Below are 144,179 nucleotides of genomic sequence, written 5' to 3'. Positions count from 1 at the left end.
TAATATATGCGCATTTGCCATTGTTGTATTTTATATGGCTGATGTGTTTGGATTAAAAAGATAATAAACCCACGAACTACGATTGTATTATCCTAAGGAGAAATCCGATATTTATTTGTGATAAACTCGGGTAAAACATATCCTTATTCATTTTGTTAATAAAAGTTAAAAGTTTGATAAAGGTGAATTTGTCATTGTACTATTTTACTGTATAGCCTAGATATGTTTTGTTTTTTGTTTTTTTTGTTTTTCATTAATTAATAATAATGAGCCATAAGCATTCGTTTAAATATGGGGAAAATCAAAACCCTTTCATTTATGTGTGTTACAATGAGGGTACATCAGTCTTATCCGTCCCGTTCAGGAAAGTTTTATGTTTAATAAGCGACATTGTCATTGTAGCATTGCTGATGTTGTGTGTGTGTATGTTTTTCATTAAGAGTAATATTGAATCAACCTTAAGCAACTAATTAATTTTGTTTCAAGAATAGGAAAGATCTAACATTAAAGATAAAAAAAAATAAGTGCTACATGCTCTTGTTCCTTGTCTTTGTAGGCTTAGGCTACTTTTTTCAATGAATTTGAATGAATATACAAATTAAGAATTTTTATTATTTTTTTATAATAAATCATTCATTCATTTATTTTTAACACCGCACCCCCAGTAGGGCTGTGCAATTAATCGAATTCGATTGTCATGCGCATCTCGTCAGTAAAGACGGTCCCGTGATTAGTACTAAATCAGCATCACCTGCTTTCAGATGGAGCGGCTTTCACTACACAGAGCCGTAGTTCACTGACAAATTAGGCGATATCACGTTCTAAATCGAATACGATTCATCTGCTGCGATTATGAGGGCGATTTTTGCCTCTGAAAGTAAAACATTCAAATTGGACATAAATTATATTAATATCAAATATCAATATATTGCTGATTTACACTTTATCAGCTAGGAAAACATGAAAAATGCAACAAACAACAATCGAATGCGATTAATTGCACAGCCCTAACCCCCGTGGGCTACACTCCAGGGGGCGCTGCAGTACCCTCAGCACCCCTACTTCCCACGGTGATGCGTTTAGCGTTCGTGAACACCACCAAGACGTAGTTTTAACATAGAGTAGTGGCCCTGGGCATGTGATCAAAAGCGCAAATCTTATTGGCTAGCCTGTTTTATTTGAAGTGCGATGTAAAAGAGATTAGAAAACCTTTCTGTAAAAAAATACAAATAAAAAATATGACACTGATGTCATGCAAATGTTCGTGTTGGTCTGAACCAAAAACCAAACCAAACGTTCACGCCGTGATGTAAACAGGCATTTACTCATGGAACGACAGAACTTCTTCAGCTAATCATACACATAAACGAGACTAATTATTCTGTAAGGGAAAATGGTATTAACAGCCGGCGTTCACACCAAGTACAATAACAGAAACTGTAAGTTTTAATAAGCATTCTAATTCAGCGAGAATAGTGAAGCTCACACCACAACCAAAACAATAACGACAGTAGAATAATATCACTGGAATCACTTTCAGAACAATTTCATTCACCCTGATGAACAATGAAAACATTAACAGCCAATCAGAATCCACTCGACTTTAAAGAGCTTCAGCATTTTTAAGCGACAGACAACTAAACCGCAGTGCACTTACAACAAACATAACGTTATCGAGCTTTGATGTGCATACTAATATAGTTTTCGTTCTCGCTGTAAATGTAAGATTTTTAATTAAAATATCCAAAAACCACTAGAACAGTGTTATATATTTTGCTGACTTGTGTACTTGCATTATCCCAAATGTTTCAACGAAAGTTTAAATCCAGAGAAATAAGCAATTTTAACAAGTGACTCGGACCGTTTCCATAGTGTCATTGTGTCGCCTGCCAATGACGTCATACCCCCTCGATTTCTGGTTTTGTTTTGTAGAAAACATGGAAAAACCAAAGACTCTTTAATATGTTGTGTTGTATGATAAAACAGTGCTGCTTTACTCCACATACTCTCGACCGAAGGATGATTCCACACTCAGTCACAGTGTCATCAAACTACGCCTTTGTCTCTGTTTATTTTGAATACGTGCCCTCCATGGGCGAAAATTACATATTGTGCCATTAAACAGCCCTGAAAACTGGTTTCACACCACCAGAGAAGCTTATAAAACCATTACCAGAAGGGCCAAAATGTCCTCAAGACCACTGCAATCCAACCAGTTTTGGCACATGATGGAACACCAATCTGAGACATGTTTTTTTGGGTAACCAGTGCACTCACAGCATGTCCATCCTCGTGCTCCACCTTATAGCGTCTGGGCAGCGTCTCCACCTCTCTGATGTCATCTATCGTGATGTCATTGGGAAACACGGCAAAGAGTGAGGTCACATACATGATGATGGACTTCTTATCCGGCAACTGCACCGCCACATCTGAGAAACACACAGAGAGAGAATGAATATGAATATGGGTGTGTGCGTGTTTGTGGAGTTGCTCTCTGAGGCCGCTCTGATTAGTTATGGCTCATGTGAACTTGTGTTCAGGAAAAGCCATGTAATCCAATCAAGTCCAGATGATTAGTCTCAGGATCTGGGCTCTGGAATGTGCTGGACACCGATTTGTTGAGTGGCATTGTTTTGTTGGTTTGATTCCCTGCTTCAGGCGTAAACAACAAACTGACATGATCTCCAATCAAGGCCAACATCACGTAAGCTGGAGATAATGGTCAAGAACGCTAACAAAAAGACAATTGTCTGTTAGGGCTGTACAAATAATCAAAATAAAAATAATCAATATCGCGATATGGCCTAGTGTGATTATCAAATTGCGAAGGCTGCGGTTTAATAAAATAAATACATGTGCTGAATGTTTGATAGTGAAGCACGGCTCTGTGTTCATTTACACACATGAGCAGCTCATTATCTGCCATTATAACATGCGTTTGGGAAAGCAACATGTGCAACCATCTTCTCAGACTTTTAATGAGAAACACTCATCAAAGGAAAGGCAAGCTTTAAGGGCTCACAACTGTATTAGTCACCAATGGCTTAATGTTTGAAAGTTAAGATAGAATATTAATACTGTAATTTCACAGCTGTAATGTGAAGTCATCTCTAATGACTGGACTTCGCCGAACGATGGAAGATGTTTATAGCATTCTGCTTCTATTCTGAATTAGAGCAGTTCTAGTGTCACGATGCTTCTTTACCTTCTGGATCCAGGAGTCTCTCAATGTTGAGTTGATCTTTGGCGAATGTGAAAGCGTGGTCCAGCCTCTCCACTGGGGATAGATGAACCACTTCCTCCCAGCTGAACCCCTGAGGCCTGAAACACAATTCACATCAAGAGTCTAAACGGCCGTGTCACACATGCAGCAACAAGCTAACCTGCAGTCATTCACCATCAACGAGATCTGACATGAGCAACAGCGTTCCATGACGAGATTCAGTTCAGGTAGTCACTGTGATTACAGAATGCACTTTTTGACTGTTTCGAAACCGAACCGGTGTGGACCGACAACCACATTTCTGCTGTGTGGTGTGGATGAAGCCCACAGATCTAGAAGATATTCAAGCAGCTCCACATGAATCTACATCTGCAAACTTCTGTCATTCATAGCTACACACCCTTGCGTGTTTCCTTAATAAATATTTGCAGATCTGATAACTCTCCGGGTGCCAATAAGGGTGTAGTACTAAGCTCGGTTTAACACACTTTGTTTAAACCTATTATGAGGATTTCCCCACAAAACCAGAACAGAAAAAGTGGAAAAAGTCTGGATTACATCTGGACCTACGGACTTGTTCTCAATCCCTTCATCCATAAACATTACACATTGCTTACAGAAGATAATAAAGAATTTAGTGATAAAGGTGCAAACATGCATAAAATCCTTGGAGAATTTGTATGATAATAAATTGCAAATCAGCTTTATTTTTTCTATACCTTTAGTTTATATGTTCCACCTAAAGCTTATGAACACAAACTCTCTTGACCTCTGACCCAATCAATACGCTCCAGAGCCTTTCCCTAGAGAGTCCACTGACAGCAGCCTCAACATGCCAGCACTGCGAGTGTGTGTGTGTGTGTGTCACCTGAAGTGGTGTAGGATGGCGTTGAAGGCCAGGCCGTCTGCCCAGCTGGTGGTGAAGTTGAGCACGTTGACGTTGTTATAGTTGCGGTTGCAGTTTCTCACCCAGCTCAGCAAAAATCTTCTCACTGTTGGTCTGCTGAAGACTGGACATCACATCCTTCATGACGTCCTTGACCTGCGCACACACACACACACACACACACACACACACACACAGAGGACTGTTAGACTATATTATTAATGACTAGAGATGCACTGATCACCCGGCCAGGGACCGGAATTAGCCGGTTTTCTGCATGATCGTTTTGACATCACACTTACGGCGACTGATTATATATTTATGTTGTGTCAGATGAGGCTTGCGCAGCCTGAGTGAATGAGAGACTCGGTGCAGAAATCAAAAACATAATGAGTGCAACAGCATACACAGAAAGTTACAGATGCATACTGCGGTAGAAAAAAAAATAAAATACATTTATAATATGATTTAGGTACGCACGAATAAAAATGTTTCCATATGACTGCAATGTGATTTTTATACAATAGTAGTTCAATAAACAAGAAGTTAAAATTAAGTGACTTAAATTTTAGACAAATTATGTTATTGCTCAATCTCGCTGATGAAAATAGTTCGTCAAACCCACAGCAGAACTGTTTTGTGTCTCCGAGCAACACGGCGGTGTTTGTTACTGAATAAATCCATGTTTTTGAATGAATCGAGTGAGTCTATGATTCAGTAACTCATTCATAAAGACATTTGTTATACGTTTGAATAAATCTGCTGAATGAAGGACTAAATGACTCACTCATTTAAACAGACATTTGCTGCCACCCACTGGCTTTTGTTTCATATTTAAAACCATCATGGCATTTCTTATTTGTACATTTAAAAAATATTTAAAACCTCAATCTATAAAAGTCTTTATGCATCTGAAATGTTGCAGTGTAAATGCATTTACAGCACCTCAGCTTCATCAAACAGTCTGTGTAAATACATCTAATGTCATTTCAGATGCAGCTTCTGTGTCTGCTGCAGTGAAAAGATTGAGTTTGTTCAGAATGATTTCATTTGAATGGTAATAGCTCTAACTGAATTAATTGAAACAATGTAAGAATTTGATGTGAAAGATGACACATTTAATAAGGTCAGTGAAAAAATAAATGACCATTTAAGAAACATGGTGGGAAATGACATCTGTTTTGTTATATACAGCAACTCCTTTTCAGTTAATTGTTATTTATATCCCTTTTCTAGTCACGGAGCACTTTATTTTGAGAGTTGTTTAATATAATATTTAGAAAGAAAAACAGAATCGGGAGTTGTAATGTTTATTTATTGGTTTATTTTATTTATTTAATTTATTTTTTGCATTAAAAAATTTTTTTTTGTTTGTATTTGCTGTAATTATAGTTTTTAGAAAGAAAAACAGAATCGGCAAAAATCGGTATCGGCAAGTCACACTTACAAAAAATCGGAATCGGCCAAGAAACTTTTTAGAAACATGATTTTAATAGTGAGAGCACATCAGATGTCCTCACAAAACAGTTTTTGTCATTCACTAGAACCTTAAAAGCAGCAAAACCCATATACATCTTGTGTCTCAGAAATATGTTTGCACATAAAGACAAAAGAATCCAGATTTAAGAGCTTTGTGTGTGTTTTCTGACCCTGCCAGTGCAGTATGATGCAGTGATGCTCCAGATGAGTCTAGAGTGAACTTATGATTACCATCAACAATATCAGTCCCTACCAATATTCACCAGATCCACCTGAAAGAAAAATAAATAAATAAACAAAACCGTAAAAAAAAAACAAGAAAAATATTTAAAATAAATAAATAAATAAATAAATATAAATATAAATATAAATATAAATATATATTTTTTTATCGCATTTCCAGGAGGACAATTAAAGAACAAATGTATTTAAGCTCAAATAATCTGAGACAGTTCTTTAAAAAGGGTTCATTAATAAATGTTTCTGGTTTTACTGGGAAAATTCATCAGTGCGTTTGTTAATCCAGGCAAAGAAGAAAAAATAATGAATAAAAATAAACAAGAAAATTTACAAATTAGGTTACACTAAAATACACTTTACAGGAAGGTTCCATCATTACTTAAGTACACTAATTAAAATGAACTGACAATAAAAATAATTACTTGGTAATATCAGTTAATTTTCAACATTTAATAACATTAAAATGAAAATTTGCATGTTAATATTATTTAATGGACCTGAGGTATCATGAACTAACAATAAACCATTGTATTTTTTATTGCCAATCATTAACAAAGATGACAATTTAGTTTCTTTTGTTCAGTAACAAAAATAATGAATTGCTTATTGCTAGCATGGGGATCTTACTGTAAAACATTACCAAGAAATTATTTTCTCAATCTTTCAAATTGTAATAACTCTCTCCTACCTCCTGAATAGATCTGGAGTTAAAAATAGATCTGAGTCTTGACCTACATTATTTCCAAGTAAACCTTCCAAAATGTTGCATTACAAAGTAAGTGTTTCATACTGTATCACGTCTTGAACGCCGTTGTATTGCTTCCATTAAGGGAATATATAAACCCACAGTTCTTCTAAAGCTGCTACTACTGACTCAGAGAAAAAGAAAGAGGCGTGTGAGAGAGGATTACGGGGCCGCTAACGATGCTGTGTAGCAGATTCTGTGTAAGCACTGGCCTATCTGACTTCAGTGTAGATTAAGCAAAACCCCACCTCCTTACCATCCGCTGCCTTGACTAAAGCTGTCATGTTTGTTTTAGAGTCCAATCCACTGCGTTTAGAGAGCCAGCTCAACCTCAACATAATCAGCGTGTAATATTCAAAGAAGCGCAACCAGTCGAAAAAGCTTGGCGTCACTAAATGTGTGGCTGCATTTCTATGAGAGATCCCTGGAGGTATCATCAAACTCGGAACAGGAGCGATTTGTGTTGGTTGTGTGGTGATCTTTGGGTTTTTTGTTTTTTTTTTTTTTTTTTTTGTTTGTGGTGGTTTGTGTGTGTGTGTGTTTGTTTGTTTGGGTGTTTAGGTGTTTGTGTTTCTGTGTGTGTGTGTGTTTGTTTGTTTCCATGTACGTGTGTGTGTGTGTGTGTGTGTGTGTGTGTGTGTATGTGTTGTGTGTGTGTGTGTGTGTGTTGTGTGTGTTGTGTGTGTTTCAGGTGTGTGTGTGTGTAATAGATAGATAGAAAATAGATAGATAGGAGTGTGTGTGTTTGGGTGTGTGTGTGTGTGTGTGTGTGTGTGTTTGGGTGTGTGTGTGTGTGTGTTTGTGTTTGTGTGTGTGTGTGAGTGAGTGAGAATAAGTGTGTGTGTGTGTGTGTTTGGGGTGTGTGTGTGTGTGTGTGTGTGTGTGTGTGTGTGTATGGTTAGGTGGGGGTAGGTGGTTGTGTGTGTGTGGGAGCAGGTGGTGTGTGTGTGTGTGTGTTTGTGTGTGTGTGTGTGTGTGTTTGTGTGTGTGTGTGTGTGTGTGTTTGGGTGTGTGTGTGTGTGTGTGTGTGTGTGTGTGTTTGGGTGTATGTGTTTGTGTTTGTTTGTGTGTTTATTTGTTAGTTAGTGTGTTTTTGTTTGTTAGATTGTTTTTGTTCGTTCTTTTAAACACATTATTTATATTTTTACTGTAAAAATTTGTGGGCAAAAAATTAACTAACAGCTGCTTTTACCGTGTGTACTCTAGGGCAAAAATTAACTAACAGCTGAGAGCTGATGTACGACAGAGACAATAAAATAAAATAAAATAAAATAAAATCTAAATGTGACATTTATTATTATGGGTTTATGTGAATATTGTTCAGTTAAATAAAATAAAATAAAATAAAATAAAATAAAATAAAATAAAATAAAATAAAATAAAATAAAATAAAATAAAATAAAAATAAAATAAAAATAAAAAATAAAAATAAAATAAGGTAATTGTGATAGCAAATAAGCCCCCAAAACACTGATCTGGAATATGAGGAAACATGCTAAATGCATTGGCCAATATAGCATCTGTGCTTGTGGTTCTGTTTCTAGTCTGTCTGACTCAGGCCATCAAAACCATAAAGACAGAGGACATGTCGAAATGTGGAGACCTTGTCATCAAAACTCCACGCTAATGTCCCTAAAAGACACACAGGAAACTGGGTAAAAAACAGCCAATTTTAATTAAGCCTTGCCTTGTTTTTGCGCTTGTACCGCCCCTAGGCAGAACGTCTGTAAGCTGATTACGTACGGCAAGCAAGAAATTTAAAAATAAATATTCTTCCCGCAGCTGGGAAGCCAGAGAGTCAAGAGCAGCAGCAGCAGGACAACGAGGGAAGTTGAGAAAAGGAAATACAAGATTTCACGGACGAGAGGGGACTCCGCTGTTGTTTTGATTGAAGGAACCTGTGAAGCAACGCGCGGTTTTGTATTTTGTTGTGTAGTTGGGGTACGTTTGTTGAGGGGAGTTGAACTCTGGTAGTTTGGAGCACGAATTACGGCTTTGGAGTATTTATTATGAGGATGAAGAGGACAGAGGGAAAGAGGGGAAAGAGAGTTACGTCTTCCCCAAATGTGTACCAGGACAACCAAAAACAGTGCTAGAGTATTAATCTTGTGTTTCGTCTCTGAACATTGCACCGATGTAGTACCCACATTTCCTTTAGTGAATTAGTGCTGGAGCCAAAGATCAACTTACATTCACAACAGCTTTTAGTCGGCATGGATGTGATGTATTTTTTTGTTTTTTACATTTTCAAAATCAAATCTTACTAAGGCTTACCTGCAGTTAATTGATTAAAACAATCATTAATATTGTGAGTGGAAAAAAAACAATTATTACAATTTAAAATGATATATATTAAGAACTGAATATACTGCGGTCAAAAATATAATGTATTTCTGTGATCTAATAGCTGCAATTGTCCAGCATCATTATACTCCAGTCTTCAAGTGCATTTTGTCACTATGATCTTCAGAAATCATAATTTATTTAATATGCTCGTTTGCCTGGAAACATTGATGAAACATTTCTGATTATTATCAATGATTAAAAAAACATTTGTGCTGTTTGCCGTTTGTCCTCTCTTTTTTCATGAATATCAAAAAAAGAAACAAGCATTTATTAGCAAAATAAAAAATATTTTAATCAACTTTGTCTTTTACTCTCACTTTTGATTCCAATATTAAACACAATCTAGTTGTTAAAATTAAATAATAACTATGATTTGTTATTTCCAAAAAAAATATATAATATTATAAAATAAAGTTTAAAATGCACTAAACTAACCTCCAACCCCCCCCCCCTCCTTCCCCCCTTTTTGACAATTATTCAATATATATCTTGATTTGTATTCGCATTTGCCCCTGAAAAAAAAAATTAACAAGAAAAATATTACTTTTTGAAGGTGATTTGTTTTTTTTTTTTTCCCAATCAGAAAAACAACAAAAAAAAAAAAAAAAAAAAGAAAAGAAAAAAAAAAAAAACAATTTCAACCCAGCCACAAAAAAGTTTTACAAGTTGCCAATTTGCATTTTGTTAATAATTTGATTGCATTTGCAATTTGTTGCAAAACAATTTAAAAATCCCCACACTTTTTTCCACACCGATTTCACTACCCAAAAAGCATATGGAAGACGAATCCAAATTTTGATAAAAAAAAAAGAAGAAGAAAAAAAAGGACAAAGAGCCCTTTTAAAAAGAAAAGCAAAGAAAAAAGGAGGAGACAAGATGGCCAGTTTCAAAAGATCAATCATAATGACTCAAAATCATCATATAAAGGAACAGAAAATGTATTCATAAATACATATTTGTGACTAAAATGAAAAAGTACCCCGGAGACCCCTGGTGGGGGATTTGAACACAAGATCGTTGATAACATTACGAGTACTATAATTCTGTGTAAATACTATAACCATAATCCATTCAGTTTCACAGGTTCTGAATATCCGAAACCATTCACTCCATCAAGAGAATAAATGGCATGCTTACTTCTAAATAAGAGCCTACATCTCCAACCGAGAGGGCCCGTATTGTCTCTTGTTGAGAATTTAGTTGTGAAAACACCTTGCCATAATCAGAGTGTCGCATTTTGAAGAGATTATGAAGCCCACCACAACAGGCCAGCCTCTTGGTTCACCCCTCAAACACATCTGTCGCTCTGTGATGGTAACTCTACTAAATCAGTTGTTTGGGTTGAAGGTCATAAACTATAACACACCAACATTCAGGGACACATTACACTCCGACTCGCCTATTCCAAATACCCTCCCAAACCATCAAACACACACACACACACACGCCCACGCCCACACAGTAGTAAGTTTTCCAGTCAGCCCCTCCAGGGATCGCCGAGGAGTTTTTGCAGTCTTTCAGCGTCAGAGAAACATGTCTTTGGGTATGAACGGCGCCTACGCCACTCTACAACACATAACAGTAAAGTTAAATGCACAGTAAAAATCGTCATCTTTTTCTCATTCGCTTTTACTTAAAGAAAAAAAAAATAAAAAAATCATATATCACATCTAATAAATACAAAATGATAACATTTCACATTTAATCATTTTAAAACAATATTATGTATAGATATATTATATAACAGTAGTCACATTTGAAGTGGATAAAAAAAAAAAGAGAAGAACAGGTATTGTTTTGATTTTAGGACAACTTCGATGAATGGTTTTGATCCACTCCAAATGTTGACTACTGTAATATTATTATTAATAATAGCATATTTAAAGCAATAAGTTTATTAGAAATGCCGTGTAGAGACATTTTTGACTACAAACTAATCACTGAATCAAGTTTTGAACGTGAAAGTGGGAAGTCAACCCAAGAATTGACTTCTTGTTATCTCAGTATATTACCAGGATTAGGGCTGGGCGATATATCGCATGTGTTTGTCACGTGCATTTCGTCAGTAAAGCCTGTTCCCTGATTGCCGCTAAATCGCCATCACCTGCACATGCGATATATCGCCCATAACAAAAATAACCTTAAATAAAAAAAAATCTAAACAATATAACTATAATTAACTAACTCTAACCATCTGCGATAAATGAACCAGGATACATGCATATGCAGCATCTAAATAATAAGATACACGGGTGCAGTGCACAGATTTTTTCGGTATGGTTTTCTCATTCGAGAGAGCCACCTGCGAGATTAGCATTCATGGTGCCTGCACACTGCAAATAGGGGACCCATAAAAAAAAAAATAGTAATAGTACTACTGCCACATAAATAGTTAAAAAACGATGATAATACCATTTTAAACTAATACAATAAGTATTAAAATACAATTATTTTTAGCCACAATTAAAAAAATGCATGTGCAATATTTAAACTGAATTGTTTTGTTGTTCGTTTGTGTCGTTGTCTTCTATTTTGCGTGGGTTGTGCCCACTGCCCGCGCTCAGCGCTGCGCCTCGATGTGAAGAGCATCAGCTGAAGAAATGGCACAGTTCTGTGTTTTGCTATGCAAACAGGCAGCACACTGCTCGAAATTCGTTGATTTCAGTCTCGAATGAAAATCTCTTACACAGTATTTACAGTTACAGTCGAATACTAAAACTGTGCATCTACATGCATGATGGTGCCAATTAACAGCTCTCTCCGTTGTTGCGCTACACAACATGAGTTGTCTGATGCATGTTTTCCTTAACATTCCAAAATTTAAGCTGGTGTTGCTCTCTTCAGCCATAAACTTAAGTTAGAGAGTGATGTACTAAAAGTGACCGAGAGAAGAGCAGCGCTATGTGACCTCATGAAACCAAACACCGCTGCAGCGAAACCAAACAATGCAATATGAACCACAGCCCCCGGAGCGAGTTTCAAAACGCACAAACAACTTCGGAACACTTATTTTAACCCAAATTTTTAAATAGAACTTTTTTTCTATCGTGAATATATATTACTGAGAATGTTATTCCTGCCTGCTATGTTCCAGCATCATTACTCCAGTTCTTCAACTGGCACATGATCATATAGAACATCATTCTTGAAGTATGCCTGATTTGTAACCATAAACCTGCCTCTTGACAAAACATTTGTTATGTCCAAGCCTGCAAAACAGTGTGACCTAGACCAATATTTGTTTTTTTTTGAGGAAACCACTTGATGCATTTTTAATACTTCAAAAAAAAAATCTATACTTTTTTCCACCATTACCAATGCCCTCTTGACCAGTCACTCTTTGATCAATTTAAATGCATCCTGTGATTGGTCATAGGAAGTGTATTCATTTGAACAGATAAATCCATGAATTTAATAAAATGATACTTTTAAGAATAGCTTGTGTTCTTCTATATTTCCTTTATAAGACGCAAGAATGTGGAGCTGTGTTGTTAGCTACAGTCTCCTCTGTATGCCATGCCCTAACAAGCACTTCAGCATTGACTTGTTTTATCACAATACACTGTCGAGGAACCTTGAGTGCATCAGTGCTCAGAAGAAATCAAACAGTTTGAGATCTCTGGCAGAACGCTCTCTGAGATCAGCCATCGAGATGAGCAGTACAGTCCAGAAGTTCAGCAGGAGCTCTGTCAGGCACATGTTACCTTGGAGGAAACTACTTGGCGCGTTGATCGGGGACCAGCTTCGCTGTGTGAAGGGTTTTTTTTCTGTAACGGCATCATGTTCATCTGAAAAAGCGAGAGAGAGTAGGGTAGAGTATAGGTAAGCAAGAGAAAGGCAATAGGTACTTAAAAGCGTTCATGTGTGAATGAGAAACACTGCTGAGATACTGCAGACACTTTACTCACTTCCACAAACTAAAAAACAAAGAGTTAATTTAATCCGAATTAAATGGCCACCTACATCTTCTGTGTACAATTTAATTCAGGGACAAATCCTCAGTAACCAAATGGGTGTTGATTCTTAATTTACTAATTGCAATTAGATTAGTCCCAATACTGGACCGCAAGATTCACAAACCTCTCGATCACAAAAAGATGATGATATTGAAGAATTTTGGTAACCCAAACATAGGTTGAACATTTCATGAGTAAATGAATATATTATAGAAGTCAATGGCTCGTCCAGCATCTTCCTTGGTTACAAAACATTGTCTTTCACATTGAGCAGAGAAGCTCAAACCATGCCATGTTTTCACAATGTTCATTTTTTGGAGAATTATTGCGACTTTAAATGTTATGGATAATTGTGTGTATAATGCTCTCTCAGTGTCTTACTCATACACGCTGCTTAATGTACATCCCAGCTCCAAACAGTCCTGCACTTTTTCCAGCTCTGCCCAGAGGTCCGCCGTAGGCGTCTGGCCTCTATTAACTAGAGGCCTTTAAAAGCGTGTTACTCATTGACCAGACATCTTTAAAATGAATAGAAACCTTTGAGGTATTAAGTCAAGCCTAAGGAAACCAATACAGTAGAACCTTACTTCCGTAACTGCTAAATCAAAACACTAGGAAGGCGACCCGAATCTATCCAATACAGCAATCAAGAGTCAAAACATTATAGCCATTAATGACTAAACCAAATGTATACTGCATGTCCATATAATCCCTATTTGAATCCACACCGAGCATGTGCTGTGATCCTAGATTACCGAGGGACAAAGCAGTCCCCCCCACACACACCTTTACACACACAAAAATCACTGGTAACCAGTCAGTGACACTAAAGAGCAGGATCAAAGGTTAGATTCCACCAATATGCCGGCGTCACTAGCTGCTCTTTGAGCAGTGAGTGGTCGAGTGAGTGAGTGGAGCTGAAGTGGAGGAGGATAGAGACATGGTGAGGCCTCCAGGTGTCGTAGTGGTGTGTCTGTGTGTGTGTGTGTGTGTGTGTGTAAGCGTTGATGTGCGTACGTGCCGTGCCAGTGCGTGCGTTTTTGGGCCAGGTGCCGTTGTGTGTGCTGTGTGATGCCGCTGTGTCGTGTGTGGTAGATATGAGGCGCCAGGAGTAAAGCCAGGAATGCCGCTGCCAGTCCCAACAGAAATGAGCGAATTGCTAAAATGATGAACGAAACGCATCTCTGACACACAGGGAAAGAACTGATAAGTCATAGGTCCCTATCAATCATGCCAGATTAATCCACTTTGCACTCATCTTTACAACACTCCTGCAGCAACCTTGCGAATGTGTTGAATACTCATTAAATATAATTCAAAATCATCAGTAAAAAGCTCTTTATTGGGAAAGAAATATAGAATCATCAGAAAATAAAGGAAAATAAAGACTGGTTAAAACTACCATTACATTTTTTTTTGGCATTCGCAACATATTTCATGAACTATTCCTTAAACATATGCATCAAAACTGTGGTGACATTACTGTAATGTAGAAATGTTAATATTAATAAAATAAAAATCTCCATTCGTCAAAAATACCAGATATGTATATATATAAAAACTACTAGCTATAAGTACTTGAAAAAGTACTCATGATTGCATAACTTCGTGCTGACCACCAACACTAGCCCCCTAAACAGTATACTTTGTGCTTGTGGCGATGAAAAAGTGTTTTCTGAGATCTCACTCTTCAGCACCCCACCATATCCGATTCACAATAGTCAGAAGACGCCAGCCAGAGATGAAACAAACACATCCTGCCTCTATGCAACTCTCTATCACACTAACAAGAAACACTTGCCCGTTTACTCTAAACCACTGACATTCCTCGAGCTGACTCGCAGCACTGGCTTCTTACAAACGCTGTGTGCTGCCTGTGGGATGATGTGTTATGCACAGCTGCCCATCAAGATACAGCTGCTCCATGACTGCACTGCTGAAGGAACATTCTAGCCCTATGCTGCCAACATGCAGCCAGAACAGAATCACAGCACACTAACTCGGGTCCTTTAGTGATCCAGAGAAAGGCCCTGAGCGCCCAAAGTTCACCAAAGACCAGCACAACACTGCTCAGCATGCCGAACGAAGCTGTCTCTGTGATTAGTGAACAGGGCCCCTCAATGATTTATAAACAAAATGAGAAGTGAGCACCCCCCCACCAAACAATTCCCACAGAATTAGAATGAAGGGAAAGCGACCCGAGACGTACCCCATCGGCAAAACCAGTGTGCTAATGATTTTACTAAACCATTCAGTAAGTTATAAGTTCCTGTGGCCCATTCACATTTACATAGCTAGATAAGATGTGCTGGTTTGTGTGGTTTTGATCAACATCTTATACAGCCGACCTGCTTATATGAGATATATTGGGACAGGCCGAATCATTCCATAATGCCATAAAATCTCCCAAAATTTGAGGGTAGTGGTTACCTCTACCCGTGTGCCAACTCCACTGCCCGGAGCCTTGTACGAACATTGAAGGCCCCCAGAGGGATCGCCTCGAAAAGTTCAAGAAAAAAACCCATTTATAGAACAGTGAATTCTAAAAAGAACCCCCCACAGTCATAATCTAATTTACAAACACAATCAAACAACAACTTTCATGTACTTCTCGGATCGGAGTTGCGTTTGATGGAGAAAGTGGAAAACTCCAGTCCACTTACTGAATCTAAACTGTACACAAAATGACTCAGAAAGCATCTTAATTATGACAAATGGCAACTTTCAGAATCATCGACATATTGAACCGCCCCACATTTACATGTCCAATACTATTAAGAATTCTGCCACTCGAATCGCCCTCGAGATAAAAATACACTATAGCTACAGCTATAATGAGACGTCAGCCTAATCAACAAACACAGAGGTCCTTGCATGATAAATCTCTTAACACGGTACAATAGGCCCAAACAATGCTCCGATAACGCGCCAAAGAAACGTTCCATCTCGTTCTGTTATCTCTCACAACAAATTCCATCCACATATTTGACCTTTAGAGCCTTGTTTTGGCTTGTAAGCAGTGCTTGATCTGCCCTGCAAGATCTTCTCTCCGCATTCAGTATGAAGGGACTTTCACTCTTAAAGTGAAGCCAATGTTATGTACGAGGGATAATAATTGTTAGGCCAGAAGCAAACTGTTTAAAAGTTAAAATAGTCTCACTGAAGGATTTCGTTTCTTACAATAATCCGAGTTTGGCTTCATTAAGACGGGTTAACTGACATGAGCATGGAGCGGTTGCTGGCTTATTGCTGCTGTTTTTATCAGTTTAAAGAGAGTTCGGACTCTCATTCTGACGGCACCCATTCACTGCAGATCTATCCATTATGTCAGCAAGTGCATCGCAATCGCCTACATTTCTCCAAATCTGATGTAAAGAAGAAACAAATCATTACATACTTGGATAATACAGGCGGGATAAATTCATATGGTCAGCCCAAATTTCATTTTTAGGCCGTGATGAATATCCTTTAAAAACATTTATAATAAAATGGCACCAATCTCGTGATTTAAAACTTCAGTAGCACAAAAGGCCAAAATGCATGTTTGAGTTGCTTTAGCTTTGATCATGTCTTGCACTCGAGATGTTTAAACTGGTCCATTTCAAGGAGATCAGTTCAACAATTGGTTTGCCCATACACTTAAAAATATTCAAACGATATTCTGTGGCCGACATCAAAAAATGTTAAATATTGCACTGTATACTATATTATTATAACCGGTGGAAAACGCAATTTGGTTATTTTTTTACCAGAGACGTTACTACATTTGACTCGTAGCTAAGCCAGTAAAAATCTTTCCTGGTTAGAATGGCCCACTCCAAGCCTATATTTAATGACAACAAAAGCATTACAAAGTATTATACACAACAAACCATCAAAGCCAAATACATCACTAAATATCTGATTCTTGAACACCAAGCCCCACGACCCCCTCACGAACACAACCAACACTACAGGTACACACACACACAGCTGTAAACAGCAGTACCGAGAGGAAATACAGCACACATAACTCCTGAGTTCACACCTCTTGTGTAGACACAGGAGAGTCATACACCCAACAGATGATGGAGGGAAAAGAAACTTCACATTCCCTGTCCTTCTCTATGGCCCTCAGCATATAGTAAAGGAGTGAACAGAGAGAGTAAGACGAAACACGATGCGTCGTCGACGAGCTTTGACGAGCGGGAGGGGCAAGGTTCGAGGGAGGGAGGGAGGGAGGTGGCCGCACTGGGCTATGTTATGTTGTGCTCCACTGGTAGAATAGAAGACCACACATCGTCCTCTGTGGAGTGCCATCCCAGACATGCATAAGTGCGATGAGAAATAGGACGACTCTGGTGCCGGTCACCCACGACAAACCATATGCCAGCCAGTTCACCCGTGACGACCCCAAAGAGTATGTGATGGAAGGAAGTTTTGAACTATAAAATTTCTTTAAAGAATAAATTAGAAAGGTTAACTATTTTTGATAAAAGTAATTTACTAATACATTAAATCATAAAATTAGTATTTTAAATAAACTTTTATATATACAGAGGTACTATAATTAGTACAAACAAGGCAAGCCTCCACTGTAACTTTACTAAGGGTCGCTGTGTGGAACCAGCATGTTTACCTAATAAAAACTGCTGACTTTTAACTTTTAATGTCAGAATTAGTAATATTGTGTAGTTATTATTGGTAATATCGATATCTTTCTAATATCGCATATTTTTTTCGATAATATCGAGACACTACTCTCCATTATATATAATATATATAGGGCTACTATGCGCTGCGCACACACACACACACACACACACACACACACACTCTTTAAAAACCCAAAAAAAAGAAAAGAAATATTAATATTAGACTTCACTTCTCGCGATTATACTTTTATATTGCACATGATGGCTTTACTATGTACAATGACCTCTGCATAAAACTTGAAGCCACAGCCTAACAACACCACTTAAAACACGACCAATAACTCACTAGCGCCACGACACTCAGTGTGGTATCAATGATACTCACAGTCATATACACAATAATTACTCACAACATCATCCAACAAACTCAACTTATCATCACACCTCTTACACATCACAACACACAGCTGACATCTGAGGTCTAGCCCAGGATCTTTTATTATTTTGTTTGTAGCATTTTACAAGTCTTCAGAATTTAAACCGTGTGCAGCCGAAAACGGCATAATCAATCTTTCTGAAAATTTGTTGCACAATTTTGTTTGTTTTGTGACTCAGGATTATTTTTGTTATTGTAAAATTTTTGGAGTGTTGCCATCGTACCTAGAATTTTTCTCAGGAGACAAAGGAAATAAACTTATTCCTCTGTTTTCGAAAAAAGTCTGCCGTTAAATTCCTCCACTGCAAGCCACTTACTCATGTTCGTAACGTTTCACGCCATCCATAGAGGAGGCAAAATGACGAGCGATGGGAGATATTTTACAACGAGCGAAAACAATGCATAAGGAACTTCAGAGGATGTCCGAGAAGACGTGCATGCTTGACTGCCATGCAAGGCATGCTGGATAGTAAACAGAGAAGCTGTGGCTCAGGGTTTACTCTAAAACCGCAAGCGTGTTTGTCAATCAAAAGCCAATCACATACTGTCAGAGTCAAGCCCACCAGACATCTAAAAGAACACACGCCAAGATATAAAAACCAAACACACTGCATGGACAATCATCAAAAATCAGATCAAACTTATCCTGTGTTTCATTTTTGCCACAAATATGAACATCATTTTTTTCAAAAAAAAAAATTTTTTTTTCTTTTTTTTTTTATACACCCCCCCCCCACCCCTTTACGTAAGCAAACAATTGTTCCTTGAGATGGAGTAATGAAGAGACTACAGCTGTGCTTCAAAACCTTGCTTGTCAACCCATCTAGACAAACACTTTTGGGCACACGTTGCCCGGCGAACTTGGTCACAAAACCTAGCGCTCTGCCAACCAAGAACATTGTAGCAATAGCCTACATATATCCACCTACTGGACAGGACTTCTGTGCAACAACCTGACGATCCTACACAGATGTCTGACGCTTAGAGTCAAAAAGAATCCGAAATAAGCATCTCAGCATTTAGCAAGTGTCAACAGAAAGTGGTCCCAGTGGACAGTGGTTTTGGGTGGAACTCTGCCCAACAAAATTAAGAAACGGCCCACCTTCATACATTAAAACCACAAAAAAAAAACAAAAAAAAAAACAGCATAAATGGCACTTTTGGCCATTACAGACCACTCGCACTCTTCCGGCCCACATGGTAGCATGCTTGTCCTACCTTATTTCAGCAACTCCACAAGCGGCCCAAAAAAAAAGCTATTTAGACAAATCTTGGAAACTCTAATAGACTCAAAACAAAACATCCAACAAATATACCCAAAAAAACTCAATAAAAAAAAACACAAAAAAAACCATAAAATAAATTCTTACACCATTATAACATATTACAAATAATCAACTATTAATCATTAAAACCATTAAAAAATGGCTTTCTGTAGCGTGTTTTGGGACATATTCCATTAGGAATTATTGGTTTTAACAAGCCACCAATAGGAAGGCGACCAATTACCAATACAGACCAACAGGAACCATTACAACCAATACAATGCTCCCATTAGAACCAGTAAAACCATTACAAATTTCAAAGTTTATTTTGGGTTTTTTTTTCAGCAGGAAAGAAAAAAAAAAAAAAACATAGGCACAAAACTAGCAAGCTAGTATTTTAACAAGTTGTCTAGCAAGGAAATTCATCAGGCACAAAAACTAGCAAGATAGTAACCTTAAAAAACCTAGCAAGCTAGCATTTTTAGCAAGTTGTCTAGCAAGAACGCAGCACAAAACTAACAAGTGAGTAACCTCAACAAAGCCTAGCAAGCTAGCATTTTAACAAGTTGTCTCAGCAAGAAAGCTTCATAGGCAACAAAAACTATAGTAACTTAAAAAAAAAAAAAAACTTTGCAGGCTAAACAATTTCAGTGAGTCAGCTAACTAGAAAGTAGGCACAAACCTAGCAAGCTAGCTAGTAAACCTCAAGTATACCCAAAATAGTATCATGGTTAAGTCATTATTGCTATTACATAGCGCACTGTTTGTTTATTATTATTGGTGTTGAAAAAGTAGCTTGATGACTAGTTATCTTCCATAATTTCTGATTTTAGTTATTGGTATCAGCAAAATCCACTATGGGTTGACCTGTAATCATATGAATATATATAAGATTATATATATAGTATATTTATAATCTATATATTATATATCTTATATATATATATATTATATATATATATATATATATATATATAAAAAAAGTCTCAAAACCTAGCGAGCTGCCTATCTAAACAGCATTTTTGTAACATTATTGTACGAAATGGTGTTGCATCACAGGTGCAAACATGCATTTAAAAACATTGCCACCTAAACATGATTTTAAGTGTCCCAGGTGTAGGCTAAAACACAGCTTGTGTGTTTTCCACTGCTTTCTCGAACCCTAGAGCACCATCTGTTGCGCGCTCCTATCGGACTCGAGTGACTCATTAGGGTTTGGGCTGGGCAGAGTAAATATCCCGGACTCGGCGAGGGGTCTGAAAACCTACATGGCCTATGGATTCATTTGTTGACTCTGTTCTCCTCTGAGGTCAGGATGTTGTTACAAACAACTAAAACAACACACAGAGAAAAACAGGAACAGAAAGGACTGCAGAAGGTTGATTACGCTTTCGTTTTTCACTTTCCTCTAGTGATATGAAGGACACTGGGAGGGTTCTTTCTCACATGAGTGACATCCTTTACTTGTGTTGAGAAAATTGTGGGCTGGTTGTGTGTATTTATATTTTAAGCAACAGGAATTGACAAACAATGTCAACTACTATTTAACTCTTAAGTGCACAAATTTTCAAAATATGTGTAAATAAATACATTTATTTAAAATATTGTATTAAAAAACTATGAGTTATAATACTTACATTAGTTATAAATTATTTTTTGATTATAACGTGCATTTTTTTGCACAGATTGTGCTTTTTTGACTCTCAAAGTGCCGGTTGCCATTTGGATAACATTTTATGAGTCTACCAAGAAACCACACTTTCAACTAAAAATCTTTACTGTTTCTACTGAAGAAAAGAAGTCACCAACATCTTTGAACGCCTGAGGGGTCCCCCGTAATTTAAACAGCAAATTTTCATTTTTGAGTGAACTACCCCTTTAAAAACAGCTGATACAGTGACAAATTAGACTTTAACAGTGAACTATCATTGTGAACCTGAACTTGTCACATTTTGGAGGGATATAAAGAGGGCGTAGTCTGTGTGATCAGGGTAAAGGTTAAAGTGGACACCCCATGTTGCCAGCATGCACTGCTCCACACCCTGTTCCATGATCAGTGCATCTGAAATTCACCATGTTCCTCTTTCTTCACTCTGCTGTTTAGAGTCTGACTCAGAGACCTTAACACAAAACTGTCTTCATAGTGTAAAAATAACAGCCATTTAGGGTTGCTGCGGTGAGGAAAATTTCCCCACCGCGTTAATCAACGTGTGACAACACCGGTAAACAGTGTTGCCCAACTTGGTGGACTTTGTCACTAGATTTAGCGTCTTTTCAGACCCCTTTAGGGACTATTTTTCCAAAAAGCGACTAGTGACAAATCTAGCGACTTTTTGGACAAACCTTAGCGACTCTCTAAATGTCATCAGTACTGTCCTGCGTGAGCACGAGGTCTTGCTTCCCCGCTGCAGACACACCCCTCTGAGCATCTGCTCTGTTCAGTGAGTGACTGATGAAAGACGAGCAGCGCATTCCATTGAGCTAACAGCAGCTGACAGTGAATGAACTGCGCACATGCACGCTGTGTTGCCATGGACCAATCATTTACCAGCTTCTTTGTATTAAATTTGAAAAATTATTTTGACCATTTATTCTTGTCATGCGCTTATTATATTATCATATAATATATATATATATATATATATATATATATATATATCTATATATATCTATAGTATATTAATATAATATACTCATATTAAAACGGCTTGTTAGCATGGATTAGGGGAAGAAAAAAAAAGCTTAACAGCTTTGAAGTGCTGACATTACACATAATGCAAATACAACGTGATGACGTCATCAGTGTGCTAATGACACATGACGTCAATTAACGACATTTAGCTACTTTTCAAGCAGAATTTAGCTACTTTCCATTGAAAATAGTTGCCAACACTGCCGGTAATACCGGTATCACTGGGGGTGGGGGGGGGGGGGGGGGGGGGTGGTTCTTCTTATAAATTAAGCTTATTAATGCGTGCACGTTATACTTTCAAATTAGCGGCAATTGGCAATTCGGCATCAATTGCTTGAATGAAAAAAAAAAAAAAAGAAAAAAAAACTGATATTAAACACAGAACTTTTATTAACATAACGAATAAAATACCACCATGCATAGGCTGAAAAAAACTGAAAATCGGCAAACTGTGGACCCAAACAAATAAGAACCATAGAACGTTTATTGCCTAGCCTATATTAGAACATTTTTAAAACGAATAGAAAGATAAAATAGGCCTAAATAAATTACACAAAGTTTAAATAAGATAAAACCAAATAAATAAGAAACGAATATAAAAGAAAAACTTCCGAAATGACCTTAGACTACTTAAATGACAAGTCAGCACTCTAAAAAAAATAAAAATACTATAAATTGCCATTTATTAACAGTGCTTGTCCATTCCGTGTCAATGAAATGGAAAAGTCAGTGACATGTAAGGTGTCATTTTTGTGCTCGACCACATGTCTGTTGTGAGTGTGAAAATACTCGACTGTTGAAATAGCCTGTTGCAGCTCACCACGGGACACGGTTGTAGGCACGTGGGATAGCGGTGTTGGAGAGAAATATGAACACGCCGGGCAATTCATACTGGCTGTCGGTGTGGTTATGAGGGTCTTTGAAAGACTGTCTTTCACCCGTGCAGAAATACACCATTTCTTTGCAGATATACTTGGTCACTGCATCAGCGCATTTGTTCCACCTGCACACTGTCCCTCTTATATTTTGTGCATCGCGCAAACGCATCACTAATTGATGGCTGTACCTGTGCGTCTGGCTTCTGCGGTCGATTTTTTACCGCAGTGCCCATTTTGGCAGCCTCATTTTTGTGGTGCGATTGAAGGTGCGTGTTATAAATTAGTTGTGTTTCCTCCAGATGCTGCAACCTTTGCCAGGTAAAATTTGCAGATTGCCTTATTAACATTTTCAGGTTTCCCTTTTTGCATTTGGTTTTGAACCCAAAATATTGCCAAACAGGTGCTTTTGCATTGTGTTTTGACACTAAATCTTCCGCCATTCTCTTGCTTTTCTGTAAGTTCGACTCGTTGTCTTCACGTGACAAAATGAAATTTGACTCGTGATTCTGATCTGTGATGTGACTGTCTCTTGTGAACTAAATTATGTATAATTATTTTTATTTTTACTTTAAATATTTAAGAAAAAATTAATACTTTAAAAAAAATCAAAACGATGGTGGGAACGGTGTAACCGGTAACACAGTCAACACCGTGTAAATCGCGTCAAGCCTATAGACATTCAGTCCAAAAACCACATAAATCTATAACAGTTACAGAAACCAAAGACATTATGAAGTTTTATATCAGCATGGATCCAAAAACGTGTTTGTTTAAAAACTGCTGGACATTAGCTAACGCTAAACTCCCTGAACACGTACACCAGCTTTTTTTGGTGTACCCAACTCAGATCCATGTAAGGGATAGTTTCACCCAAAAATGAATATTCTGTCATCATTTCCTTTCATTCCAAACCCATAAGGCTTTAATTCATTATTAATATTTGTAATGTTCTTTCATCATTAAAAATTCATAAAACCAAAAAAAAAAAAAAATAAAATAAAGACATTCAAAGTCTTCTGAATGTAAAAGTCTATCAATGGAGCGTTTATTCAAAGTCTTCTGAAGAGACACAATCACTTAATATGGATTTAATTTAAGCTTTTATTCATATATAAACATTGAGCAACACATAGAGCACATCAAATATGGTAAACAGATGCTCAACTCTACCAGCTTTACACTCAAGGAAAAACCTTAAATGTGGACAAAAAAAATGTTAATATTATCTTCATTTGTGTTCTAAAGGTGAACAAAAAAAAACAGTCTCATGAGTTTGGAACAATATGATTACTGGGTGAACTCTAAACTACAATTCACTCTATGGCCAGAAACATAGTGAAGAGCATTTCTAACGAGCAGTCCCAAAAACACACACAGATCTTAGACTAGCCTAAGCTGTTTTGTTTTTTTTTCTTAGCCCAGTTAAGCGCCAGCCTGTCCAGACCATTTATACCAGCTAAGACCAGCAAACCAGCTTTGGGCTGGTTTAAGTGGGGTTTTTTGGTCTAATTTTCTGTCCTCTCTTTTAACACAGCACTCACGTTGTATGAGAAAACTCTGAGCATTAAGTTGACGCTACATTGTCACTACAGCAACCAATGTATTTACACCGGATATAATGATGACACTCTCTGAACAAACAGATCAGATTTCATCACTTACAAAACAACAGTGCAGACGGTCAGTCCCCAAGATCACTGAGACAAAATAATTAACAGAACCAAAGCAAACTTCACACACAGATGATGTGGACGTGCTGACACACAGGAGAGGTTCTCTCTCTCTATCTCTCTCAAAAACACACACACAAAAACACACACACAAACTCCTGTGTGTTTACATATTATCCAAAGCAGACTTTCAATCAAATCTCAGCTGTTTTCTCCCAAGGTCACTGGCTTTCAGAACAAATAAAGTAGGTGTATGTGTGTGTGTGTGTGTGTGTGTGTGTGTGTGTGTGTGTGTGTGTGTGTGTGTGTGTGTGTGTGTGTGTGTGTGTGTGTGTGTGTGTGTGTTTGTGCATCTACTTAAATTTCATTTGGGGACAAATTTGCCCAAAAGTGAGTCAAATCTGACAAAAACCTCATGTTAGGCACATGCTCATTTTAAAAGAAAAAGTCTAAAAGTAAAGTAATTGAAGGTTTTAAGTGTGTGTGTGTGTGTGTGTGTGTGTGTGTGTGTGTGTGTGTGTGTGTGTGTTGTGTGTGTTGTGTGTCTGTGTGTGTGTGTGTGTTGCACCAATGCACATAACTTATTTCGCACACCGTCACTCTCTCTAGATGTATAGCTCACACACACACTCAACAGTTTTCCAGCACACATACCACACACACACACACACGTTCTCTCCATAATGACGGCTCTGAATATAGACTTTCCCTTTCTGAGCTCACCACACCCTCCTCAGACATTCACACACACCGGTGGTGACATCAGTCAGCACGAGGGAATGCAGGAACGCTCCGCACTTCTCTCTGTTTCTTCTGGCCTTTCTTTCGTGCCTCTTTATTGGTTGAACTCTTATTAGCGGCGGTGAGGTTTACGAAGTCAAACATCACTTACTACTTACTAAATTAATTTGTTTTCTGCTCCATGTATCCACTTCTCAAAACTACTGTATTATTTTTTTTTTAAATGCAACATTAAAATGCCTACCATTTCAACTAGCATTTCCAATCCCTACATTTGTTTACGAAAGTAAATGTAAATTATAACCATTTGATGGAAAATAATAATTCAGATAATAAAGTATCTGGAGTTATTTAACTCTTTGATTCATAGTTGAAAGGGACAGTTCACCCCAAAATGAAAATTCTGTCATGAATCACTCACCCTCATGTTGTTTCAAACCTGTAAGACCTTCATTCATCTTCAGAACACACTGTAAAAATCAACTCAACAAATCACACACCTCTCTGAACCCGCAGACAGACAAACTGAAACGTTCCCAGGTCCAGAAACGTAGCAAGGACATCGGTAAAATAATCCATGTGAAAAGATGTGATTTGGAGAAGAAGAATTGTTAAAAAAAAAGTTGTTATTTGTGTTTTCTTTGCACACAAAAATTATTCTCGTAGCTTCGTAAACTGCGGTTGCACCCACTGATGTCACATGGATTATTTTACCGATGTCTTTTACTACGTTTCTGGGAACATTTCAGTTGTGTTGCTGTCTGCAAGGGTCAGAAAGCTGTCGTATTTCCTCAAAAAATATATCTTAATTTGTGTTCAGAAGATAAACGGAGGTTTAACGGGTTTGGAACAACATGAGGGGGAGTGATTAATGACAGGATTTTCATTTTTGGGTGAACTATCCCTTTAAGTATTTCAAATGAATCACATGCACTCAATGTTTGATGACTGTCTTTTTTCTTACTTTCAGACTAGTCGACTAGTCATAGCGCACATCCCTAGCATAAACACACACTCTTTCAGGCATCTATACACACACTAAATTCCCACACTTGTGTGGGGTTTTTTTTTTATTTATTTTTTATTTTTTGTAATGAAGTGACCGCTGCCTGCTTTCCTCTCACAGTCAGATTAATAATAATTCATTCTGAGAGTTCTGAGTCAACATTTTCCAGACAGTGAAGGTTAGTGTGGGCTTTGGGTCTCTCAACTTAATACACACACCACACACACACACACACACACACACACACACACACACGCGCAAGTCAAGATGGAGTTTTAATGAGGCCCAAAACAATAGACAAGCTATTTGGTGCTTCCTGCTTCTATTACTACAGTTTCTTATTCAGTAATATCCTGAATACATCCTGGTCACACACACACAAGCTGGACAATGATAGCAGCAGAACACAGAGAGAGAGGGAGATGTGTGTGCGTATTGAGATTGCCTTGGGTGAGTTTCCTTTATTTGCTTACACGGTTTTCCACAGTTCAGGGTTTCAGGTGACACACAAACACATGGTGTCCATTTCACAAGAACAATCTCAGGTAATAAGGTCACTGAACCCACAGCAGGGTGTCAGAAGCACAGTCTCAGAACAGAGCTACCCTTCCCTGGGTCAGTCTCGCCCTTTACCCAGCATGCTCTGGAAACCCTTGAGTCAGATCGGACACGCTGAACTCACATTGCGAGATATGAAGTCACAATTACAAGACAACAAATGCAGTTATGTTTTTTTATTTTTTACACGACAGACATGGGTTTCTATGAAGTCCTGCTGTATACTCTACCAAAACACACTCTCCGTTACTAGTCAAACAAATGGTCACTGATTTCACTTCCTCACTTTCACTTTTTACAGAGTACTGCAAAGAGTTGTCAGCTGACACAACACAACACACCAGTAACATACACACACGGGTCAGAGACGTCATGCCTATAGAGCTCCCATTGTCCATTCAAAGATTATGCACAGAGTCACACAAAACTACAGTTTGACATAATTATTAGACAAGTTGATATTCTGATCACATTTTTTTTTCCAAGCACATTTAACCAATTCCAAACCACATCAATCTTAACTACTATTAATTTTGTATTTACTCATTTATAAGTGATATATAATTGTCCATGAAGGCTGGAAGTGAAAAAGTAAGTTTTGGGAGATCATTTTTAGTCCATCTCTGCAAGACAGACTTTTCTGGATACGAATGAACTCCCAAAACTTACTGCCAGATTCTTGAAGATAAATTCCTGAAAGAGTGGAACAAGAGGATGTGGTGCTGGTCCTTCAAGACCCACACTCAACTTATCAGTCTATAACAGGGGTGGCCACTGTCCTGCAGAGTTTAGCTCCAACCCTGAAAAAAAAAAAACCTACCTGTATCCTGTAGACCTTGATTAGCTTGTTCAGGTGTGTTTGATTAGGGTTGGAGCTAAAGGGACACCTGCCCTCCACATCAACATTCCCCATCCCTGGTCTATAAAGTCTATAAAAATCAGTCTTTGTGTATTTTACAACACTTCAGCTTGTGATTCTTAATAAGTGAGGGTAATTTTTTTTTTTTTTTTTTTTTTTTTTTTTTTTTACCCAAGCAAAGTCTCTGAGAACCTCACACTGCACTTCTGGAGACTCCAGGAAAGTTGCATTTTGGAAAATGGTGGCACCGGAGACTTTTGCAGTTAACGTGTCATATATATATATATATATATATATATCAGTATATATATATATATATATATATATATATATATATATATATACAGTTTTATAAATAAAATGTCACATTACATTGACTCTTGTGCACAGACAAAAAGTCTTGCATGCTAGATGTCACTGCAACAGAAAAGGACCAGACCATCCAGTCTGAATTCTGGCTCTGCTGCAAGAAAACGCAGTGTATCTGACAGACAGATCATGAGCACAGCTTATATAACACTTGGCTGTGGTCTCACCTCGCTTTACAATACACAGTGTGTAAGAGAGCAAGAATGTGAGTGTTTTTGGATGAAAGAGAGAAACAGAGATGAGGAAGAGAAGACGTTAAACAGAGGAGAACTTCAGTGTGTGTGTGTGTGTGTGTGTGTGTGTGTGTGTTTGTGTTTGGCTCTATCACTGAGGCTGGTTAATGGCCCTGTGCAAGGGGGCAGAGCTGCCAATCTGTGCAGACAAATTAGTCCAGACAAATTAGTGCACAGAGAATGTGCCTACAGCAGAACTACATTACCCAGCATGCTTTAGCAAAAAGACAACCCACACTACCATTCTGAAGTGGGGGGGGGGGTCAGTAAGAGGTTTTTTTAAAAGAAATTAATACAATTAATTTTATTCAGCAAGTAAGCATTAAATTGATCAAAAGTAACAGTAAAGACATTTATAATGTAACAAAAGATATATGTTTGCAATAATACTTCACAATATTAGTTTCTACAGTATTTTTAATCAAATAAAAGCAGCTTTTGTGAGCATAAGAGACTCTATCAAAAAAACATTACTAGTTTCAAACAGTTTAACAATAGACAAAAATCTGTATATGGATGGTGACCAAAATACTGACGACATGAAACAGCGTTCAGAATCAATTAAATGTTCATGTTGTGCCATATTTTTGACTAGCATAAAATTGGAGCAAAAGGTCTGATCCATACTGCAGCTTATTCTCAACGAGAACTGGCCACTAAAATAAAGTGATTAACCAGTTTTTGGCTCATATTTATGAGATATTTAGTGTTTTATGAGGTCTTTACTGGAAACAAATTAACGCAATATTACAAGAGTAAACCACAATATTGTAGTCGAATAAAACTTGTAACTTGTAAAAATGTATTTACATATACACACATATTATATAAAATAGTATTAATTGTACTATACTATAATATTAATATGAATTAATTATATTAATTATATACTATTTATAGTACTATAATAGTAGTATTAGTTCATTGTGCCCATCTGGTCGGTCTTGTAATTATGATTTGGTTTCTAGGTGGACTGTTAAACCTGTGCACCCTGACACAGGAAGCTGCATAAAAAGTCAATCATTTGTGTGTAATACGCAGACGGTCAGTGCACAGTCGGTTAGTGACTAAACAGTTAATAATTAAACCAAAATCTTATCATAACAGTGGCTTTTACCCAGTATCATCATAAGCTGTTTATAGCTAAAGTATGACAAATGTTGCAGTAAATGAAGCAATAATCTAACACGATCAGGAAAAAAAAAACCTGTACCTTTAGGAGTACAAAGGCTTGTCACTGGGGACAGTCCCCTCAGAGACACCTTTGTACTAAAGGTTCATATTAGTACCTTAATGGTAAATATTACTATTTTGAGGTACAAATATGCACGGTTTAGTGCTGGATAAGGTACAAAGTTGTCCTCTTTAAGGGCTCTGCTTCAGTGACAAGCAGTGACAATAACTTTTTTTCTTTTCAGGGTAACAGTTACACCAGGACAATGAACTCTGTTTCATAACATGCAGGAAAAGCTCCATAAATGAAGTCAGATGGTTTCGGTGTTCCTCAGATATCAGCTTGATTAATGCTGATTTTAGAAGATAAAACTTTCATGTTTTGTTTTTGATTGGCTCTTCCATGAGCTGTGAATTCACAGGATGTAGTTTATGAGGACTTCCTCCTCTCTTATGCTTGTAAAATCATGACAGGAGTGTGTGTGTGTGTGAGAGAGAGAGAGAGAGAAACATATATATATAAATATATATAAATAAATTGCTGCAAGCTGCTGAACACATCAGCCATGACTGAAACACGAAAACCGATCCCTCCACACAGAAGCAGGAAAGCATCATCAGTCAGTTCGTTATGTCTGAAGTTATTAGTAGTTGACCATTATGTTTTTTTTTTTTTTTGATGACCAATGCCGAAATCTAAGAGAGAAGTGTGGTCAATGATATAAAGCTTATTCAATCTAAGGACAGTAAAAACACAAGCATAACAATTACTGAAATCATTTATTTGATATAATATTTAGTAAATTACAAATAAATATTGAAAATAAATTATAGAAATTATTTAAATCTGATTAAATAATATAAAATAAAAAACAATTAAATTAAATAATTTAAATTCAAAAACTTGTTTAAAATTATGTAAATACAGAAGAACGTATAACTATAGCATTTGCAGTTCCATTGCTAATTACAGAGACAGTAAACTAATAAAGCTCCAGTGCTCAAGCGTGGGCAAAACACCATCATATCAGCCAAACACAAACAATTATGAGCCAATGTGGGTTATCCAATCAAAGTTATTTCCATAAGCTTACTTTCTTTGACAGACAACCCAAAAAAAAAAAAAAAAATACTTGTTTTTTTCATTCATTGTCGGATCACATCCAAAATCTTCACACCCATTAGCAGGTGCTGTGTGCCAATGCTGCTCATTTGCATAAAGTTAAATAGGTGCGTTGGACACACCTTCATCACACTGTCAATGAGTGCGGTCGCTGGAAATCACCAGCTTTAAATGCAAATGACTGACTATCAAACTAGCTGTAAATCAGTGTGTGTGAGTGTCCTTTGGGATGTGCCTTCATACAGACACAAAACCGGTCACATCACTGACTGACCGGCCAGAGAGATAAGTGTGTGCACAGTGAGCACTGGTGACAATCCCACAGTTCACTGAACTATAGTTAATCATTATTCCTCCAGAGAGGAACATCCAAACATTAACATGAGTTCCAGCTGACCTGGGGGGGTTACTAAAGGTCTCTCCACAACAAAAATCACATGATTCTGTTAATATCCCAAATCAAAACAAACTAAACAGGGCCTGCGGTTACAGACCTGCTTTAGCTGGTGACTGAAAACACGTGACCATGCCTCTCTCTGCAACATTTTCCCTGGCAGCTCCAACCCAAAGAAACATAACTTTTGCCCGTTTCTAGGAGACCGGAATCCTTACAGAAAGAAAGGCATTTGTGGTCTGGAAAGACAAGCACTTTAAATCCACAGCGGAATTCCAGCATTCCTGACAGAGAGAGAGAGAGAGAGAGAGAGAGAGAGTAGAACTAGAGAGAGAGAGAGAGAGAGAGAGAGAGAGGAGAGGAGAGAGAGAGAGAGAGAGAGAGCGAGAGAGAGAGGAGAGAGAGGAGAGAGAGAGAGAGAGAGAGAGAGTGAGAGAGAGAGAGAGAGAGAAAGAGAAAGAGACAGAGAGACAGAGAGAGAGTGAGAGAGAGAGAGAGAGAGAGAGAGAGAGAAGAGAGATAGAGAAGAGAGAGAGAGACAGAGCGAGAAGACGAGAGAGAGACAGAGAGAGAGAGAGAGACAGAGGAGGATGAGAGGAGAGAGAGAGAGAAACCTGACAGCCAAATCACTAACACCTACAGAGCACCTCACAGACGTTCTGTGCTCTTCTCCTCATTCCTGTGTTTAACTCAGCTGTATATGGAAGCCGGTGTCCGCCACTAAATAAAAAAAATGTAAAAAGTAATTGCAACCTTTTACCTCTTTTTTTCTCACAATTGCTAGTTATAGAATCAGAATGGAGGGATATAAAGTCAGAAGTCAGTGACTTTTTCCTCTCAGTTGAGTTTATATCGCGCAATTCTGACTAAGAGTTTATATCGCGCAATTCTAACTTTTTCCTCTCAAGAGTTTTATATCGCGCAATTCTGACTTTTTCCTCTCAGCTGAAATTTATATCTCGTAATTCTGACAATTCTGACTTTTTTCACTCAATATATCTTGCATTTCTGACTTTTCTCGCAAATAGCTAGCTATAGAATCAGAATTGCAGGATATAAAGATAGAAGTCAGTGACTTTTTCCTCAAGAATTTATATCGCACAGTACTGACTTTCTCTCCACTAAAAGTTTATATCTCACAACTCTGACTTTCTCTCAATTGAGAATTTATATCTCGCAATTTTGCCATTCTCGTAATTCTGACTTTTTCTCTCAATTGAGAGTTTATACCTTGCAATTCTGGCAGTATGTCGAAGTCCCACATTTTAGTTAAAACAACCAATCGGCTTAATGTTAAAGGCCCTATCTTTCCTTACTGCCGTAGAACACACTTTAGCTGAAGCAACTGATTTTAGCCAAAGATAGTTAATCTATGATACCTGTTCTGTCAGAATCATACTCAAATGAGTCAGGACTCAGAGAGTAGTATTGCTCAACACACCAAGATCCAGCATGCAACACTCCCTGATCCTTGGCCTAGTGATCCCCTGTTCTCTCTTGTCAATCCATATCCAAAAAAAGTGTCAAAAATGCCAAACTTCTTAAAAGTTAAATGTCAAAATCTAAAATGACACACTACTTACAACAAACCTTGAAACATCAAGAAAGCAGCTCATCACTTGTAATGCAACGCATGCCATCTCAAGCTTACCTGATCTCCATTTGATGATGTCAGTGAATTCGCTGTTGTCTCCGGCCTCAGAGGCCTCTGACACTGTGCCCACGGTAGCCATCTTCCTTCCCAGGAGTCACGGGTACGTCTGACACGCTAAAGTAGAAGTCCCCGCTTTTCTTTTAACATATACAGCCCACTGCAAAATCCCTGCAATTGAGCACATCATCCCATCAGCCTGAGCTCTCTGAAAATGCAATACTCATATATTGCTTCCACATGGCCTCATTACGTTACATGTTTAATTCAGCATTCAGACATCAACTCAGAAAAGACAAATTTAGTTTCCAGTCCAATTTGTTTGCAAAAATTACCTTTAATTTCAGGAAATGTAGTAGGCCATTCCATGAATGTCCACTTACTGTCTTACACAGTGCATGTTGCTCTCTGAAACATTTACACAGACCACAAGAGAGGGGGAACCATGTGACCTTACTTTTCGAACAACTGCAAAGCCTTGTGGGAGAGCTGGAAAGTGAAGTGCAGGGAGAGGCCATACTCGATTCACATGAAACGGTTTCAACATGGGCGTATAGAAAATGGGAAGGTGGGTGTGTGAAGATAATCAGAGAATCTGTGGCGCAATCCACCCGCAAGCTGTTCTGTGGAGAACTGCCGGGCTGCTCAGAGGGTAAACTGCAGGGATGTTATGGATCTGAGTGAATGTGGACTGATGTGGAGTGAGCCGGAGCATTGTGTGGCTGCTGTTGAATTCTACTGCATTACAAATGCAGTTCCAAGATAAATAAAACAAGCAATGACAAGATCTTGTCATTGAAAAACAGTTTTCTTGTTTAAATATAAACTACTCTGAGTTCTCAGTTTCATTCTTTACTTCAAAAACATTCCATTCTGATTCTGAATTGAAGTGCAATACTAACACCGATTTAAATTCAGACTCTACTTCTGATCACGTTTCTGATATCATTAAAATTCTGATTAAAACATTCTGATTCTAATTCTGAAACCAACATAAATTCTAATTTAAATCGTTATTATTACACTGATTCAAATTCTGATTCTCATCAATTCTAATTCCATTTCTGATGTACTTTAAAGTATTACTTTTTGCCTCTAATTTTGATTCGAACTCTGATGCCAATTTAAATTCTGATTATAAGTTAAATTCATTTATACTATAATTCTGATTCCTCTTCCTGATTTCAAATGTATTTTTTTTTATTGATTCAAATTCTGATCTCCACAATTATATTTCTTATTATCATTCTGATTATAATTCTGACCATTTCAATTCTGATTATAACTTTCTCATTCTATTTTTGATTCTCACCTATTCTATTGCCCATTATAAGTTCAATTTTTAATTTGAATTGCAATTTTTATACGGATTCAAATTCTTATTCTCACCAATTCTAATCATCATTCTAATTCAAATTTAAATGACATCATAATTAGAATCAGATTCGGATTAGAACTCTAATGGTAATTCTGATTCCCACCAATTCTATTTCTCTTTCTAACATAGATTCTGATTTGAAACGCAACTCTTTTATTGATCAAAATCCAAAACTCATAACTTCTAACAATTACAAATTCCCATCTTAAAATCATAAAATAAGATTAAAACTAAATCCTAATTCATACTTTATTAACATTAAAACAAAACAACAAAATACAAGACTTATGTTTTCAGACTTATGTGAACATCCAACATGATGGAAACACAGCATAAATCAAATTTGGATTTTGGTTTTAACTCCAAAACTTTTCAGATTAACAATGCAACAAACCTATTTGTGATGCTGCAAATGACAGATGTTTCCTTGCAGAGGGGTGCTACCCATGGAACAAATTAATCAAAGTACATTTCATAACTCATCATTACTTCAAAAGTTACAGTATTAAATGATTATTCAAAAATGCTCTGGTCCGTCAGTTGGCTTTTAGCATTCAGGGATAAAGTATGGGTGCTGAGAGGCTGCAAAGAGTTTGTGATGTCAAGATTGACCTGGATCAGGGAGTAACATGTTATCGCCACATTTAACAGCCATATTAAAGAACACCATCAGAACGTGGGTGGGACCAATTATGGCTCGTGAAAAAACAGGCCCTTTGTGTGTGTGTGGAGGACAAGTTGTAACAGGAGGCTGTTCACCCAGCCAAAACAGGTACGGACCATGCATTCATTCTGCAGCTCCCCCCCACATTCCTGCCCTCAAACACACACTCACTGATAACTAAGGTCCAGCAACACCCAGACCTCTCAAAGCAGCACTTCAGCAGCTGATGGACACGACGGCTGGGTGATGATGTCACGATTAGTAATGAGCAGGAATGTCGAGAGTCGCTGGAGAGGATAGAAACAGTCCCCTCTGATAATACTTTTTGACAGCATCCCTTGTCCGTTAAAGGCATCAGGTTTATAAGCAAATGTGTTGGCATGCAGCAAGAGTGAATGATGCATGCGTCTAATTTTAGATTCCTGCAAAGAAAACTTGGGGCTTCCACTTTCTCAGCTTCCATCTCACAATTAAAGACTTGTGCATGCATTCTTGCATGTAGTTTTTTGTTTCATGCATGCTTATAAAAACTAGATTAAACAGTCAATAGAAAGAATTGTTGTTCCGTGTCTGTTCTGGATAAAAAAAGAAAAAAAAAAAAAAAAAAGTTAGAGGCAAATAGTGAGTTGAAACACATGGCCATCTTACTTGCCGAATTCGTGAAAGTGTCTGCAGATCCTAACAACCAATGCAAACCAACCTCAAAAACCATAACACTGACCCTAATAGTCATTAAATTGGGATAAATGACTCTAATTCCAAACAGCCCGTTAACAATAACCCAAACCCTACTTAAACCTAGCCAAGCCTAACTCTAACTTAACCTTAGTTTTAACTATCCTAACCAGCTCTAGACGTGACCCTTACTAAACCCCAACCTACCCTACCTTTCACCAACTTCAACCACAGCTTTAGCTAACTCTTGCAATTCAAGATCAGTTCAAGTTTGTGTTTGAGTTTTCCTTATAATAGGCTACATGCATCAAACTTCTTCTGACTTCTAGTTAGCCTTATCATAAATCAGACAGACCATCAGAGAAACCAAATAACACTCAAGGTTTCACAGATGCATAGCCTTCATTCATCTGTTTGTTTGTTTAGTTTAATGTGTTTAGTTCACTTGGTCAGTCGGGTTCATGCGCTCATAATTCAACAAACCTAGCAAAGTTTTGTAAACATACGTGTAAGTGTGATTTGAAAAGCAGCAGCTCTCACCTTTGCGTGATGAATCTCTCAGTGCAGTACACAGAGTCTTTATTGAGTAAATACTGACTCATTGACTCTTCTCAGGGCATGTTGTTCAGCACTTCACAACAGGCAGCTGGCAGCTCGTCTAATGCTCCAGATCTCTGCTCAGTGTGTTGACGGGAGACTCACAGCTCCGTCCAGGAAATATCGAAGTTATCCAACTCGACTGTTTTGGCGCTCCTGGCGCGTTTCAGCTCTGCCACAAAGTTTCCTTTGCTCATGAATAACAAAAGAAGAGTTACAGCGCTTCCCAGCTCCGCCCACACTCGCAGCGGGAATGATGGACGCGTGACGCCACGACGCGCGCTGCGAACGCTCGCGCTGGTTTGAATGACGAGCGCGTCCCCTTCTGGAATATACTTACTTACTGTTTGGAGGTTTGAGTATTGACCATGCAGAGGCGGACAGAAGTGTTTTTACTCTGCTTTAAAAGTAGGCTACTTTCTTAAGTGTCTGTACTTTATCAGAGTGTTTTTCTTAATAAACCTTTACTGCACTACCTTTCATATCAGGCGAAATTTCATTTAAAACTTACATTAGAAATCTAGTACTTGAGGAAAAGTAATATTTACTTGAGTACAAAAGTACAACATTTGGATTTGGAAGGTGAAACAAAAGTTTTCCAAAGAAAAACACTCTGATAAAGTACAAATAAATACTTTTTCAATGTACTTGAGTAAATAAAAATAAACTACTTCACTACTGTCCACATCTATGTTTTAAGAAAGTTTAACATTTAAAATAAAGGTTCGGTGTGTTTTATATAGCCTACAATATATCTAAACAGTATATTCAGTGATTGGTTTTGGCTGGTCATAGCTAGTCGTAACTGGTTTGCAGGATGGATTTAGAGGGGTTTGGACCACTTTAGCTGGTCAGCATGCTCTTGGTTGTTCAAGGAGACCAGCTAAGACCAGCCAACCAGCTTAGGCTGGTTTTAGTAAACCAGTGGTTTCATTGTTATATGCACCCGTCAAACGACCGGCTTTATAGGCAGCAAGTGAACACTTAGTTCTTCAAATGAACGGGAAAATGGGCGAGAAGTTCTGAGTTACTCTGACAAGGATAGTGATGGTAAGATGGCTGGGTCAGAGCATGTCCAGAATGGCAAGTCTTGCAGGGTGTTTCAGGTCTGCAGTGGTTAGCGTCCTCCAACAATGGTGCAAGGAAGGAGAACCACTGAACCGGCGACCAGCTGATGAGCACCAAATGCACTTCAGGAGGAGCATACAGTATGCTATTCCGTCTGGTCCGATCACAGAAAAAAAAAAGCATCCGTAGCTCAAATTGCTGACAAACATAATGCTGGCCATGATAGATGCATTGCGGTTTTCTCTGTAACAGACCATCAGATTGTCCATCACCAAGAGCATCTACAATGACCATGCATGGAGCAGCAGAAGATGTTTGCCTGGTCTGATGAATCACATTTTCTTTAACATCAGGTGGATGTTCATTCTTTACCTGGGGAAGAGATGGAAGAAGGATGCACTGACAAGGCAGTGTTCTGCTGGCAAACCTTGGGTCCTGCATTCATGTGGATGTTACTGTGTTGACCCCCTACATAAAGACCTCATCCTCCCCTTCACAGCAAGGGGGCTCCCTGGATAATGCACCCTGCCACACTGCAGAACTTGTTCAAGACTCGTTGAATTTGGGATGTTGCACTGGTCTTCAAATTCCCCAGATCTTGATTTGAGTGAGCATCTCCTGGATGCGCTGGACCAACAAACCACGCAGGCTCCACCTCACAAGCTACAGGACTCGAAGGATCTGAGCCGCTCTGAATGTTGTTAACATTTATTTTGGATGGAGGATAGACGGAAAAGAAATTCAAATGCAATATATATATATATTTTTTTTTTCCCAGAAGTAATATATAAATAATTACAGACCAAAGAAGATACAACATGTTATGCCTACATAGGTGTTGAATCTTATTCAGATTTTTTCACCCTTTGGTTCAACATATTGTTTTATTGAACGTCTTGAATTATTTAACAGAAGTTAGCTTTCTTTTATCTATAGGGGGCAGTATAAGACCAGCTATTTAACACCATATCGAGTCATTTTTAAGTTTTTCTTGTTTGTTCTGTCATCTAGCAAGTGTGTGTCCTGCTGTGTCCTGCTTTACGGACTTTATGTCATACGTGCTCGAGAGCTGCACGCGCTTCATCTTCTTCATCTATCCACAGCGGATCAACACTTTTACATAGCTACTGAATGTATTGTATTCAACGAGCAAACCTTTTTTCTTTTCTGTGCATCGTTTGATATTCTCATCTGACGTGATGTACTGCAGTTGTGCACGTTTATCTCCGACCCTCACATAGTGAACACAAAAGTGAAAACTCATTACCAGGAGTGGGGTTCGAACCCACGCGGACATATGTCCATTGGATCTTAAGTCCAACGCCTTAACCACTCGGCCATCCTGGTGAATGTACATCCCTTTTAAGCACAAAAACAATATATATCACCGACAAGCTGCAGTAAACATGACAATTAACTTATATTGTTGTATTTAATCTCTGTAGATCTGTTTGTGGTGTTTGCGCCGCCTTCTGTAGTTTCATTTCATATTCAGCGCTGCATAGCATTTGGTGCAGAAACCCACTGTTAGCATGCTAGCTGACTCACTTCCCAAAACCAAATCTCTCTTGGCTGATAACCAGCTTAAAAGATGAAGATTATATGAATTGCTTGAATTAATGCTTGCAGTTTTATAAAAAGTATTATTTTTTGCATTATCGTGTTTATAGTAGTATTGTTAGCACAGTTAGCGAGCTAAGAACCTCATGTGGTGAACACACTCAAGCTCCTGACGCGCTCCATCACAGAGTAGTTTGCGTTTAGGTGTTTTTAAAAGTGAAAATGAACACCTTTAATAATAATTAACTATATTAATACTTTGCTAACATCACTTTGTTTACTTATGGTTGTCCGAATCTAATCCCAAAAGTCATGTGAATTCCTGAAGAACTGATAGATAGTCAGTATTGGTCTGATCTGGAATAGTGTGGGTGTTGTTGGTAAACCAGCTTGACAGTGTAGATATGTTGGGAACTAACAGACAGTGAAAACCAGCAAAAAAATCATTTTTATGAATAACAGCTCAACCCTACCTAAGCTGCCCTTAATTAGCCATGTTTTTTGGAGTATTGTTTACCATTTATATAGCCACAGTTTTACTACAGATACCATGGTTAAAATACGGTTAGTGTAACGTGGTTAATTTGTGTTTATCATGGTTTAACTATAGTAACCATGGTTTTTGGTTTTATTTGTAGTAGCATGGTTAATTTGTGTGGATGGCTGGTCAACAGGCCGGTGTTAGAGAGGTTTTGTTGACTTGTTTAGCTGATGGAGACCAGCTAAAACCAGTTACTTCCAGCTTAAACCAGCTAAGACCAGCCAACCACCTTAGGTTGGTTTTAGCTGTTCTTTTCAGTGGGGATATACATATACATTACGTTTAACATAATATAGGATATAGATCAGCGGTCATTCAAGGTCGCCGGCTCAACCGGATTGGCTGGTCTAGGCTTCGTTCAGCAGGAAAATCACTCCATACAATTACCTGAAAACAAAACTAAAACAAAACATATCAGACCTTACACATCAAAATAAACCATGAAAGCATTTTTTCTGACTTTCTCCTATATTCTCTATATTATTTCCAGCTGAACTTTGAAGGTTCTGTTTGGAACCTTCAAACATTTAAAAAAAATAAAAATGACTAGCATCTCCGAACATATTAGTATGAAAGTGGAAATCAACAGAAAATAAGAGCAAAGCTGGTAATGAATTAGTTCAGCATTGTCAACACACTCTCGTGGCAGTTCTTAACTACTTGGCACAATCTCATTCATACATTTTGTGGGGTGGAACTTCACTTTTATTTTTTGAATCATACATAAAAATCACATCATATGAATTCATTCTGAATCAACACCTGGTAAAATAGTTTTCTCATGAAATCAGTTTGGCATAGTTATTCTCTCATGGGTTGCTACATTGTTCAGACATACATTACATTTGAAAACTTTTAAATTAATTCATGCCACTAGATATTAAAGAGACTGCTTTACTCACCCGTCATAAAAACTTACTCCCGGTTACCTGAACAGGTGCATTCCTCTTCAGGATGGTTCTAGAAGCTTCTAGGTGTCAATGATTCTAGAACTCTACAGTAAACGTCATTTCACACCAGATGATGCCGATTGGCATCTTTATTAATGCTTTGTAACAACCCAGGTACATTTTTCTTCTTTTAAGTAAGGAATATTATTCCCACTTTTGATTTTTTTATTTATCTGATATTTACATGAGCTACAAGAAGCACGAAAACATGGATGTTACCAGTGTTACATTACTTTTGGGAATTATTTTGAGAAGCAAACATACTGACCCGATCTTCTGTTTGTTCGAATTTCTCCTATTCACTGTTGTTTTCTATTTATTTCTCCTGGAGTTGTTGACTGTAGTGTGCGGTGCCAACACTGGTTTCATGTAAGTCATGTGTATGCCCTTCTACACTGCTATTATGCAGATCTCTCGTGAGATACCACGCCTCCAAACACATGCTGAACATGCCTTCATTGAGTCTGTCAGAGCAGCTTATATTAGTGTAACTAGTGTTATTATTCACAAACTAGACTTGTGGTAACTTTGGAGCTGTGGTGAATTAGGAGTTGTTACAAGGCAGAGAGTTGTGTGCAAGACCATTTGGGATTCAAAGATTTTACATCTGAAAGAGAAGTGTACATGCATTTTCTGTGCATGCGTTTATTCTGTGAATCACACATATGCATATTTGAGTGATAAGCGTAAGATCAAAGCTATGATGGTTTCTGCGCAACATTTTATAAATGAGGCCCCAGGAGTGCAACGCTTGTCAAATAAAATCCAAAAAGACCATAGACTATAAGCACTGCCAATGGTTCTTCAACTAAGTACTTGAGTTATGGGTCTGAATACTTATGCCAATGTAATCTTTCACTTTTTCGGTTTTTGCTTTGTTATTATTGGGTAGGTGTGGAGTGTAGTTTGGTGTTGGAAAAATATTTTTTAAATTTTAGCAGCTGTCTGTCTTCCACAGAAATATTTCTGCATTTGGCACTTTTTGGATTACTTGTATGTTTTTGCCTTTTACTGGGATGCAAAATAATTTAAAAAGTGAAATGTGACCTTGTAAAGCAAACGATTAGTTAAATAATGTAGAGATCAGTCTGGCACTGAGATTTTCTGCACACATTTAAAATCAGCAATCCCTTCTGTGTCCTGTAGGGGTCATTACAATGCTTTAACCTCCAGAGCCTTCGACTGCTGGCACAAATATAAAGGCTTTTAAGCCTTCTGCTGAAAAATGTGAAATCAGGTATTTGAAAACGTTTTAAACCCAGCAGAGATCAAATACACACTTGTCAGTGGATGATTCGTTTATTACAGCATGAATCCATATGAACAGATGTGGTGAATAGCCTACATTACAGTACAGTAAAGACAGGGTGTGAATTATTAAATGTTATCTCAATATAATAATATTTGATTAAAATAGGTTTTTATTTGTTATTTTCTGACATTTAAGAGGGACTAGATAGGCCTATGTCCGAATCACTGTAACTGTATTAATACAAAGAGAGAGAGAGAGAGCCTTAAAGGAATACTGTATACTGTAAAATGTTTCATCAGTATGCAATAACTCTCTCTTTTCATTATAATAACTGATAATTTCTACTCAATTATAGTTTCTAAATTGACTTTATATTCTTTATTATTAATTCAGTTTGAAGTGGTCAGAAAAGTGGGCTCATGAAAAAATATTGTTTACTAAAAAATGAAAAATCTGTAACCCTGAATCATAATTCCAAACTGTTTATTATTATTATTTTTATTTTATAGCCTACACAAACATTTTGAATGCCAGTTACAAATCATAACAAAAGGGGGCTGGAGCTTTAGACTTTCAGCAATGGAAAGAAAGTACTATGAAAGTATTTCTAAAAGTATAAATTCATGCTCAACATCTCCCTTTCTATGTGTTTCAGAAACAGAAAAATCATACAGTTTTAGAACATGATGGTATTCATTTCTTGAATCCACTATTATTCTTTCAAAGTATCATTCACAGTGTACGAGCTATGGATTATCAATACATGCTTGTCTTTTTATTTTTTCTTTGCTATAAAAAAATACCATCCTTTTAAAAATCACTATATTTCCAAAATCCGCCTCCTGTGTTCCTCCTCAAACAATTTCCCTCTCTCTGCGTCTCCACCCTTTGGCGGTCACATGTTTTCTCTCTGCCACCCTCTTTCTCTCCCTCTCTTTCTCCCTGTAATACTCCTCTTTTATGTTTTCCCTCTCTCTGCGTCTCCACCCTTTGGCGGTCACATGTTAGAGATCGACATTATTGCCCGAGTACGCGTCTCTGTAGGTGGCACGGTACACGGCCTCCCTGGCAACGGCAGTGGCCTCTTGTACGCTCATTCCCCAGTAAACACTGCTGTCCAGGATCGAGTATGCGTAGGGAGACCCTGAGCCCACAGAGAACAGCTCCCCCTGCAGGCGCAGCCCGTCACTGCACACATAAATAACTCGTGGGCCGCAAATTCTCGAACGACTTCTGACGACTTGTTGAGCAGTAGCAGCTATCAGTGGTTGAGGTGCTGAGGCAACACTTGCTGCTGATTGGCCGCTTGAATCGCTGGCTGTCATTTGATTGGTTGGAGCATTTGCATGTTGAGGAGTTGAGGCAACACTTGCTGCTGATTGGCCGCTCGAATCGCTGGCTGTCATTTGATTGGTTGGAGTATTTGCATGTTGAGGAGTTGACGCAACACTTGCTGCTGATTGGCCGCTTGAATCGCTGGCTGTCATTTGATTGGTTGGAGTATTTGCATGTTGAGGAGTTGAGGCAACACTCGCTGCTGATTGGCCGCTTGAATCGCTGGCTGTCATTTGATTGGTTGGAATATTTGCATGTTGAGGAGTTGAGGCAACACTCGCTGCTGATTGGCCGCTTGAATCGCTGGCTGTCATTTGATTGGTTGGAATATTTGCATGTTGAGGAGTTGAGGCAACACTCGCTGCTGATTGGCCGCTTGAATCGCTGGCTGTCATTTGATTGGTTGGAGTATTTGCATGTTTCTCTGTAAATGGTTGCTCATGTTTTTCTTCGTCCCCATCCCATCCACACAGTGTGGCTGCGACGCACAGCTCCGTGCCTTTGAATGGATGCAGCATGTGGGACAGCAGTTTGGCAGCGCCCCCTGTTGACAGCCTCCGGCGGTGTCGTAGCTGGTACAGCCTGAGCTCCCGAGACAAAATGCGCTTCCAGAGTGCGCAGTCAGCTGATGTCCCCGAGGTGGTGCCGACCAGGTGAGAGTGGATGGGTAAGACCTTCGGGGACGCGGGACAGGCCACCAGCCCCGAGCAGCTGGAACGCGTGTCGGCTGCGGCAATCACTCCTCCCTGGAACGCGAAGCCGAGAGTGGTGGTGCCGTGAGAGAGAGTGAACGGTAACGGAACGGAGGGAGAGATGGGGCAAGGTGTGGGTGGAGGAAGAGAGATGGACGGCAGTGAGGGGTATAGGTGGTCTATTTCCAGTAACTTCGTCGGCGCTGAACTGAGGCTAGTTTGACCAAAGTTTATTGGGCTCTCTGTGAGGTATTCAGCTATCGGCATGTAAAACTCCAGAGGACTCAAGCCGCCCCTCCCAGGCAGCCGTGTAGAAAAAGCTTCTCCGTGAATCCCCCCTCCGGACAGATGAGTGGAATCTTCCGGCATAAAGGACCGTGAGAGTGGAGCAGTCCATTGAGGGAACAGAGGGGGGTTGTGCAAGCCGCATACATCTTGCAAAGCCATAAACTATTGTGCAGATATACAATAAATTGTAACTCTGTCAATTATTACACTGTATGATATGAACTGCAAAAACATGTCATATATGAGATGCTCTATACTCAGTCTTGTCCCCTTATAGGCCTATAGGTCAGTTTGTTGGTAAAGAAATCCTGGTTTACTTCAGAATTGGATTCCACTTGGCCTTCCTGGTGTTTATATCTTCTTGTGGTGGTGGATGGCTGTTGAAAGAAAAATCAAACATGCCAAGCCTCTTAGACCACCACTGTTCTTGATCCACACATTATTCTTATGGAAAAGCAAAAGCAATAGATCCAGAATAAAATATCCAGTTGTCGGTCCACTTGATGTCTGTATTCAAAGTTCACTCTTAACCCACTAGTATCATAAGCTCAATAAGTAACTACAGCTGTAAAGGGCCTAGATCAAGGGCTGTTTTTATAAGCACCATTCCCTGATTGACTTAACCAGAAACGCATGAAAATGCCAAAGTAAGCCTTTCAACCCAAGCTTGAGGATACATGGCATGAAATATCATTTTCATTTTCAAAGCATAGCATGTTTTGTGCTGTATTGTTACACTAATACTTAATCACTCATACAAAAAATGCAGTAGGCCTTACAGCATCAGACATAATGATATACAATAAATAGGGCTAAAATATTTTTCAAATATAATGTTAAAAAATACAGACATTTATAAAGTTACAGAATTTTTTTGTAAATAAATCAAACTATTTAACCTTTTTTTTAACCATATAATTTGACCAAATAAAAGCTTTGATGAGAGACTTATTTTAAAATTGAAATGATCCCAAACTCTTCACAAGTAGTGTATGAATGTATGATTTTTTTTAAACCTTGAGGACATTTTATATTATAAATGTTTATTTAATTTTGATGTTTAATATTATTGCTAGAAAATTGCAAGATTACACATATTAGGGTTCATTTTAATTTAATTAATCCTATTGCCAAAGCTTCCATGTATTTCTCAGCAATAAAAATTAAACATCACAATTAAATAGACAACAATTCGAAAATATTATAATAATTAATAAAGTAGGCTATTAAAAATAAACTACATTAATAACGGAAAATACATTTTTATTGAACATGTTGTTATTTCACAAGGGTTCTTTGGACTTGAAACAGGAAAATGAATGAACAAACTGTTTACATGACAGTTTGAGCACCTCCTGTAATTAAAGAACAACACTTGCTGGAGTTATAGCCTTCTTTCTGTCACTCAACATTTCTTGGGGAAGGGGAACCCATGACGTTCGGCGTTCTGAACGGTCATAGCGTTCTGTTGAGTCGCGTCGCTGCAGAGCAGATGAGCTGAGTCCACACATAATGAGAGTGTGACACGCAAACACACCTGTCATTCTCACACACGGAAGAGCGCAACGCGCAATCAAACATGTCGTGACAGTAAACACTTGAGCTTGTCGCTGTACGGATCTGTGAATGCTGCGTTTGATCGCGCGTCGCGTTCATTAGATAGCGAAGATGAGAGTTGTGTTGCGTTTCATCTGCGCAGCTCTTATTCTCTCACCGGTAAGACACTCTCAACTTTATTTTCACTTCTGAGCAGCTTTCATAATTGCTCGAGTTTCGGCTTTGAAACCTGTTTAACATAGGCCTATTTCACTTCAATATCATGAATCATTTCAAGGTATCTTATTGACTGTTATTGGTTTTATTTAAAGAAATGAGTGATTTATTAGTAGCCTTAGTAGTAGTATGTTACACTAACAGAAAGTACCACGATCTTACCGTATTTTTAATCGATACCAGGAAAAAAAAAAAATGGTGTAATGGATATGTATCATAGTACTGGTATTCTATGAAGTACCTTGGAGTAAATATTGTACACGAATGATGTACATAAACTTGTAGTCCAGTACTAAGAAAAAAAAAAGAAAAGTTTTGTTTAAAGACAATGACGCATATATATATATATAAAGCTCCATTCATCAAGTTTTTATATTTAATTGCATTTTGACATTGACCACATCTTTCAAATGATCATTTCTGTGGGGAATCCCACTATATAAAAAATTAATAGCTAAAATAATGGGCTATGTGACCCTGGACCACAAAACAAGTCATTAAGGGTCTATTTTTATTTTTATTGAGATTTATACATCATATGAAAGGTTGAATAAATAAGCTTTCCATTGATTGTTAGGATATGACAATATTTGTCGGGGATACAACTATTTGAAAATCTGGAATGTGTGAAAAAAAAAAATCTAAATATTGAGAAAATCGCCTTTAAAGTTGTCCACATTTAGTTCTTAGCAATGAATATTACTTTTGTTATGGGGGAGACCGGGTATGGTTGTAACAACACCATTTCCACCTATCAGGGGTAAGATAGGAGTCCTATGATAACTTCATTATTTTACTTACATCCTTCCTTTCTTGACTGGTTGTCAAGGCTGTAAATAGATATATGCAGATTTTATAAAGAAAAAAAAAAGATTTTGGTGTAAGAATCCAATTTTTTTTTTATTATTATTTTTTTTTTTGACCAAAACTATATTTTGCTTAGTACTTAAACCATTGCAGATTAAATCATATAACTTACATTAGAATAAATTGTAGATTCTCAGGCAAAAAGTGATGCATTTTTAAACTGTTAATTTCAAACCATAATGCTAATACAGCTAACTAAACATTGGATGACAGGGGTGGGGTAAATGGTAACACAATTTAGCATTCCCTTACATAGAACTGAGAAATTTCATGTTGTCTATATACAGCTTTTTTTGGCAGCTCGAAGCCAAAGGAAGTGTGGGTAAAATGTGCCCTATATGCAGTTTCTGGATCCACCAGGCCTGCACTCTAGGGTTAAAAACATCGGTTTGACACCATTGTGAATTCATACACATTCGCACACATAAATTTACACCCTTTTTTTTTTTTTAGATCTACATATTCTTTACCTTGGTACACTGGAGTTGAGTGTTCAGTAAGCATAAAATACTGTTAAGGAGGTTTGTTCTAGTAGTTTAATTCACACACACACACACACACACACACACACACACACACACACACACACTCCTACATCAAAGAGAAAGTGGATTGTAGATGTGGTCATTCGTAGAAAATGCTACATTGTTTTGTATTGTTCTTTTAGATTGTTTCAATAAACCTGTTTTTGAGGCAACCTTTATGAGGTGGCTGCTGTTTTTGCTTCTTTTGTCTGACTGTTACAACTCTTTCCAGTATGTGTTACAACCCCAGCAGTGGGATAGATTGTAACAAAGACACTCCATGTATTTGCCATCAACTTATAAGGGCTGTGATATTCTTGCAGAGGTTTGGATTAGTGCCTTTTGTAGTGAACAAATGTGGGTGCTTTGTATTAAAGTTTAAGCACTCTAGCTCAAAAATTCAGCGAGTTATAGATACTGAAACAAAAAGTGTTACAACCATCCCCGGTCTCCCCCTATTTACGGTAGGTAATTTACAAAATATCTTCATGGAACATGATCTTTTCTTAATATCCTAAAGATTTTTGGCATAAAAGAAACATCAATAATTTTGACCTATACAATGTATTGTTGGCTATTGCTACAAATATACCAGTGCTACTTATGACTACTTTTGTGCTCCAAGGTCACATATCACAATGTATTTTTAATTTATTGTTTTTTTAAATAAATTCATTTGGAAGTGAAATATGATCCTAGCTTTTCAGTCCAGGATCAAGCCAATGCGTGATCTGGATTATTTCATAGAGTCATATTTGCCGTCTAAATTTAAAATACACAGAATACAGCCATAACATATTTTCTAATCTTTCATACTGGAGATTGAAATGTGGGTCTGTTTCTTTGAAGGTTTGGTGTGAGTCTCCTGATGCTGATGGGACTCCTTATGGAGACTTTGTGCGGTTTGGAAATGTTCTTGACAGCGTGATGGACAAATGTAATGTACAGGTGCAGTATAACTGCTCTGCTGCTTGTCGAATCGGGGTCGAAATTGTCATTTCTACCCCAAGAAGGACAGGAGTGACAGTCTACAGAAGGACCTGGACTAATCATAAGAGATTTGGAAAACCCAGATCCAGAACGGTTCATCTAGTGTTTCCTCCAGCTGTGCTGTACCGGAGAGACTTTTTTGTCAGGCGACCACTGGAGACGTGCAATGTGGTGCTGAGGGCATGGATGGTTCATCTATTTGAAAATGAAATTGGTGGCAACCATGATAAAGGATATGACCAATCTCTTGTGAGAACTTCTACATCTTTGAGGACACTTCAACTCTCTGAGCGTCCAGCATATCCACAGACAAGTTCGGTCTCATGGGGCGCATGGCTGATGTGGCAGCTGACCAAAGATACTGTGAGGAAATGTCCATATGAGTCAGGTGGGAACAGAATGCTGTAGATTTTTTCCACATGTGAAACACAAAAAGTCATTACTTACTGAAAATCTTATTCACAATCATGTTCATATTCTTACATGCCTCCTCACACTAGGTTTATCATCAATGATGCCAAATCACCATTGGTTCTCATGTGGGCTGTAACCAAATATGATATATGAGTTTAAATAAATAAGATGGAGAACAAGATTTGACATGACATGATGTTGAGCAAAAATGAGAAAAACTAGTTTAGGTTGTTTGAAGATACTGTCTTGATTTACCAGGTGCATCAATGGCTGTTTATACTTCTACACTCATTTATTTGTTCATTTGTGTCTTTTCAGACATTGTGGATATTCTGACCTTTCCATTTGCGAGCACCGGTGAGAGGTTTGGTGTCATACACACATTCTCCTCCTTTAGAAACGGAGATCTAGAATGGAGACGTACCCTCGCTTTCAAACAGCCAAGGTCAGACTTGCTGTCAAGAGGATTCATTCAAATTCTCACTGCTACAACACCCCATAAACACTCAGAATATCTGAACAACAGCCTAGCAACTCCATAGAAAGTATTAACACCTTAGCAACTGCTTAGCAACACTTAAGCAGCCAATCAAAACACATAGCAACACAATAGCTACTACTCAAGACATGCCCTAGAAACTATCCTAAATGCAACACACCGTCATTTGTCACTCTGAATACCTTAGCAACACCCTAGTTGTGATGCTGAATACCTTAGCATCACTTTAGTCTCAGTCAGAAAACCTTAGCAACACCCTAGTCGTCAGTCAGAAAACCTTAGCAACACCCTAGTCGTCAGTCAGAAAACCTTAGCAACACCCTAGTCGTCAGTCAGAAAACCTTAGCAACACCCTATTTGTCACTCTGAATACCTTACATCATTCTAGTTGTCACTCACAAAACCTTAGCAACACCCTATTTGTCACTCTGAATACCTTAGCAACACCCTAGTCTTCAGTCAGAATACCTTAGCAACACCCTAGTCGTCAGTCAGAAAACCTTAGCAACACCCTAGTTGTCACTCTGAATACCTTACATCATTCTAGTTGTCACTCACAAAACCTTAGCAACACCTTAGTCTTCAGTCAGAAAACCTAAGCCACACCCTAGTCGTCAGTCAGAAAACCTTAGCAACACCCTAGTCGTCAGTCAGAAAACCTTAGCAACACCCTAGTCGTCAGTCAGAAAACCTTAGCAACACCCTATTTGTCACTCTGAATACCTTAGCAACACCCTATTTGTCACTCTGAATACCTTAGCAACACCCTAGTCTTCAGTCAGAAAACCTTAGCAACACCCTAGTCTTCAGTCAGAAAACCTTAGCAACACCCTAGTCTTCAGTCAGAATACCTTAGCAACACCCTAGTCGTCAGTCAGAAAACCTTAGCAACACCCTAGTCTTCAGTCAGAATACCTTAGCAACACCCTAGTCGTCAGTCAGAAAACCTTAGCAACACCCTAGTCGTCAGTCAGAAAAACCTAAGCAAACACCCTATTTGTCACTCTGAATACCTTAGCAACACCCTATTTGTCACTCTGAAATACCTTAGCAACACCCTAGTCTTCAGTCAGAAAACCTTAGCAACACCCTAGTCTTCAGTCAGAAAACCTTAGCAACACCCTAGTCTTCAGTCAGAAAACCCTTAGCAACACCCTAGTCGTCAGTCAGAAAACCTTAGCAACACCCTAGTCTTCAGTCAGAATACCTTAGCAACACCCTAGTCGTCAGTCAGAAAACCTTAGCAACACTCTGAATTCAGAACACCATAATAATGGCTTTGCAAATACCAGGACAGCTATAGAGCCTCTACATGAGCTCTAACACTCTGGTTTTACAGTGGAAATGTCACATTTTAGTTGTATTCTCTCAGGTGTAATATAAGATAACATAACTAGCATTACTGAACTGCAGGGGTCTCCAGCCCGGCTCCTGGAGAGCTACTGTCCTGCAGATTTCAGCTCCAACCCCAATCAAACACACCTGAACCAGCTAATCAAGGTGTTCAGGGTTACTTGATAATTACAGACAGGTGTGTTGGAGCAGGGTTGAAACTGCAGGTTTGCAGGATGGTAGCTCTCCAGGAGCAGGGTTGGAGATCCCTGCTGTACTGAATATAAACACTGCATATGTGGTGATGTGCTAATGATAATCTTGAAATGCTAGAGATGTTGTGGAATGTGAAGAGGGTGTTGGCCTGTTGTGTGTGAATCTCCCATCATCTGCTCTCTGCAGGGTGACTCTGTCAGTGTGGCTGTACTTGCTGAGCTGGTGCAGCCAGTCATTGTGTGGCATAGTCAAGCATGTTAATGAAAACAGGAACTATGGGAGTCCACTCATTATGCTGTCTGACACAGGTAAGCCAGCCAGGGTGCATTCCATTGTGTGACATCACTGCATGTTTAAAGGAATAGTTCAGCCACATCTGGAAAATTCTAAAATTTATAATAAAATGCTTATGTTTCTCAAAATCAGCATGATTTTCAGTCTGAAATGTAATCTATTATTTACTGTAATATATATTTCCATATAAAAAGATGTCACTATGTCTTGGTTCTCAGGTGATATAGTGGTGCAGGTGCAAATGTTGGATGGAGAGGAGAAGGCATTTACAGCACACGCAGCTTTACCCCTCCATACCTGGATCCGTCTGGACATCTTCTTTCAGGTGTCAGAGGTATTCACCATTCATATTCATATGCAGTCATGTGCACTTTTTTTTTTAGATAAGTGACACTGAATACATACAGAGGCACAACCTATGAAAAATTATTCAGGTGTGAATGTGTTGGAAACTGAACTTTTGGATGTTTTTCTCATGTCAGGCGAAACTCACAATTACAAAGATCTTACCTGGAGAAATGACTTTGGAGACCAATCATTTTTTTGAGTAAGTCATAACACCTACACAGAGAGAAAAAAAAAAAGTCGCTTTGGAAAAAAATTATTGTTGTTATAATTGTATTATTTTTAGAATGAACTGTTCCTAAGTATTTGGCTTGTTTACAAGTAAAATAATATATATAAATTGTATTATTTTAACCAAGAAATAAATTGAACAAAATATAATTATTTTCAGAAAATTAATATAATTTTCAATAGTCTAAGTATATTGGGCTCGTTCCAATGACAGATTTTTTTTCTCTAGTTTTAGGTAAACATTCAACTAAATGTAATTATTTTTTTTATCGTTTTTAATCCTTTTTACTGCAATTTTTATAGTGTAGATCATGTTTTGTAAAACTCTAATTCTTTTCTCTTTTTTCAGTTTTCGTCAGCCGGTTCAATTCAATGACACATCAGGATATTTCGTGATTGGTGGATGCAGCTACTTGCAGGGGTTTCATGGCTATATTGGACCAATCAGATACTATCGTTTAGGCTCAAAAAACGTGAGTCCTCTCGTATCAATAGATAAATGCATATGACGAAACCAATTTATTATGCCAATATTAATCACGATGCAGCATGCATTCAGACATTCTTATGCGATAATATCTTGTACCATTTCTATTCAAGTTACAAACCCCCTGTCCCCTATTAGGATGCTAAAGGAGCTGGACAGACTCCACAGACACTGTGAGGAAATGAGGCATGTTACCGAAGACTATCTGCAAGCATTAAGACAGAACCGAGACGTCTCTAGAGGTCAGTTACAATGAACGTGACTACAATCTAAACTTAAACTTATGTGACTTTGCCTCAAGCTCTCAACAGATCATGCAATTGAATAACTGGACTAATCAGAAGACCAATCACATTGCATGCCATCTCAAATGTTATATTAATCAATCTGAAATGCCTGAACCAAAATCTGACATCAAAATTATTTGTCGTTGAAACACAAGAAAACATGACAGAAAAAAGAGCTTCCCCTGCTACAGCAACTTCCACTTCCATTATTGATAATTTGCACCAGTTTCCCAGTAAGCAACCACTTTGAAATGGAAACATTATTTGCAAATGTTTGTATTATTTCCATTTTTCATATAGTTAAATTTGCAACTTTGAATGAAAACATAGATATTGTTGATAATAGTGTGATACATTTTTGTCAAAAAAGAAAAAGTTTTTACTCGTACTTAAATCTCATTTGGGGTCATATTTTTCAAACATACTTTATTGTGATTGGATTGAAGTTGGTATCAATTGCAACAAACCTGGTACACCCCATTTAAATGTGCTAAGCACCAAGATTTGAGAGTTTTGGCCCTTCATATTACAGGGACAGCAAATGCAAACAATTAAACAAGTAAACAAAACATTCTTTTTGGTTGAACAGTTGCTAAAGACTTTGTGTTTTTGGTGATCAGATGTTTGTGAGTCTTATTATGGAGGCCTTAAGAGGAAGTTTGGTCATAGGGAATGCGCTCAGACTTGGTCGTGGGACCAGCAAAGAAGATTCAACCTCACCCTGAGGCTTCTAGAAGAACATCAGGAGCTCATAAAAGGTAGCAGTGGTTTAATATCATCATCTATAATGTGAACTATGATGACTCCTGGTGGACCAGTTCCCTTCTGCTTTCTTCTTCAGGTCTGGGCCACAGCAGAAGACATTTGGTACGTCTAGGCCGAGTGATTTTCCAGGATGCTGTAAAGACAATATCTAAAGCAGAGGAATCTGATGGTGGTCTGGATCTCATGTCCAGTGTTATTGAGCAGCTTCAGGTGTCCTCCTGCTGGGGTCACCAGCACTCCTCTCTCCTGCTTGCTACCCTGCTCCTGGCTGGCCTGGGCGTCCCAGTGGACCTGGAGCAGGTGGGAACCACAACACCTGAGCATTCCACAGAGCCATTATAAAAGAGCCATTCAAGTCAACATGGAATCAGAATTGACCTTATTTACCTTCTTAAAGGGATAGTTCAACCAAAAATGAAAATTCTGTCATCATTTACTCACCCTCATATTGTTCCAAACCCATAAGATATTATGGGTTTGGAACATTCAGCCAGATACACATATCGTTTGATCCAGCAATGACTGTGTCAAAGTTTGATCTTTAACTGTGGATAACATCTTTTTCTCAGGGTCATGTGTATAGTTTGACAGGTGCTGTCTCTGATGACCGTCTCGCTCTGATGCATTTGGGATACAAGCACATGCAGGGTCTGGACGGTTTCCCTAAAGACCAGAACACAGCATACGGCTACTACGCCAACATCGGCAAGCAGACCAGCCTAGACCGTGATAAAGTACAAGACTCTTGGGTGAGTTACACATTTATCTTCAGAGATTGGTAATCTATGTAAATGTAAACGTAAATGACTTCATAGGTATAGTACATAAGTTGTATTTAAACCAGCTCTGGATGTTTGTATTTACCTTGATAATAGAATTATTTCAGAAGAATTACTGTAAACTAGGGCTGTCATTACAGTTAATTGAATGACTTTATTAATTAATTCACATTAATCACAAATAACCACATATATTTTTTGCTGAGAACAAGCCCCAAATGAAGGTAATATAAAGATATTACATTATTGTGGCAGACATATAAATTACAAAAAAAGAAGAAAAAAAAGAATATTCCAAAAACATTACTTGTATTTATAAATGCCTTTGTACAGATGATGACTTGAATACCCTTTAATAACCAAATTTGTCACAAGAAAAGTCTCAGTGAAAGGCTGAAATGCCTTAAAAAAACTTTGATATAAGCTTTTAATAATGTTTTGTATATTTTGTATATACATTTGTACATGAATGTATATTTTGAATTAATTAATAATATATAAATATAGACATGTAAATAGTTTAAAAATACATACTCTATGTGTGTGTATTTATATGTACATAATATACACAAATATGAAAAAAAAAACATTTAAACAAAAACTCTTATTTGATAAACCACAAATAACGACAAATTTATCATTTGACAGCACAAATATATATATATATATATATATATATGAAACAAACATGAATACAAAGATTTTCTTTATAGACTTTCTGCCAGAAAGATTATAATATTAGAATGCTAATTAGTGAAAAAAACAATTTCATCAATTCAGTTTCCCAAACATGCTTGTCTAAACACACTAAATTAAATTTGATTTCAGTCAGTAAAATGTAGTTCATTTGAATCATGCATACACTACAGACTGCAGAACGTAAGGGAATTACATTTGCAAATGACCATTTGCTAATACAATGGTGGTTTAGTATCAGGTGGATCTTTTGTTTATCGGCGAGCACAGTCAAATATTTAGAAAAATGACACTGCTGAAGTGCGTTCAGTTGGTTGTTAACGAAATATTGGACTGAAACATTTGTAAACACAAAGACACACCCAGACTCGCTGTCTCAGGCTGACATACAGTAACTGAACATCCTGGATCATCAGGTTAACCGTCCGCTGGTTTGGAGATTAGCATTATTTTGATCTGAACTAATCCTGTGTATATGTGTCTCTTCTCTGCAGCAAACTCTCACAGAACATGTTCATTTAAACAATGACGATGAGCTCCATACTCAAACGGGCGAGCTGGGCGACATTGTGCAGTATTTGAAACACCAGGCTGAAAGAGGAGATGTAGAATCTCAGGTCTTCACTTTTTATCCTTGCTTTCTCGTGTCTTTGTTATATCTCTCAAGTTACACTTAAACTTTTTACTTTAGTTCTTCTGATTTAGAACATGCAGTCAGAATGTGCTGAAGTGGATTAAGATCATTTACATTGAATACACTGTATTTACCAAAAAAAAAGTATTTAGAGTCTTTTGAAGAATTCAAATCCTCGAAAAGAATGTTCTTTAACAGCATCGTAAATATCTTAAAATTAGGATAAACTCAAATTTGTTTTAAATAATTAAATATAGATTTAACTTAGTCAAAAATGTGTTTTGTTGTTCGATGAGCATTATTAGGCTGCTGCCCCTTTAAGACAAAAATCTCACTGGATTATTACAATTAATGGCAAAATAAATATTTGGAAATGTAAACTGATATTTCCTCCTGACACACTACAGCAAACTATAGAAATATCTGACTTAAAAACATTTTTAGCTGGTGAAAATACTAGTGTCCTGTGTATGTATGTAAAATATTTGAGACCTTCTTAAGAATTTTTCAAGAATTGCACTTGTGAAAATTCTTAAGTATGTCATAGACATTTTTTTTCTTTTTAAAGAAAACCAGAGCTGGGGCTCAGGGTCTGGGACAAACTTTTTCAGTTTCTTTAGAAACTTAATTTTCAATAATTATTTTCAGTTTTGAATGAATTAATTAATTAATAGAAAGAAAACAAAAAGATTTTCATGGACCCCAATTTGTGTTTGTGTAATCGTTCTAAATGAAAGTATAAAAGTTTAGGAAAAAAACAGGATGAAAACCTACTCTTATACTAATAATTTCTCATTAAAAGCCAAATCATGTGAAAAATCCACAGATGACAACGATAACCAGGGTTTCATAGAATATGGTAACAAAATATTCCCATAATATTACAGGTAATTGTTCCTTAATTTGAGCTATTTTTAACGTTGTTGTGGGCTGATATTCTCGTAGAAATCTCTGGCCAGGATGCATCTATGGGGCAGTAATGGGGTGGAGAAAGACATTCGAGCAGCAGTCATGTGGTACGCCAGAAGCGCCCTGCAGATGGTCGATCCCTCCGCCATGTACGACTATGCCATTCTCCTCCTAAAGGTGATCCACAGGTTACATGGAAATCTCGAGCCGTATCTTTTCAAGCATTTGCATTGTAAAAAGCACACACACGTTGTGTTGTATAAGTAGAAACTCCAGACACAAGATTAGGAAAATAAATGTAAAATGGTGTATCTGTAGATACTTTCAAGACTACCTGTCACATAGACCTGAGAAACAACTGCCTGCTTTGTGCTTGAACAGGGCACAGGAGTGAAGAAGAACCGAACGCTTGGCCTTGAGCTTCTGAAGAAAGCTGCCGACATGGTGAGTACAAGTCTGAGCATGTTTGTGGTTGTGTGTTGTAGCTTTGTGGTTTCTATAATGGGCCATGTGTGTTTTTCTCAGGGTTCTGTAGAAGCTCTGAATGGACTCGGATGGTACTACAGTAACATAGTAAAGGACGGAAGAAAGGCCTTTCGATACTTTGAGTTGGCGGCTCAGAATGGCAGTCGTGATGGGCTCTTCAATGTGGGCGTCTACCATTTAAATGGTGACAATCCCGACAAACCAGACAGCAATGAGGTCAGAGGTCGCACATTTAAAGGAACAGTTCACCCAAAAATAAAAAAAATTGCTGTTAATTTACTCATATTCAGGTCATCCAAGATGTTGGTGACCTTTTTTCTTAACAGAAAAGAAGATTTGTAGCTGAAACCGTGGTACTTGGTGATTCATATAATGCCATTCAGTGGCTGCCTGTCTTCAATCATTTAAAAAAGCATATCAAAGAACACAAAATGAATACCCATGGCTCCTGACGAAATATTGAGGTCTTATGTCTGCGTAAGAAATTGAACATTATTAACAACATTATTACCTATAATCCAGAGGAAATACGATTCTTTGCCGCAAATTGATTCTTCGGTCCAAGTCAAACAGTTTCCTCAGTTTGTTTGTTTGTTTTATTTATAAAGCACAATTTAATACAACAGCAGTTGCCCAAAGTACTGTACAATAAACTTCAATCTAATACCAATAATACATAAAACAAATAATACAAAAATAACATACATACACAATTAGTCCAAGTTCAAAATAAAACATGCCTCCGGACCTTATCGAGATTAAAAGCAAGGGATAATAAATGAGATTTTAATTGAGCTTTAAAAATAGATATTGATGGAGCCATTCTGATATGCAGAGGTATGTTCCACAGTTTAGGTGCAGCAACTGAAAAAGCCCGATCACCCCTAAGTTTCTGTTCCCTAAGAAAGCTCCCTAAGTCTGGATCTGGGAATAGTCAAGAGCAGTTGATCAGAGGACCTAAGAGATCTAGCAGATGTGTGCCGTTTTAATAAGCCAGCAAGGTATGTTGGAGCCAGACCATTTAATGATTAATAGTCAAGCCGTGAAAAAATGAAGGCATGAATGACTTTCTCAAGATCATTAATAGAAAGAAAAATCTTTACTTTCGCCTAAAGTCTCAGATTTAAAAAAAAACTGGATTTGACAACAGTGTTTATTTGTTTATGAAATTTAAAAGTTTTGTCAAATAATACACCCAGATTCCTCACAACTGCCTTATTATATGGGACCAGTGGACCAAGATTGAGGTTAGGAGGCGCAAAATTATCGGATGGCCCAAACATGATGATCTCTGTTTTTTTTATCAAGTTTTAAAAAATTTTGCGACATCCAGCTTTTTATGTCATTCAGACAGGCTAGGAGGGGAGTTAAAGCACTCTTATTATTTTGTAGCAGTGGTAGATAAATTTGCGTATCGTCAGGATAGCAATAAAAGTAGACACCATGCTTCTTGAAAATAGATCCCAAAGAAGCATATATAATGAAAACAAGAAAGGAGCAAGAATGGACCCTTGAGGAACCCCACAAGTTAGTGGAGCTGGAGTTGAGAAAAATTCACCCAGATTAACTGCAAAGCTTCTGTTAGATAAGTAAGACTTAACCCACTGAAGGGCAACTCCTCGAAAGCCAACGTAATGTTCAAGATGAGAAACCAAGATACTATGATCTATGGTATCAAATGCCGCACTAATATCTAATACCAAGATTGCTGAAGCTTCAGAATCAACGCTAAATAAAATATCATTATAAACTTTTAAAAGTGCCGATTCAGTACTGTGTTGTGCTCTAAAACCTGACTGAAAAACTTCAAACACTGAATTTCTCATCAAGAAGGTCTGTAATTGGATAAAAACTACCTTCTCCAGAACTTTCGAAAGGAAAGTAGTTTTGAAATGAGAAAACTCAAAACAGGCTGCACTATAACATTTTTTCAAAACAGGCTGCACTATTGCATGTTTAAAATAAGATGGTACAAAGCCCGCAGACAGGCAACAATTTATTATAGCCAAAATCCTTGGGCCAATAACATTAAAAACCTGTTTAAAAAATGTGTGTAACAATAATGTCTTAAGGACTGTTTGTAGACTTCAAATTTTCAACAATCTCAGCTAACATTGTGAGAGAAACAGGTTCAAACTGATAAAAAAAGAGCAGAACAAAAAAGCAGAAAAAATCATATCATAATAATCAAACAAAATAATAGAAGATCTAGTATTGGCAATCTTCTCAATAAAGTGATTACGAAAGTTTTCACATGTTTGCAGAAAGACATCAATACAGTCAGATTCAGGAGGATTAATGGCAGAGTTCAAGGTACTAAATAAATCTCTGGGGTTGCAACGATTTTTGACAGCGAAGCCCTAAAAATATCATAAGAAACTTGAAACTTGTCCTTCTTCCATTCGCGTCTACAGACCCATCGGAGTGCACGAGTAGAATCATTTAACCATGGTTCTGATTTAGATTTAATGTACCTAACCTTTAGTGGCGCAATAGAGTCAAGGGTACCGGGAATACAGGAGCAGAGTTAAATGAAGAAAGTAATTCTTCAGCACTTAAGTGAGAAGGGGAGCTTCCATTATTCACATTAAAAAAAGAACCATTACTGTACAAATTACAAAAATCAAGAACAGTCACAGAATTCACTGTACGGAGCCGACGTGCAGGTATACATGGTTTAACAGCTGGTCTTGGAAAGGAAACTCCAAAAACCACAGACTTGTGATCGGAGGAGCCATTATCGATAATTTCAAACTCACATACAGATAAACCATAGGATAGGATAAGATCCAGTGTGTGGCCATGTTCATGTGTTGGACCTGTCACAGATTGAACGAGATTAAATGTGTCAATAAGATTTAAAAAGTCTTTAGCCAGTGCATTCAAGGGACAGCAAACCATGTATGTTAAAAAAATCTCCTAGAATGAGGATTCTGTCATAAGTAGTCATAATTCCTCCTAAAAATTTGGTAAACTAAGTAATAAACTCCTTGTTTAATTTGGGTGGTCTGTGAACCAACACACATAGCACACGGTGTGTTGAGTCACCATGCATCAATTGTAATTCAAAACTAGAATAGACATCAGGCTGCAAGCTCAGGCCATCAATTAAAAAAAAAAAAAAAAAAAAACTGATGCTAGTCCACCACCACGACCAGTAGTGCGGGGGGAATTAAAAAAAAAGGTACAATCCGGTGGTACAAGCTCAGTGAAAGAGCTAAGGTTTCCAACATTAAGCCAAGTCTCAGTCACAAATAAAAAATCCAGATCTCGTGAAGTGAAAAAGTCATTCAATATGAAGGTTTTATTAACTAACGATCAGAATTAACCAGAGTCATTCTGAGCAAGATCGAATCATGAGCCGACTGTGATGCACAACACAGCGGGCGAGGGTTCGTTAAATCCACTCCACCTGTGGGGATACGAGGCAAACATACCTGAGGGAGAATCATGTCCAGTGCAGGTACAACGGGCCAGATCCAGCGATACAGCGACTCCACACAGCGCCCAGAGTATGCACAATCAGCCAACATAAGGATATGAATTAGGTACTACAGAGGACGCCAGGAACACTTTCCATCTGTTGTAAACGCTGCCTCACTTCCCACGTCTATGGCGCCGTCTTCTTCTGGAAAAGGCACAGGGCAATCAGCGCAAACTTTCCGGTATAGAAGACACAACCAGAGGAAGACAGGTGCTTGATTTACTTAGATCCTGCTTAATCAACTCCTCAACAGAAATTCGAATGAAAAAAGAGTGTTTGTCTATCGTAGATAAGTGCAGTAGAAGCATGTTGAATAATCATACATAAAAACAGTACAATAACAAACAGCCAGGTAAGTCGCAGATGGCTAGCCGCACACACCGGCAACATCTTGCATCAGTGACTGTATAAGGAACTGGAGCGCTGAATGATTCATTCATCATAGGATCAGATACTCTGCTATTTTGGCTCATTTCGAGTCCGAGTGATTGTCAGGCGCCTAAAAGCAAGGTTTGATTGAGCAACTGATCAGTCAATTTGATTGAGTGACTGATTGCGTTTTAATCTGTGCTGCTCAAGCTGCAAACTGTTTCAGACGCTTCAGTCCGATTTGGTGAACTGGTTTAACTACTGTAGTTCACTAAAAAGAATTGGTTCAAAAAATGATTAATTTGTGAGCTGGACATCACTCCGGACCATTTGTCTGAGGCTCTTGATTACAGGAAATAATGTTGTAAATATTGTTCAGTTACTTGCACAGACTGATCGTTTCACTTCATAAGACCTTAATCTTCAGGAGCCATGGGTATTAATTTTGTGTTGTCTGATATGCTTTTTTAAATGATCAAATATGGGCAGCCACTGACTTGCATTGTCTGAAACACCAAGGACTACGGTCTCAGCCAAAAATATTCTTTACTGTTCTAGAAAAGTAGAAGAAAGTTCTTCTAACTTTCCCTTTAACCTTCAATTGATAGTTAAAAATGGAGAGCTTCCATATTTTATGGCATGAGTTTTTATATCTGTTGATCTCAAATGATTTTTTTCAGACTGCTTGCGTTCCACTACTTCTTGGATGCGGTCAGTTGGGTCACGTGGACGGCGCTGTGCAGTCGGCATTGTTTCTTTCCACTGGATCCATAAAAGGAGTGCCGAGAGATCCAGACAAAGCTGTGCTGTATGTCAGTCTCTCATATCCTGCTCACCTGAGCACAACACTCAGCAATCCTTCAATGACTTCAGTTAGCACAGCTGCCACCACACATAGACTGAAAAACATTGACAAGTTTGACAGATTTGACAAAATGTCTTAATGCAAATGTCAGGTTCATCTGATCAGTATTCAATATGTTTTGTTATTTAATATGCTTCTCTCTTTTGTTGGGTTTCCCCATTTCTTCAGGCTGTTGAAGCAAGTCAGTGAGATGAATGGACACCTGGGCTTCATGGTTAAAGATGCTCTTCAGACTTATCAAAGAGGATCATGGTGAGATATCCATCTATCCATCCATCCAATCATCTCTTCATCTATTCATTCATCCATCCTTTCATACTGTATATCCATCCATCCATCCATCCCTGCATACAGTCCATCCATCCAACCCTTCATCTATCCATCCATTCATCCCTGCATACAGTACATCCATCCATCCAACCCCACACACCAACCAACAAAACCCCTACATACACACACACAAACATCCATTATCCCTACATCAACCAACCAAACAACCAGCCAGCCAGCCAGATTAACCCTTCATCTATCCATCCATCCATCCCTGCATACAGTACATCCATCCATCCAACCCTTCATCCATCCCTGCATATATGACATTTATCCATCCATCCATCCATCATCCTTCCATCTATCTATCCTTCCATTTTTCATCCTTCCTTCCATCCATTCGTGACATGCAGCCAAGTATGGTGACCCATACTCAGAATTTGTGCTCTGCATTTAACCCAACCCACAAACTTACACACACCCGGAGCATTGGGCAGCCATTTATGCTGCGGCGCCCGGGGAGCAGTTGGGGGTTCAGTGACTTGCTCAAGGGCACCTCAGTCGTGGTATTTCCAGCCCAAGACTTGAACCCACAACCTTAGGGTTAGGAGTCAAACTCTCTAACCACTAGGCCACGACTTCCCCCTTGTACATACAGTACATCCATCCATCCATCCATCCAACACTTTATCTATCCATCTATCCATCATCCATCCTTGCATACAGTACATCCATCCATCCCTTCATCCATCCATCCATCCCTGCATACAGTACATTCATCCATCCACCCATCTATAATTTGATCTATCCACCCATCCTTTCATAAATCATCCATCTATCCATCCAACATCTTTCCATCTATCTATCCTTGTATTTTTCATCCTTCCATTCATCCATCCATCCATCTCTTAGGGTAAAACCCTTGAGTTGTACTGTCTTGTTTTCTAGGGGTCATGTGATTTCAGAAAACTTCTGAATAAAGTCAAATGGGCACTTTATGATAATTTTCCTTTTTTGTCTAAAAATATTTATTTATTATTCACAAAGGAAGTGTAATGTTTGTGTGACTGTCTATTCAAGGGATGAAGCGTTGGTGAAATATGCCATGCTGGCAGAAACTGGTCTCGGTGTGGCACAGCACAATGCTGCCCATCTGTGTGAGGTGAACAGTCTCACAAATCTGGCGGTCCAACCATCTCAAACATTTCACTTCCTTTTTGTTGTTTTTTTCTAATCCTATTATTTCATGTGTTTTTTTTCCAGCTGTTAGATCACAGTTCTGCCTGTCAGTGGAGGTACCACAACTACTCCACCTACAACCACATCCCTCAGGAAGCTGGTGAGCCTCTGCAGACCAGCAGAAATGACACTATGACATACTACTACTTCTCTTTCTCATAATAGTTTTCTTGGTCCACCTTCCTCTCTCTCTTACTGCTTTTATCTGCCTCTGTTTCTTTGCGTTGTGCAGGCTTGTTGCGGATGGGAGATTATTACAGTAACTGGCTGATATGGTGAAGGCCATAGACATGTACAGTACAGCAGCAGTGCATGGAAGTGCTGAGGTACACACACACACACACACAGTTTGTCCAAAGTAGATTATAGATTTTGGAATCCTACAAAAAAATCGAAATGCATTAAACATCAAATCAAATGACTTCTTTAGAATATATATTTTTATGTTAAATAATGTGCTGATATTTGTTTGTGTGATGGTCAGGGCCTCTTTAATCTGGTCATGTTAATTGAAGAGGGTTATGAAGTTCCTGACATCATTCTGGATCAGATGGGACTCTCAGATGCACACAATGTGAGCCGGAGCGCTGTGGTGGCAAATCTACTATCCAGGTTTGTGTGTTCTATGCTGTCTGTCATTTGCTTGTTAGTTTATGTGTTTTTTTGGAAGAAAACTCTTCAGTTCTGTGGTTGCTTTGAATTATGCAAAACATGGTGCAAAACAAGTGAATGGCCTTTGTAATGCTGTTTCTTTTAACTCTCTACTCATCGAAGAATTCTGAAAAAATAAAATAAAAAAAATGTGTCGGGGTTTCCACAAAAATATGAAGCAGCACAGCTGTTTTCAACATTGTTAAAAATAATAAATGTTTCTTGAGCAGCAAAGTCAGCATATTATAATGATTTCTGAAGGATCATGTGACACTGAAGACTGGAGTAATGATGCTGCTGAAAATTCAGCTTTAAATCACAGGAATAAATTCCATTTGAAACATATTCAAATAAAAAAAAAAAAAGAGTTATTTTAAATGAGAATAATATTTCACAATATTACTGTATGTTATTAAATAAATGCAGTCATGGTGAGTTTAAGGCATTTTATACATAAAAAAAAAAAAAATTTAAAAAAAAAAAACTGTAAATTTTAATTAGAATTAGTAGTCCGTAGATTTAGTATAGTTTTGGGGTTTGGTTATGATGTGGATGTTAGGCACCATATTTGGGTTAATTAAAATGTTGCTAAGGCTTTTGAACAGGTAATATTTTTAAGTTTTTTTGCTTTCTTAAGAAGTCTCTTCTGCTCGCCAAGCCGCATTTATTTTGATCCAAAATACAGCAAAAACATGTAAAATTCTGAACTAGATTTACTATTTAAAATAACTGTTAAATCTATTCTGTTTGAATAGATTTAAAAATGTAATTTATTCCTGTGATTTCAAAGCTGAGTTTTCAGCATCATTACTCCGGTCTTCAGTGTCACACGATCCTTCAGAAATCATTCTAATATGCTGATTTGCTATCAAAAATATTTATTATTATTATTATTATTATTATTATTATTATTGTTGTTTAAAAACAGCGGAGTTGAATTTTTTTCAGATTTTCTTTGAATAGATCAAGCGAACAGCATTTATCTGAAACAGAACTTTAACAATTTTTGTAACATTATAAATGTCTTATCATCACTTTTGATCAATTAAAAGCATCCTTGCTAAATAAAAGTATTAATTTCTAGAATCTTTCCCATTTTTACTGCTGCAAAGAAAAGTAGTTTTAGTGGCCCAGAAAGTTGCATAATTTGATGTAAACAATTTTTTTTCTTGTGATAACATGCACCGGTAAATCAATCACAAAGACTAGCAATGTGCTCTAAAAAGTAAACAGGGGCCCATTATAAATTCATGTTGAGTTTAAGAACAATGCATGTCAATTGAAGTCAAGTACAGGTGAACACACCTGCATGAATCTGCTCTCTCCTCATGATCCTCCTTCCTCCTGTAGGTGCAGGGCGTTTGAGGAGGGGGACGTGATCCATGTCATTAGTCCCTGTGGAGGATGGAGCTGCTGCGAGCGTGGAGAGACTTCACACACAGCTCTGTTCAGCTGACGCTGGCCTGCGGGATTTTCGCCACACTCACAGTTTTTGTATTTGCTGTGCTGTTACGAACTCTTCTGGGTAAAACATCCATCACTAAAGCGTAAAACAATCCATCGAAATGCTAAAGCAAACTTATATATATAGTATTACCTTGTTAAACTTATGAAAATTATTGATTTAGAAACCTCAGTCATTTTATTTTCTTACACTTTTTCTTGTTTTACCATCAGCATGTTACCATGCGCAATAGCCGATCAACCAGCCAATCATCAGAGAGACATAATGACCCTGAACCCTCCGGGGACGAAATCAGCGACAGTCCACTGGAGACCAGAACAGAAAATCAACAGCAGAGTTACCAGCCTACAGCCGCACACAATCACCTTTCAGTGCAGAAAACCTCTGATTTAATCGTGACAGTGACTGGAGTGTGTGCATGTGTCATCTTCCTCATGTTCATTTCCCATCTGCTTTGAAAAGAACATAAGACTGAATCTATCCTTCAATAGGTTATACATCAGCCGTCACTTTCGATCAACATTCTTCAACTCAGGTCACTGCAGGAGAACTGAACCCAGTATATATATGCACCTTAAGTCGCTTTGGATAAAAGCATTAACAAAATGGTCAGACACTTTCTCAGTAACCTATGTTGTTTGGCACTTCCTTTAAGTGAAATAAAGTTTGAATACTAGAATGTTTGCAGTGCAAAATAAATGTCACATGATCCGTGATGGTTCTCTTCTTTTTCTTTCAATCTGAATAGCTACAGCTACCAGTCTATGTGTAAGTAGTTTGTGTTTTTTTACAGTTCACACTGCACGCGAGCAGAGTACAGCAGAAACATATTGAAATGATGCAATATACATATTTACTAGCATAATCTTTCACAGTATAGGGTTTTTAAGAAGCAACAAATAACTGACTCCTGTTTTATTAACCAAGTTTAAGTAGTATTTAGTTATAAATGTGTATGTCCTCGTCTCATATTTTTTTCACACCTATTAGGATCTTAACATTGATTTAAAGGCTTCTGTGACTTGGATCTTTTATGTGTGAAAGTATGCATGATCTGTTGTCAGTTATAAACCTCAAGATGGCGCCACAGCTCAGGAATGGCTAATCTGAACTTGAGTTATGTTTTTATTATTATTGTTATTACCATTCTCATTAAAAGATGCTTTGTCAGCTGAACAGTTGACATATGCTGTTAAACAACAGTACAACCCACTGAATGCATACTTCAGTCCCTCAAAGCCAAGTCAAGTCACATTTATAACAAGGAGGTTTATATTTATAAACAAGGAGTTTTTAATTTACACTTTTAGCTATATGGAGTACACACAAACATCACTCTGCTGCAGAATTTCAATGCCATTAACACCAACTTCCATGTGATAGTATTAAATCTAAATGTATGACGATTACGACAATGAGTATGTCCTGACATGTGTTGTCTAACCCCAACATGGATATTAAAATCACTAACAATTAAGACTTATCTGCAGCCAGCACTAGCTCAGATAGAAAATGAGCACATTCTTTGATAAAGTCTGTATGGTGCCTGGTGGCCTGTGTATACAGTAGCCAGTACAAACGTCACAGGGGATTTATCATTAACGCTTATCACTCTATATCACAGCCTCAGTGTTATTCCTGTCAAAAATGAAATATAGTGCTAAGGTCTATATCTTAATAAATTAATTAACAGCATATTGCAGTGTTTACTGCCAGTGTTTCGCAACTTGTGTGGGAAGAATTATCAAAACAAAAACACAAAAAACAAGCCCTATTTTTAAGAGAATTTATGATGCTTGTTTTAGTTTTAATACCGTATGGTTGTATTAGAGGAGACATGTCAAAACATGTGTAACTGTTATAACTCTCAAGAATTATATATTTTATTTACTTGATACTCTGTTCTAACTTTTTGGGTGATAGTTTAGTTTTAAATGATCTTTACAATGATCCTGTTTGATTCCCTTTTCCATGCACACATCTGACAATAGGAGGCACTGGATTTCAGTGTTCTAATATGTAACCTATTAGCTGCTGTATAACGTTCCCTATCATGTTTCCCTGTAGCTGATAGTGTGATTAGCTGATCATACCATACTGAACATAAGTTGTGCCCTGACCAAAAAAAAAAAAAAAAAAAAAAAAAAAAAACATCTAGGAAATGTACTGTGTTACTGGCACAGCATTGTGCACGACAAACTGAATTAATTTCTCAACTGATCTGATCATTTCAGTCAGATTTTTGTCATTAACAAAATTAAAAAATGATGATGGATGATTCAAAATGTCCATCAGGCAGGTTTACTGGCCCAGTAGTGGGAGATGTCCCGGACCTCCCCCACCACATACAAGAACACAGAGAGCCCCATCCCCCAGTGCTCCTCTGGAAACACCACAATGGTTGTTTGGAAAAGTCATCAGTCCCACCCTTGATTTAACACTTCGTAGAGCCTCCTTTTGCTTAAATTACAGCCATCAGTCTTTTTGGATATGTCTTGTACTAGCTTGCACCACCTTTAACTGGGGGAATATTTGCCCATCTTCCTTGCAGAATTGCTCAAGTTCAGTCAAAATCCAGTGGTGAGCAGCAATGGACTGCTCTCTTCAAATCCATCCAAATATTTTCACTTGGATTTAAGTCAGGCCTGACTTGGCCACTCAAGGACATTCACCTTCTTATCCCTTAATCCATTTCGTTGGTGTTGTTTTGGCCAGGTATGCTTAGGGTCATTGTCGTGTTGGAAGGTGAATGACCTGCCCATCTTGTCAGCTATCCAGCAGAGGGGACACAAGTTTTCCTCAAGAATTTGGATGTACTTGGCAGCATCCATTTTCCCTTCAATCCTGACCAATTGCCCAGTCCCAGCTGAAGAGAAACACACCCCCAAACAATGACATAATACCGTGCCCCCACCATGCTTCACAGTAGGTATAGAGTGTTTTGCGTGGTGTGTTGTGTTTGCTTTTTAGTAGAACAGTTAAAGCCAACAGACTCCCACCTTGATAATGTTCCATCAAAAAACTAATCAAACAGGCTTTTGATATAGTTGGGCAGCCTAGTGTTTTATCTATTATAAATAGTTGCCGTTGTATCATGGAGTTGCTCCGGCTTCTTTTTAAACATGCTGTGGTTGCACCCTCTAATTAAAAACATTAATTTGGTCTCTACAGTGTATTGCAATTATAGACCTATTTCAAAATTGCCTTTTCTCTCAAAAGTGTTGGAGAAAAAGCAGTTCTCAGTCAGATGCAGTCTTTCTTGAATAGTAATTCTCTCTTTTGAAGTAGTTGTAATGAGGTAGTCCACTGAAGGCGAGCGTAGATGGAACCCAAGTGCAGTTTTATTTATAAGGTGCAATCCAAAATCCAAACAATAAACAAAGACTTGACTTGACGAGGTATGAACAGACTTGACTTGAACAGACTTGACTCACCAACAGCAGTTACATATGTTAATACACGACCGGGCACAAATGGCAAAAACATGACTACTTATAACAAACAATACAGGTCACATGGACAAGAATAAACCAAATGGGAAACAAGACAAATGACTAAGACAACCAATCAGAACATGACACATTGTAAGAGGAACCAATAGCAGGAATACAAGAGGGCAAGGGAAGCTTGACACAAACAGCATAAATCAAACTACAAAATAAAAGACATGAAAACAATGAACAAGAAACAAAACCCAAAACAGACCTTATAGTAGTTTAGGGAGCATCACAGTACAGAATCTGCACTTTTAAAGGTTCTTAATTTATGTTTTGTTAACTGTGGACTCTGGTAATGCTGCAGTTCTGGTGTTACTTGACCTTAGTGTAACATTTGACACCATAGACCATACAATTCTTATTCCACGGCTTGAGCAATTGGCAGGGTTTCAAGGTACTGTTTTAAAATAGAAGTTTTTCAGTTGTCTTGGGTGAATTTACATCATCTTCGGCTCCTCTTACATGTAGGATTCCCCAAGGATGCATTTTGGGTCCCATTTTGTTTTCATTATATATGCTTTCAATTGGGTCTATATATATGGCTTCCAATGGGATCTATTAAAAAAAAAAAAAACAAAAAAACATGGCATTCATTTTCACTGTTGCGCTGATGACACCACACTCACTAGGACCTCTTCTTGCTTATATATATATACACCAGTGAAGAAGCTCACTAGGACCTCTTCTTGCTTGTTTGAATTACCTGAAAACTTGGTTGGATGAGAATTTTTTGCATATGAATAAATCTAAAACAGAGATTATTGTGTTTGCACCCCCAAATACATATGGGTCCCCTATGTTTGATTTAGAATCTTAATCTATTCATGGTAAATCCATGGTAAAAAAATTTAGGGGTAAAAAAAAATTTAGGAGTCGTTAAAATTTGACAAACAGATCAATGCTGTGGTGAGATCAGGTTTTTTTCAATTAAGAACACTGTCAAAGGTCAAACCATTTTTGTCATTTTATGATTTCGAGAGAATGATGCATGCATTTGTGTCTTTACGTCTGGACTATTGTAATTCCCTGTATGTGGAGATTAGTCAGTCCACTTTGTCTCAATTGCAAATTGTCCAGAATGCTGCTGCAAGATTACTGACAGGCTCTCGGAAACGGGACCACATTACCCCTATTCTTTCTTCTCTACATTGGCTGCCATGTGTTGGACTGATTTTAAGATTTTGTTGTTAGTTTTTAAATCTTTAAATGGCCTTGCACCTCCATATCTTTCAGATTTATTACAACCATACTCACCATCCAGATCACTTACGCTGAACAAAATTATAAACGCAACACTTTTTTTTTTGCCCCCATTTTTTATGAGCTGAACTCAAAGATCTAAGACTTTTTCTAGGTACACAAAAGGCCTATTTCTCTCAAATATTGTTCACAAATCTGTCTAAATCTGTGTTAGTGAGCAGTTCTCCTTTGAAGAGATAATCCCTCCACCTCACAGGTGTGGCATATCAAGATGCATATCAAGTGTGTAATGTTTTTGCTGGTTTATACATGTTTTAAAAAGGTGTACATTGGTCAACTAACTGTTGTTTTTAATGGTGCTTAAAAAGATAAATAGCCTTGCCTTTTTGCCAAACATAGCACTTGGAGTTCAGTCCAAAAAGGTCTAATTTGGTCTCATCAGACCATAGCACCTTTGCCAGAAGGTATAAGACTCTTCCAAATGTGTTTTTCTATAGTGCAAACAAGACTTTCGTACCACCCTGCCATACAGGCCAGCTTTGTGTAATGCTTGGGAGATTGTTGTCACATGCACAGACCCACCAAACCCACCCAAAAATGCCTGTAAATCCTTCAAAGTTGTCTTTGGCCTCCTGGTAGCTTCTCTTATTAATGTCCTCCTGGCTCTGTCATCCACTTTGGACAGACAGCCTGATCTAGGCAATGTGCTGGTGGTGCCATATGCTTTACACTTCTTAATGATGCTTTGAAACAGTACTCCAAGGGATAGCTAAAGCCTTTTAAAGGTTTTTGTAGCCTTCTACTAACTTGTGCTTTTCTATTACTTTATCTCTGAGATCTTTTGAAAGCACTTTTGCAACCATGGTGAATTCTTCACCGAACTATGCACTACTAACAATGTAATCTTCAAGAAACTGCTCGTTTTATTCTGATATAATCAACACCAGTACTATTGACGTCACTTGGGGCAATTAGCCTGGTGTTAATCTGGAAGTTGATTGCTTGCACCTGAGCAAATTTATAATGCTATACTCTAAGGCAGTGGTTCTTTGTGGGGGAGTCGTGGCCTAATGGTTAGAGAGTCGGACTCCCAATCGAAGGGTTGTGAGTTCGAGTCTCGGGCCGGCAGGACATTGTGGGGTGGGGGGAGTGCATGTACAGTCTCTCCTAGCACTTCAATACCACGACTTAGGTGCCCTTGAGCAAGGAATCGAACCCCCACTGCTCCCCGGGCGCCGCAGCATAAAATGGCTGCCCACTGCTCCGGGTGTTTGTTCACAGTGTGTGTGTGTGTTCACTGCTCTGTGTGTGTGCACTTCGGATGGGTTAAATGCAGAGCACTAATTCTGAGTATGGGTCACCATACTTGGCTGAATGTCACGTCACTTTCTAAATTCCAGTCCCCTCCTCTGCACATTTAGCATTGCCTTGTCCAAATACCCACACTTGCGGTCTTTGCACTTGATCACTTGACTACTAAAATGACGTATTTCCTGTATTTGGCCCAAGTCGCGATGTGGATTTAGAATCTGTGCGTTAAGCGCACTGCGCTTTAGCCTTTTTTAAGATCTGGACAGGTCTTGCGCACTTACTTCCTGCCGCGTGCATGCACTCTCAAGTGGCCAAGACTGCAATGTGGGTATTTGGACAAGGCACATGTCTCCCTTATTTAACACACCTGATGGAGATCATCAGCTTGTTACTTAAGTTCTTTGATCGCTCTCCTAGCTGATGACTCCATCAGGTGTGTTAAATAATAGGGGGGGCCCCCAGGACTGGAATTGAGAACCACTGACATAACCTACGCCCTAAAGATGCCTTAATATTACTTAAGCATATGCCTAATGCCTATTCGACTCACTTTAAGTTAAATTATAGGCTATAACAGACTTTAAAAAAAATGGACTTGAATTTCCTATTAGTTATAGATAAAATTGCTTAAATTACTTTCATGTAATAAATCAATATGAAAGCACATGATATTGACTGTTTTTCTACTTTTCCCCCTTGACATTATATACCATATTTAGTAATATATTTCTTAAATATTCAATTTGAAATCCTTTACTGCAATAAAATAAGTAGACAATACAAAAAGGATTCGATGAAAAGGTAAACATTTATTGAACACATGAAATATTATAGATAATCAGAAAACCACAAAATGAAACCAGAACAAATAACCTGTTTCCTGAACAAAAAGGCATTTGACAAACCGTATCTTCTTAACAAAACTGAACTCGGATCACATCTTCAAGCAACCGAAGCAGCAGACGCTGCCTCGCCTGCCTCTACGGTTTCCTCCAATCACCTTGCTCTGCTCGCTGTGCCTCACCTACCTCTACGATTTCTCTGTAACCTTGCTCTGCTGGCTGTGCCTCGCCTTCATCTGCATCGGAGTCCCACTGCTCTTCTGCGCTAACAGCCCACCTGGCCTCCGCTGGCTGGATGGCCAGAAGGAAACCATCCACGTTAAGTTTTAGGTCAACTGCCGAAGACTGCAAAAAATGATCCTCGATCGCAGATAGGTGGAGAGCGCCGAGCTGGATAGCTGCACAGTTTTCCTCGCTGTTCTCAGTGGACACTGTGGCTTTACCTCCAAAGCTGGTGGAGTAAGACAACGACTGTTGCTTCATTTTGCAGCCCTCGCACCTGTGCGTCTTTAACTTCTCCACAAACTCCTTCTGCTTGTAGTGGCAGCTGGAACAGCGGCGTTGAATAGTGACTTCTATGCCTTTTATTGTGGCGCTGAAAAGCGCTGTTGATCTTTCTTCTTCCAGGTTGGTTGCTCGCTCCGCCACCTCCAAGTCTGCGATCTGCTACGATGCTGCTGGATGGACCAGTACAGAGGCAAAGGCACCCGTCTCGCTCTCTGGTAGAAAGGTTCTTGAAGGCGTAGGAGAGGACGCCGGCCTCAGCAGCGTTGATGAAGCTGTCCCACAACATCAGCTTTATCTCCCCCATTCCGGACACAAACACAACATTAGCAAGGTATACGGCTCTGTGACTCGCACCTTCTGCCTCGGACCTAAGGCCTTCACCTCTGCTACAGTCATCCTTTTGTAGCTTGGTGGCGCGCTCCGCAGAAAAGACAGCCTGGTCACCTCTACGCTGGTCCCACGAGAGCACAAGACATCAAAGCCGTCTGGATCAGAGAAGCCTAAGGAACAAGCAAAAATCTTTCATTAAAACCGAGCTCCCACAGCCGACTCAGCAATAAGCCACAATACAAGTCAGTGAGTCTGATCTGGATAAACAGTTAGGGCGCTTACTTATGCTGCGCCTGATGTTCAGCAGCCACACCAGGTTGCCGTTCTTTTCAGCTTGAATGAAGAGGGCTTGCTTTTCCATGGCAAAAACGACTGCTCTGTTGTACTCCTGCCTGGTGCTCTGAAGGACAGCAGTGAAAAACGCAGAACTATTCCTTGACAGCTTTCAGGGTGATACTTTCGAATCTCTTCACCCTCTTTTTGCACTTTAGCAGACTGGTCATCCTTCCCTTTCCCAGACACTACCTGACGCAGACTAAACGTTGTCCTGAGGACTCCGAATTGGGCTTGCTCGGATAAATGACAGCACCGGCAGCAGTTGGGCTATTTATACCTCTGATATGCAAATTAATCTGGGACTGAGGAGTGTCCTCTCATTGGCTTCAGTGGGAGGGGCCAGCATAACCATATAACAATTCATAAACATGCAATAAATGTGTTTAAATATGATATGGCCTATAAGACACTGTCAGTGATAGTAGCGAAATTACATAGGGTAATTCAGATCAGTTTTTTCTTTTTTTTTTTTAATTTTCCAATTTTCGTGTTTCCACACTTGCAATGTTGTTTTGTAGAAATGTAATATGTAAAGGAATCATTTGGTATTGACTGGAAATACTTAGGCCAGTGGTTCTCAATTCCAGTCCTGGGGCCCCCCTTCTCTGCACATTTAGCATGTCTCCCTTATTTAACACACCTGATTGAGATCCTCAGTTCGCATGGTTCTCTCTCCTAGCTGATGATCTCCATCAGGACTGGAATTGAGAACCACTGCACAAACACCCCTCCAACACCCAGACCACACTAGATATATACTCATAAATATACACACAAACATCATCCACACAGATCCGGCGTTTTGGGAGAGTGAAATTGACATTTTTTGAAACCGGGTCCCCGAGTGGATAAATTTGAAAATGCCACCCTTGCGTTTTTGTGTGGACAGCGAATCCGTATGCTTTCTGAAATGATGACGTCATCAGCCCACGCATCGCCCAAAAAAACACTGCCACTTTTTTGTAAAGCCATATTTTGAAAACAGTTTATTTAAGGTCTAAAGTGATTAATCCCAAGGATGCACAAGGATCAATTCTGGAATGTGTTTGCATTCACACAGAAGGCACTCTAGCAATTTTAAAGCAGGTATGTGTGAAGGGGGCTATGGACTAACAAGGAAAGTATACTGGCCCTGTCTCATATGGCACCTTAAAGGCTATGACACACCATCCTGACGGTCAGCCATCAGCTAACGTTGGGTCATCGCTGAGTGTCTGTTATCTCAGTTTTAGCTGTGTACCACAGCACCAGACTAGTCAAAGTACATTCATATCAGTTTGGTGTGTTACGGCCTTAACCTGTGTGGTCTTTCTTTCCAGTCCATGCTTGCATCACATAATGTTGCTTTGATGGTTGGGTACTTGCGGAGCTTACCTCATTGAGGGTTTGAAAGAAGTGTGCATAAAGGGTGCATAGTTGCCACAGAAGTGGCACTCGTGAGCTTGTTTCTGAAACCTTAAAGGAAAAATGGGACTCCCTACAGCAGGAGTTCTCGACCCTGGCCCTCGAGGTCCAATTTCCTGAGGAGTTTAGCTCTAACGCTAATCGAATGCACCTTTACAAGAAAATCAAGGACTTTAGGCTTACTAGAAAGTTTGATCAAGGTTGAACATAAACTCAGCAGGAAAGTGGACCTCAAGGGCCAGAGTTGCGAATTCCTGCCCTACATTGCACATGCTGTAAGAGGAGGGCAACACAAAATTTACCACATTGCCAGAACTTCATCTGAGCCTTTAGCCTCTCAGGCATAGGTAAACTCGGCTTCATCTTGCACACAGCTGAGGGTGCAAGCCTTTCAAAGTATGCTCCATTGACTTTGAGTGTGGATAGATGCACTCGGCTAGTGAAGCTCTCAAATCACATGCACACACACACATTGTAGCTGGACAAGTCTGTGTGGACACAAAAACTGGGCTGCACACAGATGTTGTGCATGGACATCAGCAGAACATGGACAAAATCATTTTTCTTTGGCTGATGCGCAGGTGTGATTTTTTTCCCATGGTTCACTCCATCTAGGACAAAGCTGAGTGCACAAGCCCTTCAAAGTATACGATAACACAAAGCAACAAATGTCCCAGGCCTAGTCTTCTTTCTCCCTCCACTGTCTTTCCCCCTCCTTATATCCTTCCGGTCTTCATCCGTGGGACTCAAGACCAATGTTCCATGCAGGGTTTCTCAATAAGGGACTTTCACTCCACCAGCTGAGAGGCTTACACTCGTAATGCCACACAAAAGTACTGGGCAGCCCTGGATAGCCTCAGCGCCTCCCCTGTGGACATATCAACACAAATGCTCAAATTGTAAAATAAACAAACAAAACAAGGAACATAAAATGTCCCAGGCTTGGTGTCCTCTCTCTCTCCCTCCACTGTCATTGCTCCTCATTATATCCTTCTGGAGCTCCCCTGTGGGACTTTAAATGCAGATACCAAGTGCTGACCGCAGAGTGAAACTTTGCTGATGTTAAAAATGTCACATGGACTATCTGCGAGTCAGAGTGGATTGTGGACAAGGTAAGTTCACTTTTAGACATGAAGAAGTGTGATTGAAGAAAGTGAGGACCAACTACTCAACATGGTTCATATTTAGGATGGCAATCAAGTGTTGCTTTATTTGCGGTTTGTATATCCATATTTCTAGTTTTGGTTTGCCTTTTTGAATGATGAATACAGACTACTGCCACCTGCTGGTATGGAGAGTAATTTAATCTCACTCAAGCCCCTTTCACACTGCACGTTGGTCCCGGAAAATTGCCTAAAAATTGCCGGATCACCTTCTGTGTGAACCGGGGTGGATTCCGGGATCGATCCCGGGTTGGGCACCTAGTAACATTGCTGGGTTCATAGTCCCGGAACAAGCTCTGTGTGAACAAAAGCCAGAAAGCAAAATGCTGTAAAGGGTGTATCATAATGATGTCACACGTTATATCGTGAGACTCTTTTACCAGGTGTGTTGAGGGCAGATCAACGTTTGCAAACTGTAATGAAGCACAGACCAGTTAGCTTCTCACTATCTGCGCTGAAGCTGAGATCGTTCGCCAGCCAATTGAAAGTTAACGTACCTAGCGGTTTTCGACTCATTTATTTTTATTTACACGTCACATCCTGATGTCACGTGTCATTACGGGACATTTACAGGTTGTGTGTGAACGCATGCACATATTCCAGGAAATCACTGGTAGTGTGAAAGGGGCAAAATCTAGCGACCCGCAATAATTGTATTTTCCGGAATCGCAGTGTGAAAGGGGCTTCAGTCACAGAACATACTGATAGTTGACTGTTGGTTGTAGTCTTTTGTTTTCTTCAGTTCACTGGGCAAATTTTTAGCATGCAGGTGATGTGGGACACCAACTAAAGCCCTATTCGAATAGGATTAATTTTACATAGAGAGGTGGGGTAAACTAATTATTATACCGTCCAAATGTGCCATCTCAATGTCAGTAAAGATTACAGTGACTTTTACCTTCTGTAAAGTATGGAACACTAGCCTCCTGTGCGAACAGACCAGTTGTAAATATGTGTAATATATTCCATTATTTCCTGGCATGAAACTTCTGTTAGCTTTAGGTAAGTGCCTATTACCAAAAGAATCCAATCAGAATAGAATTAATTTAACAAATTGTTCAACCAGACCTAACTAATATTACAAACAACATGGTGTGCACAGGAAGCAATCTGGTACACACACAAGATGACGAGAGAGGTGATTGGCAGTGCTAAATTGAGTTACATTCTCCCACTTTCTGGTAGTTTTTATTGAAAAAATATTCCTGTGCCAAATTGGTCATTAATATTACAGACATCCTGTGGTAAACATCCTGGTAAAGTGGTCCTAATCTCATCCAAATAGGGCTATAGTTGACTTTCGTCACAGCTAGTTCTTTGATGTCAGCTTGGATTTTTTTTTTATTAGTTTTGTCTTGTGTGGGTTGATAGAAAACCCATTCTGAGAATGAACTCATAACTGGATTTGTCCAAGTTTGTCACAATTGGCATAAAATATATGATTATTCAGAGTTTTGCTTTGAGGCACTGTGTTAAATACACAAGATATTCATGAAAAAATTACACTCACATCTATATTCTCATATTCACATCTGACACAAAACTAACCTAATTTCCCCACTACATAATACAAAAAATATTCTCTGGGTGCTATCTCATTACTTACCCTACGCTCATGATAACATTTTCAGAACTCACCCACACAAGCTGATAAGTAGATACACTAAGAATTAAAACAAAACAAATGGACACTGGAGCATCTTTGACTCACAATAAAACAAGAGATAAGAAGTTATAAATTAATCAAAAGTTTAGTGGTCTTAAAGTAAACATCAGGTTTTAAATGGCACAATGTTTTTCATAGATACAAAATTCAGAGTCAATGTCCTTTTGTCATCTTAAATATTAAAGACAATATCTTACGTCAAAGTAGAGAAATATTTTAAGCTTAATCTTAATGAAATTTACAAAATGCAACAGTATAACCAGACACAAAAGAAAGAGAGAGAGAGAAAATTTGTTTACAAATATTTAAAAATATAAAAATGCATTCGTGCAAACATAATGTGCAAAATTACTGCCAAGAGTGTGCAATTTCATTGGCCTGCTTACCCCACCGCATTACCATTTTCAGAAATAAATACTGAACAATTATACAAACAAAGACTTTTATGAAAGCCCTGACTCCTCCTACTGGTAGATCATGCACAAACAACTACATTAACAATCAACAGTTAGCGATAGATATTAACCTCTGCACTGTGATGCTATGTTATTGTGGTCTATGTACCTGACATTTTCTTTGTTCTTAAAGACCACATTAAAAATTGACTGATAAGTTGAATATACCTTTCCTGTGTTGATGTATTTTCCTGTTAAAACCGGAAGTTGGGGTAGGTCATACTGATTTCAGAGGGTCTTTAAGGCTGCATTTACACTGCAAGTCTTAATGCACTGATCCGATCTTTTGTCCAAATATGATTTTTTTTTTTTTTTGGGCCCGTTTACAATCAATCACACACAAACAACATCTAACAAACATCTGTGATTACATTAATTCCATCCAATCAGTGATCACTTTACTATGCACATGGTAGTAGGCCCATAGGAGTTAAACGGCCGAGCTATTTAAATATTAAAATATATGTATAATTTTTTTTTATTTATTTTTTTATATCGAGTAGACATTATTTGCCAGCATGGACAACAGCTGTCACGGAGGTTTTGCCGCACAAAATCTGACTGAACGGATAAAGACTGGAAAATAACAGTAATTATGTTATTTTATCTACAGCTTGTTAGATGTAGAATTCTGAGAGTGAAATAGTAGCGCTGTAAGATAATATTTAATTTGAATGAATTAACGACAGAGAGAGAGAACACGCTAGTGAGTATCCTAATGAAGCTTGTTGGTTTAATAACATAAACAGCTCCTCAATTTTGCGCAATTTCCACATAAAATTCCCACCCTCAAAATGCAAGCACATATACAGCACTCCGGCATATTGGCATATGTGTCGCCATCATATTGTGGTGGCTCGGAGTTCTGTGGGGAATCGTATGTGTGTGTTTTAGATGCAGGTCGATGTCCAGATATCAGATATGTATCCGAATAAAAGTCCACATTTGGAAGTGGCCCAGATCAAATGCAAAAAAAAAAAAAAAAACGGATCTCGTGCAGATTCTTGTTTAAGCATGTGCAACAAAATTCGATTTTTTTCTTGTCCTAGTGTAAATGCAGCTTAATTGAACTCCATTATTTTGCATAGATTTAAATGTAGTGATTAAATGTTGCAGTCATCAACAACAAAGTTGCACATGGACCCAATGTGCCGTGTTTGAGCATTACCAGAAATACACATTTTGTTATAAATAATGCATTATAAATGTGTCGCTGTTACTTTGACTTTGGCCTCATCCTCTATAGTGAGTGCAGGGTTGTCATACATCTCTAAAGTCTTATCCTTGGTTTTCATGTCATCCTTCTCTTCATCCTTCTCTTTTTCTTTGCAGCACTTGCAGCAGCAGCAGCAGCGAGTCCTGCAGAAGCTCATGCCGGCAGTCACCACTTTGTCCCAGGGTTTGAGGGAGTGTAGCGGTTTGGGCAGGAAGTCCCAGCTGCGGAGGAATGATGGCAGGAAACGTGGGCAGCGTTTCTGCATAATGTTTACCACGACCACAAAGATCGCCAAGACCACCACAGGCACTCCGACCCCCACCAAGACCTGCCACCCTGCGATGGGAGAGGCCAGGACTAACAGCGGGAAGAGGAGGAAGATCAGGATGAGATACAGTGCTGCAAACCAGCGGTACTTGGCAGTGACGGTTTTGCCCAAGGCTTTGGCTAATCGGATAGGGATGCGTGTAACGGGGATGGGATACCAGAGCAGAATACCACTAATGTTGAAGAAGAAGTGACAGAGAGAAATCTGGAAGAAAACCAAACGAAATAGTCTTTAATCTTTTAACCAGAGTAATAAAATCAAATCAACTGAAAAGTGCAGAAACAAACCTGTAGAGAGTTCGCCAGTGTCCTCTCCAGGACTGGCGAGGGCAGCTAGAATAGCTGTGGTTGTTGTGCCAATGTTGGAGCCCAGTGTGAGTGGATACGCCCTCTCAAGGCTAATGACACCAATACCTGAATAGAGAGAAAACAGTAATAAGGCTTCATTTAAATTTGCACAAATTGCTCACTTTATGCTGCTAAGCTAACACTAATAAGCATAACATATACAGCATCATGCAGATATTAGATAATATGAATCTTTAATTAGATTTAACTACTATAAAAAGTGGTGGGCAAATGTTTTGCACAGAAGGAGGGGATGCAGCGATGTGCTGGTTGTGAATATTAGTTTGGGTTGTGTGTTTCTCTTTTGCTCACCAACGCTGCATTTATTTAATCAGAAATACTAAATATTATTAAAATGACTGTTCTATTCAAATACGTTAAAATGTAATTGATTGCCATGATCAAAGCTGAATTTTCAGCATCATTACGCCAGTCCTCAGTGTCACATGAGCCTTCAGAAATCATTAAAATATGCTGATTTGCTGCTCAAGAAACTTTTATTATCAATGTTAAAAACGGGTGTGCAATTACATATTCTTATGGAAACCAGGATTCTCAGATGAGTAAAGTTAAAAAGAAAAGCATTTATATAAATAATATAAATTCTATAAATAAATTCTATATACTGCATTTAACATGCATGTTTAAAAAATGCATTCATGCTAATTAACAAAGTAATGTCTGTACTGGGAGTTCTGTGAGAACATTTTGGGATTGCTCTTGTTCCAGAGTGATGCATGCAATGCCCGTAAAATGACACAAAATGTCTGGGTCATCTGTAAATCCTGACTAATTTTTCAACCGTTTGGTAACCAGAGTTTCAATCATCCGTGTTTTTCTATACTGACCGACTAGTGGAGTGATGGCTGAGGTGAAGACAGAGCTTCTCTGAACAATGAAGGTCATTCCGGCTCCAACAAGGATGGCGATGTATCCAGTGACCCAGGCGAAGGGGAAAGGGAAATCTGGCAAAGCAGAACAAAGCCGTATTAATAATAGACCATAAACCGTATATTTAGAATGTGTATTTATTCCTGGTGTTAGTGATGGCTGCCATTAAAAACTCCCTCACAAAGCTTTGGCTAAAATTGCAAGTAGAATTGCAGCCCTAAGGGAGATGTGGGCATGTACCTGAGCGCAGTCTGAAACCAACAGCACCCCATGCAACATACCACACACACCTGGGCACTCAGACACACTCAGGCTCCTATAATGTTTCCTGTTCAGGCTCATCAGACGGAGGACTGGATCACCTGTGCTGACTATCATATGACAGGATACTGCCTAACACACTTCCAGTAAGGACTCTAACACCTACATGGAATGTGATAAGAGGGAACCTGGGAAGTGGTGGGGAATTGCCACATGTATGTTTTTTAAGCCGAAGTATCAAATATTTGCTACATTGTCCTCAACTTTCAACTTAAAGTCAGTTCAGTGTTGACGGGCACCTTGTCCATATACTTACTACAAAGAGTGCGTATCAGAGGTTAAAGTTTAGCAATTAGCGGCAGAGCTTATCAGCAGATGATTCATCTCTGATATTGACTCCCCTGTGTTGAGCACCTTTTTGATGACGACCGCCACCTGACCCTTCAACATGGAGTGTTGTCAGCTTGACGATACAGGAATCAGGCAGGTGCAGAGGGCCAGCAACGACAGAGCCAACAGGAATCAAGCCCACCGCTAGGTCAGGTATATTAGCTTAGCACAAACATGTGAGTAACCTGGAGAAATGAGGAGGAGTCTTGTCAGAGCTTGCAGAAATATACAGATGTGTTGGAACGTTTGGAAGTTAGCGTCCAGTTTCCCTTTCTGGTGTATTTAGTGTGATGGTTGTTAGAGTAGAGATTTCCTAAAAATCTACTACCTGCACAGTTCAGTTCTAAGCACACCTGTCTAATTACCAGCGCTTCTGAAGATCTTAATTAGCTGGTCCAGGTGTTTTTTGTTCAGGACTAGAGAAGAATTTGCAAGAAGGTAGATCTCTTTTTGGGCACTTGTCAACTTTGTCAAATTGAAAACCAAAAAAACATTAAAAAATGACCTTAATTATTTTTCTTTAATATATTATCATTGCAAGTACGGTTTCTGAATGAACCCGTGTAAAGTGTAAGCACGTTTTTTTCTTAAAAACAACAAAACATGGACCCGGATACATAGCATAAAGTATATGGGCCATTATATACTAGCTGCCTTTATCTTTTTATGAATGGGCTTCCTTGCAAGGGTTATTAACACTTTCGGGGGTCCTTGGCATTAAAGTTTTGAAACCCCTGATATAATCTAACGCAAAAATTTATGCTGCTAAATGGTGTTTCTTGAAAATCTGAGCACAACTCTTCACCCACATTGAAAAGACCGACCAGAATATTTACATAAAACTCAAATCCACTGAACCCAGTTCGAGGCTGGAATTTCAAACATGCGATCTAACTATACTTTTGCATTGAGTTAAATGCTAGCGCCAAATGAGCAGGCTCCTTTGTTCAGATGCCAAGGATGCACTGGCACCAAGGGCCCCGGGCCTGTCATGAAGAATAGCTCTATTGAAAAGGTAGAGTAAGATGGATGTGGTGGGGTGTGGAAAGGTTGAAGCTCATGCTAAGACGCGCTCTCAGCTTTTAAAAGATGCCATTGTACTCATAGAGGTTAGAGTGAATTCGCTATCGATGGCTTAGAGCTGAAATAAGTCACCTATGTTAAGGATATCGGAACAAGGAAATTGGGATTTACATTAGGCTTCAGTCGGTCGGGGTGTCTGAGACCAGAGAGTTCTTTGCACACTGGTTGGCTACAAGAGCCACAAAGCAAGCATAGGCACTTACAGTTTCCCAAGTTGTTGTTTTTTCTGTTTGGTTCTCGTTGATTCCAGATCTGTCCTTCCTCGTCTCCCGCAATGGGGCGCCAGGCGTGCGTTTTGCAAATCCATTACCCGTTATATTCACGAGGTTCCTGAAACAGACGAAATACATTCTTCAGTACCTAAACCCTTACATAAGAGTGAGAGAATATGAAGCTTTATATAGGCTCTATTTTGTAACATTGATGTAGCTTTCCAAATGCTAAGCGTACACCAATCGAGCCGAAGGCTGCATCGCGAAATCGTCCATAACTCACCATATCCTGTTATTTGTATGTACAAATTAAACCCGATGTTTATCTCTGAATTCCCTCAGGGTGATAATCTTATTTCCTCATGTTTTCAACAGCCTAAAATCTAGTGACTGACCAGAATTGTGGTTTGCTGCATGCACTTATTAACCAACTTGCACTTCTCACCCGTGATTTTTTCTGTTTTAACAACCAGAATCTTAACCAGACTTTTGTTTCGGGCAGCAGGGTCTCCAGTGGCGTGGCACGGATCACAGATTTGTCCAGCTGAAAAAAAATAAACAAAATTTACAATATCAAATTTTCAATAAAACAACATGGTAGAGATATAGCAGAGAGCAAACCAGGTGCATAAAGATCATTACACTGTTGTAGCTTCAGTGGAATTCCCTTCTTATGTGTCCTTGTAAACAGTTAGTTACAGAGAAGAAAAAAAAAAAAAAAAAAAAAAAAAAAAAAAACACTATGCGTGTATTGGGATATACTGATCTGTGGATTAGGTCTTAAAGTGACAGCAGCCTAAATCCCACTGCTACCCAGCATTAATGCAGTTGAGTAGTAACACCTACTAGATAAATCAACAGATCCACTGATCTCACCTCAATGATATTCTTGGTGAGGGGTTCAGTGATGACCTTTAAAAGGTCTGGAGCGTCTGCACCCGTCTGGATGTTAAAGGAATCAATTATAAGTTTGGTGAGTCTGTAGAGGTATCCTGAAGCCACCTCCAGAGGCAACACACCGCACCAGGACAGACAGCCAGTTAAAAGAATCATGGACCGTAGCTCCAGCAAATGCCCTGAAGTACACAGAATCAATGAGTTCCTTCATCAGCACATACTGTAAATTCAAAGCTACTGAAAGAGTGCTAGATTAACTTTTGCAGCACTTATTTTCAGGTTTTTGTATACAAATGATGCTAAAAAGACAGTGTTTCAATGTTTTCCATCACTGTATGAATACAAAACTGATTGCTTAGTTGGGTTTACCTGCGCGAAAACTTCGTTCTGCGGTCTCCCCGCCTGCATCACAGCCACAATGGTGTTGGTCACAGAAGTGCCGATATTAGCACCCATAATGATTGGCACTGCAGACTTCACCTCCACACTGAAATATATACAATGAAAAATTATATAAATTGTGTGTATTATTTTTAAGTCTCTTCTACCCTCAAGGCTGCATTTGCATTTTGGTCAAAAAAAGTAAAAAACAAAACAAAAAGAAAAACAACATTTTGTTTAATATATTCCTGCATTTTATTCCTGTGATCAAAACCTGTGAATTTCCAGCATCATTACTTTAGTCTTCAGTGTCACATGATTCTTCAGTAATCTTTCTAATATGCTGATTTGCTGCTCAAGTAACATTTCTGATTATTATCAATGTTAATAACAGTTGTGCTGCTGAATATTTTAGTGGAAACAGTTGTTTATAATTTTCAGGAAATTTCAAAAGAGCAGCATTTATTTGAAATAGAAATTTCTACAAATAATCTATGAATGTCTAAATGTCTTTGCAAGCGGTAGAATCAAAGGTAGAATAATTCATTAGTCACAAATTCAAGAGTCACTTTAGGTAGAAGTGCTTTAAGATAACAACAATTTTACAGCACATTTACAGTGGATAGTGAATTTTTGTTTTTACTCAATTACAATCTGCTACTGATGTTTTAAGGCAGTGCTTATCATGAGGGAGGAGATGTGTGTATGAGCAGGAGTCACACACACACACACACACAAAGAAACTCACATCCAGACGACACCATGCTGACCACAATGGAGGACGAGGTGCTTGAGCTTTGAACCAGAACAGTGACCAGGACTCCAATCACCAGACCAGCCACAGGGTTCGACAGAACCGCATTGTCCTGGAAGATATCGCCAGCTGCCTTCCCTGAGCAATGGCAAAACCAACAAACCACATGCTGTGTTGTGTCCACAGCACATCTATTTCTGTTCCAGAGACAACCAGCCTCCATTATAGATTAACCATGTTAAACCGACGTGCTATCTTTATGATAAGACGCCGTTTTGTTTGAAGTACATGATCACTGCATACCTACTAAAGAACACCCCACTTATCAAGCTTTTTCTGTTTGACCTACATAGTTTCTACAGCATAAAATAGTATTCCTCTATGTTTTGATGGTTGTAGGGATTTTTATAGTACAGTGGTACTATAGTATACAGTATATATTAGTAAAATAGTATAGTAGTATACAGTTAACAAATTTGTAATAAAGTCCCATCATCACTATAGTATAGTCAGTAGAAATTACTGTGGTTATACCAGCATAGAAAATAAGTGCTGGAAAAAAGGCAGAAAACATTCAATCACAGGTTGCTAAAAGTTGTCAGATTATGATTAATACATTAAAATACTCAAACTAAATTAAAATGCAATCAAGCTGTAAACTGAAATCATATTTTTGCCCTCACCCCCGCCCTATAACGATTTTCATTGAACATGGAATTACAAAATTAAAAATGGATATTTTAAAACATCAATAAATACTCCCAATAATAAAAAAAAAAAAAAAAATAATAATAAGTAGCTTTTTTTCAGCATGAAACAGGGTGATACTGATAAAGTGAGAGAGTATATCAAGTTATGAGTTCATTATTAACTTACATAGCAATAACAATGATTGTAAATGGTAGTGCAGTGCACACCGAAGGCAGATATAGTGAAGATGTATTTCACAATCAAATGGCACAGAGACAAAACAGGAGACAATAAGTTTTAGGCTTATATTCCAAACTAATAATACACAATAAAAAATAATAATAATATTATTATGAACTTTAATGAATCCGGCATCATTAGTATTTTTTTATTTTTTATATCGAAAATAGAAAAAATGAGAAAAGGGCTCTTTTTTTTTTTTTTTTTTTCAAATAAGAATTCAGCTTAAAAATTTCAGTTTTTGGTTCAGGGAGAAAAAATATTCGCTTGAATATTCAATTTCTAAGCATGTGGGCTGGAATTAAACTCCCCCCCTTTCTGCTGATTGTTCAGCTGAAGATCAAACCATGCCGTCATCAATTCTTCTGCAGTATCACGAGCAGAATAAAGTCCTCCACTGCTGCAGTTTTTACTTGATTAATAACCCATTTTATTGCAACTACATTTCATCTTTTTTCATCTAACAAACAAACTCATAGCCAGACAGGGCTTTCTTCTGTGTAGATATAAATTTGTTTCTTTCCATTAGCTGGGCATGGTAGGGTATGATACGACAGCTGTCACAGCCTACCCTGGTCGCACAGTAATTCTGTTTAGTTAAGAAATTAATTAATTAATTTCAGAATAAATATTTTAAACACTAAGACAAAAAGGAAAGAATAATCAATTGGCTTGGGTATATATAGGCCTATGTTCACGCAAGAACTGCCATTCTGACTGACACCGGAGAACAACAGGATATTAAATAGCCTACTGTTAGAGTTTTCTGCGTGTAGTCTTGTGTTTTCATTAAAATTGATTAGTGAAGATGTATTTCACAATCAAATGGCACAGAGACAAAACAGAGACAATAAGTTTTTAGGCTTATATTCCAAACTAATAATAATAACAATAAAAAAAAATAATAATAATAATATTATGAACTATAATGAATCCGGGTATCATTAGTATTTTTTTTATTTTTTATTTTTTTATATCGAAAATAGAAAAATGAGAAAAGGGCTCTTTTTTTTTCTTTTTTTTCCAAATAAGAATTCAGCTTAAAATTTCAGTTTTTGGTTCAGGAGTAGAAAAATATTTGCTTGAATATTCAATTTCTACATGTGGGCTGGAATTAAACTCCCCTTTCTGCTGATTGTTCAGCTGAAGATCAAACCGTGCCGTCATCAGTTCTTCTGCAGTATCACGCAGCAGAATAAAAGTCCTCCACTGCTGCAGGTGTACGGATTAATAACCCATTTTATTGCAACTACATTTAATCTTTTTTAATCTAACAAACAGGCTAATGAATAGCTCGACAACTCATAGCCAGACAGGGCTTTCTTCTGTGTAGATATAAATTTGTATCTTTCCATCAGCTGGGCATGGTAGGGTATGATACGACAGCTGTCACAGCCTACCCTGGTCGCACAGTAATTCTGTTTAGTTAAGAAATTAATTAATTAATTTCAGAATAAATATTTTAAACACTAAGACAAAAAGGAAAGAATAATCAATTGGCTTGGGTATATATAGGCTATGTTCACCAAGAAGAACTGCCATTCTGACGACAGCGGAGAACAAACAGATATTAAAATAGACTACTGTTAGAGTTTTATATGTAGTCCTTGTGTTTTCATATAATTGATTATAACGGATATATCTCTAAGGATATGCACTGTATGCGGCGTGAGCTGGCTGCCGCACTTCGCACATGGGACTGCAACGCAAGATTTTCATAAAAATATAAATAACTTGCATTTCGATTTTGTTGCTCTCCAAAACCCTCAGGAGACCTTCAGAATGCGTGGAAATACGCCATGAGATGCATAGGAATATTTTACGACAGAATGCACGCTTCAAAACAAAAAAAAAAACAAAACAAACACTAAAGCACCATTCTCTGTCATTAATATGGCAAGTGCGAAGCAGGACGATTTTGTGTGAGTAATACGTCCTTTAGACAAAATTAAGGGAGTAGTTACTCTAGTCACACAGTTCCACTTAAAGTGCCATGGGTAAAATACACTCAATACGCAGACAGACGCAAACTACGTCAAGCGCAGCCCAGTATTGAAGTGCACAGGAAATGAAGCAGCAGTCAATTTAAAGGGGGTTCATATGATGTGATTTACAAATTTTTTTTTTCCTTTACTTCTGCTTCTGGAGTGTTACAAGGCTCTTGGTGAATAAAGAAGATCTGTGGGGAATTTGCCAAGGGACTAAAAGGCCTCAAATCCAAAGAGCTATTCTTGTAAAAAAGTTAGTACTTTTGCATGGCACCCCACTGAAACCCCCTCGTTTCCTGACAACGCCCCCGACATCTGATAAACTAATCTATGGGAAGATTTGCAGTACGGCGCCCATTTCGTTTGTTTGGACCTTCCAAAAGGGGAGCAAACAGACTATAAAGTAGGCCGGTGGGCAGTATTCACCAAATCTTAGATCAACTGTTATGAGAAATTTTATGCCACCGATAACGATATATATCTTGATAATCAGGATTTTTTTCTTTAAATAGGGTTAATAAGGGTAAAGATTTACCTTTTTTCTGTACAGTCTACAATCTCTTATTGTACAATAACCTTCTTCTTAGCAGCTTAAGAAATTAGTTTGAAAAAAACCCCGTAAAAACTCCAAAAACAAAGTAACAAATTCCGCCAATCAAAATGAAATAAAACGTAAATAATTATTAGCTGCTGGTGAGAAAAAGGTATAACAGATCCTCCACCTGCAGAGTCCTACACATGCTATAACCTATTGTAGCCCTGACAACTTTCTTTATGTTTACAGAAGGTGAACGTAATGATGCAGAGCGCCTATGCTCGAATATTCCACCTGCAGAAAAACCTTACCCTTGGACCCACAACAAGATGATCGAAACTCACTTCTTACGACAACTGTGGTTTTTGTTTGAATCGGGGCCCTAAAGGTATCGGCGATAAGTTTTGGACCTGGCCTGGTTATGTCCTTGCTCAGATATTTGATTTTCGAGTTCAAGTGGGTTTTCACAACCAAAAAAAAAAGTTACGGACATGCGGTTTTCAATGTTTTAAAGCATCATACAAGTCACTTTGGGACTGAGTCCCACAGTAGTGCCCTATGTATCAATGCTAACCAAAGCCACTTGACTGTTCCTGGAAATACTTCAGCCTGCATGCAAACATACAATTATTTTTAGGGGAATTACCCTAATCACTTTAAGAAACCGTTGGTCTACACAGAAGAAAGCCGGTCTAGACCTCTTTGCCAACGTTCTGCCTGGCCCCGTTCTAATGGTGGCAAGCTATTCATGTAGTCTGTTTGATGAGAAAAATATTAAATGTAGTTGGACAATAAAATGGGTTATTAAATCCGTACATCTGCAGCAGTGGAGGACTATTATTCTGCTTTGCGTGATACTGCGGAAGATCTGATGGACGACACCGGTTTTTTTGGGGGATCTTCGGCTGAACAATCAGCAAGAAAGGGGGCGAGTTTTAATTCCCACCCACATGTAGAAATTTAATATTCAAGCGGATTATTTCTTACTTTTAATTTTATTTTTTTATTTATTTTTTTTTTGTACCCCTGAACAAAAAATAAAAATTTAATCTGCATTCTCATTTTTCAAAAAAAAAAAAAAAAAATTAAACTTTCAATATTAAATCAAAAAACAAAATGAACAAAAACGATAAGCACGGAGTATATCCCAGTACAGGGCCTAGCCTAGCGTTGTGTTGGGGAAGTGGGGGAGGATAGGGGCGGTACCCACTTTAACCAGTGATGTCTAAAAAAAAATCTTGGGCTTGGTCAGAACAGGCCCTCGTGTTTCAGGTCTCTCCCTGACTTTCAGTACTTTCTCAATTTTTGCTTTTGATTAAGGTAAAATTATATCTAAAGCTTTTCCCATCAAGGTATACTATTAACTATTATACAGAACTTGGGTCTTTATTAAAAGTGCGCAATGAGATATACAATGTCCAAAAGTCACACACTTTACCAAAAGGCCATTCACTAAATAATATAATGCAGTACACTGAGTATAGTAGTTTAGCACAATTGTACTATTCTTAAAACACACACACACACACACACACGCACACACACACACACACACACACACACTGAACTACTTTTAATGAAAGAGTTGTAAAGTTCAAAGAAAGTACCTCCTACAAGCGTGGAAAGCGGAGCTCAGATGTCCAGAGAGCAGACGAACACATAGAGCAAAACCCAGCCAGGAGAATGCAACTTCACGATAGGACTTGAGGACGCGCAGAACTTTCCCCTTCGTGTCGAGATCTGCAGAGCAAACAAGGACAAAGCGTGAGACACGCGGAGCTCCAGCTCGCGTCCCGCGGCTCATCCGCGCTGCGCTCCTCACCTGACCACTTCAGCCCGGTGTCCCGGAGCTCCGGCAGGTCCCAGGGGTCCTGCTCCTCCTCCGGCTCCGGCACTCTTCTGACCGCGACTCGGGATCCTTGACATCTTTGCGCGCGGCTCTGCGTCTGCGGGAGAAAAGGACACGCGTCTGAAGACAGAAAGAAAGCAGGAACAGAGGGGAGAAAGGAAGGCGCCTCTGTGTGGACGTGGGATTTATACGGGACACGTAACCGAGTTCACGGCGGCGAGGCGGGACGAGTCTCAGGCAGCGGAGCCATTTGCCTTCAGTTACAACAAAACCTACCACACAATTAACATTTGTTACACTGGCCCAGTTAACCCATGCAGCCCCCATTCCACAAGTAACATTTTTATTTGTTTAGAAGTGTGCATTCACTGTTGCACACCACATAAAACTACTTTGCATAAATCTTTATTCCAAAAGTTTAATATAAATCTAAATAAAACAAAAAAAAAAAACAACAAACAACTAAAAAAACATATTTTTTTTTTCTTTCCTTAAAAGCATGCAGTGAACACTAAAGTAATAAATACATAAATAAAAGGGTTGTTTCTTATTTAAAATCATGTTTATGATATCACTGATATCATCAAATGATAATGATTATAAACAATGAACAGTTTAAAGTAAACCAAGGAGAAGTAAAGTAAAAATACAAGTAGAAATGTTTCTCTTAAAAAGCAGCGATTAAAAAACAATAAATGGACAAAAGGAAAATAAAATAAAAATAAGATGAAAATAAAATAAAGGTATATAAAAAGGAAAAAAGTTATTTTTCTTAGAAAGCATTGTTTAAAAACAAAGAAGAGTTTAAAGTAAAATAGAAAACAGATGTACAAGTAAAAAGTTTTTTTCTTTCTCATTTAGAAAGCTGTGATTAAACAAAACAAAAACTGTAAAATAAAAATGGAAAACGTAAAGGAAAAAATTTTAAGTCTTGTTTCTTAGAAACCATGCAGTGTTTAAAACAATGAACAGTTGAAAGTAAAAGCAAATAAAAAGTACAAAGTAAAAAGTTATTTCTTTCTCATTTGAAAAGCAGTGATTGAAAATAATAGTTTCTTTCTTTCTTTCTGCTCTCAGATTTTTACTTATAAAAACACTAAGAAATGATCAGTCTGTCAGCAGACCATTTCTACGTCAATATTCAGCCATTTCCACCACACAGTTAAGCAACACTTTGATGTGAGACATAAACCTGTGCACTGCCTGACACTCATGATTCAAACTCATCAGCAGTGATCACATCCTTGCTAAGATACACCCAGACCACTAAACACAGAAACACACACTGCCTAAGAGAACTTAAAAAAACAGCTCAAGAGCCCAAATCCAAAACAAGCGCATAAATTCATTTGTTTTTAAAATACCAAGCATGGTTTGCCAAGCACTGAGCAGCATTATTTTAGCGTGATTGTCCTACCTGTGCTGTGCGCTGAGTGTGTGTGTGTGTGTGTTAGTCCAGTGGACGTACCTGTGTAGGAGGCGCAGGTGTCTTATATACACCTGCAGCAGGACAGTCCTGCGCGTGTCACTGATCTAAAGTCCGGAGCGGGTGGTACACTTCACCTCACTCACAGCCTCAAATGTAGCCCAATTATCAGCTCAAACAGAGTGATATAACCTCTAAATAACACACAAAGTGCCCTGATCCTGCAGCCATGCAGACCTTGTGTGCACATTCATTCATGTGGGGAAAGAATGTTTTGCAAAATTGAATAAAATGATTGTAGCTCCATTGGTTTCAGTGGGTCTATGATGTACTTAAGCTTACGATGCTTTTGGGAACCCAGCCCAGTTCTGAACGTGTTAAAGTGATGTTCAATGATTAACAGTCATGTATGCCAGTATTTGTGAGCTGCAGTCCCTCCCGTCCTGTATACACACTTTACACAGTGCAGTCAAAGTTGAGGATCAGGTATATTCGTGCACATAACACACATGCTTCCCTATATCACAACTGTGCTTTGGACAGTCTGCCACATCACGTTAAGGTATTTCTTTTTATTTGTACTGATCCAGAAAGTAATAAACTGAGGGTGCTTGAAATATATTTGGATTTTTTTCTCAAATTAGTATGACTATATGGCATTTTACTATAAATGTTAGTATTTATAGCATTTAAAAGTGTTTAGTATTTATGTGTATGTATATATATATATATATATATATATATATATATATATCTATATATATATATATATATATATATATATATATATATTGTAGAAAGTAGGACAATTAAACAATTTTATAGTAAATATCTAATAAATATTTGATGCATAAATATCAAACGAAAAAGTAACAGCCTAATTTTGTCTGAAAATGCAAATAATGTGTGCAAAATAATTATGTATTTAAATAAAATTTAAATAAGCAAAATACTTACAAAATTTACATTTTAAAGTCTCACTGTAGTAAAAGCCATGAAGATACAATTGTTAGTTTTGTTTAGAAAATTTGGAAAAATTAAATGAGGCATGCAGAAAACAATTACTTTTCTAAATACATATTTTTCTAAAATCCATGGATGGAAAAAAAAATTAAGTTTTTATTCGTTAGTAATTGTTATATAGATTAAGTGTTAAGAGAAAAAAGAAGAAAAAAAGATTAGTATTTTTTATTTATTATTATCCTTTATTTAACCAGGAAAATATACAATTGAGATAAAAAAAAAAATGTTTTCAGGCAGTCCTGTTTCAAACATGGCAGCAACAACAAATAGTTTACAATCACACTAATACAATATAAAATACGCAACATAGAATACAAGTAATTTAAAACAACCACAAGTGTCCTTATTTCCAATAAAGATGAAAAAATGAAGAAAGAAAGAAAAAACCATAAAATACACAAACACAAAAAAATGTAACTGTGGTCTTAATAATATTATCTTGCTCTGAAAATAATAAACTCTAAACATAAAATACTAAACTCACATATTTTTTATATAAGACATATTTCAAGCGTGTTGATGGAACATTTGAATTTGAATATAAAATGAATAGTTACAACAAATTATTACAGTAAACAAAAAACAAAGTTATAATGTCATGCAGTTATTTTTTGGTAAAGTTGTAGGTTTATTAATAATTATCAACTCTCTCTGCTGCAGTGCTTATTTTATCTTTATGATATCAGATAGAAATGTCATATGACAGTAAAAGGTACGTACTCTACTACTCTGGCTAGCTAAAAATTAAATGTAATAAACACTGTTTGTTGTTTTCACCTCCACAGTAAAATAATTCAGATAAAAGCTTAATTAGCTTATCTGTGGGTTCACTGAGTTTGTGTGGTTCAACTGCTGAACCTAAAGAGAGTGGATGATATAATATATCACGATCCTACTCTAGCAGGGTGAAAGGCTGATGCACATAAAACGCAAAGCTTTAAATGCTTGGAAAACTACCCACGCATCTAAGCAGTTTTATCCTTTAGTATTTAGCCATTTTAAATTTCATATGTTAGGCATGCTCTCTAAATAAACATGTCCACTAGCTAATCTATTTTCCATTTTATAAAAACAGCAGAATTTTTGCTTTAAAATTGTTACTTTTTCTTTGTGATAGACTCATATTCAAGTCACAGTTAGTTAGTGGTGTTTGCTAAAACAAGAATAAATAAATAAAAATAAATAAATCACATGGCGGAAAATTTTTTAAACTAACCAACTAACTAAATAAATAAATAAATAACCCCCACAATGCAACGAGTCATTAAAAATATGGGTAAAACACCTGTAAGAAACCAATACAGAAAATTCCTTCAGACTAACACAGTAATCCCATGTCAGCATCACTGTTCCTCATATTAACTCTATAATCATTTATCCTATAATCAGTATATCTAATTTCACACAGATCAGAAGACTTGTTGAGGAGGGGTGCACTCCTACTTTTCAGAGTAATCCAAATTTTATTGATCATGGTGAACCATAAAATGGACTGTAAAAAAAAAAAAAAGATCCCATATACTTTAATTGAAGGAGGATTCTGAGTCATATAGACATCAGAATATTATAGAAACAGGATTGAAATTGTGACTGATGCAAAAACAAAAACTATATAGGCTATGTATATTACTTTACATTTAGTCATTTAGCAGACACTTTTATCCAAAGTGACTTACAAATGAGGACAATGGAAGCAATCAAAATCAACAAAAGAGCAATAAAGTGTTATAACAAGTCTCAGTTAGCTTAACGCAATGCAGATAGCAAGGGCTTTTTAAATAATATAATAAATAAAAAGAAAACAGATAGAACAGAAAAAGAATAGAGCAAGCTAGTGTTAGAATTGTATAATAAATGAAAATAAAACATATAAAAAACAAAAAGAAAACAAATATAATACAAAAATAATATAAATATATTTTAATTTTTTTTTTTTTTTTTTTTTTAAAGAAAACCAGCAGCAAATCATTAGTGCACGTCTAAAAGGGACAAGTGTTTTTTTAAAGAATAGAATTAGAATAGAGAGTGCTAGAATTAGAGGGTCAAATAAAGATGGAAGAGATGTGTTTTAAGCCGATCCTTGAAGATGTCTAAGGACTCAGCTGCTTGGATTGAGTTGGGCAGGTCATTCCACCAGGAGGGAACAATTAATTTAAAAGTCCGTAAAAGTGACTTTGTGCATCTTTGGGATGGCACAATCAAGTGACGTTCACTTGCAGAATACAAGCTTCTAGATGCACATAACTCTGAAGTAATGAATTTAGGCAAAGGGGTTCAGAGCCAGTGCTGGTTTTGTAGGCAAACATCAATGCCTTGAATTTTATGCGAACAGCTGTTGGTAGCCAGTGCAAATTGATGAACAGAGGTATGATGTGCATTCTTTTTGGCTCATTAAAAATTAATCTTGCTGCTGCATTCTGGATTAATTGTAGAGGTTTGATAGAAGTCACTGGAAGACCTGCCAAGAGAGCATTGCATTAGTCCAGCCTGGACAGAGCAAGAGCTTGAACAAGGAGTTGTGTAGGAGGGCCTGATCTTTTTGATGTTGAATAAAGCAAATCTGCCGGACCAGGCAGTTTTAGCAATGTGGTCTGAGAAAGTTACCTGATCATCAATCATAACTCCAAGGTTTCTGGCTGTTATTGAAGGAGTTATGGTTGATGTGCCTAACTGGATGATGAAATTGTGATGAAACGATGGGTTTGCTGGAACCACAAGCAGTTCTGTCTTGGCAAGGTTGAGTTGAAGGTGATAGTCCTTCATCAAGCAAGAAGTGTCTGTTAGACAAGCTTAGATGTGAGCAGCTATCATCGGATCATCAGGATGGAATGAGAGGTAGAGTTGAGTGTCATCAGCATAGCAGTGATATGAAAAGCCATATTTCTGAATGACAGAACCTAGTGATGCCATGTAGACAGAGAAGAGAAGTGGTCCAAGAACTGAGCCCTGAGGCACCACAGTAGCTAGATGTTATGACTTGGACACCTCACCTCTCCAAGATACTTTGAAGGATCTATCTGAGAGGTAAGACTCAAATCACTGGAGTACGGTTCATGAGATGCCATTTTCCAATAGGGTTGACAGGAGGATTTGGTGGTTAACCGTGTCAAAAGCAGTGGACATATCCAGCAAGATAAGTATTGAAGTTTTTGAAGCCACTCTTGCTGGTCTTAGGGCTTTAACAACTGAGAGCAAGGCAGTCTTGGTTGAATGTACTCCAGTGCCAGTGTTAATGCCAGTGTTATTTGCAACGTACTCCAGTGATTTTGCCACAGCCATATCACCCTGCAGACCAAGACTGGTTGCCCACTGAAGCTAAGCAGGGCTGAGCCTGGTCAGTACCTGGATGGGAGACCTCCTGGGAAAACTAAACTTTCATCTTGGGAAAACTAGGTTGCTGTTGGAAGAGGTGTTAGTGAGGCCAGCAGGGGGTGCTCACCCTGTGGTCTGTGTGGGTCCTAGCACCCCAGTGTAGTGACGGGCACTTCTCGTAAAGAGTAGGGGTGTAACCCCGGTGTCCTGGCCAAATTTCCCCCTCATGGCCTCCTAATAATCCCCAACCACTTGATTGGCTCTGTCTCTCTCTCTCCTCTCCACCTGTAGCTGGTGTGTGGTGAACGCACTGGCGCCGTTGTCCTGTGGCTGCCCTCGCATCATCCAAGTGGATGCTGCACACTGGTGGTGGTTGAGGAGAGACCCCCCCACATGATTGTAAAGTGCTTTGGGTGTACAACAACACACGATAAAGTGCTATATAAATGCATCATTCATTCATTCATTCATTCATTCATCTCGTTCAATTTTTTTTTGTAATGAAAAGAAGAATGGAAACCGGTCTGTAGTTCTCTAAAAGAGATGGGTTGAGGGTGGGTTTCTTAAGTAGTGGAGTTATACAAGCCTGTCTAAATGTTGAGGGAAAAACACCAGTGTGAAGGGATGTGTTGATGTGAGTGAGTGCAGGTACAACTGCAGGAGAAATGTCTTGAAGGAGATGAGATGGAATAGGAACTAGCGGACAAGTAGTAGGATGATTAGAAAGAATGAGTTTGGAGACTTCTGCCTCAGAGAGTGAAGAGAAGCTTGTGAATGAGTGTATATTTGCTGGTATGATGTGCTTGACAGATTGTGGTGTGGAAAAATTGTTTTTAATTTTATTAATGAAAAATGTGGCAAAGACGTCAGCAGTTAGAGTTGATGGAGGGGGAGGAGGAGGACAAAGGAGGGAGGAAAATGTTTTAAAGAGCATGCGAAAGTTAGGCGAATTGTTAATTTTGTTGTGATACTATGTCCTTTTAGCAGTGGAGACATTAGGGCCTTTCGCACCGCTTTAGTTCCAGAACTAAATGTACAGTACTAAAGTATGCATGCGCACGCGGCGACCAGCAGAAGGAAAAATTCGGCATCCTATGTGTGTTGTTTTTAGAGTTTTGTGTATGTTTTAATGTTTAAGGGTTTATGTTTCTCATGATTAAGTGTGCTTAAACACAAACTATCCATTGAGACCAATGGAGTTGATCATTTTAATCGTGTTTTGGATATTTTTGGACTTGAATCTCGCTTGCTATGGAACTGTGTTTCCGGGAGGATTTATTATACCAGGGATCAACTACTGGCTTGGAACTCGCCGAGTCTACTCAGTGGTCAGTACTCACTTTCTCATCTTCCTGGTGGCATACTATGGAGGGAGAATAGTAATTCTACACCTGTAGATAATGCAGGGAAAGTTAAGAAAAGGAAGCGTGGAAAAAAGGGAGGTGTTCGTCAGCGACTACGGCGTAAACAGTTTACCTGTATCCCCCTGCCCTCAATGATCCTGGGAAATGTACACACATTACGAAATAAACTTGACGAGTTGCAAGGAAATGTTTGTTCTCTTCAGGATTACAGAAACAGCTGTGTCATAGCACTCACAGAATCCTGGCTAACCGAGGAGGTCTTGGATAATGACCTTTGTATTGATGGTTTTGGTATTCCATTTTCACTCGGACAGGAGTGTAGAAATCACAGTTTAATCCCACGGCGGGGTTGTGTGCCTCTATGTCAACAAGCGCTATTGTACTGCGGTGACTATTCGGGAGAAAATCTGTACACCCAACATTGAATTATTGTCAGTTTCCTTTCGTCCATTTTATTTGCCATGGGAATTTCCCCAAATTTTTATAACCGTTGTGTACATTCATCCGAAAGCTCACAACGTCATTGCATCGAACATTGTATTTGATATTGTTCAAGGCCTTCAGAATATTTCACCAGAGGCTCCGAATTTTATTTTGGGAGATTTTAATCATTTGTCACTTAAAAAGACCCTGCCAAATTTCTATCAATACATCACATGCCCAACAAGACAAAATAAGATGCTGGATCTCTGTTATGGGACTATAAAGGGGGCATATAAGTCTGTACCATTGTCAGCACTGGGATCCGCAGCTCCTTCCTATATAGACCCTTATTCAAGAGAGACAAACCTCAGATGAGAGAAGTCAAAATGTGGTCCGAAGACTCTATCACTCGTCTGCAAGGTTGCTTCGATTGTACGGATTGGGAGGTGTTCAAAGACTCTTGTGAACATATTGACGAACTGACTGATGTTGTATGTTCATATATAACCTTTTGTGAGGATATGATTGTGCCTACACGTAAATTTAAGGTTTTCCCAAATACTAAACCATGGATGTCAAATTCAGTCAAAACAAGTTTGCAGAACAAGAAGCTAGACTGCAACCAGGGGGAAGGTTTAGAGAGGGCAATAGCGAGGAAGGAGGTTAGAACGGAGATCTTTAAAGGTAAGCAAGCATACAAAGTTAAGTTAGAAAATAATTTGGCACACAGTAATTTAAGCTCAACTTGGTCTGGTATGAAGAAAATATTAAAGCACTGTGCAAAGCAATTGTCTTCAATATTTTCTGATATTTTTAATTGGTCACTATGGGCACAGAAGGTACCTAGCCTGTGGAAAAAGTCTACTATTACTCCTGTTCCCAAATGCAATAACCCTAAAGTGTTAAATGATCTGAGACCAGTTGCCCTCACCTCCTTAGTAATGAAATCATTTGAGAAATTTGTGAAGTCTGAGATATTGAGTAAGACGGGACAAGCCCTCGATCCTATGCAATTTGCATATAGAGCGAATAGAAGTGTTGAGGATGCTTCACTTATGTTATTAAACTTACTGACTAAGCATCTGGAGGGGAAAAATACCCATGCAAGACTGTTGTTCATTGACTTTTCTTCTGCTTTTAATACTATACAACCTCATATTCTAGCCAGAAGATTGCTAGAGTATTACAAGCTGAACCACAACTTAGTGGGATGGATACTGGACTTTTTAACTAACAGAATGCAGAGGGTAAAAGTGAATGGTAGCTTCTTAGATGTATTATGTTTATCCACAGGATCCCCTCAAGGCTGTGTTCTTTCACCATTACTATATATTTTGTACATGTGTCAAAACTTACATGAAAACAGGATATTTATTAAGTTTGCTGATGACACAGTGATAGTGAGCCTGCTACAGGGGGAAAGAGTCTGGTCACGGTCCAGTTGTGGATGATTTTGTGACCTGGTGCGATGATTCTTATCTAAAGTTAAATATTACTAAAACGAAAGACATGATTATTGATTTTCGCACAAACGCTGTTGATCACGTCACTACGACTATCAAAGGACAGGTTGTGGATCGTGTGGAGAGTTATAAATATCTTGGCACAGTCGTAGACTCAAAACTGTCATTTGAGTTGAATTGTGAAATTGTCTGCAAAAAGGGTAATCAACGTTTGAGTTGCCTTAGGAAACTTGCTAAATTTAACATTGATAGACACATCTATTTGGGAAATATTTATACAAATCAGCTGTACCGGAAAGCAAATGTCTTGAATGATCAGTCGCATCCCTTAAGGATTGACTTTCAGTTACTTCCCTCTGGTCGTCGGTTAGTGGCCTCGAGATGGAAGACTAGACGGTACAGAAATACTTTTGTTACAGTGACAATTGAAATTTTAAATAATATGAGTAAGACAGATGTTTTAGTATTTGATAGTTAATTTGGACAGAGGATGTGTATGTGTTATGGTGCAGCCTGTTTTATGTCTTCTATGTTTTTATTTTGGATGACCAAATTCTTTTTTTATCTGCAAAACAAATTTACCTGCGGGTATGAAATAAAGATACCTTACCTTATCTTACTGGGACGATTTTGCATGAACTGTTTCCCAGTACCATTTAAAGGGTTGCATTCGCACCAAGAGTGTGTACTAGGACGTGACGTAAGCCGATCGACAGCAATATTATTTGTGTGTGGTGTTCAACAATGAAAAAAGAAATAAGAAAAATGTTAACAACAGGAGGATGGAGGACGCTGTGATCGGAGCTGTGTTTTTGTTGTGTCTCGCGGGTTTCACAATAATGGACATGGAATGTCGACGTATACGTAAATTGATTGAAAGAATGGAAAGGAGGACTAAGAATCTCCAACGACAACTGGCAGTGCTACAAGTGCCTGCATTTCAGGGTCTGTATATTTATCACTGTTCGTCATACTTGCGAAATAAGTTGACATAATTTTTACAGTATGTTGCACGGAGTTTAAATCATGGCGGGTGAGACCGTTTTTGAACGCGTCTGGCCAATCAATGTCTACTTACGTCACGGGTAGTACCAGTTTTGCTGGTTAGACCCTGCTCCGGAGTAGGAGCTAATTTGGTTATTGAAAAAGGCAGTCCGGTACTAAAATCACACCCAGTTCCTGTGGTGCAAAAACGGCCAAAAGTGGGTAGTGCCACAATTAGTTCTGGTACTATGAAAAGGTTCCTGCGGTGTGAAAGGAAGAGAGAAGTGACTGTGTCACTGTATATATATATATATATATATATATATATACACAGTTTGCCCGCCATAATTATTGGAACAGTAAAGACAAAATAGCTCTGTTTGCAAAACTACAAATTGCCACATTTTATTATTGGGTTTTTCAATAGCCAATTTACTGCACTTCCGGGGCTTGATCGTGCCTCGTCAGTGCTTCCTCGGGGCCAACGGGCCGGGTTTTTTGGCCCGACGAAAACCTTGGGCCAAAGCGGGCCAGCTGGGGCTAGAGGAGTGGTTATGAACAAAGGCGGAGTTTCTCCGCATCTGGAGAGCGTCAGCGCCGTTGAGTTGAGCTCAAAACTCACTTTCAGTCAGCAGCAAGTGTTTGAAATAACTTGATCCAATGTGGATTATAATAACCATACGAGGAAGAAATATTTATAAGCGATGCAAAATACTATGCACGTTAGGCATTGAAGTTACAACAGTAAACATGGTAAATGCGACCGCTTGAATAAATCAGACGTCAGCTTCTTATTCTCTATCGCAATCGTGTATTTATTTAGTTACATATTTTATCTGTCATAAGTCTCTTCTCGAGAGTTTAGCTCCGTGTAGCCTATGCCATTAAAATATAATAATGTTTTTTGTTCAGGAGCTTTTATAAAAATATAGAAATGATCATTATTTCTAAATGTGATGTATATAGGCTACTGTGAATACAAATGAACAGAAACAGACTCGACTGAATAAGCAGACTATGTTCATAACGCTTTATTTCTGTGTGACTAATTTTCAATCCTGATAAATTAATTCGTTGTGTATCACTCAGGCCAATTATAGTAAAAAATTGATGCTTTTGGATCTAAATATTTAACAATGCATGCAAACAAAAGACCGCTTTTATCGTGTTCGTTTTGTGATCGCGCTAGTTCCAGTGACTTATTTCTGATTAGTTTTCTGATAACTTCTCTTTGTTGGTGAAATGATGGGGTTGCGTGACGTTGTTACCGAGAGGCGTGTAAAGGGCGGGTTTTAGTGACGCGCAGTGGAGCTTCTGGCCCAATGGTGGAAACGCAGCGCTATTTTGGTCTCTGTGCTACAGATCCGAGGCTATTAGCCCCGCCTGGCCTGTTTAAAGCACTGGCCCGACAGTGGAAAAGCGGCTAATACATACATGTTTTACGAACTAAGAAGATCAGCACTTTTAGTTTCATCCAACTACCTCATGTAAGCATAAGTATTGGAACAGTTGCCTCACAGGTGTTAAGTGATCAGCTGTGTCCTGTTCCATTAATTCTTCAGATATTAAAAGCAGGGAATGTGTCATGTCAGTTATATCCATTGCTTGTGCATTCTGAGTCTTGCATTCAATGACGACACTCACAAACCAGGATGAAGACGAGGGAGCTGACTCTGAGAGAAAAGCAAGCAATTTGCATGCTAAAAGAAAAAAGGAAGTCAATTAAAAACAAAAGGCATGGAGAAATCAAGAGTTAGGAAACCACTGGTGACATCAGCAACCAACAACAATATATTGCTTCTGCTAACGTATTGCGGCGGTCCAGAATTAAAATATCTGGGGACTGTCGCTAAAAGTTAATGCTCATTCATGTTGTAAATATGCCCTACACCAGTTACCGAACAAACCAAACTTCTATGAAAACCCATAGATATGAAGTGTGCAATGCTATGTGCGATGCTAACATTCCAAATGATCCGTTTTCAAATTTCTCAGCATATTAATATTGTTTTGAAGTCTTAACATTATTTTCTTCAAGTAATTGTGTGAAAATTGCGCTTTATTAATCGAAACTGTAAATTTGTGTGAAAAGGAATAAGAGGCGTCAGAGTTTTACTGCCTCTAGTATTCATTTATTTTAGAAACTGCAGTGATGTATTATTGGTACATATTTCGCGTCTTGCTAAAAAGTGCACCCAGGTACATTTTTGCCATGAGACCAGGTAGGAGAAACAACAGCAGTTGATGACAGACCAATCATAAAAGCTGTGAAAAAGAAACTTAAAATACATGTCTGTGAAATCACCAACAGCCTCTAGAAAGCTGGGGTGATGCTCTGACAACCTGCTGTCTGCAGGAGACTTCGACACAGAATTACAGAGGCTACACAGCAAGATGCAAACCTCTGACAGGCACCAAAAATAGACAGGCAAGATTAGAGTTTGCAAAAGCCAGTAGAGTTTTGGAACAGAGTTTTATGGACAGATGAGACAAAGATTAACCTTTATCTATGTGATGGGAAAGCAAAAGTGTGGAGAAAAAGGCTACTGCAAATCATCCTAAGCATAGAACCTCATCTGTAAAGCTTGGTGGACGTTGTGTCATGGCATGGGCATACATGGCTGTCTCTGGAACAGGCCCTCTCAATTTTAATGATGACTTAATGTATGATGGCAGTAGCAGAATGAATTTTGGAAGGGTACAAAACCATCTTGGATACCAATATTCCAGAAAATGCATCAGGACAATGACCCCAAACACCCTGCCTGTTCAGTCAAGGACTTTATCAGGGTGTAGAAGGCTCTAAGATCTGACTGAAGAGTCATGTGTGTTATGTCATCACCGGATTTTTAAATGCTTGATTACACTATGTTTCCTGTAAGTTTGTGCTCTCAGCATATTTTCCGGATAAACAGGAACAGATGGCTACAAAAATAAAATAATAAAAGCATGGAAATAAGTACTAAAATGTACATATTTCTTCGACTTAATAGACAGTGTGCCCACAGATGCCCTCGCCGATCTTGCAGATGTTTCCATTGACAATGAACTGATTACATGGAAAAACTGAGTAAATGGAATCTTTCTGTGAGAAAACCCTTGACCTTGGCTGTCAAACAAAAATATCTCTGCCTACACAGTCATAAAAAGATAACCGAGAAATGCAGAATTCAGCACAAATGATTGTCTGTTGCTCGCTGCCGGATTCTTCTGTCCCTAATTCTAGAAAGTCATTCTGGTGACTGGATCCAAATCATTTCTTTCATTAGCGCTGAGAGTGTGTGTGAAGCGTGTGGATGTTGTGTGTGTCACTGTAGTCCTGCTGAACATCCAGTGGTTGGTCTATAAACTATCATTGTTTCACTGAACAAAGCACGTAACCTCAGGTTATTCGAGGGAGTTTATCTCTAATAAGTGTACTATAAGTCACTTAGGGTAAAGTGTCTGTTAACTGATTATTTATTAGCGTATTTTAATGGTTGGATTATTCATTAAAATGCTTAAATAGATGATCTGTTGGTCATTCCTGTTCTGCTGAATACACTGAATTCATTTAAAAATGAATATTGCTGTTTAATTGAAGATAATATGAAAGAGAATACCAGAGATTTCAATCTACCCTTGTAAAAAAGTGCACTTTGTATTAAATGTGCACTTGTAGTGTACAGTAAACTGTAAACATATTTGAAAACATTTTATTTTTAAGGTGTCCTAGTTGCATGTTACATGTACTTACTATTATAATAATAATATAAATGCATAATTACACTGTAACAAGGGCACCCTAAAATAAAGTGTTACCACATATTTTAAAAATATGTCCTTGCAGATAATATATTAATGAAATAAAAGGCAACATAAGTGCACTTAAAGAGACTCCACTTTAATGACTGTCCTTCTTAAAACAAGTACATTTACTTTTAAACAGTGTATAATAATTTGTTAATGATGTAAACAGTCTGTAATAAGGTCAAATTAAAAGTGTGCGTTTTTAAATAATAATGTTTTAAAAATCTTTTGTCATGCTTTAAGAAGTACACTTAGTTCGATGTGTTGACTAAAGCACATGAAAAGTAACTGTTATTTAATATTATATTTAAAGTTAATATATTTTCAAATGTTCTAAATTGCAAATTCCTATTTACAGATTCACAATTACTGTTATATAGCACATGGACATACAAGTTTTAATAGAAATAGATGTTTTAATAGAAATGTTAGAAATTGTAGCAAATGTGACAGTGCTCTAACAACAGTTATTAGCTCAATACATTAATAAATGACACTAGACACTGAGCATGAATAAATACATAAGGAAGTAAAACTTAAAACAGAAACATAAAATAGATGCCAAAAGCAGCAAAAAATTGACAGATTGTGAGCCATTCACAATGTTAAAATAAAAACGAAATAACTTTCTCTTTTTTTGTGACTAGGTAGAGTAGATTAGGGAAATGTGGAACACTTTTTGCAACTGTATCATATTTCCATATAAAACCAAAACAATAAATCAAAATCTAATATCATTATGGAATCCCCAAGTTGTTGGCTTATCAAATCAAAAGAAAAAATTCAGATATTGTACTTGAAGGGGAAATGGCATTTCCTTGTGCCAAATCATTTAAGAATTTGTAATTTTCTAATGTGGGACAGCTCGTGCTCAAATCTGTGACAGTATATTTTGGGTTAGAAATAGTTTAATTTTTATAAAGTAAACGTACGAAACAGTCCTGGCTAAATGTGCCTACACATGTCTGGCTAATTCATTTAGTAGGCTTACAGTGTGTTTGCTGTTTTTTAAGTTTGTCTAAAAAACAGTAGCCTATATGTTCACATGTGGAATATTAAATAATTATATAACAGAAATCATATACTATTTAAAATAATTTATTACAAAAATGTCAGATTTCTGGCAGCAATGGTAATAATAACCATGTACTGTAATAATGTCAGAAATGTAAAATTGGACAATGAAGATTGCAAAATAATTTCATTAAGGATTTTAAAAGATTGATCTTTTTTGGATGGTTCTAAATAACTGTTACTATATGTAAAGAACCTTAAAAGAACTTTAAGAGTGTTACTGTGTCCACTTTTAATATTCAGCATAATTCACAGATCACTATGACAGCTATTTTCTGATTAGAGAAAGGAAACAATAAATAGATTTTTTTCTGGAGAGAAAAAAACAAAACAATTATAGTTGTTAATTTTTGAAGTTAATATATTAAAAGTGTTTCAATGTGAATATTACAAGATTGCTGATTGGGGTTGTACCTTAATAATTTATGGCTTTGTAAAAGTTTTGTTATTGAATGATTATTCAAAGTTTCTCACTGAAAACTTGGAAAGTGTCACATTGTTACTTGAATTGTTTCTTCTTCTTTTTTTCAGTGCATGTCTATCAGGTTATCTGTTGTTACACCCTCAAGGTTACTCCAGAAACACTGAACATTGAACAGCAACAAATTCCACAGACTCTGCAAAACTCATCACAGCAATGCCCCTTACATACCAAAAGCTTCATACTTAAAAGTTCCTTAGAAGTTTGTTCAAATCACTCAGAATAGAAGAACAATTTGTGGTTCCCAAAGAACCTTTCAGTGATCAGTTCTTATAAGAACTTTTCTTAGTGTAAAGATCGTTGTAATAATCTGTAGAACTTTTTTTTCCACTACAAGACTTTTTAAACAACGGAAAGATTCCATGGATGTTAAGGTTCCTCACAGAACCATTAATGGCATACAAAAAGCATTATTTTTAAGAGCGTACCTAAGCATTTTTCACAACTTATCAGGTGCTGTGACAACAATGTAAAAAAAATAAATAAATAAAAAAAAATAAGTTGCAAATAAGAAAAAATCAAGAAAAACCAGCAGATCCATTATCATAAAATGAAAAGTATGAAAAGTATCTTTGAGTGACAGTAGCTGGTGGTATCTGTCTAATATGGGGGGAAATTTATGATGAACCAGTTGTCTTTTCTTCATTGTGCTGCACGAATGTGAGTGGAGCTTGTCTTCTTCTGAAACTTCATTCCACATGATTTCACCACAGGACTCACATTCTGTTCTTTTTTCAATAAACACAACCAATAAACATTTTTGTTTTTTTGCTACTGACATACCATCACCAAAACAGACCAGAGAAATCCTCTAAGAGCGTTCCTCAGAATATCTGATATTACATAAGCCAAAGCACTGCCAAAATACTACTGGAATAAATTAGTCATGAACATCAAAGCTGAAGTGATTACAGTTTTGGCACTGTGACGCGAAATAAATGCAGAGATAAATACAGATAAGAAAATGGACCTCAAGTTATGATATATGTTATATATTGCACATAAAAACAAGTCCAAAGTGTTGCCAAGCAAACTATTCCCCAGACTCATGTGTTTATACAAAACACTGCAGAATTGAAATGTAAGTTTTAAGTAAAAGCATTATAAAGCTCTTTACAGCATATGAAGCTTTAAACTGTAATTAAGCTATCAAGTTGAGTTACTAATTAACTGATAAGCAAATGCACTTCTAATGGCATTATTTTTCACAAAGTCCAACACGTAAGGACGGTCCTTGTAGACGTGCCACCTCTGACCTTTGAAACCCTGCGGTGTGACGTCTGCACCTGTGCTCAGAGCGTGATGAGCATCTGCACACACACACACACACACACACACACACACACACACGGCTAACTGCATCACAATAAAACAAGAAAGAAAAAGCACAACATGACTACCAAACGTTTTATAGAGTTTCTACATAATACTTGAGCCCAAATGCAGCAATTGCAATGAAAATCCATTCTATTGCAATTGCTGCATTTGGGCTCAAGTATTATGTAGAAACTCTATAAAACGTTTGGTAGTCATGTTGTGCTTTTTCTTTCAACGTAATAGAATAATAACTTAATGTTCCAGTTTATTCATTACTTAGTGAGTAGCAGTGTAATAAGTGCAATAATTCAGATAGCAGTAAATGTGCGATAACGGATCAACATGAAATAGCAATCACTCCTATAATATTGCACATTTACATATGATACAGTGTATCCAGCAATAAAGCCAAGATATGTATTAAAAAAGTCAATATTCAATTTTATTTAGACTTAAATAAAGCCTTAAAAATATAAAATATTCTTTAAAAACACAGGTGCCAAAAATTTTTAGGGCTGAAAATAAAATGTAAAATTAAAAGTAAATCAACGTGTATTCTGTACATTTCAAAGCCACAATCAAAATCAAAATGACAAACTATCATAATAATAATAATAATAATAATAATAATAATAATAATAATAATAATAATAATAATTTGAGAATAGATTTATACACACACACACACACACACACACACACACACACTATACATTATATATACATTACACACACACACACACACACACACACACACACACACACACACACACACACACACACACACACACACATTGTTGTATACATTGGAAAAATTGGTAACGTATGTGCTTAATGCAGTAACATCTAATAAAATGTATTTTATTCCAATAAAAAAATTTATTTGAAAAAAAAAAAAAAAAATAATAATAATTGTTACACCATCAAAACTAAATGTAAGCATAAGATCAGGTTGAAACAGCTCATGAATGTAACAATTGCAGGTTACCACTTTTTACAGTGTGTGTGTGTGTGTGTGTGTGTGTGTACATATACATATATATACATATATATATATGTCAGCTCTTTTGCTTTGCTTATACTTGTAGAATAAGTGAATTGTGAAGACATAGATGCCTCCATGTGATTACATGATTGTTGGCAGTTACTGTTAGTGTGTTGTAATCTGGGGCATCACAGTGTTTAATACTAAACCTCAGCTGCTGGCCCTGACCCGACCTCCACAGGTGATATTACTGGAGGAGCACAGCGTGTGACACACGATCTGACGGTTATGCAAGCAGGAAAACACTAACATTACTTGAAATGTGTGATTCTTAAATAACATCCCACTTGCTGCTTATTAAACATTCCACGTTTACAATATAAAGTATAATATCAGATAGTCATATTGTCGTAATTTCAGATATACCATGTTATTGTATGTACCGTATTTTATATCACTTATATCATATTATATTTCATCAGATAAAGTCACGTGTCTTCTACATATGAAAGATGTAATGTTGATGTAAAAGAACATAGTTCTGGTACTTCTGAAGTTGAAATCACAATCATAGTGTAATCATAATGGTATTTATAATCTTTATCTTGGGCGTGTTTGGTGTCTCCATCTTAGATAGCAGGACATGCATTAATCACAGCTGAGATGGATAAAATACACTATATGGAATGCCTTATAAATACACAAGTAAATATCAGGGGCCGTGTTGCCAGATTGGCTGGATATACAGTTGGGCTAGATCAATTTGAATTGTGCAGAAAAAAAAAAAAAAAATATATATATATATATATATATATAATAGAATGTTCTTGGGTGGCTGTACAACAACACCCTAGAGAAAAAGTAGCAGCACGCTTACAGGAATAATACATTTTAAACAATTAAACTGGAGTGAAACTTAATGTAATGGGCTTTTGGACACCCTAAATGTATGTTATTTACAATTAGATTAAAAAGTATAGTTTAAATGTATATTAAATGCAATTAGTTGAACTTAAGAGTGCTTGTTTGTCTCACCTAAGACTTCAGTACATCTTAATCTCACAATTACTTACTATTGTCTTTTAAATATGATACAAATAAAGCATTGCATGTACTAACAGGCATTTAAAATATACTTTAAGGTCATTACAATTGAAATTTTATTATAAATTTGTAGATACACATTTGTAAATAACTTTAAATTAACTTAAAATGTCACATTAAATAACACAGTCAACAGTTACATTTATAATCAAGTACTTAAAGGGATAGTTCACCCAAAAATAAAAATTATGTCATTAATGACTCACCCTCATGTCGTTCCAAACCCGTGAGACCTCCGTTCATCTTCGGAACACAGTATAAGATATTTTAGATTTAGTCCGAGAGCTTTCTGTCCCTCCATTGAGAATGTATGTACGGTATACTGTCCACGTCCAGAAAGGTAATAAAAACATCTTCAAAGTAGTCCATGTGACATCAGAGGGTCCGTTAGAATCCCAGATTTTTTGAAGCATCGAAAATACATTTTGGTCCCAAAAATATCAAAAACACTACGACTTTATTCAGCATTGACTTCTCTCCCGGGTCTGTTATGAGCGCGTTCACAGCACATCCGGTTCGCGAACGAATCACTCGATGTAACCGGATCTTCTTGAACCAGTTCACCAAATCGAACTGAATCGTTTGAAACGGTTCGCGTCAACAATAAGCATTAATCCACAAATGACTTAAGCTGTTAACTTTTTTAAACATGGCTGACACTCCCTCTGAGTTCAAATAAACCAATATCCGGAGTAATTCATTTACTCAAACAGTACACTGACTGAACCGAGCCAGATAACGAACGGAAACATTGACTCGTTCTCGAATCAAGAACCGTTTCTGTCGGACGCGTGCGATTCGAGAACCGAGGAGCTGATGATACTGCGCATGCGGGATTCAGACTGACACACAGCGCGTCTCTGAACCGAACTGGTTCTTTTGGTTAATTGATTCTGAACCGATTCTGTGCTAATGTTATGAGCGCGGGTAAACCGAAGGCTTGAATCAAGGGCAATCATCGCCAATGAAGTCATTACGTCGAGCACAAAAGAACTGGTGAACCGTTTTCGGCAACCGGTTTATTGAATCAAACTGTCTGAAAGAACCGGTTCGCGGAGAAGAACAGAACTTCCCATCACTACCGGTGATCCGAAAACCGATGCAACCGGTTCTTGACTCGAGAACGAGTCAATGTTTCGTTCGTTATCTGGCTCGGTTCAGTCAGTGTACTGTTTGAGTAAATGAATTACTCCGGGATATTGGTTTATTTGAACTCAGAGGGAGTGTCAGCCATGTTAAAAAAAAGTTAACAGCTTAAGTCATTTGTGGATTAATGCTTATTGTTGACGCGAACCGTTTCAAACGATTCAGTTCGATTTGGTGAACTGGTTCAAGAAGATCCGGTTACATCGAGTGATTCGTTCGCGAACCGGATGTGCTATGAGACCCGGGAGAGAAGTCAATGCTGAATAAAGACGTAGTTTTTGATATTTTTGGACCAAAATGTATTTTCGATGCTTCAAAAAAATTCTAACGGACCCTCTGATGTCACATGGACTACTTTGAAGATGTTTTTATTACCTTTCTGGACGTGGGACAGTATACCGTACATACATTCTCAATGGAGGGGGACAGAAAGCTCTCAGACTAAATCTAAAATATCTTATACTGTATTCCGAAGATGAACGGAGGTCTCACGGGTTTGGAACGACATGAGGGTGAGTCATTAATGACATAATTTTTATTTTTGGGTGAACTATCCCTTTAAGTAACTTTAGTCGTGGTCTAATGGTTAGAGAGTTTGACTCCTAACCCTAGGGTTGTGGGTTCGAGTCTCGGGCAATACCACGACTGAGGTGCCCTTGAGCAAGGCACCAAACCCCCCACTGCTCCCCGGGCGCTGCAGCATAAATGATACCCACTGCTCCGGGTGTGTGTTCACAGTGTGTGTGTGTATTCACTGCTGTGTGTGTGTGCACTTTGGATGGGTTAAAAGCAGAGCACAAATTCTGAGTATGGGTCATCAACATACTTGGCTATATGTCACGTCACTTCACTTCATATCACTTAAAACATGACAAATGTTAATAAAACATTATGATTTAAAATGCAATTTAATGAAATTCTGTGATCATTTACTTTGCAGTCCTACCTTGCTGAACATAAAAGAAGATATTTTGAAGATTGTTGGTAACCAAACAGTTGCTTGTAGCTATTGACTCTCATAGTATTTTTCCATAATCTATGGAAATCAGTGGTACCAACATCTAGTCAGCATGGCTCCAAATCTTGTATATAAATACTGTTTCCTTGTGGCACGAAACACCTCAAAGACTGAGAGCATAAGGCTTTTATCACAAAAATCTACCACAAACTTTTGTATGTTATAGGTGTTATGTCTTCTAAAGCGCAAATCTCTTTGACCACTAGAGGGCACTCTGTGACAGACAGAGCAATCTTGCAGGAGCTCTTAAAGCTATAGTTCCACCCAAACATTCTGTCATTGTTTCCTCCACACATAGTGTTTCAAACATGTATGAATTTCTTTCTTTTCACCATTTACTTTTTTAAAGATGCAATGTAAATGAATGGTGGCTGCAGCCGCCAGTCGCTCACATTCTGCCTAGCTTTTGTGCTCCACAGAAGTCAAACAGATTTGCAATGGCATGAGGGGGAGTAAATTAAGATATTTTTAATTATTTAATTCTTAATTGTTGAATGAACAATACCGATAAGGTTATTAAAGAAAAGGCAAAGCATGCCATTCCCCATCAGAGTCATTTATATATAAACCATTTGAACTTTGAGTTTCTTCTCACAGCTTCAAACTCTGATTTTCTGATGCTTTAAGTACTTCCTTATATGTATTTCATTTCAGTTAATTTACAATTGCTTCTATTGTTTCTGAAATATGGTTCAAGTGTTATGCCGAATGAACTGACAAGCATTTATGATAACCATTTTTATTGAAATTTGTTGAAATACATTGTGTCATGCATTTAAAATATTCACACATTTGAAATGTTCCAATGTAAAATATATTAACATCCTACAAAATAAAACTGTAATTACTTAGTACTTTATGTGATTAAGTGTGTTTGTCAACACATCAGATAAGTGTACTTTATTAAAGCATGACACAAGATTATTGAAATTTGATGTAAATAAAAATGTAGTGGTAAATTTTTTTTTTGTTTTTTTATTTGACATCATTACATTGTGCATTTCTTTAAAAGTGTATAAGTGTGTTAATAAAACAATAGTCAAGAAAGTACTCTCTTTAAGTTCACTTAAATGGCCTTTTATTGCATTATAGCTACATATTTTATCCATAACTCAGTTTTGCAGGAAACATACAAGAAGCAAATACTTTATTATTTTATTGTAGGGTGAAAAATGCACTTACTTTTTCCTACTCTGTTGTCTTTTACGTCACAGGGTTTGATATGGTGTGCTCTTGTGGTGCCATCAGCTAACCAGTGACATTGTGATTTTATTATCCTGCAGAGTAATTAGTCACATGACCTTTATTGCTCAGGAGATTAAGTCAGAAATCCTGTGTCTGGATGTGTATACCAATGAACTATGAATTTGCACTCTAGCTGTCATTTTAAAACTAATGAAAATGCTAATCTCCATGTATTACAGACCTCCTTGATCACAACCACCCAGCTAACAAGAAACATTCTCTCATGTTCTTTCAGTAATGTTAACAGAATGTTCATTCTGAGTTATCTGGTCTTTAATTATGTTTGTGATAAATAGTATTTGGGTTTGTAACAAGGTTTCTTATTGGTTATATTGTATGCGTATGTACGTATACAGATGTGTTCAGTAAAGGACATCTAAAAACGGCATACAAGTCTAGCATGGTTTATGACAATGTTCTCGAAACATTTGCACAAAAATGTTACATTCAAAAGTAACATTCCCATAACATTATGAACTGAATGTTCCCCTAATATTTGAAAGGCAACAACAATAAAAAAAATAAACATTTTAAAACAGAAAGTTTTGAATGTTCAGAGAACATTGTTTTTGTTAAGTAATAACATTATCAGAAGCAACACTGACTCAACCAGTCAATGGAACAATCAATGGGTCGTCACTCACAATAAAAAATCAATGAGTTTTCCAACATGCCACAACACTGCACAGCCTCTGATTGTAAAAAAAAAAAAAAAAAAACCCAAAATTGAAATTCCAGAAGAAATTGGATAAACTTTCACAGGTAAGAATGTGTTGGTTTGTGTTATTAATATGAATGACCTCAATATTACAAGTTTTTTAACTATAGTAACTTTTTATAGTCGTTTTAGCTAACGTTTCGTCCTGATGTGTGTTAGTTTAACAAATTCATCTTTTAAGTCTATTGCAGATACAGATATTTATAAATGCATATAACAACATTGCAGACCCACAGTCAACTTGCTCTTGAGGGCTCACAGACCGGCGTTGACCATTCCAATATTGCGGGGGCTTACATATTGCGGCCCATAGAAGCTGCTAATCTACCTATACATATCTATGGTCTCAACCAGTTGCATGGAATATCTGTTTGATGGCGGATGAGGGAATGTTCAACAAACCTGTTTGACAATAGTATGCATGAGTATGCTAATCTGTATACTATGCTACTTCTGTAGGCCTATATGAGTTCACTAATGTGTGTGGATTTGAATTCCTAGCTCAAGGCACAGAAAACAGGACTGTGCTCTAAACTCAAGAATTCCCAACTTGGGACTAGACTTGCTCCTCATAAATCAGACCAAAACACACATATATCCTGCACAAACACACCAGACACAAAGACCCTTCATCACATATTAGCAAACATCAGCTGAGGTCAGTGTGGTTCACTGTCAGTGGTCTGAGATGTGTTTTTAGAGGAAACTTGAAAAGATTGATCCTGTTTGTTGTGCGAAGAAAGCCTCTTTCCCATGAGCCACACTAACACTTAACCCCCCCACCCCCCACACAGCGGTCTTCTCTCTTCTGGTCTAGCAGAGGTTTCCAGGGCTCCGCTGCTTCCACAAACACAATTCTTACCACACAGACCCTCCACGGTTCAACTGCGGTGGAAAACTGTTCTGACAGTAATCGCTTCACACACACCAGCCATCACACACACACTTGTCATCTCAAGGCAGCGCAAAAACCAAATAAATGTAGAGAGAGTGGGGGACACTGGGAAATCATATTTTTCCATGTCAGGACTTCATTTGATCTCGCCTTGGTGTTGAGTTAGTGGTAGCAATTTCCAGTCAAGGTTACCTATCAACACTAATTTATCAGCTTGGGCTGGTTTACCCGAGCACTCTCTCTTTTTATATCGACACACACACACACACACACACACACACACACACACACACACACACACACACACACACACACACACACACACACACACACACACACACACACACACACAATCAGGCTTTGGAAGTACAAGTCATCACTGTGATTCATCAGAGGTGGGTCATTATTCAATATCTTGTGGCTTGGAGTAAATGGTAGCTCACAGAATATTACCATGTTATAAAAACGTTGTGAAAATTCAACCACAATTTTATCTAAAAAAGTGCCACTACAATTTGGTGGAAAAACTTTGGTTTGATGAAAGCGCCACCTGCTGGTTACAAGTTGTAAAGTAAGACTAAATTACTAAGAACTATCAAATTTTGCTATAAGTTTGATTGCATCATATAGTAATTGCTGTTTATAGTGTTCATCGTCAGTTTGATTACGTATTTAATTTTTTTTCCATATTTTTTTTAAAATTGATTTCTGCCATATGTACATAAACTGACAGTCACCACTGATAAGCTACAACTAAATACTGTAGAAATAAAAAAATTTCTGTAAAGTTGCTTTGCAACGATTTGTATCGTAAAAAGTGCTATTCAAATAAACTTGAATTGAACTAAATTGAACTAAATCGTCTCTGGTTATGCATGTAACCATGGTTCCCTGAGAGGGAACGAGACGCTGCAGCCCCTAGGAAGCACAGTGGGGAATGCAGCCTGCATGACCGGTGTCTAAAGCATGTGTGAAACAATGCCAATCTATTGGTCCACCTGGCCCATGACGTCATAGACGGGTTTCCTGAAAGTATAAAAGGGCACCTGCTGACTACATCATCCACTTAGCTGTCTGAAGGAGCTTCGAGCAGAGGCCTCCTTGGCGATTTATGTAGGACACCACTGACATGTTGTCCGTCCGGATCAGCACATAGTGCCCTTTTGGACTGGCAGGAAGAACTGACAGGCTCGACACACTGCTAGCATTTCCAGGCAGTTGATGTGGAAGCCTTTCTCCGGCTTCGTTCAGTGACCAAAAGTTGGTATGCCTTCGCACAGTGCTCCCAAACCTTTGTTGGAGGCATTTGTCATGACAACTGTCCTTCTGCAAACCATTCCCATGGTTACGCCCTGTTCCATCCAGCTGGAGTTTTTCCAGGGGGACAGGGCTGTTACTCAGGCCTGTTTCACCCTGATCTGCAGGCGTCCGTGACGCCCCACATGGGGTGGAACCCGTGGTTTCAGACAGCACCCAAGGGGGCGCATACGAAGCAGACCCAACTGTAGTGCTGGTGATTCCACAGCCATGAGGCCCAGCATCCTCTGAAATGTTTTGAGAGGGCGAGTGGTACCAATCTTGAATCTCGTAGTGCAACTACAGCTCTTATTTGGGCTGCCTGAGGAGGAGGGTCCTGTGTGATACTATCTCTAGATTCTACCTCTGACTGGGCCGGAATGAGCCAGTTGTTGAGGTAGTTGAGAATGCAGATTCCCCTCTGAGACAGACAGGAGCCGCGACTATGCACTTCGTAAAAGTGCGGGGGGCCATGGACAGCCCGAAGGGAAGGACTGTGTATTGATAAGCCACTCCCTTGAAAGCAAATCTCAAGAAACGCCTGTGATGGGGGGGCTATCTGCATGTGAAAGTATGCATCCTTCAGGTCCAGGGAAAAGAACCAGTCTCCTGAGTGATCAGATTCCAGTGTAGTCATCCTGAACATCCTCTTCATGAGGGCGTGATTCAGGCGTCTGCGATAGAGGATGGGCCGGAGACCACCATCTTTCTTGGGGACGAGGATGTAGTGGTGGTAGAAGCCCGATTCACTCTGAGCTGGAGGAACCGTTTCTACAGCCCCTTTTGCCAGCAGATTCATCACCTCTGAGCACAGAATGTGAGCGTCCTTGCTTTGCACTAAGATGGGGACCACGCCACTGAATCTGGTCAGACGCTGGTCAGACTGGGAGAAAAGAACGGGAGAACTCCCTCTCTGGGGCAAGGGTGAGGCACACAGGATCTGGGCTGACATGAGCTTGCTCGCAGCTGGAAGCTTGAGTCCTCTGCCCCGTTGTTTTTTCCTCACAGGTCCCTGGGAGGAAGAAAGAAACGGGAGGGGCACGAGGAGCAGAGTCGGTTTCTGAAAAGAAAGCGTTCCACGAGCGAAGATAGGCGAGACAGTTTAATGATTCTGAAATGCATTAACAATGCAAAGTTAAGCATAAATGTCATGAGTCTAGTGTTGTAAATAATTTTTAAATATACATATATGAAATGTTAGAAAAAAATGCAATGATAGGCTACTTTTTCAGTTTAAAGTAAACTGCCAGAATATGGCAGCATTTGTATGTCTTCCCTGCTGAAAAAAAAAATAATAATAAAAAAAAACGCCTAAACTGGTTAGCTGGTTTAAGCTGGAAGTAGCTGGTTTTAGCTGATCTCCTGGCCTGGCTAGGCTGGTCAAGCTGGTTTTACCTGGTTGTTCCAGCTGGTCTCCCAGCCTGACCAGCTAAGGAAGTAACCAAAACCCCTCTAAAACCAGCCTGCTGACCAACTGGACGACCAGCTAAAACCAGCCAACCAGCCTGGTTTTAGCTGATTTGTGAGTCACTGAGACATTTATTTAAACAATTTGTTCAGATGGCTGATTCATTCAAGAATGAAGCAAGTGCCTGTCTTTATGTATGGGTTATTAAATCATTGATTCAAAAATGCTGAATCATTCAGTAACAAAACACCGCAGTGTGTTGCTCAGAGGGGCAACTGTGCTGCAATCTTTTTTTGGAACTGTTTGCTTTAACCAAATTGAGCAAAAACAGTAAACACTGACAACATTGTGTCTAAAATGTAAGTCACTTAATATTAACTAGGCCTACTAATTTGAACTCTTGCATAAAACTAATGTCAAATTTGCCTCAGTTTTCAGGGAAAACTGCACTCTTTTGGTCATGCCATGTTGCGTAACTAGGTTATATTTTATGTTATAAATATAAAAAACTACATTTCTACCAAAGTATGTATCTTCTGTGTGCAGCTGTGTTTAATTGTTTTGACTTATCTTTCACTTGCCCAATTAAAAAAAACCACTTGTCCCGGACAAGCATTAATGTTGAGCTCTGTTAAAGTAGGTAAAATTCAACCTGCCAACGTCGCTAATGGGAGTGACTGTGTTACACGCCACTGCTGAAATCCACCCCCCGGGTTGGCAGATGTTAATGTCAAGTCCTGATCGTCCATACATTTATAATGGTCAATATATATGTAGGCCTAATACCTGATTTCCCCCCTTTTCATATTCATAGATGAATATTTTAAATGAAACGGTGGTCACTAGACTAAAAATATTCCCAGTTTTCATTTTAGAAATTTGATCGCCTTGGAAGAATTTAGCCAATCAGATTACATCTGATGATTTTCAGGTTGAGGCCATCAGACCATACACACAAAAGGGAAATTAGCTGATAAGAATAAATAAGTCTCTTAAAATGGCTGAACTTTGAACATCTACAGTATGAATATTCAAGAGAGAATGCTTTATCAGATGATAATGCATCACTCATAGCGGTCAAGTGAGATTACAGACGACGATGATGATGATGATGATGAAGGTGGCTGAGCCATCTTTGTGGTTTGGCATTCTTTCCATTCATCACTTGGCTGCTGATGGACTGAACTAAAAAAAACCACACACACACACACACACACAAACACACACACACACACACACACACACACACACACACACACACACACACACACACACACACACACACACAGACAGACACACGTGCACATGTACACACTTACTGTAAATCCTGCCAGACCACAAGGTGCACATTACAAACACACACCAGAAAATGATATATGTGTCATGGTGATACTTTTCCAAAGCAGTTTCAGAAAACTTCATAATTGCATTCGGTGATGACTTTTCATAATGTGTCTTACCATTTGTTCAGTGTGTGTGTGTGTCCTCCTCTAAGTGGACTGAAGATTACCCACAACCATAGGATTTTGCAAAATGCTTACAAATATTTGTTGTAGTATTGTGTATAATGCTGAAACATAATAGATGGATGTTCTAATGTTTCATGAGAAATATAAAAAGTATTTTATGCATACATAAAAAATAGGGATGCACTGAAATGAAAATTCTTGGCTGAAGCCGAATAATAATGAAACTCTTGACCCAGGATCGAATACTGAATACTGAACACAGTTTTTCTTTTTTTTCTTCTTTTTTTTTGTGATTTTACACCATTGCATAAATTATAGTCAAAAAAATTTTTTCAACAGTTACTCATTTCAAAACAATGCTCAGAGATAATTCAGTGGTTGAGAACTGGTGTAGGCCTACTCTTTTCCAACTCTCTGAGCACATGATAAAACTTATAGGTAACACTTTACAATAAGGTTCCATAAGTTAAGGTTATTTAATGCATTAACATTAACTAATATTGAGAAATACGTTTGTTACACTATTTATTATTCTTTGTTAAAGTAAGTTTATAAAAATACAAATCGTTCTTTGTTAGTTAATTTTAGCATAAGTGCATGAACTAATGTTAAGAAATACAACTTTTGATTTTAGTACTGTATTAGTAAATGTTGAAATTAACATTAACTAAGATTAAAGGGGTCATATGACATTGCTAAAAAGAACATTATTTTGTGTAATGCAATGTTTATGCGGTTTAAGGTTCAAAAAACACATTATTTTCCACATAATGTGGATTATTGTTGCTCCTCTATGCCCCACCTTTGTGAAACGTGTAGATTTTTACAAAGCTCATCGTTCTGAATAGTGTAGCTCTGATTGGCCAGCGATCCAGAGTGTTGTTATTGGCCGAATTCCTCAAGCATGTGACAGAAATGTTACGCCCCTTACCATACTGTGATGCTGTGTCCCGGTGCGACGAGGCAAAAACACTAAAACCCATTATAAACGTCTCTGACCTGTCCTGCGCTGTGTGTCCCCTGACCATCTCCATCACCAAATGGCTTTCCCAAATCCAATGGTACTGGTACTTTTCTTGTGTGCGCTGCTATTTCCCCACATCCAAGTTATGATCTTAATACTGCGGATTAAGTACAGTTGCAATGCAACATGGGTTTGGAGTCTGCCTAACCAAACTGTGTGTTGACAGCCTCTAAGAGAGTGGTCTGTTTCAGCCTCTTTGTTTAGAAGACGGTTTAGTGCTGCAAGTAAGGGAATAAAGTCTACCATAGATGCATCAGATGAGCTTTTCCATTTTGTTAGCTGGTCAAAGGGGGTGAGAAGAGAGACAATGTTCTCGATTAGCACACTCTGGTATGCTTAAAGTGGCCAACAATTTTCTTGCCTATCGCTATCATATCCGCTATACTGCGCTGACTCAACAATCTGTCATTGACCACTGGTTGAATTGTGTGGGCCCTGCACCATATACCTTTCAGATCGCTGTTTTCCAAAGTCGTCACTGACTACCACATGCACTTTAGATTGGTCGATACACCAAGTATCAAACATGTTGCTGAATGCTTTGGAGATGGCTGCAGCTGTAGGAGATGCCCTAAACACTTGTGAGTGAAGCACAACCTCTTTTGAAATCTGTGTTGATCCACTCTGCGGTTAATCTCAGCATACTGGTGGAGCTTGTGTTCGAACTCCATATATATGACGTGAAGCTGAGGGCTGTAATATCTGTAGCCAATAGCTCATGGACTTGAGTTGAAATGATGATATACATCACTCAAAATATATGTACATACCTACATATACAATTGCAAGAAAAAGTAAGCACACATCTGAGAAATAACGGGGCTCAATATAGTCCATATGCCTGCGAAATCCAACGTCCTCTACAACCAAAAATGGTTGATCATCCAAGGCAATGAATTCCATTATCTAGCTTTGGCACTGTCACTGGCAAACTTTTTTGTTGTTTCTAAGAAGTCAGCCTCATGCTGGGACTGGGAGGAGGAACTTTACTTTTCGCTGTTGCCGTGTCTTTCTCGTACTCTGCATGCTGTTCGGGGTGTCTTGAATTTAAATGATAAATTAATCTTGTAGTGCTGTATGTTTTTTCATACACACCCACCCCCTCTAGATAATTCAGAAAAACAGTGTCTGCAAACGGCCAATTTTGTGTCTTTCTCAGATACTTTAATATGCCTCCACACTGCCGACATGTTTGCTGCATTTACAAAGCGCACGTCTCTCACTTTCTATGGTGGATGCTATTTGACCGTGTCATCAAAAACATCATTGTTTGTTAGAAATTATTTGATTTTTTCACTTGTTCGGCTAAACACTGAAAGTGTTTTATTTATTTGGTATTTCCAACTGAATTGTTTCGATTGCCAAACATTCGGTGCATCCCTAATAAAAAAATGGTATAAATTATTTCTTATAAATATATGTACATACCTACATATACAATTGCAAGAAAAAGCAAGTGAACTATTTTCAATTTTTTTTTTTTTTTTTTTTTTTGGGGTGGGGGGAGTTCTGCATAAATTGGTCATGAAATTAGATTTTATTTTCACCAATGTCACAAATATCAACAAACACAATATTTCGAAGCTGATGAAACACAAACAATCATCATCTTTCATGTCATTATTGAGCACACTCATTAAACTTATAAAGTGATGGTGGAAAAAGTAAGTGAAACACTAGGCTTTTGGTGTCACTAAGTCCCAACCGGAGTCAGATGTTACGAAACCAGGAGTCCAATCAATGAAAGGAGAATAAAGGTGCAGTTTAGAGCTTAATTTACTTATATAAACACCCAAACGGTGTCAGTGTGCTATTTACAAGCAGCATTAGCTGCTGTGAGCCATGCCTCGCAAAAAAAAGACATCTCAGAAGACCTACGATCAAGAGTTGTTGATATGCATGTAGCTGGAAAGGGTTACAGAGTAATCTCAAAGACTTTAGATATTTGTCAGTCTACAGTAAGTTAGACAAACTGTCTAACTAGGGGGACGCTATGGTACTGTGGCTACTTTCTATAGAAGTGGGTGCCCAGCCAAGATCTCGTCAAAGACACAACACAGAATGATTAGTGAGGTGAAAAGGAGCCCTAGAGTAACAGCTGAAGACTTGAAGGATTCATTGAAGCTGGTTAACATCTCCGTTCATGAGTCAACCATATGTAAAACAATGAACAGGCAGGGTATCCATTGAAGGACACCATAAAGGAAGCCACTGCTCTCCAAACAAAACATTGCAGCATGCCTAAAGAAAGGATACTCCAACTGGACCACTTGCATTGTGGAGGGCAAAATAAATAGGAGCATGCAGCTCTATTTATCTATATATGAAAACATCATTCCAACGGTGTTGTTGGAACTGGACCACTTGCATTGTGGAGGGCAAAATAAATTCCTAAGTTTATCAGGATATCCTGCCAGCAGAAGCTCAGAAGAAGCTGCAGAAGAAGATGCAGCAGGATAATAACCATAACCACTGAAGTAAATTGAATACAGAACGGCTTCAGAGATATAAAATCCACCTTTTGAGGTGGCCCAGTCAAGCCCAGACCTCAACCCAATAGAGATGCTGTGGAATGACTTCGAGAGCCATTCACATCAGACGTCCTAAGAATATGGGTGAGCTGAAGCAGTTCTGTAAGGAAGAATGGTCCAAAATTATTCCTGGACGTTGTGCAGGACTAATACACAGCTACAGGAAGCACTTGCTTGAGGTTATGGCTGCCAAAGGTGGTTCATTAAACTTTGTATGTTTAATTGGTGTGTTCAATAAAGACATTAAAGATCACGACTCTTTGTGTTTTATTATCTTAGAAATATTGTGATTGTAGATATTTGTGACTTTGGTGAAGATCAGATCACATTTCATGACCAATTTAAGCAGAAAACCAGGAAACTGAAAATGGTTCACTTACTTTTTCTTGAAACTGTACTTACCCACCCCTACTCTAAATGTAACTATGTTCTCAAATTTATCAAAATTAGTGCTGTCCAACGATTAATCGCGATTAATCACATCCAAAATAATATTGTTTACATAATATATTTATGTGTACTGTGTTTATTTATTATGTACATATACTGTAAATACACACACATTCAGTATATATTTAGAAAATATTTATGTATATACATTTATATATTTATATTATTATATTTTATATTATATATAAATATATTTAATAAGTGTTGTCAAACAATAAATCGCAAATTATCGCACACAAAATAAAAGTTTTTGTTTGCATAATATATGTGTTTTCTGTGTATATTTATTATGTATATATACAGTATATATATATATATATATATATATTTATATATATATATATATATATATATATATTGAAAATATGTACATGCATTTACATGTCTAAATTAAAATACAAATAAATAAAATTAAAAAAAAAAATAAACAAAATATAAACAAAAAAATACACTCAAATATATACATACATATAATAAAAAGACACAGTATATACATAAATAGACAGCACACATACATATATTACAAAAACAAAAACTTTTATTCTGGATGCGATTAATCGCGATAATCGTTTGACAGCACTAATCAAATATAATTGAAAGATAAATGTGCAGTGGCAATTTTACTTCCAAGAAACTATGTTTTAGAATAGTCTAAACATTAGTTGCTTTGATTAAAACAATTAAAGATTTAAATAACTGAAAAAATTTGATTTGTGATATTTTCTGTCCAACATTTTAAAATAACATGTTAATTTCAGAGTTAGTATTGGTGTTACTCAAAGAAAAATATGTGTGCAGGACTCCAGACAGAGGCAAATTTCTACTCTAGTTTCATTAAATGTTTCAGCCAATCAAACCAATATAAAACTAAATGCAATTATAAAATATGATTCTATAGTTTGTACTGCTTCAGTTTGAGAGAAATCTTGGTGGTCTTCTCTCACAATATTGATAGTGAATCACTGTAATAATGGCTTGTTAAATAATAAAGATGAATGAAATCCTGTGGTTTGGGGCTTATGAAGGGCAGGCTACTAAGGCTGAACATCAATCGATAAGAATTGTGTTTCAGGAACAGGACAGACTGTTCCTTAAGAGAGTTAAAGATTGAGAAAAAGGAGAGCGAGAGGCGGATTGTCGTGATCCATTTATTGTAGCGCAGCGCACAGACTCTCAGCAGTGTGACCACATCCCTGAACACTGTCTGGCTCAAACTCAAGATCAACAACACCAACATATCTCCCCCATTACTTCTGCTAAAGCCAGAGAAGATTCTTTACGCCCTTCCTCCTTCCCCGCTCTGCTCTGCTCTGTGTTATCTTGCCCTCTGAGGCCGAATTATGATCCTCCCGAGAAACCAGTGTGTTCTCATAAATCGCTTCGCTAAAGAGCCACAGCAAATCGCTGTTTGGCTGAGGGGCTACACAGCTCTGTTTGTTTTTCTACTGTGTTAGCCTCATTCTCCACGGCAGATAATTTGTGAACTGATTTATGTGTCAGACATGTGCGCCGGGGTTGTATGAATGCGTTTTGGTGATTTCCTCACAGGATGTTCCTCTGTCTCTTCTCTGAGTAGAAACTGTTACTCTAAGAAATATCCCACCAGGTGGCCCATCAGTACTTTCCACAGCCACCGTTCCCAACAAGTGCATGTGTGTTTAAGATATCAGCACGCACTCTGAACCGCAAAAATTATAAAAGTTCTACATCCATAAGTCACTGCATAGCTTTGTGTAGAGTAAAGGACCCAAATTGAATTCATTGTTGAAGTTGAGATTTATCTTCTGCTATACTGAATTTGTGCAAGTACTGTAAAAGTTGAGTTATAACGGAAAGTTAGATTTACATTTCGTATTGAATTATGAATAAATGTTGAAATTAAATTTTAAACCAAAAGTGACACATCTTCATGCACAATTGAAAATATGTAAATGCAAAAAAGATTTTAGAGCTTCAGATAGCGTAAATAACGATTTAAATTTTAGACTGCAATTTACACATCTTTATGAGCCATATTTTAATGTATATAGATGTGAGATTTATACACGAAATTGAAAAGATATGTAATGCAAGGAATAATAATAATAAATTCAGTGCCTTTAAATTAGCTTTTTTTTTGTGCTTCCAAGAAAAACTGCATTAAAATATAGTTTTTCCTCCCACCTCAAATTATTTCCATCACTGGTTTTGTGAGCGAAACTGCAGTAGAGTGCAAAAGTTTTGCACACAAAAACAAATTTGCAAATTTTAAATTTTGATATCTCAAATGTTTTGCAAACGAATACAAAGTTTGATCAGGGAATGGAAAAGTTTTGCAAGCAAATTCAAAAGCACTGATATTTACACATTGCCATATCCCTTTTAGGGGGTCTGTAAATTGTAGAGATGCTAGGAAAGACAATTTAAAACCATATAATTGTTACCTGATACTGTGCAGAATATAAGAATATCATCAAACAATGAATAAAATAATCATAACATTAATTATAATATAAGATTAAAAGCAAAATAAGATTAAAATTATAATAGAGCAAAAATTCTCCATTACACAAAGTTGTCTTAGGAAAGAATTTTGGTCACAATTCATGTGGACTGCTTTTATGGTGCTGTTGTTTGGAGCCTGAAAGCTGCATTTACTTTATTTGTACTAAAAGAGCAAAATGTCTCCATTTTGTGTTCGACATAAGAAAGTAAGTCATGCAGGTTGGAACAACATGAGGGTGAATAAATGATGACAATTTTCTTTGTTGGGCGAGCTATTCCTTTTAATGCATTTTTAATGTACTTCTTCCTTACAAAAAGAAACACACTGGTTTAGTTTTCTTCATCAACCGCAGATGCTTGTCTTAAAAAGGAAAAGCAAACCTAAAACATGTCAACACCAGCAAACCATCCACCCATAACCTCCAGACATTTTCTATTTTCCACCCTCAGGTGACCCTCAGCAGCACTAAGTAAATCACCTTTTTCCAAGGAGAACAGCGTTGAGCATTTCTGTCAGGGACTGGACTCTTAGACAGACACATTTCCTGTCCTTTAAGCTGTCCAGAGAGCTGAACGTCTCTGTTCCAGCTCTCAACGATGGCGAGAATCCCATGGAGTCAGCCCAGCTATAACTACACTGTAAAAACTTTCAGTTTCTTTACCAAAATAAACATTCAGCTTGAACTCCATTTCGTTTAATCAGTAAATGTTTCCATTCATTTTAGTTGTTATCAGAGCTGTTTAAGAGGGGCAATATGAGTATATTTGAAGAGCAAGTATTTGTTAAAGAGGTGGTTGACTGTTTTTTTCTAGGCTTTATTGTGTTTATGGGGTGCAGTTTAACATGTGTTAATGCTTGTTGTTTTTTTTGTTTTTTTTAAACACATTATTTTTCACATAATTTACCTTTATTCTATACCGCTCTGTCCCTTTTCCTATAAATGCGCTGATCATTTCCTGCTTTTATAAAGCCCCTCCCTCAGAAATATGCAATGGGTTCAGATTGGTTAGCTGGTCCAGTGTTTTGTGATTGGCTAAACCATCAGTGCTCACCTCAGCGGCATGTGCTCCGATTGTATTGTAAACAATGTTGTTGTCTATATCGCTTATCAGTTTGAGCCCGATTGACACCCCGATAATATTAGTGAAGAGGATTGTGCAGTCCTGTGGAAGCAGGGCTCTTAATGGTATGTTTTTCTTTGTTGTTGTATCATACTTTTAGATGTGCAGTTATTTGTAAATGCTACTGCTTCTGTTAGATTTTAATATACGGTTTTATCCTGATTAAAGCTATAACGCTTCTCATAGCTATGTAAAAAAAAGTGTATAAATGGAACAGTTCATTGTTGGAGCTAAGCTGATGATCTGAATGAGAGAGAGAGAGAGAGAGAGAGAGAGAGAGAGAGAGAGAGAGAAAGAAAAAGAGATGCAGAACGTGTGTACAGTAGAGCAGGGCGACAAGAGGGACAGAGTTGAAAACCGCTGCTTTAGATTATTGATTTTGAAACTTGTGAATGCATTAGAATCTTTAGAAGATAGAATTGCTATTCATATATAAATAGATTTTTACGTGCACCCCTAGTTTTCTTCCTCTTCTCTAAAGCAGCACAACATAGCCTCACCCCCTTTGCTGCATGTTCCTGGGGGCAGGGTTTATCTGGGTTTGTGATATCACAAACCCGGGAAGTAGCTCGTTGTTGTCCCTATGAGCAGTTTTTGTAGGCATTAAACTGTTAGAAATTTAAAGAGACAACATCTCCATTTGCATTGAACTTTTTAAGCATTGTAACTTTGCAGATATTATTTATGCTCAAACAGCAACATTACACACACTAACTAACGTTAAAAAAGTGAAATCGCAATCAGCCACCCCTTTGATCCATTTTTAAGGTGTTTTGGTGTAAATAAGTGGTGTCTGTGTTATTTGCAACCCAGGCTCATAGTTAAGTGGTGTCTGTGTTATTTGCAACCCAGGCTCATTCGAAATTTGGCTTGCTGTGGAATTTCTGCAACACCGATATTACGTACTTTACTGCACATTTTGTGGCTATTTCAAAGTGAAATGTCCAGTGAGTGTCACCAAAATGTGTGTTCAATACGTGACAGTGGCCACAGATGTATTACATTGGTACAGGCAAATACTGAGGCGGTTCAGAATTCAAATGTCCAGTTAGTGTCAATACGCATTGTCGTTTGAGGAAAATAACATACCCCCTACACAGTGTTGGGGAGTAACTAATTACATATAAAGGCATTGCTTAATTTAATTATAAGAAATAAATGTAACTGTAATCTGTTACAGTTTCTGAGAAAAAAATGTGTAATTAAAGGTGCACTTAGCGATTTTTGAAAAACACTTTTGACCACAGCGTCAGACTGAGTCCCAAAACACACTTGTGGCCAATCAGCAGTAACGGAGCATGTCTTGTAATGACAGCGAGAGAAGAGAGCACTCAATTTGAATGCACAGGACGGATATTAGCAGATCGATTATAGATAGAGAGAAATGGCAGATTTAAAAAAGAGGAAATATCAGAGAAACAAAACATTAAAAAGAAGGGTTATGACCAGGCAAGAGGTACGACCCGCGTAAATATTGGAGCATCTTTCTAGTGGTTGAAAAACTCAAGTAGTGGGAAGGCCTGGAATTGGACACCGAGGCTGCTTTATATTCTCTTGATAGCTGAGTTACGTTGATATTACTTCATTTCACACAACCTATCTGTGTTGGCTTTTTTTTATATGCTTGTGTGTCATCTTACATCTTGTGTGTCTTTGTTTCCACTATGTCGTTGCCATGGTTGTGTACGTATGTGTGGGGTGGAGATTTCAAAATAAGGGTCCAGTTGGGGTATGGGTGTGTTTGGTTTGGTGCTTTCAACATTACAGTTACATATGAAAATGTTATGTGGAGACGTGGATGGGACACGAAGGTTCTAGGTGGTCTACCTCCAGCGATAATTAACACCATCACTTCAGCTGGAGCGCCCTCTACAAGACACGCTTATCTGCAGAAGTGGAATGTGTTCGTCGATTGGTGTTCTTCCTGGCGGGAAGACCCCCTCTAGATGCCCAATCGCGGTCGTGCTCTCCTTTCTGCAAGAAGGGTTGGAGTGAAGACTGTCTCCCTGCACACTCAAAGTGTATGTCACCGCTATTGCCACACATCATGATGCAGTGAACGGCAAGTCCGTGGGGAAGCCTGTCCTGGTCATCAGGTTCCTTCAGGTTCACATCTGGTACCCTCTTGGGATCTCCTCTCGGTCCTGATGGCCTTGAAGGAGGAGCCCTTCGAACCCCTGCAGTCAGTAGAGCTTAAGTTTCTGTCGCTAAAGACTTCAGTGGGGGACCTGCAGTCATTTTCGGTCAACGATACATGCTTGGATTTCGGACCGGCCGACTCTCACGTTGTCCTGAGACCCCAGCCCGGATATGTGCCTAAAGTTCCCACCACGCCTTTCAGGGATCAGGTGGTGAACTTGCAAGCACTGCACTGGGAGGAGGCAGACCCAGCCATTGCTCTGCTCTGTCCTGTTTGCACTTTTGTGCATTTACGTGGACCACATGCAGAGCTTCAGGACCTCAGACTAGATCTTTGTCTGCTTTGGAGGACAGCAGAAGGGAAAGGCTGTCTCCAAACAAAGACTTGCCCACTGGATAGTGGAGGCTATAGTCTTAGCATACCAGGCCCGGCGTTTACCGTGCTCCCTCTGAGTGTGGGCACACTCTACGAGAGGCGGGGCATCTTCTTGGGCATTGGAACATGGCACCTCGATAGCAGACATCTGTAGAGCTGCCAGCTGGGCAACACCTAACATGTTTGCAAAATTCTCTAATCTCTGTGTAGAGCCTGTGTCCTCTCGTGTACTTGACTCAGATGGTCAGTAACTCCGGACCCGCTCAGTGTCGATCACGCTTGCCACACCATTCCCCTCTACAGACCAAATACATATGCTTAAGTGCTTCTCAGTTCAGTTTTCCTTTTGGTGAACCCTGTTGAAGTTCCTCCCGCACCTTCGGTTGTCAGGAATGGCGTCAGGTCCAGCACTCGTGTGTATGCCCAAGGTCAGCACTTGTGCTGGGCTAGGTTCCCCGTGTGTAGTGATTTCCCCTTCGGGTGATCCCACATGTGTATTCTTCCACGGTAAGGATTCCCTCACGGTGAGCCTGTGTCTTTCTCCGCCAGAGATTTCCCTGCCATCTCTGCTGCCTATTGATCTCACCTCAAGCTGTCTGAGTCTACCACAGGGACTTTCCAAATGTGTCATTTCCACATAATACCTCCTATATGCAGGATGTACCTCCGTAGCATTCCCCTGCATGTTAAGCAATATCCCACTGTATGAAACAGTAGTAGTGGACACCTCTACCTATGCCCCGTCCTATCTTCTGCCCCAACTGGCATGGGGGGCCTTGCCGGCTTTCGCAGGGCACTGGAGGGGTCAGCATTAGTGGCGTTTTCATAGGGATCCCAATTCTTCAGTCACTGCTGACATAATGTCGCCACAGTTGCTGTAGCACCATTTTACGGCCGAGGCACACTGTCTTGGCTCCTCAGCAAAAAACTGAATATGCGACTGCATGTGTTCTCCTAATATACCCATGCTGCGGGGAGGGGTGCGCGATGCACAGCTCGCACGCCAACATTCATTGGCTTGTTCTGTTAACACTTGAAGGTGATTGGGCTCTTTGGCGGGATCCCAATTCATCAGTCACTGCTGATGTAACATCTCCATTTCCTCCTTCAGGGCATGAGGGTTACATATGTAACCAAGAAGTTAGAAATTTAGAAGAGTAATCAAATGTAACCAGTTACATTAGTAGTAAAGTAATTAAAATAATTGCATTACGTATAAGTTGTTACATTTTAAATAGGGTTACTTGTAATATGTAACCTATTACATTTCCAAAGTAACCTTCCCTACACTGCCCCTACACCAAACCCAACCCTAAACATACATGATAGTGTTAACGAATGCTGAAGTAAATAAGTAAGTTAAAATAGCATGTAACAATACTATTTTAACTTTCTTATACCCAGGCTTGAGCTGTTTTGTTGAACCGTAGTTTCACAAGATTCTTATCTGGAGCGCTTCACCTCCCAAGTGAAGCACCATATCACGTGAACATTCACAAAATAGGAAAATTCGGCTTTCTTAACTCTGGCCCTGTAAATCATACTTTGCGTGAAAAGGAATAAAAGCTGTCTCTAGTGTTCATTTCAACTGGAAACTGCAGCAATTCATAGGTATGTTTTTTTTTTTTTCTTTTTTAGTTTTGCAGAAATGTAGATAGAGGCACGCATTTCCAGTGAGCCTTGGTAGGTTATTTTCGTATATTAAGTTAAAGAGCCAAGTGCATTTGATAAAGTGCACATTGATTGGACTAGCCTAACAGATTTTAGCTGAAGAAGCTAAATTTATGATTCTATGTTTTCACATTTTATTTCTGATTTGATATTATCGAAACTTGAATCTTGACTCTTTCTTGGATTTAGATAGCTGTTGAATGAACTGATGTACTTTAAAGGGAGCCCCAGGCCTTTCCCTGTCATCTCTCTATCTCACCTCTGTGTGCTTGCAGCTTCATTTTCTTCATCATAAGTGTAATTATATTCAGCTGATGAGGTCTGGAACCTGAGATACAGCAGAAGAAGAGAGAGCGACATTTTGACAGTGTGTCTCAGTGTGTGTTCTGTCTCATTTTGGTGGACTGTGAATCAAACACTCTTGGCTCTTGCCAGCAGCTGTCTTTCTGAGTTTGAACTCTCAACTTCGTTGTGCGTGTGAATGAGAGTCAAGGTGGGAAAGTCAGGATCAGTCCATGCAGATCAACATCCTGAGACAAGCTCTCAGTCGGTCTGGAGCCTGGAAGTTATTACCAATAATTACTGCCCCAGATGTTGGACACATCTGTCAATAAGTTCATCAAATGGCTTTGAGGAAATTCCTGCAGAATGATAAGCCAGTAATTATGAAATGAAGACATTAACAACAGGTTAAATGATGACCCGTGCTTCCATCTATCTATCTATCTATCTATCTATCTATCTATCTATCTATCTATCTATCTATCTATCTATCTATCTATCTATCTATCTATCTATCTATCTATCTATCTATCCTGCTGTACATTCACATTTTCATCCATTCATCCATCCATCCATCCATTTAAACATCAATCCACTTTACCATGCATTTATGGATTCATCCATCCTTCTAAATATTAATCCATCCTTTCATTCAGTCATCCACCCATACATACATTTATCCATCTATTCATCCATCTGTTAATTTAATAAGTTAATTTAATACTAACATTAATTTACTCATATATCCATAATGTCAAGCATTCATATTATTATTCATCCATCCATTTATCCATTCATTCATTTATCTAAACATTCACCCTTCCATCTTTTAATTTGTCGATCCATCCATATACAGTAAACATCCACTGAACAGTGCATCCATCCATTTAAGCATTCATCCATCTCTTCATTTGTACATTTCATCCATCCTCCATCCATCCATTTGTTCATTCAAACATCTATTCCCTTCATCTATTCATTTGTATAGTCATCCATACATATATCCATCAATCCATTAATTTGTTAATCCATCCATCTATCCTGCTTACATTCACATTTATCATTCATCAATTCATACATGTGATGCTTCAACCACTAAAGCATCCATCCACCATGCAATGCATTCAGTCTTCATCTAATCCATCCATCCATCCATCCATCTAGTCAAACATCCTTTTAAAACCACTTAAATTTTCATGAGTGTTTTTGGTGTTTAATATAAGGTGACATTATAATAAAGCCATTTTAATTCTTGACAGGTGGGTTGGTCTTTTATGATTGGAGAAATGTAAGATGAAATGTGAGAAGAGAGAGACCAGACCCAGGTAATCCAGAAGAACATGTAATTGAAGCGTTTCTTTATCTGGTCCTTTGACCCCCACCCCCAAAAACTAAACAGACCAGTCAGAACCAGACCAAAGGTCACCCCAGTCCCACCTGGTGAGCCACAGGCACTGGCGCTAACGCAAATACTAGTATAATCACTTTATCTGGCTTGCCTATATTTTCCTTCACATTGTAATTGGAGCAGAGTGTGTTTTGCTATCATGTGTCTCTTTCTGATTGGACGCCTGTGGTGAGGTCACTGGCGCTGATCCCTCTATAAAAATGAACCTGGGAAGAGAGTGAGATGGAGAAACTAAGACTCATAGAGCTGTCTGTCACTGCTGTCTGAGTGCAGGAAATGAGGGAAAAAAAAGAAGAAACGAAAAAAGGAGGAATTCATAACATGGGCTTCATCCCCTCGTAGGCTAATTGGCGGTGCTACATGAAGGAGATTTCAATCCAAATAAACACAGTGTCCCCAAGGCCTTTCAGAGAAAGCTTAACCTACAGATATTAACCTTAAAGAGTGCTCATCCTCTCACTTTACCTCTCGCTTCCTTTTCTGTAGCTGCGTTTTGGTCGTGGAATACTGACAAAAAGTTTTGAGCCGTGTTTCCACTGAGAAATACAAAGTAGAGTAGCTGTTTAATTAAAATCTTATGGTTTTATGTTGCAGTCATAGTTTTAATGATCACATCTGGAATATACCATGTCATAATGATATTTATTGGTTTAGGAAGTGCCGTCATTGTTCCCTGGAACGTTTCAGGTTAGTTGTCAAACAAAAGCAGAAGGTGCTTAATAAAATCACTAACAACACAAACAAAAAAAAGCATATCATGGTGAAAAAAAAGACAAATTAAAAAATTGCTCCCTCAAAATATGCAAATGAATTTTTAGTTTGTGGCCATGATATTCTGTGATATCCTTCGGTGACTGGAAGCTCTTTGGATGCCTGTAACTAATGAAAAATGTTGTGCTAGAAGTGCAATAAATATTCTTATGCTTTCAGCTTGTGTAGACATAATCAATCCCTACAAAATAGTGGTATATATCTTGATAAGTCACTTGAATTTGTCGTCTTTTTTGTTTCTTTATTTAAAGATCTGTTGTTGACTTAAATGCTTCAGGATCAGACATGCACAGTGGCATTGCAGTTCCATTGTTAAAATTTTAGCATCCTTCAGATGGTCATCTCGCCTGATACTTGCATACCGTTTAGCCAAGCAAGCCAATATTTTAATGCACTGAATCCAAAAGGCCTACATCCACAGAGAACCTGAACTCCAGACACAATCCCTGTGCAACTTTTCAGTAGAAAATAATCACATCCAGCCTATGGTCTGTCATCTGACAGAGGTGAAAAGGCAGAAGAAGGCCTGGCCAGTCAAAAATAGCACATTGTATGTATGCTAATTAAAGCACTGGCTGCATTTGAAACCTGAAAAATGTTGCCTTCTAAGGACGCATTCCAAGGTAGGAAGGCATCAAGGCACGTCCCAATTCAATGTTAGCTTCAGTTCCTGTCTCCTGAGATGCCTTCATCTGGACGATTTTTGAAGGCAGCATAGATGTATCCTTCGCTGCCTTTGATATCCCACAATCCTGTGCGTTCCATTCCGTGACAGTTAAGCCAAAAAATAAAGATGCCGTCTGAAAGTTGCTGTCGGTGGTCGGTTTTGTGTGTAAATGTTTGTTTTTGATTAAAGTTTTCCACTTTTGATGTAATTTCTAGTGAGAAATTAATATTGCAGTAATGAAATATCCACTTAGTTATCACCAAAGCTCTCTATATTTAGCTGTAGATCATTTAACCGTTACACTGCCTCAGAAGCCTGTCCAAAATCAGTTTCGTGAGATGCCTTCATGTAAAAACGCTGCCTGCAAAGTCATTGCCTGATACGGCAGCGAGGCAGCAAGTCACCTGCCTAAGTTTTCGGATGCAGCCACTGATTCTAAAAAGGTAGCTAGCCAACCTTATGCCAGGTACACACTGCACGATTTTAGCCCTGAAGTTCACTAATCTACAGTTTTGTGGAATTCACCCATAGAAGGCAGAAATTGGAGTTGCTTTTATTTTTTTAACTGCAAATCAGCGAACAGACTACTTGAATCACAAGGTTCTAGCTGGCTGCAACTTTTACCAGGAGGAAATCCAGTCTGGAAAAAAACTGGAAAAAATAACACATAGGTTTATTTTTCTTCATACCTTTTCCCAGACTTTGAGTAGATGTACAAACACAGTAGATGTTTTACCATAGTAACACTTGTTTCAGAATAATTCTGTTTGCTGAATGATTGGTCACTATCTACTGATTTAGCAGTGAAATGCAATTGTGACGAGTGGGGCGGGGCCGAGAGCCATGGGAACGGAGTGAGGCCGGTGGAGTGATTTGGGAAATGAGCGACACCTGCTCCACTCACCGGTCTCGAGTCCCACGGAGGAGATTGGAAGGATACAAAAGAGGAGCGACGACAGTGAAGGACGAGAGAGGACCAGGCCTGGACTTTATTTTCTGTTTTGGTTTTGTTTTATGCGCGGCAGTTGTCCGTGAGTGGCTGTCGCACTGTTTTGTGTTTATTTTGTGATTAAAGCTTTATTTGAGTGTTCGCCGGTTCCCGCCTCCTTCTTCCCATGATTGTGGAGTTTTATATAGTGTTACGCTGGTGCCAAAACCTGGGAGGAAGGAGGGACACGCTGCCGAAGATCCCTTGCCACTGGGGTGAATCTGCGGTGCCATCGAGCAGGGCGTAGCAGTCTGGCGCCATGGACGCTCGAGGCGGTGGGCTGGAGTGAGTTGCTGGGGACGGATGAACTCGCTGCTGGCCGCCCGTGATGTGGAGGGGTGGCTGCCATCCGTGAGGGAGCGGAGGAGTCGGCGCCATTCGCCAGGGGGCCGGAGCCTGCTGCCATCCGCCAAGAATGGGGAGGAGCAGGGAACGGGGGACTCCTGCCGGCTGCCCAAAACCGGAGGAGCCGTCGCCGTCCACCGGGTGGTGGAGGAGTGTCGTGCCGTCCATCGAGGGCCATCCAGTTCCACCGCCAGGCACCGCGGAGGAGTTCACCCAGCTGGTGGAGGGCCGAGTGGCAGCGTGTCTGGGAACCGGAACAATTTTTATTTTTTCTCCTCTCTCCCCTCTCTCGTCTCTGTCGCTCCTCATCCTTCCATCTCCTTTTCTCTCGCCTCGTCTGTCTGTCCTTACCCCCAGGTTCCCGCAGCCACCGTGAGCAGTCCCCCCGGAGGGGGGAGTAGAGCACAGTCTCGTGGGTACCCCCCCTGGCCTGTGAGGGGCAATGGGGGTATGTGACAAAAGGGGCGGGGCCGTGAGCCCTGGGAACGGAGTGAGGCTGGTGGAGTGATTTGGGAAATGAGCGACACCTGCTCCACTCACCGGTCTCGAGTCCCATGGAGGAGATCGGAAGGATACAAAAGAGGAGCGATGACAGTGAAGGACGAGAGAGGACCAGGCCTGGGCTTTATTTTGTGGTTTGGTTTTTGTATTATCGAGTCATACTGTTACAGCAATGTTTCCCAAACTTGTTATTTAAGTTTTATTTGAGTGTTCGCCGGTTCCCGCCTCCTCCTTCCCATGATTATGGAGTTTTATTGTTACAGCAATGTTTCCCAAACCTGTTCCTAGTGGGGCACCAACAGTAAACATTTTGGATGTTTCACTTATCTGACCCATTAATTTCAAACCTTAGTCTGAATATGCATACTTCCCTTATACACAGTGCAGATCTTGGAGTCACTGCTAATGAGCTGATGAGTTGAATCAGGTGTGTTTGATTAGAAAGAGTTTGGATATGTGTACTGTTCATGTGCCTTCAGGACCAGGGTTGGAAAACATTGCTGTAACATACAGAAAGAGTCATTACGCATTTTTTTTTTTTTTTTTTGTGAACAGATTCAAAAGAATCACAGGTATGAATCAAGTCTATTACTTTTCTCCACAAGAAACATGAACCCACCCCTTTCTGTCTTTGATGCTGTTTTCCATCTCAACATATCTCTATAATTATGTCTTTTCATTTTAACCCCCCCTCCACATCTGTTTCAGCCTTTCTCTCTTCGTTTCTTATGGCCTGTCTTTGACACTCATTCTCACCCCTTTGCTCAATCTAAACGGGCAGCTTTGAGGGGTAATTGGCACCATTTGGCCACCTTGAAACTCCCGTAGTGTCACATTGAGCTTAATTCATGACTACCCCTCAACACCCCCTCTGTTCCTTTCTATTCCGCCTTTTTTCTTCAAAGACACCCCCCCATCATCCAACCCTGCTGGTCTGTGACTCTTCATGTCCCACAGTTCAGTGGAGTCCTAAATAAAACTGTGTTGGACAAATAAAATAGGTTTTCTCTGCTTCTCTGGCTTACATCACAGAACTATAAACATGAAATGTTTTGGTCATTTAAGAACCAAAGACCTGCAAACCCACTGCTAATTATCTCTGCTTTTTAAACTCATATATCAGACTTACATTCACTCTTCAAGGACAAACAATAATTTTAAAATGTCACTTTTAACTTTAAAATGTGTGTATCAGAGCCTAGGGGAGAAAATGCAGTTAATTCTAAATATCCCTTTTGGACAAAGAGCACTCACTCAGAAGATCTCTTCAAACCTTTCACAAAGGACTTATGATAGGGTTTTTCTCTCTGCCATGTATGTTGGCATCCTTGTCTTTACAATTTGATATCTAAGATAAAATCATACTTTTAAAACCTTGGACATAGCATTAGGCGTCACAGAAGTCAGAGTAATAGAGACAGTTAAATATTAGATTTCCGTGGTTAGTTTTCTTCATGCTAGCAACACTAAGATCACTGGTTCAAACCTCAGTGAATGAATGCTCATTCTGATAAAGCAGTGTAGGTTGAAAAGTTGAAGTAAAGTATATCTTTTGTAACTGATTACATAATCTGGATTATATAATCAGATTCCAAAAATTGAGTATTTGTAATTTAATTATATTATATTTTAAAATACCCCTAATCAGATTACAGTTACTTTTTTTTGGATAACATGATTACATATAATTTACACAGTGGCAGTAAATGATTCATAATTTATTGATTCACCCGTATTCCTTTTTTTTTTTTTTTTTGCCAGTTGTTCCTTTCTAAATATACCTACCATTTATATACAGTACAGTTTGGGAAACCCTGCTGTAATGTAATGTTTAATGCATTTCATGATGTTGATAAGAAAGTATGGACTTTATATTCTATGTTTCTCTCTCTCTTCATTCAATATAGTATACAACAATCCCATTTAAGTCTATGTGAGAAATGAGTTTGGTCAAAAATAATCTACAATAGTCAGACTACATTACCTAATATGTATAATCCAGATTATGTAAAACATCCCAACTTCTCTGGAATTGGGGTTGTACAATAATAACCAGTAACGGACTACAATTTATAATTAATCTACACAGCGCTGCTTTTGATAAAGGCAACTTTCAAATGCACAAGTATAAAATGTTATTGCAAAATAAATCTGACAGGTTGAAGTAAGCATGAAAAATTGATTTGGGTTAAAATTGTTATGTGAGACGAAAGAAACCTGGAGGCACTAAACATTTTTGCTTTATATTTCCACGTGTCAGTGTCCTGATAAACCATCGAATTAATTAAAAAAAAAACAAAGCTACTCACTTTTGGGAATCTGACAAAGCATTCCCATTGCCAGTCATCTTAAAAACATTAGACGGAGAAATATTAAGATGACTTCAGGTCAGCAAAGCTTTTGCTTGGATGGACTTCAATATCAACATGAGGTTTGGGTCATAGTTTGTCCAAAGATCAAATTATCTTAGCCCCTTTCAATAATAATAACAAAAATGTTTCTTTAATCTCCTTTTATTTCTTTACAAAATTTGTCAGTTACATCCATCAGGCTTTGGTCACCCCATTGCTCAACATGAAACATGAACTCCAGGCTACATTTTTAACCTGTCTTGATGTTTGTCATGGTTATTTGGTCACATTAATCACATGGCAGTTATGATGCTCATTGTTATTAGAGTGCTTGAACTTCACAGCTGAGCTGCATATGACTGTTTGCTGCATGTTGATATACCCATTTATGTTTCTAATTTTTTTTTTAATTTGATGTTTTTTTTCCTGCTGATTGGATGTTTGGTTTATGTTTTTGACGCTGCTGATTTATGCAGGTCCTTTGCTGGTTTGAGCTGTATTTGTTTATGCGTGGTCCTTTGCTGCTGGGATGGTCTCCTTTGCTGGTCCTGCTTTAAAGGACCAGCATAAACCAGCATCCCAGCATCAAAACATACCTAACCAGCATATGCTGTTTTTTTTCAACCATACCAGAATGGTAAAGTTTAAACTTGTTTTAGCAAAATGAGTGCATATTGGTTGAGTGGGTGGACTTTTGTTGCTTTGTAAACAGCCATTCAAGGTGTTCATGATAAGTACAGCCACAGAGTTTAAACTCTGAGTAGAGTTCGGTGTGATGCTGGACTGTTCTGAATTTAATGCGGGCCCGAATGCAGCTGCTCAGGGCACCTGGCTCATGTAAAGTTAAATTGAAACAAACAGGCTTATCATATGGTGGCTCTGACTTCAAAACCGCAACCTGGTAATAAGACTAAATGCTAACTCGCTAATAGCTAATTACCAACCAATCAACTCTCAGGGTTAAGCCCAGGGTTAAGATCTGAGGTTTGAAACGAAACCTACTGAATGAACAGACTGAGATTTCTTCTGACTTGAGGAGCATTTTTTTTTTTTTTATTATTATTATTATTATGGAGTAGGTAAAAAAAATAGCTCCTGGAAAGAAAGTAGCTGTAGGAATATATAGATTTAAAAAGAGGAAAATGCACAAGGACAATAGCCTTTTACTTTTTACAAAAGAAAAGGTGCTCCCTGTACAAAATTCATCACCACGTTGTTGTGGCTGGCTGCTTGGAAGGTACTAAATTTTTGCTAAGGTGAGGTTTTCTGAGTGTTTTTTTTTAGCAGTGCTGGGTAGTAACTGATTACATATGACCTGGATTATATGTAAAAATTAGTTAAGTACTTGTAGTTGGATTATTCATTACATTTTAAAGTGCTCATAATTAGATTAGGGCTACTTTTTACATGATTACTTTTTATTTACACAATGGCAGTAAAATATTCATAATGTAATTTTTAACCCTAATTCTTTTCTCTCTCAGATTTTCTTTTCTAAAAAATCCTACCGCTTATATACAGTGGGAATATCTTCCAGTTTTATGGAACTGCTCACACTAGCCACTAATCAGGTGACTATAATTATAAAGGAATTTGATATTTTTATGATTTAATTTTTAGCTTGTTATCACCTCACATAACCCGGTTTGTTAAACCTTGGTGTAATGCAATGTTTAATGCACTTCTTGTTGATGACAAAGATTGGAATGTATTTTCTTACAAGTTAGGTCAAAAGTAGTCAAAAAATACTCAGAATATGTTACCTTTGTGTAAACCAACTGATTGTTACTAACAAAAATGTCTGTTATGTAATTTGTAATTAGCAATGGACTACAATTTGTAAGTAAACAATGCAGCACTGTTTTTTTTTTTTTTTTTGGCATGTTGCTACATAGTTGCTAGGTTGTTTTGGGTGACTACCAAAAGTGAATCAAATTATTTGTACTAGTAGACTACAAACAAAGTCAATGCAAAGACGCAAATAGATGGGAATTTGTGCCGGGCGACGCTAATATTGTGAATTGGGCGACGCGTTTGCCACGAACGTGTGATATTTGCCTCAATCGTGACTTCCTTGCAAGCTGAAAATGATCAACTTGAGTGTAAAAAACCCAATAAGACTCAATCCTAAAGACACTTCCGGTCTGTATCATAAAATGCCTTTTTCATTATCATAAAATACTCTCAAAATTGATGTGAAAAAAACACAACAATAACTATAAAAAAACATCCCGATAGCTATCTAGAGCGAACACGATGCAAATATTAGCTTTTGGTGTGCACACATAAAAGTTGACTCCAAGCTTCTTTGATTCTGGCCTTTAGATATGACTACTTGAAGATTTATTTACCTTTTTATTTATTTTTTTCCACCAGGTCCTGTTGATCTTATTGCATAGAAAAATAATAGCTCACTATTATGTCAGTGCCACAAAAGATTCATAAAATAACATGTACTATTTAGTGATTAAGGATTTTTCAGACCTCTAATTGTTAAATACAGTATAAGTAATAGCAATGCTTGCCTTAAACATGGGACTAAGGGGGTGTTTATCCAACAAACCTCAAAAAAAAAAAAAACCTTTTCCATTTTATACTAGAATCCTAGTTTTGTAAACTTATCCTAACAAATAAAATATAAAGGAAAATGAACATGCACGAATGAGCATGGCTTCCCTCTCCTTAATACAGTGGAGGCTTGATTGAGAAACATGGCTTGGATAAAAGTGAGCCAGATTCCTCCATCTTGGCAGTAGATGAGACAGGGCCATCTCAGATAGCTGCCCATGATGCTGTGATAGAAACTCTTTTTGGGGTAAACCAAGTCTAAACTCTGGTCCTGTTTTCAAATGGATTGCATTCTGAATGCCACAGTCGCCATCAGCATGGTAGGACACTTGATGTAGACATGATGTACTAGCTTTGCTCACCAAGGCCATTGCCTCTCTCCTCTGTCTACGCATCTATCCTTCCCACAATCCATCTTTATCTGTGCTTCCATCCATTTGTCTCTTCAAACGAGAGCACAGTCTCAGGGTTCCTGCTGGTGGATCCTTGAGTTTGATTTATACCTGCTCAGCTGCTGAGATGTTCTCAGAAAGATGTATTCTATCTTGTCGCTGTCTTTCCTCATCTTTCTTCCCATGTGATAGGTGCTTAAATGGATCTGATTGGATATTACCTGGAGTCACTAGCCAAGTTATACAAATCTACTTTCTTACTAGTTTAACAGTTAAAAATCCACGCAAAAAGTGCACAGAAAATAGGATAATGTTGTTTTCTAATTAAAAACCTTATAAACTTAACATATTAGAATGATTTCTGAAGGAGTAATGATGCTGAAAATACAGCTTTACCACTCCAGAAATAAATTACTTTTTAGCATATGTTCACATAGAAAATAAATACATTTTAAATTGTAATAATGTTCCACAATATTACTGATTTGATGTGGGCTGATCTCACAACTCAATTACAGACAAACACAACCTAATTTAATAACACACACAAACAATTATTTGGACTGTTTGTTGTGTTTTCTCCCTCATGTGCCCGTGACCTAGTTTATGTTATGTCATTTGGTTCATGTCCCTCATTTGCCCTCCTATTTAAGTTGTAGTCAGTTCGTTGTTTCTTTGTCTTGTCTATTACATCCCTATGTGTGTCAAGCCTTCCTGTTGTGGATTACCTTGTGTGGATTATATTAAAGGGGTCATATGATGCTGCTAAAAAGAACATTATTTTGTGTATTTGGTGTGATGAAATGTTTATGTGGTTTAAGGTTAAAAAAAAACACATTATTTTCCACATACTGTACATTATTGTTTCTCCTCTATGCCCCGTCTTTCTGAAACGCATCGATTTTTACAAAGCTCATCATTCTGAAAAGCAAGGTGTGCTCTGATTGGCCAGCTATCCAGTGCTTTGTGATTGGCCGAATGCCTCAAGCGTGTGACGGAAATGTTATGCCCCTTAACATACTGTGAAGGAGCAACGAGACAAAACATAAAAAAAAAAACAATATAAACGAGACATTTGTTGTATCCAGTGGGAACATAATTACTGATTATAATGACTTATACTGTCTTTTGAGGCATTGCATTGCATTGCGCCACATAAACATAAAACATTTCCTCAGCTCCAGGCATGATGAAGCAGATATCATCCTCATTTGGAAGGCCAAACAAAGTAGTTTCGCTTTCACAACAAAACACATAGTATCTCCACAACATGGCGGCGGCAACAACAATACTATAGCAAGAATAAAATTTACTTCTTTCTTTGCATGAACATTTGGATGGCATTGCAACTTTACAGATCTTTTTTATGCACCAAGAGCTTGTAACACTCCAAAGAGAAAGGAAAAATTTAAATCGCATCATATGACCCCTTTAAATACTATTTGGCTTTGTCTTCTTCTTCGTGTGCTCATTCACCATTTTATTGAATATGTTGAGTGAACCCTTGAATTTAGTAACTTGTAGATCCTCTAAATGTTTTCCTGTAGTTGCTTATAAGACTTCTGACCAATTTTGGATCATCCTGCTCCAAAAATCAGTTTATCAGTATTCTGGATTCTCTTAATGGATTTTCTTGTTGCTTCACCCAACCATGCTAAATCTCTAAAGTCATGAACTGTTGTACTGACATTTACTTTAAAATGTTTTGATACATGTTTGCGTTCATTGTTCCTTCAGACTGCAAACTGTTTAGACCTAAAGTATACAAAACCACTGTGAACCATGATACTCTGTCCACAGTGCTTCATTGTAGAGATCAGGTTTTGGTTTTTGTGTGTTTTTTCCTCTGAACAAGTTTTGTACACAGAATAGTTTCCCAGAAATGTTGTGGAACATCCAAACATGAGACATGTCTCGAAATGTTTGGCAGCAGTGGTTTCCTACAGTATGTGTTGAGTTTTCCAGATTTGTAGACAGAGTATCTTACTGTAGCTTGATGAGCACCCAAATCTTTAGCAGTGCTTAGGTAGGCTTTGCCAACTTTTACACTATTTGTCTTTCACCATTCCAGGAGAATGACAGAATATTGCTTAGATTACAGTAGACATTTCACCTGCTTTAAATGCAGAACTGAAGCCCTCTACATGGCAAGCATGTTGATCACCGAGAGAAGTAGAATGTGAACTTGACAGATCCAGAACTCGTATAATTATCAAGCTGTCTACACTCCAGTCACTCTCCCATATAGTGAGAGAAATCTAGTTTTCACCACTTGCTTGCAGTGCAAACAGTGTGTTAAACTTGTTTAAATTACATATTTTAATTCACAAAGCTTTTGCAATTCATGAAGTAATTAACAGCCAATGTTTTGTATGGAGGCCTGTTTTCACCACTGAATAATAATCATAAAAAGACTTTTTTTCTCACAATCTTATTTTCTCATAATCGTGATATAAACTCGCAATTGCAAGTTATAAAGTCCAAATCTGTGGAAAAAAAGACTGATTTTTTCACAATTATGATTTATAACTTTAGATGTTAATTCGCAACTCAGAGAAAAAAAAAATCATAATTATTAGATACAAATTTCATACAAATTTATTTCTCCAAATTGTGTTTATATCTCACAATTCTTACTTTATTCCCCCTCAGAATTCCAAGTTTAAATCTTGCAAATCTTGCTATATGGGGTTACAGCACCCTCAGTGATTTAAGAATTGTTTAAGAATCTGCTCAACAGCACTCAAACGTTAGCGGGAAATGGACGTTTTTAAAATTTCAGTACCGAATGGTATCACTTATCACTTTTTAAATGGGCCTCCATAGTTTTGACTGTTTTGATGAATGAGGTGAAAAAATGGGCTATTGTAAGACTAATTGTTGGTTACTGAACATATTAAAAATTTTAATCAGTTCAAATGTTACCAGGTGATTTTATTCACATTACTCTTGCATTTTCTAAAGATGCGTGCAATGCTGTAATATGCCTTTCAAAGCATGTGACTAATACTGTAGCTGTTATTGTATAGAATTTTTTTTTATTAAAACTCAATGTCACTTTAGCTACCTGCTCAGACAGAGGTCATAAGCACAATGAGCCTCATTCATAAAACAAGCTGAACAAATATCTGTGTAAATCGTTTCTTATGTAATTTGTTGCACACAGTTAAATGAAGTTGTTTACCCAAGAATAGTATTACGAACGATTTGCACACAGATTCGTTCTGCTCATGTTTCATGACCGAGGCCCAGTATATACTTTGTTGTTGAGTAGCTTTGGTAAAACAGTGCCAAGATCAAAATGCAAATGCAGATGTGTGAGTTTTATTACCATCACTACAGTCTCTGACACCCAAACCCTGCCAACAAAAACTCACTCTAAATATTTGGAAAGCAAAATGCAGTTTTTATTAATGATTGTATGGAGAATACTAAAGCATCACTCTGTATACAGTAAATCAGCACCTGACTAAACATGGCCTCGGCCAGCTATGTGTGGGATTGTGGGTAATAATGTCGGATTGTGTGGGTAATGCTGTATTTGGTTCTGTGTGTGAGTGAAATGCAAAAATGTGTGAAAACATTTACATTTTAATACATCTGTCAAGCTCTGAGCACATGGTCCTAATTATTACCACATTTCTGCATTGTTACTGTGAATGTGAGTGTGTGAGACAGTTTGTTTAGAACTTTCATTAGTTGATTTTAGATGGCTGTCAGAGTGTGAAATGCTATACTATACGCGTGTGTGTGTGCACGTCTGCTCAGGATGTTTGTTTCTTCGGCTGCACGTGTTCATTTCATAATGGGACCATTGAGCCCCTCCATCTCACCTCACACTTTCCTCTGACACCTGCAGCACCCTGCAAATTGGCAGGCGGGACAGATTTAATAAACTGCAGCAGAAGGACAGTGTAAATCACTTCCTCACGGCACTAATACCACCACATTACGCCCCCAGAGCACAGAGGGCAGCCCGCTTCCCCTCACGTCCATGACTCATATAATCACTTCACCAGAGACCCAAACGCTTGCTACCAATGCTTCAGCACTGGGAAACTTTGAAAGTACATAATGCTTGCTGAACTCTACATTTGCTAGTTTCCTTGAAAACCTATGCATTTATTTTGCAATAATGACTGGGTGGCTGTATGTAAAGCATTGCATTATATATTCATGTGTTTATGGAAGTATATTGTGTCATAATGACTCAACATTCATAAGTCTATACTTTTTTAAATGTTACTGTCTGTCATCTTTATTATTATTGTTATATTTCATGTCTGCACTATGTCTGAATTTTTCCTGCACTGGATGTTCTTGTCACAGAGACAAATTTGTTGTGTCTAAACACACTTGGCAAATAAAGCTCTTTCTGATTCAAGGGTTTGACTTTGTCCTTGGAAATGCCACTTAATTGATATTTTGTTTGTGTCAATGATATTTATGCATTTTTGAATGTGGCTTGAGTGTTCAAATATTTTTAGTAGTCACTGTACATGCCACAGATACTTTTGAGAGAGTTTACAGGGATCATTCACCCAAAAAAGAAAGTTCTGTAATTATTTACTTACCCTCATGTCGTTCCAAACCTGAATGACTTTCTTTCTTCTGTGGAACATAAAAGAAGATCTGGTTTTCAGGGACAGCTACATAGGTCAGTGAAAATAACATGTACTTAGCAAATATATATAAATCATAGTTCTGGCTAAATAAACTTATATAAAATCTATCAAAGGTCAGCCTACATAAACACAGTAACTTATTCAAAAATATACATTTGTGCTGAACCAGCAGCAGCAAATTGTCCTTTCTCTTTGGAGTGTTACAAGCTAGCTGGGCTTCAGATCCACCGGACAGAGACCTCACAATGAATTCACTCTGATTCTACACTCACGACCTGCACTGCACTTCATATGATCCTTATACTCGCAATTATACTCACAAGATTTATGGTCAATAAGATAA

The 144,179-nt window shown here is 38.1% G+C and overlaps 3 protein-coding genes, 1 non-coding gene and 1 pseudogene across 4 annotated transcripts; 1 reads left to right on the top strand and 4 right to left on the bottom strand.

The window, feature by feature from the left end:
- The window catches only part of LOC122142023, a 14,158-nt pseudogene extending 9,878 nt beyond the window's left edge, over window positions 1-4,280 (bottom strand).
- A 33,923-nt stretch (window positions 4,281-38,203) lies between these two features.
- Window positions 38,204-38,286, bottom strand: trnal-uaa. Its single transcript has one exon. It is a non-coding gene; the product is annotated as a tRNA-Leu (tRNA).
- A 3,892-nt stretch (window positions 38,287-42,178) lies between these two features.
- On the bottom strand, window positions 42,179-43,773 carry psmb11b (proteasome 20S subunit beta 11b). Its single transcript, XM_042751189.1, has one exon. It carries the CDS (start codon window positions 43,714-43,716, stop codon window positions 42,247-42,249), a length of 1,470 nt encoding a protein of 489 aa, XP_042607123.1. The 5' UTR covers window positions 43,717-43,773; the 3' UTR covers window positions 42,179-42,246.
- Window positions 43,774-45,117: 1,344 nt separating this feature from the next.
- LOC109079643 (protein sel-1 homolog 3-like) lies at window positions 45,118-64,344 on the top strand (the record flags this gene model as incomplete). Its single annotated transcript, XM_042751342.1, is given in 23 exon segments — window positions 45,118-45,273; window positions 47,571-48,099; window positions 48,444-48,570; window positions 50,359-50,480; window positions 50,685-50,800; window positions 50,949-51,013; window positions 51,392-51,515; window positions 51,642-51,771; window positions 52,437-52,574; window positions 52,658-52,881; window positions 53,151-53,330; window positions 54,551-54,673; window positions 55,636-55,776; window positions 55,981-56,043; window positions 56,125-56,301; window positions 60,619-60,746; window positions 60,972-61,055; window positions 62,154-62,235; window positions 62,337-62,412; window positions 62,545-62,571; window positions 62,574-62,638; window positions 62,797-62,924; window positions 64,314-64,344. Coding segments are annotated over 23 exon segments (2,928 nt in total), but the record flags the coding sequence as incomplete, so codon positions are not given.
- A 13,289-nt stretch (window positions 64,345-77,633) lies between these two features.
- LOC109105940 (sodium-dependent phosphate transport protein 2B) lies at window positions 77,634-115,216 on the bottom strand. Its single transcript, XM_042751341.1, is given in 19 exon segments — window positions 77,634-78,887; window positions 78,971-78,991; window positions 78,993-79,096; window positions 79,879-79,998; window positions 80,587-80,701; window positions 80,703-80,734; window positions 81,838-81,931; window positions 81,934-81,985; window positions 82,306-82,387; window positions 82,390-82,411; window positions 82,744-82,887; window positions 82,889-82,943; window positions 83,138-83,251; window positions 83,890-84,037; window positions 88,960-89,024; window positions 89,026-89,092; window positions 89,175-89,244; window positions 89,247-89,369; window positions 114,629-115,216. Coding segments are annotated over 19 exon segments (2,565 nt in total). The 3' UTR covers window positions 77,634-78,338.
- Between the last annotated feature and the right edge of the window lie 28,963 nt (window positions 115,217-144,179).

Source organism: Cyprinus carpio, chromosome B23 (assembly GCF_018340385.1).
Source record: "Cyprinus carpio isolate SPL01 chromosome B23, ASM1834038v1, whole genome shotgun sequence".
NCBI lineage: Eukaryota > Metazoa > Chordata > Actinopteri > Cypriniformes > Cyprinidae > Cyprinus > Cyprinus carpio.
This window is presented reverse-complemented; position numbering and strand designations above follow the sequence as displayed.

What these genes read in the sequence shown, in the direction of transcription:
- psmb11b (XM_042751189.1), bottom strand. Translation starts at nt 43,716, where the DNA reads ATGGCTTTGCAAGATGTATGCGGCTTGCACAACCCCCCTCTGTTCCCT.